This window comes from Phyllobates terribilis, unplaced genomic scaffold (assembly GCF_046119375.1).
Source record: "Phyllobates terribilis strain yellow unplaced genomic scaffold, ASM4611937v1 Scaffold_2__4_contigs__length_985480577, whole genome shotgun sequence".
Classification (NCBI taxonomy): domain Eukaryota; kingdom Metazoa; phylum Chordata; class Amphibia; order Anura; family Dendrobatidae; genus Phyllobates; species Phyllobates terribilis.
In genome coordinates, this window is record NW_027362762.1 from 687,480,255 (window position 1) to 687,624,433 (window position 144,179).

At 42.9% G+C, this 144,179-nt stretch overlaps 1 protein-coding gene across 5 annotated transcripts; it reads left to right on the forward strand.

Moving 5' to 3' along the window:
- Positions 1-19,658: 19,658 nt before the first annotated feature.
- On the forward strand, positions 19,659-99,355 carry SLC45A3 (solute carrier family 45 member 3). Of its 5 annotated transcripts, none has more exons than XM_073666955.1 (6): positions 19,666-19,799; positions 48,819-48,938; positions 84,768-85,200; positions 87,432-88,250; positions 92,610-92,875; positions 97,835-99,353. In XM_073666955.1, exons 3-6 carry the CDS (start codon positions 85,029-85,031, stop codon positions 98,228-98,230), a joined length of 1,653 nt encoding a protein of 550 aa, XP_073523056.1. In that variant the 5' UTR covers positions 19,666-19,799; positions 48,819-48,938; positions 84,768-85,028; the 3' UTR covers positions 98,231-99,353. The 5 variants fall into 5 exon arrangements, with proteins under 5 accessions (XP_073523055.1, XP_073523056.1, XP_073523059.1 ...); XM_073666956.1 differs by lacking the exon at positions 48,819-48,938 and adding an exon at positions 81,914-81,968 and having other exon boundaries at positions 19,677-19,799; XM_073666957.1 differs by lacking the exon at positions 48,819-48,938 and adding an exon at positions 21,145-21,260 and having other exon boundaries at positions 19,694-19,799.
- Positions 99,356-144,179: the final 44,824 nt, after the last annotated feature.

A 144,179-nucleotide genomic window follows, 5' to 3' on the forward strand; every position in this document is an offset into this window, starting at 1 on the left:
AGTAATTAACCAGCCAGCATGGGTTTGTAGCAAACAAACATTGCCAGACTAATCTAATTTCCTTCTATTATAGAATCACTGACTGAGTGGATCAGGGAAATGCAGCAGGTATAGTACATCTTGACTTCAGCAAAGCATTTGATAAAGTATCTCATACTATCCTTATTGAAAAAATGACCAAGTATGGGATTGACAAGGCTACGGTTAGGTGAATTCATAACTGGCTCAGTGATCGTACTCAAAGAGTGGTAATAAATGGTTGCACATCCAATTGGAAGAGTGTATCAAATGGGGTACCACACGGCTCTGTCTTGGCCCCAGTGTTGTTCAACATTGTTATAAATGATCTAGATAAGGGAACTGAAGGTAAATTAATCAAATTTGCAGAAGATGCAAAGCTAGGAGGGATAGCTAACACTAGAGAAGACAAAAAAACGAGTCAGAAGGATTTAGAATAGCTTGAACAATGGGGAGTGACTAATAAAAAGGTATTTAACAGGGAGAAATGCAAGATTCTACATCTGGGCAAGAAAAACAAAAATTACATCTACTGAATGGGAGGAATAGAACTACGCAGCAGCACGCGTGACAAATACTTGGGTATACTAATAGATCACAGACTGCACATGAGTCAACAGTGTGATGCAGCAGCAAAAAAGGCAAACACAGTTCTGGGATGTATTAAGAGAAGCATAGAGTCTAGATCACGTGAAGTAATTATCCCCCTCTACTCCTCCTTGGTCAGGCCCCAACTGGAGTACTGTGTCCAGTTCTGGGAACCACATTTTAAATAAAAGACACAGAAAAACTGGAGCAAGTTCAGAGAAGAGCTACCAGGATTATGAGCGGACTGCAAACTATGTCCTATGAGGAACGGTTAAAGGATCTGGGAATGCTTAGCTTGCAAAAAAGAAGGCTAAGAGGAGACTTAATAGCTGTCTACAAATATCTGAAGGGATGTCACAGTATAGAGAGATCATTTTTATTCCGATTTGCACATAGAAACACGAGAAGCAATGGAATGAAACTGAAAGGGAGAAGATACAGATTAGATATTAGAAAAAAACTTTTTGACAGTGAGGGTGATCAATGAGTGGAACAGGCTGCCACGAAAGGTGGGGAGTTCTCTTTCAATGGAAGTCTTCAAACAGAGGCTGGACAGACATCTGTCTGAGATGGTTCAGTGAATACTGCATTGAGCAGGGGGTTTTACACAATGACTCCAGGCAGGGGCAGACACAGACTGCTTGGGGCCCTTGTGCAAGAAATGTGTCTGGGCCCCCCACCTTTTATGGCGACAAAGCTACAGATGTAAATATAGCCACATACACCTCTTACATAGCCTCCTTTATTATGTATATTGTCTTCCCTTATTACACAGTGCCCTCTCTTGTTATGTACAGCATCGTCCCTTACATATTGGATTATCTATAACGCCCTGTTCTTTATTATATACCGTCCTTTCTTGTTAGATATATAATGCAATAACGGTTGATGGAGCATGGGAAAGCTTCTTTTCTGATGGAGGAGCTGGTGGACTGGTCTTCTGGTCACCGTCTGCTCCATCAGAAGTCATTTTATATCTAACAACAGACGACTATGTAATAAAAGAGGGCGCTGTGACAGACAAAAATAACAAGAATACGCTATGTAAGGGACAGCACTGTACATAACAGCAGAGGAAGCTATATAATAAGAGACATCATCATATATAACGAGAGGATGGTACATAATAAAGGAGGGTGTTATACATAATAAAAGAGGTAACTATGTGACTAAGGATGGTGCTATACATAATAAGTGAGTAGACTATATACTAAGGGACTGTGCTATACATAATAAGGCTACATTCATGTATCCATGTGCAGTGTCGGTGTGCTGCCCGCTTTTACAGACGCATTGAGCATGTTCTATTCTAATCCTCAAAATTGGATCAGAACAGGACATTCTCTGACCCTCACAGATTTCATTCTCAGATCCGTGATTTTCATGGATGTGTGAATGGATATATAAAACTCTACGAGTCCATGGACCATCCGATAAAAAAAATCTGGCAGCACACGGACATTTCACACAAATGTGAGAATGCAGCCTAAGGGATTTTACATATAACATTATCACTCCAAGTCACACAGTGCAGATACAGAATAATATTTACATCCAGGCACTTATTGCTGACGTCTCATCTGATCAGAGTCGGTTTCTGATCAGAGTCGGTTGCACTGACTGCACCGGCGGTATGTCCGCCTCTGACTCGAGGTCCCTTCCAACTCTAACATTCTATAATAAATATATACAGTACAGACCAAAAGTTTGGACACACCTTCTCATTTAAAGATTTTTCTGTATTTTCATGACTATGAAAATTGTACATTCACACTGAAGGCATCAAAACTATGAATTAACACATGTGGAATTATATACTTAACAAAAAAGTGTGAAACAACTGAAAATATGTCTTACATTCTAGGTTCTTCAAAGTAGCCACCTTTTGCTTTGATGACTGCTTTGCACACTCTTGGCATTCTCTTGATGAGCTTCAAGTGGTAGTCACCGGAAATGGTCTTCCAACAATTTTGAAGGAGTTCCCAAAGATGCTTAGCACTTGTTGGCCCTTTTGCCCTCACTCTGCGGTCCAGCTCACCCCAAACCATCTCGATTGGGTTCAGGTCTGGTGACTGTGGAGGCCAGGTCATCTGGTGTAGCACCCCATCACTCTCCCTCTTGGTCAAATAGCCCTTACACAGCCTGGTTGTGTGTTTGGGGTCATTGTCCTGTTGAAAAATAAATGATGGTCCAACTAAACGCAAATCGGATGGAATAGCATGCCGCTGCAAGATGCTGTGGTAGCCATGCTGGTTCAGTATGCCTTCAATTTTGAATAAATCCCCAACAGTGTCACCAGCAAAGCACCCCCACACCATCACACCTCCTCCTCCATGCTTCACGGTGGGAACCAGGCATGTAGAGTCCATCCGTTCACCTTTTCTGCGTCGCAGAAAGACACGGTGGTTGGAACAAAAGATCTCAAATTTGGACTCATCAGACCAAAGCACAGATTTCCACTGGTCTAATGTCCATTCCTTGTGTGCTTTAGCCTAAACAAGTCTCTTCTGCTTGTTGCCTGTCCTTAGCAGTGGTTTCCTAGCAGCTATTTTACCATGAAGGCCTGCTGCACAAAGTCTCCTCTTAACAGTTGTTGAAGAGATGTGTCTGCTGCTAGAACTCTGTGTGGCATTGACTTGGTTTCTAATCTGAGCTGCTGTTAGCCTGCGATTTCTGAGGCTGGTGACTCGGATAAACTTATCCTCAGAAGCAGAGGTGATTCTTGGTCTTCCGTTCCTGGGTCGGTCCTCATGTGAGCCAGTTTCTTTGTAGCGCTTGATAGGTTTTGCAACTGCACTCTCAAAGTTTTCCCAATTTTTCGGACTGACTGACCTTCATTTCTTAAAGTAATGATGGCCACTCGTTTCACTTTACTTAGCTGCTTTTTTCTTGCCATAATACAAATTCTAACAGTCTATACAGTAGGACTATCAGCTGTGTATCCACCAGACTTCTGCACAACACAACTGATGGTCCCAACTCCATTTATAAGGCAAGAAATCCCACTTATTAAACATGACAGGGCACACCTGTGAAGTGAAAACCATTTCTGGTGACTACCTCTTGAAGCTCATCAAGAGAATGCCAAGAGTGTGCAAAGCAGTCATCAAAGCAAAAGGTGGCTACTTTGAAGAACCTAGAATATAAGACATATTTTCAATCGTTTCACATTTTTTTGTTAAGTATATAATTCCACATGTGTTAATTCATAGTTTTGATGCCTTCAGTGTGAATGTACAATTTTCATAGTCATGAAAATACAGAAAAATCTTTAAATGAGAAGGTGTGTCCAAACTTTTGGTCTGTACTGTATATATTTCTTTTTTAATTACATGTGTGGCGCACCTGTGGGTCCAGTTGCCACAGAGATTCTGCAACTCATCCGAGGTGTGGTGCCCCACTCTCGGGTAAGGAGGGAGTGCTACCCGGGACCCACAAACCTACATCCAACACTACACCACTCCAGACCAGCAGGCGGGGCAAGATGCACTTGGTCACTGCTGAGCCCTGTCCCTGGCTGGAAGGGGGGGAACCAAGAGAGAGGGAACCATGTAGTGTGTGTGGGTGGAGGAAGACGTTTAGGGGAGCACAGAGGGTAGAAGTATAAAAGGAAGGGTAGAAAGTTCTAGAAGGAGTTCTGAGGGGAGTTCTGCTTAGGAGCAGTTCAGTTCGGTCCTGCTCAGGAGAGCAGAGGAGTGGGGCCTAGTGAGAGAGGCACAGAAGGAGGAAAGTGAGGAAAGAAGACAGGAGCAGTGAGGAGGGCTCCAGAGAGACAGAAGGGATCCCAGGGGCACGGCGAGTGCAGGATGCCACCCGTGCACCCGAATTCACGCTGACGTTTAGGGATAAGGCGCAGTAGGGGACCGGCCCCAGCCTAGTGGAGTACTTTAGGTCTCAGCTAGCAAACCGGAGGTTTCAGCATTTCAGGTGCTGTAGCAACACTCCACACTTAATCGCCGAGGACCAAAGGGACAAAGAGGACGTCGCCCGACAAGGCCCACGGCCACTGGCTTGGGACACTGTATGTGAGGCGCAGTGCAGGAGGGCGAGAGCCAGCGCAGAGAGATGACCTGGAGAGGTACACAGAAAGGGGTCCCGTTCAAGTGCTTCCAAGATACCTGAGAGTTGTCTGGATCACTTCCCCGGAGGACACAGGACAATGGGGGCGGTTATAACCTGGCCATTGTAACTTGGAGCAGCTTAACAACTGAAAGTAAAGCTTGAAGACTGCACCCCACTGTGTCCTTCATTAATTACTGCATCACCAGCCCTGGCACTACACTGTCCCTGCCGGCAACATCTACCTTTAAAAATCAAAATATTCTGCCCTGGAGCTTAGCTCTGCCCGTGGAGAGCTGAACCAACTCTGCTGCGTCACCATCAGTCCCAGTGGATCTGCACCACAGCGGCGGCCCCATATAGCCGCATACCACGGGTGGCGTCACGAACATTATCCCAAAAACGTTATTCCCCTTTTTCTTTAATTATTTGACCGCCCAGGGCCACGGACCGGGTCACTGCCACCGTGACTACCCCAGAAAAGGACCGGCCCAGCTACCGAGTACCCCACGGCCCCAGGGGGCGCGTCACATGTAACATAACAGCCTGATTTAAATAATAAGTCATTTTCTGATGACGCATTCCCTGTAAGATTCTTGGCTTTTTTTTATAAACTTCCACCCTTTATGAGAAGTATACAGCACTAAAGAATATAATCTTCTTATGTACCAGTAAATAAAATATCAGTCTCACCCAGGATCGGCCACAGGCAGAGGAGGGCCCCTTGGTAAGAACAATATAGGGGCCCTTTGCAGACCAATAACTAAATATAATACACAATTTCACCTGCTTTTGAGGGACAACTGAGCCCACTTACCTATTGGGCCCCTGTACTGCTGCACAGGATGTCCCATTGGTATTTCCGCCTCTGGTCTCACCTATCCTGGGTCACAGTATTTTTTTACTAGTAAGTCACAAAATAATGCCTAATGTTTGTTGACAACATTGTTGTATGTTCCTGAGAAAAATATTTAAAACTGAAAAGATCCAAATATCTTAAGGGTCTACATCTCTACATGTTTTAACCCAGGGGCGGACACAGACTGTAGTGGGCCCCTGTGCAAGAATTTTTTTGGGGCCCCCCCCCGCCCTTCATAGGGGGCATGAAGGGTTCCCCCCCCGTGCATCTCTGATTCCCCCCACTCCTAGTTAATTAATTGTATTTAAAAAAAATAAAACTTGTTATACTTACCCCCAGGGCTGGCTCCAGGTTTTTGTGGGCCCTGGGCGACAGAGTTTCAGTGGCCCCTTTAACACATACCATGATTCATGATGCACAGATACCACAGAGAAATATATATATAGTACAAGGCCAAGGATTTCACATACTACATTACATGAGCGATATCTATTGTAAATTCTACAATAGCTCAGAAACCAGCGAATCCTCACAGCGCACAGTGCAGACCGGACAGTATAGTCCTCCATACAGTATTATGGGCACCATATAATGCTCCATACAGGATACTGACCCCCTTATAATGCTCAATACAGGATACTGGTCATCATATAATGCTCCATACAGGATACTGGTCCCCATATAACGCTCCATACAGGATACTGGTCCCCATATAACACTCCATACAGGATACTGGTCCCCATATAACACTGCATACAGAATACTGGCCCCCATATAACGCTCCATACAGAATACTGTCCCCCATATAACGCTCCATACAGAATACTGACCCCCATATAACGCTCCATACAGAATATTGGCCCCCATATAACGCTCCATGCAGGCTGTTCCCCCCTTATAATGCCCCATTACACGAGCGATATCTATTGTAAATTCTACAATAGCTCAGAAACCGGCGAATCCTCACAGCGCACAGTGCAGACCGGACAGTATAGTCCTTTATTCATTGAAATCCCTGAGTTTGTATACATATGAGTCCAGTGGGCGGTGCTAATCAATAAGTGACAGACTCCCCGTATGTGCATGCAGAGACAGCTGTCAATCACTGAGTAAGGACCACTATACATACAAACACCAGGGATTTTAATGAATGAAATTCAAGTTCGGGCTTGTTCACATATTGCGTTTTTGCTGCATTATTTTTCAGCCTGTTTTTGCATTGGAAAAAATGCAGTGTTTTACTGTGTCATTAAAGTGAATGAAAGTTCTGAAATCTCATGCACATGCTGCTTACTCTTTCCTTGCAGAATTGAAACTTCAAGTTAAGTTCCCACGATGAGTTTTTGGAATGTTTTTGACACTACATATTTTCTATATGCCAAAAATGTGCTATCTTACAGTTTAAGCAAAGTGTATGGAATTTATAGAAATCTCATGCCCACTGCCCTTTTTATAGGGCTTGTTCACACGTTGTATATTTCCTGCACGTATTATTCTTGAAATATCATAGTGTCTTGCAAATTCGCTGAGTTTTATATGCGGATATTCCCTATAAAATTGCATTAGATGTGGAAAATGAACAATATTATCTAAAGCATGACATATCACAAAGAGAAAATAACCTCTGAGGCAAAAACGCATATAAAAAACACAAGTAACTTAATTTAGCTAATGCAGAAATGCTGTGGAAAATCTGCAACATAAATAACTCACCAAATTCTCAAAGTGTTTTTTTTTCAAATCAGCAATACTTTCAGTGTTTTTCCAGTGTTTTTGACCCATTGAAATGAAAGGGAAAAAACTCAACTAAAAAACCAAAAAACTCACACAAAAACATGCATATTTTACACAGCGTTTTTCCTGCCAAATCTGCTGCAAATACTAAACGTGTGCACATCCCCTTGTCCTGAGTCTTTTCCTACAAACCTATGTATCATTCTGTTCAGCTTCTCCTTCTCTATACCAAGCTGTCCACAGATCAGACTGCAGGTACAATGTGACTGGTTCCCTTTAATGAGGTGAGATTTTCACTAAATTATAGTATGTGAACAATAGAATTTCTCTGGCGTAGTAAGTAGTATGGTTGCCAATCTCTGAAAATTCATGGGCAGGTATTAAAAATATATATTTTGGCCAGTGTCCATAATAAAAATCAAATCAAATTCTGCTAATGTCATGATGTAGGTATCTGATGTACAGTACAGACCAAAAGTTTGGACACACCTCATTTAAAGATTTTTCTGTATTTTCATGACTATGAAAATTGTACATTCACATTGAAGGCATCAAAACTATGTGGAATTATATACTTAACAAAAAAGTGTGAAACAACTGAAAATATGTCTTATATTCTAGGTTCTTCAAAGTAGCCACCTTTTGCTTTGATGACTGCTTTGCACACTCTTGGCATTCTCTTAATGAGCTTCAAGAGGTAGTCGCCGGAAATGGTTTTCACTTCACAGATGTGCCCTGTCAGGTTTAATAAGTGTGATTTCTTGCCTTATAAGTGGGGACCATCAGTTGTGTTGTGCAGAAGTCTGGTGGATACACAGCTGATAGTCCTACTGAATAGACTGTTAGAATTTGTATTATGACAAGAAAAAAGCAGCTAAGTAAAGAAAAACGAGTGGCCATCATTACTTTAAGAAATGAAGGTCAGTCAGTCCGAAAAATTTGGCAAACTTTGAAAGTGTCCCCAAGTGCAGTTGCAAAAAACATCAAGCGCTACAAAGAAACTGGCTCACATGAGGACGGCCCCAGAAAAGGAAGACCAAAAGTCACCTCTGCTTTTTCCGAGTCACCAGCCTCAGAAATCACAGGTTAACAGCAGCTCAGATTAGAGACCAGGTCAATGCCACACAGAGTTCTAGCAGCAGACACATCTCTTCAACAACTGTTAAGAGGATACTTTGTGCAGCAGGACTTCATGGTAAAATAGCTGCTAGGAAACCACTGCTAAGGACAGGCAACAAGCAGAAGAGACTTGTTTGGGCTAAAGAACACAAGGAATGGACATTAGACCAGTGGAAATCTGTGCTTTGGTCTGATGAGTCCAAATTTGAGATCTTTGGTTCCAACCACCGTGTCTTTCTGCGACGCAGAAAAGGTGAACAGATGGACTCTACATGCCTGGTTCCCACCGTGAAGCATGGAGGAGGAGGTGTGATGGTGTGGGGGTGCTTTGCTGGTGACACTGTTGGGGATTTATTCAAAATTGAAGGCATACTGAACCAGCATGGCTACCACAGCATCTTGCAGCGGAATGCTATTCCATCCGGTTTACGTTTAGTTGGACCATCATTTATTTTTCAACAGGACAATGACCCCAAACACACCTCCAGGCTGTGTAAGGGCTATTTGACCAAGAAGGAGAGTAATGGGGTGCTATGCCAGATGACCTGGCCTCCACAGTCACCAGACCTGAACCCAATCGAGATGGTTTGGGGTGAGCTGGACCGCAGAGTGCAGGCAAAAGGGCCAACAAGTGCTAAGCATCTCTGGGAACTCCTTCAAGATTGTTGGAAGACCATTTCCGGTAACTACCTCTTGAAGCTCATCAAGAGAATGCCAAGAGTGTGCAAAGCAGTCATCAAAGCAAAAGGTGGCTACTTTGAAGAACCTAGAATATAAGACATATTTTCAGTTGTTTCACACTTTTTTGTTAAGTATATAATTCCACATGTGTTAATTCATAGTTTTGATGCCTTCAGTGAGAATGTACAATTTTCATAGTCATGAAAATACAGAAAAATCTTTAAATGAGAAGGTGTGTCCAAACTTTTGGTCTGTACTGTATATATGCATTCTTTTTACTCATCATTATTTTCATTTATTTTTGGATTTCCAATTTGATGGCAAAAGGTGCTCATAAAAAGGTTTGCAACGTACACATTGTCTTACGCAGAATACATGTATTTGGTAGTCGCTCTCTGTCACGAGTTAGAACTGGTTACAGTCAGACATGCCTCAGTTCCTGAATAACCTGTATCAATAGTTGTGCCTGCTATCTCCTCAGGACATGTCATAACTCTAGGACGGAGCTGACTATCACTCTCCATGTCCTAAATATTTCTATAAAATATTTCTTAGTGACATATTATGACATAATTAAGTTGCTATTCAAAGGGAGCATTCAAGTTATCATATTAATCACTTGTCATTTAATTTTAGAAAGCGTTAGACTGTCTGGAATGTCCTGTTCATACCTCGGGAGTATAACCCAATTACTAGGAAGTGTGAAACTTTGTGTAGTGGCACAAGAGTATAAACCATGGACTAGACAAATGGAAGTCATTGGACAATGAGAGCTCAGCTTTTACAATATAGAAAGGCTTTTCTGTTACATGCCCATCCAACTTGTGAAGATGGACATACAGTGGATATGAAAAGTCTACACACCACTGCTAAAATGCAAAGTTTTTATCATGTTAAAAAAATCATACCAAGAAGAATCATTTCAGAATTTTTTTCTAACTTCAGTGTCACCCAAAATTTGTGCAAAACTAAAACTGCAAGTCTCCAGTTACTTTATGTGACTGCAGACTTGTGAATCCTCATATCGCGCCCACTGCGCGCTGTGATGATTCTCCCGTGCCAGCGCCGGCAGTCATGTGACCGCACGTATGCGATTTGTATGCCCCTACATTTTCTTGGTTGCATTTTACAGCAAAAGCCATGGCCTGAAAACAGCTTACAATACAGCAAAAGGATCTCATGGAAGAAAATTATCAGTCAAGAGAAGGGTGCAAAAAAATATACAAGGCATTAGATATAGGATGAACTACTGTGAAGACGTTCATCAAGAAGTGGCTTAAATTTGGCGCAACAATGACATTATTTAAAATTGGACATCCCTCAAAATGTTATGAAAGATAAGAAAAAATTAGTCCTGGAGGCTGCCAAGAGGCCTACAGCAATATTGAAGTAGCTGCAGGAATTTCTAGTAAGCAGGCTCGGTCTGGCCTGGCGGGGCGCCGGGAAACTTCCCGGTGGGCCCCGGGCCCCTTGCAGAGGGAACAGTTGAATTAAAAAAAAAAAAAAAGTAAAGTGGTCGTGGACCCTTTAAGGGCGCGAGCACACACTTTCACCGACGCGATGCCCAGGACAGTAGCGGGAGGGTCCTGGGAGCAGGAGAGCAGGGGCTGCACTGCAGCGTCACACTCAGCAGACAGGGCCACACGTCTGCTAAAAGTGACGTCACAGCGCGCCCTGCACTGCAGTCTCCCACATTAGAAGCGTGTCTGTACACTGTATGGGCTGGAGACAAGCCAAGGTACTGTAATATTTGTGCGTTTGTATGGATTTTTATGTATATGCTGCCTGCATGTGTGTGTGTGTGTACTGTGTGTGTATATGCCTGCATGTGTGTGTATATGCCTACGTGTGTACAGTGTGTGTATATGCCTGTGTGTGTATATGCCTGTGTGTATATGCCTGTGTGTGTACAGTGTGTGTATATGCCTGTGTGTATATGCCTGTGTGTATATGCCTGTGTATATGTGACGCACCCCCTGGGCCAGTGCTGTAGTGCGGCGCACGTGTGCGCGGGGGAATACCCGGAGCCGGATCCGATGGGGGTAGTAGTCTCCGAGTGGCGGGGACCCGGTCCGTGCCCAGGGTGGTCAAACTAAGTGTGTGGCAGTCTTTGTAGATGTTGTTTAAGTGTCGACTACGCCACCCGTTGATTTGCGGTCGCAAGGCCGCCGCTGCAGAACAGTCCGCTGAGGCCGGTGGTATGTGTGCAGCAATGGTGGTATAACCCCCAACGGGAGAGGTATGGCCTCAGGGCAGCTGGTGCGGGTGAAGGGAGTGATAGAAAGGGCGTCCCGGTACCTTTAGTGCTGGTAGTGCGATGGAACACAGAGACTGATTGCAGTTTTCAATGCTTTACTCACAGTTGTTATTAACGTCAGTCCTGCAGGTGATGACGACCCGAGCCGTGCTGCGTCCACCAGGTACGGGGCTCGACCAACCCCCAGGCAGTTCCAGAGTGTGACCTTGAACTCCTTTCTCCGTTCCTTTCTCTGGCCGTCCCCACTAGGGACCCACCCATGTCCAGCTTCCTCGGGCCTTCTGGTGGCGAAACCTATCTCCGGTTTCCCTGACCCTATGTGGCGTGCCTTCGTGGTGAGTGTAGTGAGTGGTCGCGCCAAGACGTGGCCACGACCTCCGGTTCCTGGCTGAGGATAAGTGGCCTCCACCAGTTCGGGATCCGGTACCCTGATCTGCCAACCCTTCACCCGCTGACTCCTAGCGTGTTCGGGTTCCCTCTTCCTTCATGTCTCTGGGCCTTTCTCCAGGTTCCATTCCTTCCTTGTTCCTTGTTCCTTTCCTCTTGTCTTTCTCTCTCTTGCTCCCTTCAGGAGCAGCACCCAGACAGGGCTGCTGCTCCCTGTCACTACTCTTCTCCTCTTCTTCTGTCTGACTGAACTCAACTCCTAAGATGGTGCCCACCTTTTATACTCCCTCTGACACCCGAGCCCAGGTGACTAGCCACCAATGGGCTCCTTCCTATGCCCAGAGTCCCTCCCCTCTCTGCTCCTGCACCACTGGGATATTCCCCCCCCCCTCCCACTCCAGCCAGGGACAGACGCTGTCGTACCTGCACATCTATCTGGTGGGAGTACCGTTGATCTGTCCCCCGGAAATGGGATGTATGTGGTGCATGCAGCTAACTGAGTTCTAGTCCACACTCCATCCTTACCCGGGAGTGGAATACCACACCTCTGGTTCGAGGTGCAATACCCCTGTAGCAGCCGAGCCCTCGGGGTGCTACATATGCCTGTGTGTGTACAGTGTGTGTATATGCCTGTGTGTATATGCCTGTGTGTATATGCCTGTGTGTGTACAGTGTGTGTATATGCCTGTGTGAATATGCCTGTGTGTACAGTGTGTGCATATGCCTGTGTGTATATGCCTGCATGTGTGTGTATATGCCTGTGTGTGTACAGTGTGTGTATATGCCTGTGTGTGTACAGTGTGTGTATATGCCTGTGTGTATATGCCTGTGTGTACAGTGTGTGCATATGCCTGTGTGTGTACAGTGTGTGTGTATATGCCTGTGTGTGTGTATATGCCTGTGTGTGTATATGCCTGTGTGTGTATATGCCTGTGTGTGCCAGTGTGTGTGTACAGTGTGTGTGTACAGTGTGTGTTTATATGCCTGTGTGTGTGTTTATATGCCTGTGTGTGTGTTTATATGCCTGTGTGTGTGTATATATGCCTGTGTGTGTATATATGCCTGTGTGTGTATATGCCTGTGTGTGTGTGTATATATGCCTGTGTGTGTGTGTGTATATATGCCTGTGTGTGCGTGTATATGCCTGTGTGTGTATATGCCTGTGTGTGTATATGCCTGTGCGTGCGTGTGTATATGCCTGTGCGTGCAGGTATGTGTGTGTGTGTATATGCCTGTGCGTGCAGGTATGTGTGTGTGTATATATGCCTGTGTGTATATGCCTGTGTGTGTGTGTATATTCCTGTGTGTGTGTGTATATGCCTGTGTGTGTATATGCCTGTGTGTTTACATTGTGTATGCCTGTGTGTTTATGTGTCTTCACACGTGTGTGTGCGTGCTTCCCTGCGTGTCTGTATTTTTGTGTGTGTGATTGTCTGAGTGTGTCTGTGCATTTCTGTGTGTGCTTGCCTGTATGTGTATGTGTCCCCATTTCTGTGAGTATGTGTATCTGTGTGTGTATATTAGGGCTCTTTCACATGTCCTGATATTTACGGGACTGGAGATATCCGTGTCCACCTGTGTGTCATCCAAGTGACACATACTGGCGCTTGGGAATCAATATACAGTTAGCGCTGTTCCCAAGAGCCGGGTGCTGAGCGCTGCCCTCATCATAGATCCCTGCAGGCGCTGTGATCAGCAGCAGCGGGGTCAATGATGAGAGTAGTAGTCTACTCCCACCGTGTCCGTGTCCAACTGTAAAAATAAGAATAAAATAAAAAAATCCTTATACTCACCTCTCCTAAGTGTCACCTGCTGTAATCCGTGCGAGCGCTCTCGCCGAGGAGAATGACTCCTGCAGCGAGCTTGCTCCAGAACTGCGCTTAGTGAATGACAGGGCACCGCTTGTTGAGCGCAACTCCGGAGCCCACTCGCTGCAGGAGACATTCTCCTCGGCGTGAGCGCTCGCACGGATTACAGCGGGTGACACTTAGTAGAGGTTAGTATAAGGTTTTTTTTATTTTATTCTTTTTACAGTTGGACACAGCTTGTATAGACTATTACTCTCATCATTGACCCTGCTGGTACTGATCGCAGCGCCTGCAGGGATCTATGATGAGGGCAGCGCTCAGCGCTCTTACCAAGCACCGGGTGCTAACTGTCATCAGTGTGCGGGACATTTTGCGGTCTGGACAGCAGGTAAAAAACAGACATGTCAGCGTGTTTTGCCCACGGACACCACATGGTCTGTGGAAAGTGGAAACATACTGACATGTGCACATACGCATTCATGTGAATGGGTCTACGTGTGTCAGTGTCTCTGGTACGTGTGGAAACGGTCACCGCACGTACTGACGTGTGAAAGAGCCCTTAGTAGGTGTCTGTGTGCGCTTGTTTTCGTGTGTGTAAGCCTTGCTTCTGCATGTCTGTGTGCTCTTCCGAAGATTTATTATATTTGGAGAGAGATGGGAGAGAAATTTTAGGAGACAGAATGGGGAGATGTGTGAAGAAACAGTATGGTGAACTAGGGGAGGGGTGGGAATGGGTGCGGGAACAGAATGGGGAAGAGATGTATAAGACTAGGTAGTGTAGGGGAAGGTATAGTGATGCGGCAGTATGGGGGGAACAGTGTGAGGGCACAGAAAGGAGGGAACAGTATGCTGAGGAGGGGGAGTGTGATGAAGGGGCACAGTATATACACTGGGCAGTATAGGGGGGACACAGTGTGAGAGGACAGTGTGAAGAGGGGGCCCAGTATGGTAAGGAGAGGACAGTGTGGATAGCAGGTACCATAAGAGGGGTAGAGTGTATGTCATATTTTGTGCAGGGAGCATTGTAAGAGTTAGGTTTATTCAGGGGCTCAGTGTAGATATTTTTATTCGGGAGCATTATAATGACACTGTATCTTTAAGGGCATCGTGTCGGGATGTGCTGCAGAAGACCGGAGAAGATGGAAGTCTGCAGAGACGAGCTGTGGATGAGAAAAGTCATCATGGAGTCTGGACAAGAGGAAGAAAAGAAAGAGAACGACTCTAATCAGAGATGACGTCTCAGGTAAGATACCTGGATGTAAATGTTCATTTGTGATCCTGCCTGCGTCTCATCAGTACTGTGGTTCCTGTATGGTCCGCAGTCTGATGATGACCGATAACAACTCCCAGTATCTCTATTGTTAATTACATACTGGGAGTTGTAGGTTTATGTGATACAAAGATATATGGGGCTGACCTGACATTACAAATGATGGTGGTTCAGATGATGTATTCATGTACTGATGTGTTTGTGCGCGTCTGCGTGTTTGTATGTGTTTACGTATCTGGAATAATATGCATTTTTGTAAGATGCGTGTATGTAAGAGTCCATTGTGGTGTGTAATAACATTCATATGCTTGGGGCACCTTTACTAAATCTATTAGGACTTGCTCACATGTGTTAGGGAATTCCATTTGTCTTTCCACATTTAGGAACAGACAAGTGAAATTTGCTAACCTTGTCATAACTGTCACCATTGGGATGTGCTTGTATGAAGCGGGTTCAGGAGCTGAGCCTGCTCCATACCAGGCAGATGTCGGCTGTGTTACATAGCCGGCGTCTGCCTGTAACAGCAGTGATCAGAGCTCGCCTTGATTGCTGCTGTTTTGAGTATTTAAGTGCCCTTGTCAATCACTGACAGCGGCATTTAGATAGCACGATGGCTGGTGCATGCAGTCACCTGTTCCCTTCAGCCCCCTGTGACGCAGTTGCAGGTTGCTGATGGGTTGCCAGTAGTGCTGAGTGAGTGTGGTCGGACAAGGTGTTATTTCAGCATGCTCAGGTGTTATCCAGGTATCTTGTAGTGCTCTGCTAATATGCTCGAGTCCCTGCGGTAACATGTTTTGCGGCGGTAGACAGAAGCAACACATGCAGGGATTACCTAACAAACAGGCAATTCCTGCATGTGTTGCGTCTGCCTACCGCCGCAAAACATGCTACCCTGGGGACTCGAGCATATTAGCAGAGCACTACAAGATACCTGGATAACACCCGAGCATGCTGGGATCACACCTTATCCGACCACGCTCGCTCAGCACTAGTTGCCAGGTGCTGCTGCCATGTTAGTCATTCAATGAAGCTCAGCCTGAGGTTGGGCTCCATGGAAGTGACACAATAAAGGTGCCGGACGTTATTGCAGCACCCTCACTTTGTAGTTCGCGGTGACTGTAATGTCTCCCTCCTTGCACCGACCCAATAACAGGAAGCGAGTGGCGGCAGGGAGAATGAAACGTAATTTTCTCCGTGTAGCCAACGCTTTTCCATTAAGCTGTCTAACCAGGCTTTAAACCCTATTTACCTGCAGATTACCCCTATATCTGCAGATAAATAGCGTTTTTCCAGGTGACAAGTTACCATTAAAGGGACTCTGGCAGTACGGAATGACTGTTTGAACAAAGTCCTGCCACTCAGTGCTTCACAGCGCAGCCAATCATGTAACTATAGTACATTATAGAAAAACATAACAAGTAATAAAACCGTTTATGGTGGGCTGTAGTGTGGGCCCCTAGAGTCAGTTCCCCTGGTGGGCCCTAGGCACCCCAGTCCGACCCTGCTAGTAAGTACTGGTTGTGCACTGCATGAGACAACAATCTCTCGAATTCTTCATAAGTTTGGCCTGTGTAGTAGGGTGGCAGGACAGAAGCCTTTTCTTACAAAGAAAAACACACCAGCCCAGCTATGTAATGCCAAAACCTATATCAAGTCTGCCAAAAGCTTGCTTGAAAAAGTGTTATGGTCTGATGAGATCAATGTTGAACTTTTTGGCCATAATTCTAAAAGGTATGTTTGGTTCAAAGCCATTACTGCGCATCATCAAAAGAACACCATGCCCACAGTGAAGCATTGTGGAGGCAGCATTATGCTTTGGTGCTGTTTTTCAGCAGATGGAACTAAAGCTCTAGTCAAGGTAGAGGGAATTATGAACAGTTACAATTATCAGTCAATTTTGCAACTAAACCTTCATGCCTCTGCTAAAAAAGGTTAAAATGAATATTATTTTTCAGCAAAACAATCACCCTAAGCATACCTCAAAATCAAGAAAAGAATGGCTTCATCAGAAGATGATCAGACTTTTGGAATGGCCCATTCAGAGCCCAGAAGGGGGCGCTGTACACAGGAGATGCCCTCACAATCTGACAGATTTGGAGCTACTGCAGTGGGCAAAGATTGCCAATTCTAGAGATCCCATGCTGATAGATTCCTACCCAAAATGATTGAATGCTGTCATATATTCAAAGGGTACTTCAACAAAGTATTAGTTTAAGGGTGTGCCTATTTATAGCTGAAATTTAAGATGGAAAAAGTTCTGAAATTATTTTTCTTGATATGATTTGTTCATACGACAAAAAACCCGGCATTTTAACAGCGGTGTGTAGACTTTTTAAATACAGTGTACGTCAGATTCTAAGAGGCATGACATACACAGGTTTTGGGTTGTATGTCCTACCCATTTATATATGGCTTTCCTCCAATATAGAACATTTGACACCAGATCACAAACCACCTTCCTGTCCCTTGTAAGTGGACCCCAAACTAACGCCCTGACACTACTTACTGTTGGACATCGCTTCTGGCTCCATCAGTGTAATGGGTGAAGCACAGGAATAGGAAGAGAGGTGAACATGTGTAGCATCTGGGAGTTTTGCCTGCTATTTGGGGAGATTTTCCCTTTTTTCCACAAGCCTCATGGACATTATAGGAGACTTGGCTAGTAATTTATAATATGGCTGCCAATTCTGAAGCAATTTCATTTAAGATTTTAAGTAAAATTCAACAGAAATGTAAAGTTGTGGTGAATTATGGTTTACATGCCCGTGTTGGGACGTCATGGCTATCAGAAGGAGTAGACTGTTGGGCGACTGGGAACCATTTGGATGATGTGGTAGGGGATGAGTCTGAGGTGAGAATAGCTGTTATATTTTTTGTACACCCTTACTGATGTGTTTTAACCACTTTGTGCACCCTAACGTAATACTACATCATTGTCAGGGTGCGCGTGTATTTAGCGGATTAATAAATAATGTAAAGGCGGGTACCACCAATATCGTAAAGATCAAGCTAATGCATATATTGAAAGCATCAATATGAAGAGAGAAATAAGAATATGCAATATGCAGGGACCTCTAGAAAAATAAAAACAAATTTTATTGGTACATAACTACAGGCAAAGAACATAATAAAAACATTTAAAAAGCCCAAGGCCTAAAAATACTGACCAAAAAATCATAACAAAGCTTAGGTCACACTGATCCATCAATCAGCATAAATACTTTTTAAATGTTTTTACTATGTTCATTGCCTGTAGTTCTGTATCAATAAAATGTGCTATTTTTTTTAGAGGTCCCTATATATTGCATATTCTTTTTTCTCTCTTCACATTGCGGTTTCAAGATCTGAGCCTGCTCCATATCGGGCAAGTGCTGGCTGTGTTATATGTCGGCATTAGCCTCTAACAGCAGCAACCGGAGCCAGCTCTAATCGCTGCTTGACTATTTAGATGCTGCTGTCAATCACTGACATTGACTTTTAAATGGTTGGATTACCAATGTGAGCATACACCAGCATCCAACACTCCTCTTTCCCGAGACGCAATCATGGGGTGCTGACGGGTCATAAGCAGCTGGCTAAAGACCTAATGTTAATCAGTAAATTCACTATTTACTGCAATACCACAAGGGGGTTAAGGATAAATGCACATGTAAAGTATTTGTTACAGACATTTCTGCATAAAACGTGTGTTTTTTACGCATTTTTTCTCCCATTCATTAGAATAGGTGAAAAATGCTAGAAAAACACTTACAGAATTGACATACCACAGATTTGAAGCTGCTTTAATTCTGCAATCTCATTTAGTTTGATGAGACAGTAAAATGCTAAGTTTTTTGTGGAAAAAAACGGGCAGAAAAAATTTGACAAAAATGCAACATGTGGTCATACTCCAAAAAGAAAAAAATATATATTTTTTAAAGAATATTAACATAAAAAAGATATATAAGTTTAAATGACCTTTTTCCAATTCAAAAAGTGAACAATGAAAAAACATATTCCGTATCGCTGCATCTGTAAAAGTCCGTTCTATAAAAACATGAAATTAGTACACCCAAATGGTAAAAGGTGTCAACCACAGCGTCTCCCAAAAAATGCAATAAACAGCGATGAAAACTTTTGTATGTACCCCAATATGTTAGCAATAAAAATTATAACAATTTTCTCTCGGCATGCAAAAAAACACGCTGTCTCACTGCTCCATTGATGAAAAAAGCAAAAAAGTGATGGCTCACAGAAAATGGTGGCACAATCACAATTTTTTTAAATGTTATGAATTTTTTTTTTAAACCACTAACATTAAAAAACTATGTTTGGTATGGGCACAATCGGACTGACCTGGAGAACTAGATTACCAGGTCATTTTTACCGCACAATGAACCCTGTAAAAAGAAAGCCCCAAAAACAAGTGGAGGAGTTGCATTTTTTTCAACATTGCACTTGACATCTTTCAGCATTATGTATTGTAAAATGAATAGTGCTATTTAAATCGGGGAAAAAATCCTTCATTCAGAAAAAGAAAAAAGTGAAGGATGGGTTTGGTGGGATGGAAGCGCAACACTGTAAAATGGCCAGGTCCTGATGGGGTTAAAAATAAGTTCCTCACTTTGCTGGCCATTATACTGAAGGCATCACTGGAAAGTTCCTCTGGGCAAGGGATTGCCATTTTGGCAGTTTACTTGTAAGCTATAGGCAGAGCCTGGCAGCCTCTCTGGACACAGAGAAGATCACTTTACTGCTCAGATCTCCATATTGTGCTGTGATGAGGAGGATGAGGTGGTCTCTGCTTCCCCAGGACCACGGAGGACTGCTCTGCCTATGACAAGTGACAGCCCCGAGTGACTGTCACGATCCTGTGTCACCTCCTCCCACACAGGTCTCTGTAGTGTACCCTCCCTGCTTGGCACTACGCATGCGCCGCACTCTGAGATTTAAAAGTGCAGCAGAGTTGGCAGAGAAGGTGCAGAGCCGTCGGCGAGGACACGTACAGGGGGCGCAGGTACAGAGGCCGGCCTCAGCGAGGTGAGACCTTTCATTCTACAGTGCGCCATTCTCCGGGCCAGTAGCTGCTACTTGTCCTGAGACCCCCAACCCGCCGGGTGCCGGGGCAGCAGAGAGCAGCCTAGGTGTCCTATCCCGCATCCTTCCCATGTCACTGCTCTGTGTGACTGTACAAGCTCTTTACCCCCTCAGTGCTGGTGATCAGGTCATCATGTGGCAGCCCCCCAGTGCCCACCCTCTATCTTCTATTCTCACTATTAGGCTATGTGCCCACGTTGCATTTATGAAGCAGAAAATTTCTGCTGCATAAATGCAAGTCCTCTCCCGGGAAAACGCATGCGGAATTCCGCACGCGTTTATCGCGCGTTTTTCGCGCGTTTATCACGCGTTTTCCACATGCGGAATTGCCTTGCGTTTTTTATGCATTGAACAAAGGCAATTCTGCTTGCGGAAACGCAAAATTAAATGACATGCTGCGGATTTTTGAACGCAGCATAAACGCTGCGGAAAAATCCGCAGCATGTGCATAGAACTTGCGGAATCCCATTGGGGACCATGGGGTGCGTGTTACCAAGCGTTTTTCAAGCGTTTACGCTGCGGAAATTCCGCATCAAAAACGCTTGAAAAATGCTACGTGGGCACACAGCCTTATTATTTTCTGCTGGAGAAGCTCCGCTTTTCCCTCTGATCTTCCGGAGTAAGAACTGTGACTCACATCAAATGAATACTTAAGATGCTATTTTGTCATTTTTTTTCCACCTCCTGAAACTGAACTTTCCTGTTCCCAAATTAACTCTTCCTTGTCAGTGACCTCCTTCTAAACGCATGTTAAACCATAGTAGGACGGATCCATTATTCCCCATTCTGTAGTTTATAGTGCGATAAACTTGTTTAGATGGTAAATAGTTGTTGTCTTTTTCCATATATTCATATTGTAGCAGAAATTGTAAAGAATGGGGTAAATATGATTTTTCTTCACCTTTTTATTGTTTAATTTCATTTTAAGTGTGTTCTCATTTCTGTATACGGGATATATATTGATTTTTTGCTGCAGGGGACAAAGTTACAATGCGGTTTGGTCTAGTGGTATCATATTTTTATTTTGTGAATTATTTATGAATTTATTTTTTCATTGCACACGACCCACCTTTTGGGGCATTTTAACAGATTTTTATTATTGCCAATTTCTCCTATAACTGGGTGTCAGCAGGAATACAGCCTCGTGATTCCTCGGTCCTCTTCCTGGCACCCAGCGATCACGTGGGGAGTCATGTCGCCTCCTGATCTGTAAATATGGTGCTCAATAGACGATCAGAAAGGCATAAATGGCTCGGCTATTTCTGACAGTAGCTCTCCTCTCCTGCAGGTGCAGACCCACCTAGGACATTCGGAAGTGTCATACACCGACCTGCCAGAAGTTAGAAGACATTCTAGAAGTAGTTAAAGTGAATGGCTTTGTGATATTGATGAACAATGCCTAGGGTAGGTCATCAATATCAGATTAATGGCGCCCCCAACAATCAGCTGGTGCAGGCCAGATGTAAGCACCATGCTGTTCACTGTGTAGCAGCTCAGCTACTATTCAGTTGAATAGGAGATAAGTTGCCGTTCTCAGCTGAGACCAATGGAGATTATGGAGACATTTTTTTCCATCTTCTCCTCATCCAAGAGAATCAGATCACACTCTGATCAAACTCAGATCGGAGTGTGATTAGCATAATTGACCCGATTTTCTCAGATGAGAAAATTTACAGTCATCTGTTAGCCTAAGTCAGTGGAGTAAAAGGGAAAAGTCATACAGTTTATCTAAAAAAGAATCAAGTTAGATGTGTGATTTGGAGCATACAGCAGGTGTATGGCCATAATTGTAGCTCCTGGAGGGTTGTTGCAATACTACGTTAGAGTCCTGAATGTCTAATGTGACACTGCAGTAAAGGTGTATTACTGCTTTAAGGACACGTTCACACATTCAGTATTTGGTCAGTATTTTACATCAGTATTTGTAAGCCGAAACCAGGAGTGGATGATAAATACAGAAGTGGTGATGCTTTTCTATTATACTTTTCCTCTGATTGTTCCTCACCTGGTTTTGGCTTACAGATACTGAGGTAAAATACTGACCAAATACTGAACGTGTGACCGTAGCCTTAGGGGCCTGATGGGGAAACCCATTATTTAATTAATTTTAATGACCACTTCTATGAAAGTAAAACCATTCGAATAAACATTAGAGGGGTTAAAGGCTGAAATTGCCTTAAAAACCCATTCCCTTGCTACCATTCCAAACACTCTCCAGGTCTTCTTCTTGACACAGGGAAAATGATTGCAGAGCCAATCATTGGCCACAGCGGTCAGCCAGTGATTGGCTGCAGCAGTCCTTCCATTATCCTTGCAGTATGAAGTACTGTACTTTTCGGACTAAAAGACGCACCGGACGATAAGACGCACCTAGGTTTTAGAGGAGGAAAATAGAAAAAAAAATTTAGGCAAAAAATGTGGTCATGATGCCCTGTTAAGGTGGAGGGGGTCTGCTGCTGACACTGTTATAGGGGTAATGTCCCCCAATTCTGTTAATATTCCCCATCCTGGTATATATGGCCCCCTCCTTCCTGTTATACGTGGCCCTCATCCCCATCCTGATATGCATGGCACCCCAATCCACCATCCTGGTATACATGGTCCCCCTCATCCCTATTCCTGGTATGTATGGCATCCTTCATCCTGGTATTTATGGTCCTCCCTCACACCCATCCTGGTATGTATGACACCTTCATCCCTCTTCCTGATATGTATGGCACCATACATACGGGAATGAAGGGTGCCATACATATCAGGAAGAGGGATGAGGGGGGCCATGCATACCGGGATGAGGGATAAGGGGGGCCATACATACAGGGATGAAGGATGCCATACTTACCAGGAGCCGCGCTGTAGGCACAGTGTGCCGGCTATTAAGGAAAATGAATATTCACTGTTCCCATGCCCACGGGTGTGGGGAGCAGTGAATATTCATTTTCTTTAGTAGCAGGCACAGTGTAGGTTGCAGCAGGCTTCTGCTGCCTCCTGTGCCCCACTCATCCTCCTCTGCCGCTCCCCCCTAGCACCCCCACCACCCACGGCCACAGCTAAACATATGTTCGAACTATTAGATGCACCCCCCACTTTTTGAGGAAAAAAGTGCATCTTATAGTCGGAAGAATACACTATATAAGCTGGTGGGAGACTGACAACTTTGGAACAAGAGGAGCAGGGGGTGTTAAGGTGAGCAATGCCTCATTTATATATTGATTATTTATTTATAGGGGCTTTATAGTTATGCATAACATTAAAGGCCTCTTTTTATTTTTCAACCCTTTGTGAGCCTTTGGTTAAAAATAAAAAAAGTTTTACCTGCTGGGAAAAAATGGTGTTTTGTTGTGTTGTGCTACATCATGTTATACTGTGCATAGATCCCTAATGCCTGGCATCGTAACTTGTAGATCAAATATCCTGTAATTCTAACTATATACTGATAGCTAATGAATACTTCACAAGCTCGCTGTATAGTCCTTTCACTTCTTATCTCAAAGGAAATCACAATTCCTGCAGTGCGTGGATGGTGTAATAAACAGCACATTCTTTATATTTGTATATGTGTTGCTATGGGTGGTTTACCTGCTTGAAGTAGGGGGGTTGGACCAGATGACCCAGGAGGTTCCTTCCAACTCTACCATTCTATGATTCTAAGTATGGAAACAAATCTACTCAGACTGGAGACCCTTATGTCCTATTAATGCCATCTTACTACACTCATGAAATTGCTGCAGGATTGTACTACTGACAAGTCGGCCAAGGAAGTAGAGATAACAGCCGCCTATGTCTCTTCACAATGCAGCCATAAACATTTTAATGGTATTTAGTGAAGACTGAAACTTGTTAAAGTACCCCGAAAACACATTCTCAACGTAGCAGACAGGTTCCTAGATATGGATGTAACATGACGCAGGGTGGTAGTGTGGCGCCCCTGAGGGTTCAGTCGCCACAGGGGTACTGCACCTCAGATAGAGGTGTGGTATCTCCTCACCCAGGTAAGGATGGAGCATCACTCAAGACCCCACTTTACACTCAACACTACACCACTCCTGTCCTGTAGGGGGTCTAAATGCACCAGGGTGCTGCCCTGGCCCGGGATAGAGGAGATGGGGGGGGAACCAAAGATAGGGGGGAACCAAGTAGTGGGTGAGGGTGGAGGAAACACTTACAGGAAGCACTTATTGAATCATATATAATATATGGCCATCTTTAGTTCAAGGTCCTTTGATTGTGGGTCTTCTGTCAGGGTCCAGCAAGAGTCTGTAGCTGGCTGAAGATTCACGGCCCTCACTCTCTGGCCTTGAGATGAGGAGCGGGTCAGAGTTAACAAGTGTCTCTGCCCGGTCAGGGTCTTGTTCTAAGAAGGCCTTGGAGGGGAGCAGAGGAGATAGGCTCCACAGGCAAAAGGATCCCAGGGGGATATGGACGGAGCGGAGTCGCCACCTGTATTCTTCACTCTGGCCTAGCCAGAGGGATTCCTGCTGCAAAAGGGGTAACCGGCCCCCGATATCTGACTTTGTCACTTCACGTCTCAGTCAGAAAAGCCCGGAGGCTTAGTGGATCCCAGGGGGATACGGACGGAGCGGAGTCGCCACCTGTATCTCTCAAACTGCGTTTACCCAGTAGGACCCGGCCTTACACCACGTTCATTCCACACACAGTCAGGAGAAGATTCTGTGGGAGAACTTACTAAGGAGAGGAACACACCAGCAGGGTCTCGACAGGTGCTCCTGATCTACCTGGGAAGTGCTGAACCCCCTTCCTGGTGGCCGCAGTACGCCGTGTGTAGCGGAGAGAAGCTTTGCGGCTGAAAGTTCATCTGAAGTGAGTAAAGACCCAGATGACTTCATTCACTGCCTCCGCTTGTTTATTCCCACGCAGCACTGCACCCACCATACCTCCACACAGTCCGTAAAACACTGCCCTGAGGCCTACTCCGCCTGTGGGGAGTAGTACCAACCAAGCTGCCAGAACATCAGCCTCAGAGGACTGTTGCAACGCTGGTGGCCTTCACCAGAAACCACAGGTGGCGTACTCGAACAACCACTCATCCAAAAGCCCATTTTTTTAATGTGACAGCCCTGGGCACGGAACGGGTCAAGGCCACGACTGCATCCTCGCAACACCTACACTGACCCGGCTCCGAGTAACCTCACCGCTCAGGGAGGACGAGTCAGTAGCTGCCCCAGCATATTAAATGAAGGTGGGGTCCTGGCTGGGTGTGTGGACTTGTGCTGTGGGGGCGCTACGCCCTTGTAGGCCGCATGTAACCGATGACTTGGGTTGCCGTGGACCAGATGTTTGACTGTACAATGAGGGAGGCCACCAGTCAAAAATAGACTTTTTACTGAACGATAACTTGGTATGGATTATGTACAGTAGATAGCGGGTATACAACTTGATGAACGAATACGGAGCATCTTCACACAGTTTCACTTCTTTCCTCTCTACTCGCTTATCCTTTATTTTCAACATTCCTCTCTAATTTAAAACAGCCCAGCTCAGTACTACAGTCCAGTTTGTAAGAGTTCTGTGTTCCGCGTCTTCTTCTCCTCTAGGGAACTATATTGCCATTATAGCAGGTACTTATCTCTTTTGTCTCTGGAACTCCCACCCGGGGCACTCTCCTCGTATTACATACTCTTTCCCGTTTGGGCCCGCTACTTTTGTGAGTTATAAACTGTAGGCCATACTGCTAGTCTCCCTGACCCAGGACCCATCTCTAATTGATCATCCTTTTCCTTCAGTCACTTCTCTTCTACTTCTCTGTTCAGGATCTCACTATCTTGTGTCTCTGTCTCCTCTCTCGTTAGGGACACCCACGTCATGTGGCACTGCTCATATTAGACCTTAGGTCTTTTCTCTACTAACACTGGGCCCTTTCTGCTGATCTGATAGGAAACTGTCTTTCTCCCTTCAGCTTAGCCCCTCACACTCTTCGTTAGTCCCAACCATTAACTCTTGCTCTCCCTACGGTCAGACTACACCCATCATTAACTCATAGCACAATTCACATTACATATCATAACACTTGTTCTTCAAGGGGGAAATGCGGGAAATATCTCCATTTCATTACACCGACATGTCTTCTAAATGACAATGATTATATTGCATTACTAATCAAGAATTATCATATGAAGATGCAGTGACTTATATGGCTTACTTCATCCATGCATTCCGCTGCTTATCTCACAGCTTATATCATAGTCCAGGGCCACATCCACAGACCAGCAGGGTTTACAGCATTACTTGCTTTCTTTCAGTTCCAAGCTTTGACATGCTGCTGATTTTAAAGGGAATCGGACTTTTGTTTTTTTGCTATGTAATCTGAGAGCAGCATGATATAGTGGCAGAGACCCTGATTCCAGCGATGTATCGCCTACTGGGCTGCTTGGTATAATTTTGATAAAATCCCTGTTCTACTAGTTTTCTGAATTCTGAGCTCTGTATAACCCCGCCCACACCACTGATTGGTGTACACTGTGCATAGACAGAAAGCTGCCAGTCAGTGCGGGGGCTAAGTTACAGAGTGCAGGAGGACTACATGGCATGAGGCAACTAGACCTTTAACGATAATTTTCTGCTGATTTTATTGAAACAACAACATACAACCCTGTAAGTGACACATCGCTGGAATCAGGCTCTCTGCCCCTATTTCATGCTACACTCAGGCTACAGAACAAAAAACCGTTGATAGGTTCCCTTTAAATCCACACCGCAGATCAATTTGGTGAAATTTCATCCACAAAGCTACTGATAAAGTACACTAGCGGATATTCTGCCCGGAGTTTTTGGCCAGGAAATCTGCAGTGTGTCAGTTCTATGTGATGTACACTCTGGATGCCTGTCCATGTAGCAGTAGTGCATCCTTGAAGTCAAGATCCATGAACTAAATGGGATTTACCAGGAATTAACACAGTTTTGTTCTGCAGTTTTTGGCTGCACGACGTCTATAGATGAAATGCTTTTCTGTTGAGTTAGTTTTGATAACTTGTTCAGCCTGGTCAACAGCCACATATGTATATCTGTTACTCAGTGATAGTGCCGATGGAGACAGACCACAAGACCGTCATGAGGCCTGTGAGTTGGAGGGTCCTGTTGCTGAACAGCCCTGTCTCCTGTCATATATTTATAGCACACGTCTGGAGAGTTGTATGGAGCGGGCTCACGTGCTGAGCCCGCTCCATACCCAGTGAGTACTGGCTATTTTACACAGCAGTAACTGCTGCAATTGGAGCTAAACTGAAAGAAATGACCTGGAGTCAAGTAGTTGGTATTTGCTTTAACGTATTTACTTACAGCAGGATATTTATGTATTTTGTTTCTGTCTTGGGTTTTGCATTGGAGCTAGCTGAGATCGTTACAGTTTATTTGAGTGCTGAGCTGAACAGCCACCACATCATGTAAGTGGATAGACAGTGGGGAGGCCCTTTCCATAACTCCAATGGGACCCATTCGACACTATTATGGAAATCCAATCTGATGACAGCTGAGGCACTTGAAGGGGGCTGATATGGATGTTTTCCATGGGATTGCATGATTTCCACGTAGGTCCCTTATATTACAGTATCAGGCACAGCCCACACAGTGCCAATGAGTGATGCTACTCATTTGCTTTACTGATCAGTCTGGGGGTATTATTAATAGGGCCATGTTCAGCTCCCCTACAGATGCTCCTCTTGTGTTCTCTTCATGAATTAATTCATATTCAGCCATATAACCATCAAGTAGTCGTTCTGAATTGTCTATGACATATCACTATCACCCATTAATCTCCTCCCAGCTGTGGGAGACATATGCATTTTATATCTAGTACATTTATAGGCACAACGATGCAAACATAAGAAAACATTGCCATCATCAGATGTTTCATTTTCTAATTTTAAGAAGCCAACGCAGCTTAAGACTTGAGTGAGTTTGAGAAAAGTTATAGCAATTGAAAAAAAGGTTTACAAACTTTTTTTGACAGGCAGTCTGAACAGTAATACATAGGTTGATGGATTTATGGGTATGTTATCAGCTTTCCTAACCATAGACTTGTGGGAAATCAAGAATTCCTCCCCTACATTGGTACAGCACCATCAGTAGAAAAAGAAGATCATCCTTCTGTCATGATCAAGCACTTGGGGAGCAGAAAGACAGGGCCTTGATATGATCGCTTGGCTAGGATAACATGATGGCATGGGTAGCATGTTAGAAACTTATCTGCAGCAGTATATGCGGCTTGCCATGTTGTTTTGCAGTGGTACAGTGGGACAGCTTTCTGGCCATCCTATCCCACACACCATTTTATAGGGCATTGTAGGAGGAACAAGGTACCTGCCTGAAATATTGGATGTTACAGGAAATTGAAACAACACTAATAGTATTGTCAAGTCTCATTAGACATTATTCACATAAGTGTACACCACTGAGAAACTGTAGATAATTAGAGAAAGGACAGTAAAGGAAAGGGATAAGTGAACAAAATATAACTTTTATTTATTATATATATTATTTAAAATGGTAGAAAAAAAATAATTCACACACACCCAATTGAGGATGTATATTGAGCCACTGCTTGGTTATATAATTGTGTATATGAGCAAGTGTGATCAGCAGTAGTGATAATCGCCAAAAGAATCTCTGGTAATGGCTCTATAAATATAAAGCATGAAGTGCCATAAAACGTAACCTTTAATTAAATATAGTTTAAAAGAAATGCTCAACAAGTCACCAAGGTAAATATAAAAGATAAACAATAGATATTACATATACAGCCAATACAAAACACTGTATTCCATAAAGTGCCCATGGCGATAACAGTGCAGGTAGAATAAACTAGGAAGATCTCACCCTTATCCTTTAGCAATCGTCCATGGAACAAAGCGCTGGAGGAAGGGGAACCTATAATCCCTTTTCATTCCCCGTGTAAGGACTCCTGCCCTACCCTAACTAGGGCAGTACCCAAATGAAGCCCTATTAATGTTAACCCCCAACGTCTTCCCTACTCGTTTCGGCCCTGTTACAGAGGCCTCATCAGGGGAATATATTAAAACCGGGGTAGGTATACATATGGACAAAAAAATTCAATATGCCGAGCAGTGGCACTAGGCCATATTAGGGGCATTTGTTGTCTGGCCTTAGATGTGCCTGATAGCCTCTAGACCGTATGTCACAAGGCTCAGACGATACTGAATGCGAGGTCGGCATGTGACGTCAGCACTTCTGGGCTGAATGAGAAGTGTGTATCCCATCAGCCAATTACAACAGCGGCCGGTGCTATGATGCAAAATGCATCATCGGGGGCGCGTCAGGGGGTGTCTTGTATTAAAAAATTAGAGCAGTCACCGTTGTGATGATGCAGTGCGCATCATCGGGGCGTGTCTGTAGGCGCGGCTCCTAATACTAACGATGGCATTATATACACTCGATATCCAATAGGGGTGTGCGCGGGGAGTTGGTTATACAGACGTCCATAGCGACGTCAGCCACTAGCTACTAGTACCAGGACAGGATGGCCAGCAACATGTACATAGACAAGATAGCGTAAGTGACCTCCTTCTCAAAGGGGTATCATGCCCAAAGGGCATGTTCTCTGTACCCAAGGGGAATAATGTACGAACCATCTTCCCTTACCAACAACATCAGATGATAAGCACACTGCTAACCCAAACAGTTTTGTGAGCATGAAGGGAATATTATATGATAGAGGATCATTCATTCACCCTATAAGACCCAGGTAAATCAATAATGTAAATTAAGATGGCGCTGTACAAACATCGCAAATAAATACCATGTGTGAGAACCTGGCTGTAGACTTTAAGACATGTCAATGAACCTTGTGATAAGCAACCTACAGTAGGGAACGGGGATGTCAAGAGAGTACAAAAGAAATGGAAATGAAGAAAAGCGGGGAGGGGGGAAAGGTTTCACTAGAGGGATTATAAAAAAACAGCTAAAATTAAGCTGTCCATTAAGACCATGGGGGCTGTATGTTTTTAATCTGTGTATCCATTTCATCTTTCTCTGAAGCAACAATTTGTCGAAGTTGCCACCTCTCTTGAGGGGTCTAACCAAATCAATCCCTGTAAATTTCATAATGGAGATTACCCCATTAATGTTTGGCAATGGATGTATCGCAATCATTATTTATGTCCCCTACATGTTCCCCCACTGTTCTCCTGTATTCCCGTAGAGTCTTACCAATATATTCCTTGACACACGCACAAGTGGCTTTGTACACAATGCCTTTTGTCTTACAATTACTGAAACCCTTTATCGTTTTAAATGTCATATAGAGTGACTATTTGCTTATGTCAGATCTAACTGTATAGTGATCACCACTGGATTCTTCTCAAGAAGATTAAATTGTCCAGTGTCACTGTTAGATGTCACCAGATAGGAGTTATTAATATGATATTATAAAAAATATATTAATATCTTGAACAAGCTGTATCAGATCTGTATATGACTAATGTGAAATATGTTGCGGCTGCTATAACATAGATACAAATGATATCCAACTCCAAAACGCCACCAGATGATCTGACATACAAGCCGCACTTGATCTATATGCGACTGGCCGTACCAAGTCTACATGCGGCTATTACAATGTACGCTGCGGCTATCAAGCAATGCATCTCTGCTGTAAAATCAATACCTTGAAATTCCAGGTCCAACAATGCCGCCTGATGGACCGACATACGAGCTGTACTTGTACTATAATCAGCGCACAGATGTAAGTGAGCTGTTAGATCATATGCAGCTTGCCAGGCCGTGCTATTGTTCAAGCACATGTTTGTATACTAGATTCCCCTATCTAGATCGCTTTATTTTATCTCGGACCCTGATTACTGTCTAACATCCAAACGGGACATGTGCCCCTGACGCGCGTTTCACCAAGATCCCTGCTTTTTCTAAGGGCCTAATTTAAATAATACCATTAAAGGGTTTGCATGAACGGTCTAACTGATGGGTATATGCTGATCAGTGAAGGTCTCCTTGAACCCCATTGATAGTAACATCGGGCATGTCTGCATGGAGTGGAGGTTAGGCATGCACACCTCCGCTTCATTCATTGTCTGTAAAAGTGCCGGAGATAACCACACCATGTACTTGGCTTTCTTCTACAGGTCCATAGACAATGAATGGGACGGTTGGTCCCCCAACTATGAATAGGTGATACTTTTTGGTACCAAATTTGGTACAAACCCTTTAGGTCAATGGCTCGATGGTGATGTCTGTAAAGTACAATGTCCATCATTTCACTCATACAACATTATGGCAGGGCTGCAATGTACCACTGGGTCACAGCCATATTGCACGCACCAATTTGCACTAGATAATACCTGTTACGTGAAAACAAGGAATAAACTCTTGTTGTGTGAGTTGTGACGCATGAAGGGACAAAGTGCATACTCCATCTGATGCTGTATTGTAAGGAGAAGAATGAAATATTATCAGATAGAAAAAGGAAGAAACTTCTGTTTATGAAAGCAATAAAATGTGGCATGTGAAATTCTGTTTCTTAGCTACGTATATTACAATGTTGTGACATCACTGAAAAGGGACAATGTAATGTTATTGGTGGACGACTGCACTCACCCTACCTGCTAGGTATAAATGTCAGGGGACGGAGATTCTTCCATGGCAAAGACCATGTGTTAGATGGTACATGTATAACATTGAGAGCAAGGTGACAGTCATGTTTGATTTAGAGAGGTGTAACAAGTTGTATTGAAAACCTACCAAAACATCTCCAATCAGAGCCGAGAATAGAAATGTAGTGCTTGATGTTTAAAGAGTAACCGTCATTTTAATTTTTATTTCATAAATCAATAGGTCACGTGAAAATAAGCAACTTTGTAATATATCTTATCACGGTAATCTGGTCCTTTCTCTGCCAGAATTGATCAGTCATTATCAAAATTCTCAATTCTGAGGTAAAATCTGTATTCAGTGAAGACAGACTTTCCCATTACTGAGATAGGAGATGGCGGCTACTGCGGATACAATTCTATGTAGATGGAAGGAGCAAGGAGCTAAAGGCAGAGCTTCTCCAGTTCCTCCCCCTCCTGTCTGCATAGAATCTTATCAGCACCAGCTGCCATCTCCTATCTCAGTAATGGGAAAGTCTGTCTACACTGAATACAGATTTTACCTCAAAATTGAGAATTGTGATAATTACTGATCAATTTTGGCAGAGAAAGAAGCAGATTTCTCTGATAAGATATATTACAAAGTTGCTTATTTTCATGTGTGCTATTGATTTATGAGATAACAATTTCAATGACTGTTCCGCTTTAAACACGGGGAAAAGTCAACCTCCCTTAGTGGACACTTCATTTTTTTTTTACGCAAATTAGTAAATGTGACTGAGTTTTTTGCAGACTTTCAGCAATTTATGGAGAGTTGGAAACCCTGTACTACAGTTGTCTGTGCTCATGGATAGTGTTGGGTAATATCAGAAATGGCATCACAAAAAAAACATTACATGGGACATATCACTAGATTTTTGCAGAATAAGCCAACACCATTGTGTTATAATGCGTCCTGGTGTTCTGGCTGTAAGTATACCTATTCTTCCTGGATTGACATCCCATTTGGCAGAACCAGGTTACTTCACATGCACAATGGGATATTACTTAAACAGGATCTGTCATCAGATGAAAAGTTACCAGTTTTTGTTCTTATTTTATTCTTGCTGCTCCCCTGATAACTCTATTTATAAGAGCAAAAACTGGCTACTTTTCACTTGGCGACACGTGCTCTTTAAAAGCAGCTGTCTTTAGTGAAGGGATGACCATCATCAGATAATGCCTTTTAATGGATGTCAGAATATAGATGTAAAGATAAGTATCAATATACTCCGATACTGTAGCATTGTCACTGGCTGATTTATACTCTGACTATACTTTTTAGTTTTCTGTCTCTCTATAGGAACAGAAAAAACTAAAATGACCGAGAGCTGGATCTATCACAGGGCAGAGATCGAAAGCGCTGGTGTCTATCAATTCACCAGTCATAGTATCTATCAAATTAACGCTGCATGCTACGTCAAATGTAGATGCGAACACAGGTTTTTAAATGTACATGAAAGAAGTAGTGTTGAAAAAGGGCAGTTAGACCATGTAGCTTGTTAATATTCCAATGTTAATAGACATCTGAATGCATACGATCTACAGCAGGGGTCCCCAACCTGTAGCGTGGGAGCCACAAATGGCTCGCAGGCCCAAGATGTGTGGCTCTTGGCTGTCTGCCAGCTTGGTGGATTAGCACCAGGTCTAGGAAGCAGCTATGAAGAGCCGGTCTCCAGATGGTAACTTTATAAGTAGTTGTGCACAGAAGAGCAGATCTGTATGGGAAAGGGCGTGATAAATATGGTAAGCAGGAGATAGGATGATACTGCCAGTTAGGACTCGCTCACATGAGCGGATACATCGGACGAGTGCTATCCAGTGTTTTATTGGATGGTACTTGGGCCACTGTTGTTCTATGGGCAGTGCTGATCAGTGTTTTATTTCTCATACTGATTCGGCATGAGAAAAAATTTGCGGCATGCTGCGATTTGGTACACAAATCGGATGGCATGCACCCATTCAAGTCTATGGGTGCGTGGAAATCATCCGACTGCACTCAAATGAGTTTAGACAGCAGTTCGATTTCTGTGAACTCACACAATGGAAAAGATGGAGAAATGTTGTTCTCCATCTTCTCCACACATGTGCTACAATTCTTTCATTCGAGTTGAACCACACAAAGCTGACAATCTCAACAACGTCTGACAGAGTTTGATCGGAGTGTCATTAATAGTGTTGAGCGAGTGTGTTCTATTAACCCTTTCGCCGAGTACGCTCGGGCCGAGCTCCGAGTATTTACAGCTGCTTGGTGATAAGGTTAAATCGCTCCCGTGTGCATGATTTGCAACTGTTTGACAGCTTTATTACATGTGAGGAATGTGTAAGAAATAGACATTCCTCACATGTAGTAAAACTGTCAAACAGTTGCAAATCATGCACACGGGAGCGATTTAACTTTATCACCGAGCAGCTATAAATACTCAGAGCTCGGCCCGAGCATACTCGGACAGAACATACTCGCTCAACCCTAGTCATTAACAAATCTATCCGATTCTCTAGCATGAGAAAATCTACACTTTTGTGACCCCGGCATTAGAGGTGTACTTGAAGAGCTGCATATGATAGTGTGGAGGGAGTGCTTACAACCAAAATACTGAACGGGGTTAAAGTTGAAACCCCTGAATATAAGTATACTGGGAGTGAGCGGGCAGAAGGGATCTTTGTGCCTTCTGTGTGGGAAGCTTTGCTGTTATACCGGGTATGGGGGACTCTGGATGTCACTACTGGGAGGAAGGTGGGGTGGGGTGCTGGATGTGGCTGACAACCAACTCTCAGAGATATAAGTGGCCCTGAGAAAGGTTTGGGACCACTGTGTTACAGCAGTTATCTTTATTGTACAATATTAACTTGACATCTGCAGTATATAATCCTTTATGTTTGTGCACCCATCTACTATATAATCGGCTTATCCCGTCTGTCTGTCCGTCCAGGAAATCCCGCGTCACTGATAAGGTCTTTTTGAAGAGGGAGATAGTGAACCAATGATAAGACAGGAGGTGTGTATCAGACTACATCAATCCCCCTGTTGTCAATGTGTATAAACTATAGTCACAGATCACAGCTCTGCCCTAATGGTCTGGATCTAAAGAGCAACCAAACAGCAAGCGCTGAGTAAAATAACTAGCTGGTAACCATCCCATGTAGGTTGGGAACTACTTGTCATATTGAAACTATTGCTTGGACAGTCAATTTAAAACTCTTTAGTCTCATTCACGAGGGTAGAGGAGGCAGAACCTACCTGAGCGCTCATCCCTGGGATGAATGGAAGATAGAAAGTGTGAAGAACTTTAAAGCCGATTAATTTTTTTGGCAATCAAAAGCAAGATAATAATGTCAGGCTTACACTCCTAGTCTCCACTAGAAATGCACATTTGTTTTAACCATTTAATTATGCAATCCATGACAATAAAATCTCCCACCCACAGATCACTGAGTCACACAGAAAATTTGACAATTGTTGATACAGTAATTGAAATACTGTGACATAAAAAAACTGTGAAAACTTGTAACAATGCAACAATGGATGTCAAATGTGTGCACACCCTTACAGAAAATGGATGTGTTAATGACATCAAACAAAAATCAGTCATGGTTGACATTTTGTATAGTATAAAAGTAAGCTGTAAAAAAACACGAAGCAACAAGTATTTCTTGAACAGACAAACCTACAGTATTTTGTTTGCATGAGGATGTGTACCTACGGCATGGTCACACCACATTTTGGTGTAGGTTTAAAGAGTAACCGTCATTTTAATTTTTATTTCATAAATCAATAGCACACATAAAAATAAGCAACTTTGCAATATATTATATCTGAGAAATTTGCTTGATTCTTCTACTGGATTGATCTTTTACTCTCAATTCATGGGTAAATTCTGGAAAATTTATAGTCAGTGAAGACACATTTTCCCATTAGTGAGATAGGAGAGGACAGTTGGTGCTTTTAAAATTGAATGGAGAGGAGCTCTAATAAGACATATTGCAAAGCTTCTTATTTTTATGTGTACTATTAATTTAGGGAAAAAAAGACAATAACTCTTTAAAGGGAACCTGTCACCAGGTTTTTCCCATTTGAGTTAAGACCAGTCCCTGTAAGCCCTTATATACAGAATTCCAATATGCTGTATATATGTCCCCAATCCGGCCTGCAAGACAAGAAAATTATTATTCTAACCTCACGATGGTCGTCGCTGGTCTTGGTCCGATGCCTCCTCTTTTCTTGCGCTGCCGTCCTCCTCTGTTTCGTGTGAGTGACGCATCATGTCGTCCACACACTGTCCCCGACATCGTGCTCCTACTCAGGCGTACGTCTCTGTGCCCTGACGAGGGCAGAGTAAAGTACTGCAGTGCGCATGCGCCGGCGCTCTTTGGCCTTTTCTTGTGCATGCGCACTGCAGTTCTTTGCTGTGCCCTTGACAGGGCAGAGAGACATACGCAATGTCGTGGACACTGTATGGATGACATAGGACATGTCATCAACACGAAGCACAGAAGAAGTGAGGCACCGGACCAAGACCAGCGACGCCCATCGGACCGGACCGCCCAGTAGGTGAGTATAAAAAAAGGTCTTTTTCTTGTCTTGCAGGCCAGATCGGGGGCATTTATACAGCATATTAGAATGTTGTATATGATGGCTTACAGGTACTGGCCTTCCCTCATATGGGACAAACCTGGTGACAGGTTCCCTTTAAGCTTGATGAAGCTGATAAATTATATGATGTAAAAGACATGCAAATGGAATGTACCTTACATATTCAGTCAGAATAAAGATACTTTTTTGTGCCTTATAGTGACAACAGGAGAAAGCCTGTCCAGGTGCACATGAGTTTCTGTCATGGTGGTGACAGTAACTTTGGAGCCTGATATATAGAAATATATCAGGCCATAGCCAGGTACAATATTTTGTAATCGAGAATTGATATCCCTCCAAAAAACAAAGTGAATCATAAATCCATAATGGTAAATCTAATAAGAGATGCTATAGATTGTAGTAGGCAAAGTAATTCACATAGGTTCTTAGACCTCGATGGTCTGAAAGCGAGAAAAAGGACACAGAATGGCAGCGTACAAAGCCACATAATGGAAAAAGAAACAACAAGAGAAAAGCTGATGTATATGAAGATAGAAATGTATCTAATATCTACAAAATTGTTGGTTTACATCTATCAGCAAATTTCAAACCAAACTAGAATGGCTGTAAGGAAATAGCAATTAGCAAATTTTGTTATTCAATAAGGATTTTTACTTCTTAAAATGAAGTGAAACGTTAACATACGCAGGAAAGAAGATTCTCTCTTAAAGTCTTAAGAGACAATCTTCTTACACTGATACAAAAGGTTTCTTTGAATGGTAAGGAAATGCTTCCATATGGACAAAGAAGCCTTTTAGCACACCTCCACAAGACAGATCAAATGTTACATGAAGAACAGCATTCCTGTCCACCCCATCTTCACGTGTTCTTTCTTAAGACAAGCTCCCTAAGCACTATCAACACACTCCCAGAATACAAAGAAAACAGGTGTCTATGGCAATGTTTTTTAAACCCGCACTACTAATAGTTGTGGTCTCATTCTACTTAAGCACAAGGGAACGTCATTAAACAAGCACATCCCTAATTTTTTGCTTTTTCATGCTGCAATTTAGTAAATAGTATTCTCACATGCACAGTTACCTGTGGATAGTAATCCAGAATACAGGTTGCTATGATAGACTTGCGGTCTGCTCCCATGGTCTTCACGGCATTCTAATGTTTATTTGAAGAGTGTCCATTACAGAAGATACATATAATAATTCAATATTTTGCTCTGTTGTATACAAATTAAAGGGGTTCTCCAGGAGCATTCTTAAGAAAGGTCTTCAATATCAGATTGATGGTGGTCCGACTTTTGGCATCCCAATGAAGAGCCAGAGGAGCACTAAAAGTGGGATCTCTGGTGTGTACATTGTGTAGTGGCCGGGAGTGGTACTGCAAGCTCTCTTCCTTACAAGTGGGTGGGAGAGAGCTTGCAGTTCCATTTATGGCCACTTCACAATGTACAGAGCTCTTAAACTTCTGATGCCACTTTAAACGGAACCTGTCACCAGTTTTTTTACGATATAACCTACGGCCATCACCTCTCAGCCCCATGTTACAACATTCTATAATGCTGTATATATGACTCTAATTCGCCCTGTAAGGCAAAAAAAGACCTTTTATTATACTTACCTATAGGGCGGTCCGGTTTGATGGGCGTCGCAGGTCTTTATCTGGTGCCTCCACTCTTCTTGCACTCGTCCTCCTTCTCTGCTTCGTGTGAATGACACGTCCTCCATCATCCACACAGTGTCCCCCTTCACGCTTTTGCGCAGGCGCACTTCTTTCTGCTTTGCAGAGGGCAGAGCAAAGTACTATTCTGCCCATGCGCCGGGAAAGGCCAAAGAGCGCCAGCCCATTACAGTACTTTGCTCTGCCCTTGGCAGTTCGGAGGGAAGTGCGCCTGCATATGAGCACGAAGAGGAAAGTGTGTTGATGACGTAGGACGCGTCATCAAAACGAAGTAGTGCAGGAGGACGGCATCTCTAAAGAAGAGAGGAGGCGCCAGATGAAGACCAGCGATGCCCATCGGACCAGACCGCCCATTAGGTGAGTATAATAAAAGGTGTTTTTTTTTCCTTGCAGGACTAATTGGAGTCATACGTACAGCATTATTGAATGCTGTCACATAGAGCTGAAAGGTGGTGGCTGTAGGTTATATCTGAAAAAACTGATGACAGGTTCCCTTTAATCAGCTGGTTGTCGAGTACCATCAGTTGGTTCTTCCACGATATTGATGACCTATCCAAAAAATAAGTTCTTAAAGTCAAAAGTCAACCTGTCACCAGATTCATGTTGCCGAACCATGAGCAGCATGAATCAGACACTGGCTACTCCATGGCAGCCAAGTACAATAAGTTTTACCTTGGTATGTTGCTGTGTTTCTGCGTAAACATACTTTATAATAATAATTATAATAATTTTTATTTATATTTATATTCCGCAGCACTTTACGATTAAGGGTACTTTTGCAAACAAGATAAGACGCTACAGAGTAACACATAATTCAACACATACCAACAAGAAAGAATGCCCTGCTCGCAAGCTTACAATCTATGAGGAAACAAAAAGAAAAAATAAAGTGCTTGTCATGTATGGTCCAGCCATCATTATAATAAATAGGGGCATTCTAATAACGCTGCATGAGCCGGTCACCAGCCAGTATCTGTACAAGTACAGATACAAAGTGCTATTAAGTACATGGAAGGGAGAACAGGGAATAATTAGTTAGACTAGTGATGTGAGGTGATTGGCTAGTCTAAAGAACTGTGTTTTTAGGGCATTCTTGAAACAGTATATACTAGTAATTAACCCGATTGTCTGGGGTTGTGCATTTCAGAAAACTGGCACAGCACGAGAGAAGTCCTGGAGTCAGGAGTGGGAGGTCAGATATAGAGGATGATAGTCTTAGCTCATTAGCGGAACAAAGATAACGCTTAGGGTGGTAGACAAAAATGAGGGAGGAGATGTAGGGCGTTTCAGAACTGTGGAGAGCTTTGTCGGTAAGATTGATACATTTATACTGGACTCTGTAGAAAATGGGCAACCAGGGCAAAGGCTGGCACAAAGTGGCGGCATCAGAATTAGCCAATCAGCGACTATATGTCTTGGTTGACCAATCCGAGTCACGTGTCTGGCCAGCTTCGGTTGACTGACCTGTCACTCCCTATCTGTATAAATAAACAGATACCTTTCAGTCAAAGGCATTGTGGCAGGAAGAAGCTGGCCGAGCCGAGGATCACATTGGACTAGTCAAGACACATAGTCCAAGGTGGGCATTTTAGATTATGGATGTTTTTTTTCCTTCAGAAACGCTGCAACTTCTCGGAGGAATACATACCTGCATGAACGTGTCTGATTCATGTTGCCTATAGTTTGGGCAACATGAATATGATGACAGGTTTCTTTTAATGATAACATTTTAGAATCCCTTAAAATCATTAACATTATCCATCTCAAATTATATTTCAATTCAAACAGTTTCATCAGGTGATATAAAATCGGCTCACATAGTGCTGATTTGGATTTTTAGAACTCAAGGCATATCAGATTGTAGGAAAGAACTGCATATGCCATAAAAATTCATGAGTCAATAGTTTGGTATTAAAAGGTGAAAGGTAAAAGGAAGTGAAAAGCAAAACTGTAAGTGTAGGCAATAATCCTAAGTGAATCATAGGTAGAGAAGAATACCGTTATAGATTGTATAGAGCTGTGACAACTTTTATTGTTCCCCTTGCCATCTTCCTTTTGTGAGCAGAATTTCTCAATTACTTCTCAATATACAGTGTGTACGGAAAGTATTCAGACCCCTTTAAATTTTTCACTCTTTGTTTCATTGCAGCCATTTGGTAAATTCTAAAAAGTTAATTTTTTTTCTCATTAAAGTACACTCTGCACCCCATCTTGACTGAAAAAAAAACAAATGTAGAAATATTTGCAAATTTATTAAAAAAGAAAAACTTAAATATAACATGGTCATAAGTATTCAGACCCTTTGCTCAGCATTGAGTAGAAGCACCCTTTTGAGCTAGTACAGCCATGAGTCTTCTTGGGAATGATGCAACAAGTTTTTCACACCTGGATTTGGGGATCCTCTGCCATTCTTCCTTGCAGATCCTCTCCAGTTCCATCAGGTTGGATGGTGAACGTTGGTGGACAGCCATTTTCAGGTCTCTCCAGAGATGCTCAATTGGGTTCAGGTCAGGGCTCTGGCTGGGCCAGTTAAGAATGGTCACAGAGTTGCTCTGAAGCCACTCCTTTGTTATTTTAGCTGTGTGTTTAGGGTCATTATCTTGTTGGAAGGTGAACCTTCGGCCAAGTCTGAGGTCCAGAGCACTCTGGAAGAGGTTTTCATCCAGGGTATATCTGTATTTGGCTGCATTCATATTTCCTTCAATTGCAACCAGTCGGCCTGTCCCTGCAGCTGAAAAACACCCCTATAGCATGATGCTGCCACCACCATGTTTCACTGTTGGGATTGTATTGGGCAGGTGATGAGCAGTGCCTGGTTTTCTCCACACATACCGCTTAGAATTATCACCAAAAAGTTCTATCTTCATCTCATCAGACCAGAGAATCTTATTTCTCATAATCTGGGAGTCCTTCATGTGTTTTTGAGCAAACTCTATGCGGGCTTTCATATGTCTTGCACTGATTAGAGGCTTCCGTCGGGCCACTCTGCCATAAAGGCCCGACTGGTGGAGGGCTGCAGTGATAGTTGACTTTGTGGAACTTTCTCTCCTACTGCATCTCTGGAGCTCAGACACAGTAATCTTGGGGTTCTTCTTTACCTCTCTCACCAAGGCTCTTCTCCCACGATTGCTCAGTTTGGCTAGACGGCCAGGTCTAAGAAGACTTCTGGTGGTCACAAACTTCTTCCATTTAATGATTATGGAGGCCACTGTGCTCTTAGGAACCTTGAGTAATGCAGAAATTCTTTAGTAACCCTGGCCAGATCTGTGCCTTGCCACAATTCTGTCTCTGAGCTCCTTGGGCAGTTCCTTTAAGCTCATGATTCTCATTTGATCTGACATGCACTGTGAGGTCTATATAGACAGGCGTGTGCTTTTCAAATCAAGTCCTATCAGTTTAATTAAACACAGTTGGAGTCCAATGAAGGAGTAAAACCATCTCAAGGAGGATCACAAGGAAATTGACAGCATGTGACTTAAATATGAGTGTCTGAGCAAAGGGTCTGAATACTTATGACCATGTGATATTTCAGTTTTTCTTTTTTAATAAATTTGCAAAAATTTCTACATTTGTTTTTTTTCACTCAAGATGGGGTGCAGAGTGTACTTTTATGAGGAAAAAATGAACTTTTTAGAATTTACCAAATGGCTGCAATGAGACAGAGAGTGAAAAATTTAAAGGGGTCTGAATACTTTCCGTACACACTGTATTTTAGGATCAAAATTACCTAACACCTATATATTCCTTATGAGAGAGTGGCTGCTCTTTAACATCAATATATGATTTAAAGGATTATTCCCAAGTTCTTTAATGTAAAAGATTTGTAAAAACAAGCAACTTTGAAATTTACCTCCTAATAGGAATTCTCTTTGTTCATAATAACACAGGTATTTCTACTTCTAAGGCTGGGGTCACACGAGTGTAAATTTTCTCATCCGAAAGAATCGGGTCAACTATGCAAATCACACTCTGATCAGAGTGTGAGCATGAGCATATTGTGATCTGATTGTCTCGGATGACGAGAAGATGGGGAATTAAATGTCTCCATCTTCTCCATTATGTTAGTCCGTGGAAATCAGACTGCACTCAGATGTCATCCGAGTGCAGTCTGATGTTTTCCATGGACTCATTGACTTGCATGTCAATGTGCGATCCAAATATAGGATCAAACTCTGGCATGCAACAATTTTTTTTTCCCCGGACTGGGTCTGTCCGAGGAAAAAAATCGGACATGTGTAGGGTCTTGTAGAGCAACATGGCAACGAGTGCAATCGGTCAAAATGACGGAAAGCACTTGTCCAATTATTACAGTTGTCTGCACTAGACCTAATGTGCACTGCTTGCTGCATCGGTTACCTGCCACAACTCAAGTCTATCATTGGTGGTCGGTCTCCGAGGCAAGGAGAGCAGTGCTTACAAGCTCTATGTTAAAGCTGTCTTGATTGCTGGATCTGGCCAGCTTTAGCACCCTTGTGCTCCTTTGATGCAGCAGTAGCAGAGCTGCTTCTGTTTGCAGTATTGGAGAGTGCACAGTTTTGGCCAGTGACACCAGCATGCGACATGTCTGAACTGTCAGTCAATCCATAGTGCACCACCCTCCCGCAATCAAAGTCAGGAGGCTGGGGAATGGAGCTCTTCTGATTGTGACCTAGAGACAATCCCAGTAATCATTGCAACTGAACATCTGTATGTTTTTGACAGAGGTTTTCACATATTTTCTAAGGAATTTAAAGAGATTATCTAACTTATAAAAGTTGTTTAAAAACTGGGGCCACTACTACTAAACGCTGGGACCACTACTGGCATCACTGCTCAGTGATTGGAGCCATGATGCCGGTAATACGCCACTTGACAAATTCAGGCATAGATTGGCTCCAGACCTCACGTGATGACCCATTGTATACAAAGACGGAGAGCGTCACACGACGGTCAGCGCTAGATCGGCTGAGGAAAGAATTGGTGAATGCCATTTTATTTTTTTATATCACCCGTAGCTGTTTTCAAAAACTGCTTATCAGATGGATAACTCGATTGAGGACAGTATAATTTGCAGAGCTGCTTAAGGGTAAATTCACAAGAGGCAAATTTCTTGCAGACATTTCTGAGAATGACCCAATTGTCAGAGCTTGATCTGCTATCTATCAACGAGTCTATGACAGTCCTATTCAGATGTTTGGAATTGGTGCATAATTCTCAGAAATTTGCCTGTTGTTTATATTTTTTAATATTTTGCTTTTATTTCAGCTTTAAGAACATCTATTCTACCCAAAACCCCCAAAAATTCTGGTTAAGAAACATCAACTCAAGGGGCATGGCCGGAGTAGTCTAACAAAACTCAGACATTGGGCTCAGGCGTCTAATAATTATTATGTATGTACTCCTGATGAAGCTATTGAGGAGAAACGTGTTGAGTCTTAGCATACTATGTATTATAATAGGATGCATGTGTGAAAAGCCTAAAGTCTTGCAAATCAATATTTGTTTGCTGTTGTAATGTAGGGACAGATTTCTATTTCTGTGATTTTATGGAAATGCTCCTGTTTGCATTAAGAAATGGACTGCCTTCAGATATGTAAAGAAGAACAAGTGTCACATTCATATAAGACAATAAACTCTTGAGTTTTCTTTCCAGCAGTCATTCTGTTGCACACTAATGCTAGAATTCAAGAGAATAAGCAGGTGAAGGCTCAGTCATTGTTGTGTCACACACCCTGTGTGTCAATAAGACCTTCCAGGATGTTGATTCCTTTCTTGCTTTTCTCACCATACTCACTTATTCTAAGTGTATAATCTTACATTCTGTTTTATTACTTTATCTTATCGTAAGTCTCCACTAAATTGTGTATTTTGTGTATCCTGTGTACATGGAGTAGGAATAGGAGAGAGCACGAAGTAAAAAACTTCTCTCACACAGCTGTCATGAGTACATTTTAGCATCCCGGAATATGACTGGAATACTTGGACCATCCCTTAATCGATCTTAGATCACCATAGATTTGTTCACAAAATGTAAGGAAAAGCCTATATTGCTAACACCTTTTCAGCATTTTGTGATGGGTATTACCCCCACTCGAACAATGGAGCATTGCACTGGTCTATAGCAGTGCTTTGGATATCTGATTGAAACATGCACTGTAACACTTTACCATTTGGTGACAGCATTCCTGATTACATCTTAAACTATTAACTAATCAAATATGTCCTCCTGATGAAGCAATTGAGGAGAAACACGTTTAGTCTTAGCATGCTATATATAAGGTTACAGTCAAACTATCAGTATTTGGTCAGTATTTCACATCAGTATTTGTAAGCCAAAATGAGGAGAGGAACAATCAGAGGAAAAGTATAATAGAAACATGTCACCACTTCTGTATTTATCACCCACTCATGGTTTTGGCTTACACATACTGATGTGGAATACTGACCAAATACTGATAGTGTGACCGTAGCCTAAGCTTCAGCATATTATGAATTTCAGTACACTATTTTGAGACTTAGCGCTTTGTCTTGTGTGTAATATACTGTTCGTTTTTCACACTATTTTGGAACTGAGCATATTATTCTTACTGGAGAAAATTTTTGATTTACCTAGATCATAATAATAATTTTTATTTATATAGCGCCAAAATATTCCGCAGCACTTCACAATTAAGATGCTGCCTATGAAACATATCAACAAAATTGTGTGTGGATAATTATAATTATCCTAATATTTTGGGTGAACAGTAGATGGATTGGTACTGTGGTTGAATAATCTGATGAAACCATAGAAGTTTACCATTGAATATGGTTTATTTCATCATAGCTATTAGTCACGTAATGAGAATAGGGTGCAATAGGGCTTATTGGGGTTAGCCTACGTTGAGCAGGGGTGCCATTTGCATTGATAGGGTCTCGACCTCCGTGGTCAGGTAGAACATAAATAGAAGATTACTATGCTCTATATTCATTTTTTCTCACCTGAGCCCCTCTGCTGATATTATTGTACTCTGTTGATGACTTTCTACCAATTGCCCTTAAGTTACTATCTTTCATTTTATTTTTATTTTTGCCCTTATAATACTCTTTCTACCAAGATTTTAATATAATTAATAAAAGTAACGTTTTATGCAGTGTAATGCTGTGAACTACCGGTAATTTACAATAAACGATACACTCGAATAGTATCCATTTAATCGGTGAAATACACCTTTTCAGCAGACAGCGATCAAGGGTCGTGTAAAATTTTCATAGAGCTTTTATAGAGACGTTTTTAGCAATTTTTATGTAACAAGATAGGTTGCTTTTCTATAATTTTTTGGACCCTCTTCAGCCCCAGTATATAAAGATGAGGGGAGACCTCTGTAAAGTGTGCAGCACCTTGCTGTGGAGGCCTAAGAATAAGTCCAAGATTGGCAATGACAACACGAACTAGCAGCAGTGGTGACTTAATCACTCAATAATAATACCCGGTCAAAAGGGGATAGCAGCAAGGGTATATAGTATTAATAAAACATAACCTTTATTCTATATGCTGATAAAAATGGTATTACATTCAATACTAAAAAAGCACATACCGTATATGGGAACAATATATAGATATCTCCATATGGGTTAATAGGAATAGATATGGAATGTGTATTATTCCTCAAGAAGAGGCGAGTGACCGGCTAAGTGAGATCACACTGTGTTTATTCTGTGTATTTTGATCAAACGGTCAACCGGTCACTGGTCTCAGTATCCCATGGGTCAGACTTGGTGAATGGACAAAGTAGGGTACTCAATTATCACACCTAAATTTGAAGCAATAAAGGAAACAGTATCTATAGCAATCCTGGGGTTGAGTCCCAAGGAAATAGGTCATTAGAACGTTAGCACACGGTTGACAATGGTAATGGTCCTACGGTGTGTTAATGACTCAAATAGATGTATTTATAATGACCACAGTAATGAATTTACAATACAGTAATAGGAATAGAATGGAACATCCCCATCCATTCATGGTAGATTGCTGGTGGTCTGGCATCTAGGGCATCTCGGGTACTACTGTGCAAACGTCCAGGGAAAGGAATTTGGTTCTGCCCCTATAGATCCCTATCTTCTTTGCACTAGTCTAGTACCCCTTTTGCTCCTGCCCTGACAAGCATATAAAATAAAGGTTATGTTTTATTAATACTATATACCCTTGCTGCTATTCCCTCCCGCAGTGACAACACAGTCAAAAACTGCACCAACCTGTGGTCAGATCGATTTCTGTTGGCTCACCAAACCCCATGACCATTAATAATCATGTTGATTTGCTGTGAAACTACAGAATGGTGTGGATTTTAGCTGCACTATGACCGCTATGTGTGGGCTCAACCTAGAGATGACCATAAACTTTATGGTCAGTCGCATGCTCATTTGATGGCTGTTAGCTCTTTTCTTGACATCTCTACAGGCCAAGCCAAGCATACTTTTGCTAATAAGGAGCGTTTACTAAGCCACTGCCAGACATCACTGACATTGGATTATCTCCCGACTGCCTGATCCTTTTTTTCCCGACGTGTCCCATCAGGGTAGAGTAGGGAGCCCCTCTTGCATATTAGTTGGTCAGTCCCATTGAAATTGGTGGGTTTGGTTGACATTGATATAATGTGTACGGCCGGCTTTATTCACGTCATTTTATTTTCTCTCTTCCCGCGGCTGTCATCTCTGAATCATTTGTATCTGGTAGTTGTGAACTTTGCTTCAGTAAACAAGTGGTGATAAGGCATAAGCAAAAAAGCAATGGGTGGAGAAATCTGTTTATTGTGAGAAGTGACTATTCATATAATTTGCTGACTTGCCAATTAAAAGTTTGAATATCGTGGATATAAAAGTTTAAATTATATTACAATCAAATTTAACTTTTTTCATCTTGAAATTATTTAAAAAAAAGTCCAAACTTTAAAATGTCAACTTTGCTGTGTACATGGTGTACTCACAATACAATGTGGTGCCCCCTTTGTGGCTGAGGTATAAGCTCATATTTTTAGTTCATAAAACTGTATACCGTTCTGACTACACTGTATATGTTTTATAGAATCACTGAGACCACATGGCAAGTGAGTTTTTTGATCTATTAACTTGGTGCTGGTGTTGTGTGACAGCCATTGTTGTTGTGCTGCTGTGCCTATGGAGTGGTGTGACCTGGAGTTGTGGGGGGCTTTTCCTTGCCACATGGGTCAGGTGTTCTTGAGCTCCTGGGTCGCTCCCCCTGCAGGTGTTGTACCACTTCAGCAGTGATGCTTTAATATTGGGGACTCCCTAAGAGGTTTGTCGTGACGTGGCAGTGGGCTTTATACATTTTGATCATAATGTTAACTTGGAACCTCGTGTTCAGTTTTTATAATTTTGCCTAGACGCAGTAGATGAATGTCTAAATTTTGGATGTGCGATCTCAGCTGTTTTGTCTACAGTTATGATAGACTAGGGATTGACAAAAAGCATGCGGTTTTATTACATTTCTTTGCGCTCACATTGTGATGCTGTGAAACCACACTGTATTAAGCTGGAAAATTGTCTATGTCTGCGTCTTTATTGTGGTTCTCCTGAGGAAGAGATCCATTCAACCTAGAAACACATTGAGGAAGAGATGCGTTCAACCTAGAAACGCGTTGGAAGTATACTACAACCGATTTGTATTCATCTGAATCCTGTGAATTCTTCATCAGCAGCGCATCACACCCGCATTTATCCTTTTTTAGTGTATATTTGTCTACAATAATAGCATTTTATAAAATCAGATGCACATCAATTGTACCAGTTCAGTGCTACCATGCTGTATGTGTGGAGATTTAATCATTACTGATATGTTCTCTTGCCCCAATCATACATAACATGGTGTTGGTGCAACTTGTTGAGAAGCATTGTGTAAAAGGCTAGATGAACGGGGTGCAGTTATTCTGGTACAAGGAGTAGTGGTGAAATTGCTGTCAGGGACCTAGGAATCGGAAAATTCCATATGTCTGTCTCTATAATGCCGATGCTGCTTTTCTTCCTATTACTTGGTTACCTAGCTGACAAGTGTGCAAGGCAGAGGAATGTAGAAATACCTGCTGCTCTCAGAAAGAATTGGATACTACTCCCACCCACTATAGTATCAGGTGCTTTGTCACCTACACCCAGTAACTGGCAGATGACATGCCACGAGTCTGTTCCCCTGAAGTAAGAGAACATTTGATCAAATTGATATAATCTATTCATTGTGTGCACAGGACCAAGGACTGGGTCATAGCAGACATTTATTTCATTTGTGGAAATCGGAAGGACCGATCACACGGGCTAAAATTTGACCCTACAGATTAGTTATTTGTTTGATCCCAAAATTTTTTAACATGATCCACTGTCAGTCTAATATTTATAAGGACAGTTCCTTTGTTTCCCACGTAGATAAGAAGCCCTTACTTTTAGCACATTTGTGCCATTTGTACAGGAGAGATAGAGTCTGTAAAAGGGTACAAGGATGGGGATGAACTGACAAAAATTGTCAGGTAATAAAGAAACTTATATTACATTTAATAGATCCCCGTGGACAATGGGAAATTACTGAGTTTAAAGAATAAACTCACCTGAGGCCACATTCACACGTTCAGTCCTGTAAATCAGTGTTCCCCAACTCCAGTCCTCAAGGCCCAACAACAGGTCATGTTTTCAGGATTTGTTTACTATTACACAGGTGATGGAATTATCACCTGAGCTATACTAAGGAAATCCTGAAAACACGGCCTGTTGGTGGGCCTTGAAGACTGGAGTTGAACCAACCAGTGGATATGGTATTACCGAAGTGCATGCACTGGTTGATTGTCCTTAAAAGTATCGCTGTCTAACTGCGCCTGGAAGACCAGCTACTTTGGAGCAGAAGCCTTCCTTAATTTATAGAGTCATAGGGTCTCAAGTTACAGTGGTCATCGCTGAACTAAAGCTGGCCAAAAAAATGAAATAAAATTGGTTGAACATAGATGGCTAAATAAATGATAATTTTGTAATATATTGCTTTGCAGACGCATCCATACACATGTAAGTCCATATTTTTAATCTTTCTGGCAAAATCTTTAATGGGCTTTCAGTTAGCAACTGCAGAAAAAAAATGGAAGAAAGCATGTTTGCAAAGCATGGAGTGATTCTACACGGCCTCTGAACTACGTATGTTGTAACTTACACGGAAATGTCCTTTGTACCTCTGAGAATAATGGATTACAGGTCTGTTTACAGAGAACAAGTGCACACATAGAGAACAGTAAGATTGCGTGTAACACCAATAACCCCATGATCAAGTACTCTACTGGAAGATTCCTAATAAAACTACAAAATGGGCAGACAACAGCATTTCACTCTAGGGTATTTAGTCCTCTGGTAATGGTCTTCCAAACATGGTTGATTTTCTGCGTGATTACCTGTGTGCTTAGTTATGTGAACTTGTTGTATTGACCAAATCCATGTCACGCAAAGTGTGGGAAAGACGAAGTGCGACTCGAAGGGATGAGGGGAAGGAAGCCCAGACACTAGGGAAAGGGGGAGTGAAGACCACTAGGCAGATCTAATAACATCCTGCCTACCATACCGTCCCTATATTGTGTTACGCACACGCCCGGACTGACTGACGTGAGCGTGGTTAGTGATCCCACTGGACCATGAACCAAGGAGTGCCTGGAGGGGCGTGACTAAGTATCAACTCGGTCCGACCAAGGTCGCACGACGGCTCAGTCAACTCCATGAACCAGGGAAGAACCTAGCAGAGGGACCAGGTGCTACTCCAGGTCAGACCCCGGTCACAGCTGTTGACCCACACCAGGGAATGCAGGAACAGGCAGGTTAGGCTGGCATACTGACAGGTGGGTACTGGCAGGCACGGCTGGTATACAGACAGGCTGGTACTGGCAGGCACGGCTGGTATGCAAACAGGTGGATACTGGCAGGCACCGCTGGTATACAGACTGGTGGATTCTGGCAGGTAGAAACACAGGCAGGATAGGGACCAATACAGACTGGAATATAGGAACAAAGCCGCAGGTGCGGCAGACAAGCAGAGCAGAGCAAAACCCGCAGGTGCAGTAGATAAGCAGAGCAGAGCAAAACCCGCAGGTGCGGTAGACAAGCAGAGCAGAGCAAAACCCGCAGGTGCGGTAGATAAGCAGAGCAGAGCAAAACCCGCAAGTTCGGTAGACAAGCAGAGCTGAGCAAAACCCGCAGGTGCGATAGACAAGCAGAGCAGAGCAAAACCCACAGGTGCGGTAGACAAGCAGAGCAGAGCAAAACCCGCAGGTGTGGTAGATAAGCAGAGCAGAGCAAAACCCGCAAGTGCTATAGACAAGCAGAGCTGAGCAAAATCCGCAGGTGCGATAGACAAGCTGAGCAGAGCTAAACCCGCAGGTGCGGTAGACAAGCTGAGCAGAGCAAAACCCGCAGGTGCGGTAGACAAGCAGAGCAGAGCAAAACCCGCAGGTGCGGTAGACTAGCAGAGCAGAGCAAAACCCGCAGGTGTGGCAGACAAGCAGAGCAGAGCAAAACCCGCAGGTGCGGTAGACAAGCAGAGCAGAGCAAAACCCGCAGGTGCGGTAGACAAGCAGAGCAGAGCAAAACCTGCAGGTGCGGTAGACAAGCAAAGCAGAGCAAAACCCTCAAGTGCGGTAGACAAGCAGAGCAGAGCAAAAACCGCAAGTGCGGTAGACAAGCAGAGCAGAGCAAAACCGCAGGTGCGGCAGACAAGCAGAGCAGATACACACAAGGTACTTACAATGAAGTAGCGAGTGGACACTAAACTCACAAACAGAAGTACAGAGACAACGAGTTGGAGTTAGGTGCAGGTTCAGACACTGCAGGAAAAGGGAAGATACGAACTTAGAGACAAACAAGTAACAGGCTAGGACACTGTTCAGACAGGAACTGAACCAAGAACAAGATACAGGAACGAGCCTGGGAACTCAGCCCCCAGGGTGGCAGAAACAGACTAGAAGTCACAGATACAGGCAACGGGCCTGGGTATACAGCCCCCAGGGTGGCGGAACAGACTAGAAGTCACAGATACAGGTAACAGGCCTGGGTACTCAGTATCCAGTGAAACACAACAATAGGCTGGGGACACATTAGGAGTGCTCACACAGTAACTATAAGAATCAGGCAGTAACCGCGCCGCCGCCCTAAGCAATCAGACAAGAGACATGCACACAGCAGGTACTGGAGCGAAGTGTGCAGCCTGGATTGATAGGTAAGATGGCGGTCTTGCATGGTGGGAGGTGGTAAGCCATGCCAGCACGCCGCCAGGGATGTTACATATTGGTTCCACACCAATCACCTGTCACGGGTGTGTCAGAGGTGACAGACAGTCGCCCTTTAGTGGGTTTCTGGAGATCTCTACGTTTGGCGTTGCAGACAGTTTCTTAGATAAGAGGCTGTCTTTAGGACCGATCGGCTACCTCTCTCTTGCTAATTAGCTCTCTGGCCGGGGTGTATATGTGCCTGGTGTGTCTGGGAGGGAGTCGTCGGCTGTATCCATTTCTGATTGTGAAGCTTAGCAGGAGCAGTACTTCGCCCTCTCTGGAGCTTGAGGCCGTGTGCTTATTTGGAGTTCATCTAAAGCTAAGCCATTTCCCCTGTTTTGTCCTCCCTTGTTGTCTATAGAGTTTAGTGGAGGTTGACTTGTGCTCATCTCCTTCCATACGCCAGGGAGAGTAGGGCGAGGCACGCGTGTTGCGATTGCTGAGGAGGCAATATAGGGACGATAGTTGAGCCAGGGTGATGCTAGACTAGACTAGGAGGTCTCCACTTCCCCCCTTTACCTAGTGTAACGGCTCCCTTTCCCTTTTCCCTCTGTGTTGCATAAAGTCTTCCCCACACCTGGTGTGACATCCCGAACAGGAAACTTAAGCCCTGTATATCCCTAGAGCTAGGCCCTTGATAGGGAGGGTGGAGTGAGCACTGGTCAGTCCCCACTATAAACTAAAGACAACAAAGGAGACAAACAAAGGGGGGAAAACTTAGCTTGAGCAGAAACCAAAGAGATAACACCAAACGTCCTCCAAGAGCACCAGAGAAGAAGCTAGCCGACTGCTATAGCTCCAAGCCTTCACAAGGGAAAATGAGAATATCATCGGCGACTCCCTGAAGCTGACTGAGAGTTTATAAACTGTAACGGGTCTGGGAGGCGGAACCTCTGAGCTACTATACAGGGGGCGGTCCTTGTAAGGGAGCGGGTGGCGACCAGGGAAGACGGGCACGCAGTCACAGCAGGTGACCGGGACAGTCTCTGAGTGAACGGGCTGGAGGTCACGGCAAGTGACCGGGGCAGTCTCTGGATGAACGGGCAGGAGGTCACGGCAAGTGACCGGGGCAGTCTCTGGATGAACGGGCAGGAGGTCACGGCAAGTGACCGGGGCAGTCTCTGGATGAACGGGCAGGAGGTCAACGCAAGTGACCGGGGCAGTCTCTGGATGAACAGGCAGGAGGTCACGGCAAGTGACCGGGGCAGTCTCTGGATGAACGGGCAGGAGGTCACGGCAAGTGACCGGGGCAGTCTCTGGGTAAAGGGTTGGTACGACCTGTGGCGGCTGATGGTAGACTTGAGCTCCCAGGTGAGCAGGCGAGAGTCTCTGGATAAACGGGTGGTCACAGCATGTGACGGCGGAGCCTCCAGGAAGACCAACAGACAGGCGGCAGATGAGCGCTCCCAGGTGAGCGGGCAGAAGTCACTGGACAGGCGGGTGGTCACAGCACGTGACGGCAGAGCCTCCAGGTAGGCTAGCAGACAGGCAGCAGATGAGCGCTCCCAGGTGAGCGGGCAGGAGTCACTGGACAGGCAGGTGGTCACTGCACGTGACGGCGGAGCCTCCAGGTAGGCTAGCAGGCAGGTAGCAGATGTGCGCTCCCAGGTGAGCGGGCAAGCTGGTCCATAGACAGACTGACAGGAGTTGGAAGGCAGACCGTCGGACCTCAGGCAAGCAGGCAGGTAGCTGATGTGCGCTCCTAGGTGAGCGGGCAAGCTGGTCCTTAGACAGACTGACAGGAGTTGTAAGGCAGACCGTCGGACCTCAGGCTAGCAGGCAGGTAGCAGAATATCAGGCAGGAATAAGGCAGCAAGCTGGCAGGAATAAGGCAGCAAGCTGGCAGGTAACTGGCAACGGGACCTGAGGGCTGAAGCAGAGTAGTGAACAGTGCAACAACATTGCTCGGGCACCTCCATTTTGGAGGAGGTGCCTTATATATGGTGAAGTCCTCCGGCCATTGGCCGGGGACTCCTTAGGACGGCGCGCGCGGCCCCTTTAAGAGGGAGGGAGAGCGCGCGCGCGCGCGCCCTAAGCACAGTGGCCGGGAAGGAGCACGCGCTGCCAGCAGAGCGGGAGGAGGACGCCGGGCACGGAGCAGAGAGGTGAGGGGAACAGCGTCCCTGCCTAGCAGAGGGCAGGGACGCCGGCGCTACAGTACCCCCCCCTTTAGGCCCCCCCTTTTTTAGGCCAGACAGAAATTTAGCAAGGATAAGAGGGGCATGGATGTTCTCCCGGGGCTCCCACGTTCTCTCCTCAGGACCAAACCCCTTCCAATCCACTAGAAAAAAGGTCTTTCCTCTTACCCTTTTGGTGGCGAGAATGTTCTCTACCTCAAACTCGTCCTCAGCAGAAACCGGAGCAGGAGGCGTACCTGTAGACTTGGAAAAAGAGTTAAGAACCACAGGTTTGAGGAGAGATACATGGAAGGAGTTAGGGATCCGTAAGTTGGCCGGGAGTTTCAATTTATAGGCCACCGGGTTGATCTGACTGATGACCTCCAGAGGACCGATGAACCGAGGCCCTAACTTGTAAGAAGGTATCTTGAGTCGGACATATTTAGATGAGAGCCAGACTTTATCTCCAGGACGAAATTGTGGAGGATCCAGGCGTTTTTTGTCAGCGTGTCTTTTCATCCGTTCGGACGACTGAAGGAGTGCGGATCGGGTACTCTCCCAAATGGAGGAAAATTTGCTAATGAGAGATTCCGCAGCCGGGTTGTCCACAGAGGTGGAGACAGGAAAAGGAATCCGAGGATGCTGACCGAAGACTACAAAAAACGGGGATTTGGAGGAGGATTCGCTCTCGTGATTGTTATAAGAGAACTCGGCCCATGGTAGGAGATCCACCCAGTCTGAATGATGGGCATTAACGAAGTGCCGGAGGTAACTGGTCAGGTTCTGATTGATCCGCTCCACTTGACCATTGGACTGTGGTTGGTAAGCGGAAGAGAAGTCCAGGGTGACGTCTAGCAGTTTACAAGTGGCTCTCCAGAAGCGTGAGGTGAACTGTACCCCACGATCCGACACGATGTGGAGGGGCAGGCCATGAAGACGAAAGATGTGATGAATAAAGTCTTTAGCTAGCTCGGGTGCAGACGGGAGGCCTGGCAGGGGAACGAAATGAGCCATCTTGGAGAAGCAGTCAGCGACCACCCAAATGACCGTACAACCGGCAGAGACTGGGAGGTCAGTTATAAAGTCCATTGCTATATGCTGCCAGGGGGCATCAGGTACAGAAAGCGGAAGGAGGCAACCGGCTGGCAGATGTCTCGGAACCTTGTTGCGGGCGCAGGACACACAGGCAGAAACAAAGTCTATTACGTCCTTGTGCAGGGTAGGCCACCAGTAGTGCCGGGTAATAAGCTGGAGGGTCTTTTTCTGACCGGCGTGGCCAGCCAGTTTAGACGAGTGACCCCAGTGAAGGATCTTCTCCCGATCAGGTACTGATACGAACGTCTTTCCGGGAGGGAGACGATTTAGACTCACGGGAGCCACCTGCATTACTCTGGCGGGATCGATGATGTGTTTCGGATCTTCCTCGAGATCAGACACTAGAAAGGATCGAGACAAGGCGTCCGCCTTGATGTTTTTGTCAGCCGGGCGAAAATGAAGAACAAAATCAAAGCGAGCAAAAAACAAGGACCACCGGGCTTGGCGCGGGTTAAGTCTCTGGGCATGCTGGAGGTAAGCCAAGTTCTTGTGGTCAGTGTAAATTATTACCGGGTGAAGAGCCCCCTCGAGCAGGTAACGCCACTCCTCCAATGCCAGTTTGATGGCCAATAACTCTCGGTCTCCTATGGAATAATTGCGCTCTGAGGAGGAGAAGAGTTTAGAGAAGAAGCCGCAAGTTACCATCCTCCCGGAAGATGATTTTTGAGTAAGTACCGCTCCGGCTCCAGAGGAGGAGGCGTCAACTTCCAGGAAGAACTGCTTGTTGCCGTCTGGGCGATGCAGCACCGGGGCGGAAGAGAAGGCCTGTTTTAAGGAAAGAAAGGCCTCCTCTGCTTCGGGCGGCCACTCTTTGGGATTAGTACCCTTACGGGTGAGCGCGGAAATTGGGGCAGTCCGGGAAGAGAAGTGTGGTATGAAGAGGCGGTAGTAGTTGGCGAAGCCCAGGAACCGCTGAATGGCCTTCAACCCCTCCGGTCGAGGCCATTTCTCGATGGCAGACAGTTTCTCTGGATCCATTCATAGGCCGGTCTGAGAAATAATGTAGCCCAAAAACGGAAGCGAGGTCTGCTCAAAGAGGCACTTCTCGTATTTAGCGAAGAGGTGATTCTGCCTGAGCCTGAGCAGGACCTGACGAACGTCCCTCCGGTGAGTCTGAAGATCCGGAGAGAAGACCAAGATGTCGTCCAGGTACACCACTACGCAGGAGTAGAGAAGGTCCCGAAAGATGTCATTGACCAACTCTTGAAAGACGGCAGGAGCGTTACAGAGACCAAAGGGCATTATCAGATATTCATAGTGGCCGTCCCAGGTGTTGAATGCCGTCTTCCATTCATCCCCCTGATGGATACGAACCAGGTTGTACGCCCCACGGAGGTCCAGTTTGGTGAAGATTCTAGCCCCCCTCAGATGATCAAATAACTCCGGAATGAGCGGAAGGGGGTACTTATTCTTCACCGTGATCTGGTTAAGGCCTCTATAGTCTATACAGGGACGGAGAGAGCCGTCCTTCTTTTTGACGAAAAAGAAGCCTGCTCCCGCCGGGGAGGTAGATTTCCGGATGAATCCCCTGGCCAGATTCTCCTCAATATATTCGGACATCGACCGGGTCTCAGCAGCGGATAATGGATAAATACGCCCACGGGGAGGAGTAGTACCGGGTAACAGGTCGATAGGGCAGTCGTATGGTCTATGAGGGGGTAGTGTCTCTGCCTCCTTTTTATTAAAGACATCAGCATAAGACCAATAAGGAATCGGAAGTCCAGGTAGATTAGCTGGGGTAGGAGAAGGACGGACGGGATGGACGGGAACCAGACAGGTCTTATGGCAGTCCTGTCCCCAGCGAAGGACTTCTCCGGTCTGCCAGTCAAGCACGGGTGCATGTCTCTGGAGCCAAGGTAAACCTAGCAAGAGGGCGTGAGAGAGTCCAGGCAGAACATGAAAGGAGATACTCTCAGAATGCAGCATTCCCACCTGCAGAGTAATGGATTCGGTGATGAGTTGGATGGGGCGTGGTAAGAGACCCCCATCCACGGCAGCAACAGACAAGGGTACAGCCAGAGGTTTGGTGGGGATGCGGTATTTCTCTACCAGGGACTGTGAAATAAGATTCCCGGCTGCTCCAGAGTCAAGTTGGGCTAGTTCGAGATAACGGTTCTCCCCGCAGACAATTGTGACTGACAGCAGCAGAGATGGAGAGGATTTATTCTTGTCTAGGTGGACCTCTCTGAGCGAACCTAGACACAGGCGTTTCCCGACCTCTCTGGGCAGGCACGGATCCGGTGCTCCTTACTGCCACAGTAGAAGCAGCTCCCATCGGCACGGCGTAAGTCCTGACGGGTTTTGACCATCTTGGTCTGGTCGACCTGCATAGGCTCAGGAGAGTGTACCTGGGGAGAGACGGAGGGAGTGACGGGTTTCTGAAAAGTAGGAGCTAGACGTGGAAACCTCCTCTCACGGATGACCTCTTTGGCACGCTCCTGGAACCGTAGGTCAATCCGGGTGGCAAGAGTTATTAGGTCATCGAGAGTGGTAGGAATGTCCCGACCGGCAAGTTCATCTTTAATACGGCCGGACAGACCCTCCCAGAAGACGGATACCAGAGTGTCGTTATCCCAGGCCAGCTCCGAGGCAAGGGTACGGAACCGTATGGCATATTGGCCCACGGTGAGACTTCCCTGACGGAGGCGTAGCAGTGATGATGCGGAAGAGGTCCTCCGTCCGGGTTTGTCGAAGACTTTCCGGAAAGCCGTGAGAAAGGCAGGCAAGTCGGACACCAGGGGGTCTCCTCTCTCCCATAGAGGATTTAGCCAGGCCAGGGCCTCCCCGGTGAGATGGGACATGATGAAGGCAATTTTGGCCCGGTCGGAGTTAAACTGGTGGGACAGGAGTTCAAAGTGCAGGGTGCACTGATTTATGAAGCCCCGAGCCTGGGCGGAGTCGCCTCCGAAGCGAGGAGGTGCAGAAAGCCGGGGTCCGGGGTAGGATACCATGGTATTAGTGGACAGCGGAGTTGCCGGATTGCGAGTCCTGGCACTGGCGGAGGTTGCTGGTGGAGCAGTCAGAGTGTCCAGGCGAGAATTGACATTCCGCAGGTGACCCAGGATGGACTCCTGTTGGGACCTCTGACGGGACAGTTCATGACACAGGTCCGAGAGCGAGGGAGCTTGGGTGCCACCGGGTTCCATGGCCCGAGCAAACTGTAACGGGTCTGGGAGGCGGAACCTCTGAGCTACTATACAAGGGGGCGGTCCTTGTAAGGGAGCGGGTGGCGACCAGGGAAGACGGGCAGGCAGTCACAGCAGGTGACCGGGACAGTCTCTGAGTGAACGGGCTGGAGGTCACGGCAAGTGACCGGGGCAGTCTCTGGATGAACGGGCAGGAGGTCACGGCAAGTGACCGGGGCAGTCTCTGGATGAACGGGCAGGAGGTCACGGCAAGTGACCGGGGCAGTCTCTGGATGAACGGGCAGGAGGTCACGGCAAGTGACCGGGGCAGTCTCTGGATGAACAGGCAGGAGGTCACGGCAAGTGACCGGGGCAGTCTCTGGATGAACGGGCAGGAGGTCACGGCAAGTGACCGGGGCAGTCACTGGGTAAAGGGTTGGTACGACCTGTGGCGGCTGATGGTAGACGTGAGCTCCCAGGTGAGCAGGCGAGAGTCTCTGGATAAACGGGTGGTCACAGCATGTGACGGCGGAGCCTCCAGGAAGACCAACAGACAGGCGGCAGATGAGCGCTCCCAGGTGAGCGGGCAGAAGTCACTGGACAGGCGGGTGGTCACAGCACGTGACGGCAGAGCCTCCAGGTAGGCTAGCAGACAGGCAGCAGATGAGCGCTCCCAGGTGAGCGGGCAGGAGTCACTGGACAGGCAGGTGGTCACTGCACGTGACGGCGGAGCCTCCAGGTAGGCTAGCAGGCAGGTAGCAGATGTGCGCTCCCAGGTGAGCAGGCAAGCTGGTCCATAGACAGACTGACAGGAGTTGGAACGCAGACCGTCGGACCTCAGGCAAGCAGGCAGGTAGCTGATGTGCGCTCCTAGGTGAGCGGGCAAGCTGGTCCTTAGACAGACTGACAGGAGTTGTAAGGCAGACCGTCGGACCTCAGGCTAGCAGGCAGGTAGCAGAATATCAGGCAGGAATAAGGCAGCAAGCTGGCAGGAATCTGGCAGGTAACTGGCAACGGGACCTGAGGGCTGAAGCAGAGTAGTGAACAGTGCAACAACATTGCTCGGGCACCTCCATTTTGGAGGAGGTGCCTTATATATGGTGAAGTCCTCCGGCCATTGGCCGGGGACTCCTTAGGACGGCGCGCGCGGCCCCTTTAAGAGGGAGGGAGAGCGCGCGCGCGCCCTAAGCACAGTGGCCGGGAAGGAGCGCGCGCTGCCAGCAGAGCGGGAGGAGGACGCCGGGCACGGAGCAGAGAGGTGAGGGGAACAGCGTCCCTGCCTAGCAGAGGGCAGGGACGCCGGCGCTACATAAACACCCAGACCAGGGTGTGTCAATCAGAGCAGGAGGGAGCTTGCAGCTGGGTCCAAAAGTGAGAAGGATTAAGAAGGCATCTGCAATGCCAAACGCAGTGACCTTCTGCAGCCAAATGCAGAGCGACTGTCTGTTACATCTGACACACCCGTGACAATCCACCAATGAAAGCATAACTAAATGTTTGCACTAGTTGTAATACTTGAAAGATAAATATTGATGAAGATATGAAATGTCACATTATGCAAAGAAACCACCCAAACACCAACTGATTCTTATTAAAGCGATCCTGTCAGCAGGATTTTGCTAAGTAAGCTACAGGCAGTGTCATGTTGGGGTTGCTGCACTGATTAATATGATACCTGAGGTGAAGAAATACATCTTGTGGTTCTTGTGTAATCAGTGTTTGCAGTTTTGAGTTAATGATATGCCCATGCTTCGGGGCAGGACTATAGGCAGGGTCTTTCCTTGGTGGTCTAGGCCAGATCACCAAGATAAGACCTGCCCACAGGCCGCCCCTGTCTCTCTGTCTGTCTGTCTCTATGATGCGGAACCTACTTGTGCTTCGGGGCGGCCTGTGGGCAGGTCTTATCTTGGTGATCTGGCCTAGACCACCAAGGAAAGACCCTGCCCACAGTCCCGCCTCGGAGCATGGGCGTATCATTAACTCAAAACTGCAAACCTTTGAAAAGAAATCTGTCACCAGGTTTTTGCTACGTTATCTGAGAACAGCGTGGTGTAGGGGCAGGGACCCTGACCCCAAAGATATATCACTTATTGGGCTGCTTGTTGCAATTTTGATAAAATAACTTTTATCTGCTGTAGATCTACCAGTTCTCTGAATGCTGAGCTTTGTATAACCCCACCTACATTACTGTTTGGCAGCTTTCTGTGTACACTGTGCATAGGCAGAAAGCAACCAATCAGTGATGGGTACTGGGGTTATTCAGAGCTCATGAGTATGGAGGACTACATGGCAGCAGGTTTCCTAGACCTCTAGTGATAATCTCCTGCCACTGAAACAGCGATTTTATCTAAACTACAGCATGTAGCCCAGTAAGTGTCACATTTATGGAATCAGGGTTTCTGCCCCTCCATCAATCTGCTCTCAGATTAGGTACCAAAAACCTGGTGATACATTCCCTTTAAGTGGAACACAGAGTTAAAAGCATTCGGCACTGCTCACTAAGGCATTTGGCAAACAAAAATAGGGGGGGGGGGGCAGAAGAAACATGTCTGAACGAAAAACAGCCGTTGCCCGGTTTTCCGTTTTTTATCATTTCATATACATCTACCCTCTTTCTTGGATATGCATTTTTTTAAATAAATTAATATTTTTTAATAGATTGGTGAGAGGTGTATTTTTACTACTATGCTGGATATCCCATTTAAGCCACCTAGCCACCATATGTGGATATTCCCTTTAAGCCACCTAGTTTTGGTACAAACCACTATACCTTCTGACTTTAAGAAGGTATCATTTATCTGAGGGGTTCTGGTGTGTGCATTAGGCAAAAATGAGCAATTCCTAATCTGTTGATTGAAAGTCTTTACTTTTCTCAAGATGTTTACGATTTGCTCTGTTTCTTGGGAAAATTAGTCTAATATTGAGCATTTTACACATTCTGTAAACCTATGAAGACATTAGGGAGTATTTATTGAATAGTGACACAGTTGCCCTTACCATCAGGTCACAGCTTCTACCTGAAAAAGGGCCTCGTAAAAACAATAGGGCAGCTGTTCTACTCTTTTTTTCTTTGTACTGGTTTTTGATACATCTCCTACATAAATCAGGGTGGGTTTTCACACAGCACTAAAAATAAATCCTTATTGTTAGAGTTCTGGATTTGAATGTATTATTTGGATTTTTTTACATCTTTTATTGTTTTGATGCATAGCAAGATCGCCCATCTTGGGGCTTGGTCTACTGATATACAGTTGCAATCTATGAATGCACAAATATCAGCGATCAGCAGATGTTCTACCATGTTTCCTGATTGTTACAGTAAATGTGTGGCAACAGTCACTGATTGTTATCTCTGTTATCTTTGAGACTTATCTTATTGATGCACACTCACAAGTCACTGAGTAGCTCTAGTCTCTTTTATATATACATATATATATATATATATTTTTTTATTTTTTTATTTTTACTCAATAAGAAGTTGTGCTTTCTAATAATAGATTATTTTCTGAACCACTTTTATACATGGGCATCAGTCATTAAGTTTTTTTGTTTTGTTTTTTTTCCACCTAGTGTGAACCCATTAGATTGTCATCACAGTCTAAAACATTAAAAACTTATTCTATCACATACTGTATGTATAAGCTAAATTGTTCACACATTTTTATAGGCCATTGATTCAATGGGATCCATAAGGATCTAGTGTAACATTGATTAAGAGACCTATGTGTCAATGATCCTGTCAATAGTGTGAACTGGTGTCAACTGTTACAAGCAGATCTATGGTATCCCTGTTTTTCTACCTTGTTTCTGGGTATGAATGCAAAGAAGACTGCACTATTCTGCCCATTGGTAGCATTGGAAATCTGCCAGAGTGGCATTTATCATTAGAAAAATCTCATTTAAAGCACCACTGCTGCATTTTTTATTATTGCAGTGCTGGAGTGGTGCTTCTAATCTAAGGTTCCTGCACATACTCTTATACTTACCAGACTCAGTCTTCAGCTCTTCCTGGCGCTGCTCCAGTCCCGTGCCGCCGTCTTTTGACTGCAACTTCTGACTGACCATAAGTCAGAAGTAACTGTCACAAGCTCTCAATGCAAGTCTATGAGGGCCTGAATGAGGCTCTCATAGTTTTGCATTGTAAAGTGACCTCTGGCTCGCTCCAGCAAACACTGGAGTGATCCGGCAGGTCAAAAAACTGCTAGAGACTGACCGCACCGTTGCGGAATAAAGATGAAGACAGCAACAGGTAAGTATAAGACTAAGTGCAGGGACCTTCGATTAGAAGCACCACTCCAGTGCTGCAAAAAATAAATGCTGGATTGGTGCTTTAATTTAAGATAAACCTATTAGAAACTCGTACCACCATCCAAACTATTTATATGATGGTGTAGTCAATTAAAAGTGACCCAGTCATTCCCAAAGTGCTTCTGTGGCAGCATGAACTAACATTCTGAAGTTTAGTATACATTAGTCTGGAAGTGCATTGGGCCAGGAAAATGCACTTCCAGCTTCTTAGCCTCATGCTGTATTACTTGCCTAGCGCCATTTTTCTCTGGTTGATTGCCAGGTCGTTGGCTGTGTACCAAACGACCTGTTAATCAACCAAAGGCAGGGAATTCAGGATGAGGATGAAGTGCTGGAAGTCACGGCCCAATACACTCATGGATATTTGCATACTGAACTTCAAAAGGCAATTTCTCCCTGCTGCAGGAGTTTCACTTTGGGGTCATAAGGAAATCAACTGGCTTATCTTTTATAGGGAATCTGTCAGTAGGGTCAACCCTCCTAAGTCATCTATATGGGCATGTAGGTCATAGAAAGTTGAATAAAATGATACCTTGATATCTGAAACCCGATGTCTTATTCCAGAGAAATCCTTTTTTTTTTTTCATAATATGTAAATGAGCTGTTAAGATCTATGGGCTGGACACAGATCTCAGTGAGAAATCAGGGCTTATTTTAAATGAAAGGGGGAGTTACTAGTGTGAGGCGTGTAACTCAGAAGAGCAAACTGTCAGCCATTATATGTCTCACACTGGAAACACCCCTTTCATTTAAAATAAGCTCTGGAGGCAAATTGTCAGGAAGATCTATACCTGGCCCTTAGATCTTAACAGCTCATTTCCATATTTAAAAAAGTGGCTTATTCTGGAATAAAAAAAAATTGGATTGTAAATATCAAGGTGTCAACTTTCTATGACCTATATGCCCATATAGATGGCTTAGGTGGGTTGATTCTACTGACAGATTCCCTTTAAACATTCATATAAATGCTTTGGGGGAGTAGACATTTCTGACAGGTTCCCTTTAATGTAAAAGTTCCAGCAAGTTTTTTATAAAATAAACAGAACAGAAAAACATAGGGGAAAGCAGCAGTTTAAATAAAGTGTTTAATTAACTAACTACATATTGTAATAAGAATATCTCTATGCAGAGTTGTTTCTTAATAACAATCTGCCGTATATTACAAACTTCCATTGCCCATTCAGGAATTTCTGGTCCATCCGGTTTCTCTAGATTTTACGTCCTTAGTAATGCTGCTCCCAATCTCATATAACACTGTTCTACATATTTTCAAAAGTTGTCAGGTTCAGTTATGAAATGAGCCATTTTTTAATAATTTTGACTTCCTGAGTTCAAATCTGACAATGAAAATTTTTATGAATCCCAATATATGGCTCAAAATAATATGACCCCCCCAGGAAAAAGCTAAATGCGAAACGCGCTTCAGGGTTTCACACTAGTGTCATTCAGGTCTCTTTTATTTACTTTTTGATCTTCTTTATGTGCCTGTTACTCTGTTGTGTTAATATTCTTCATTCTTTCATGTGTATGTTTTGGCATTTAACATGGCTTATTTTTGTCTTATTTACTATTTATGGCCACTAGGTCTTTTGGTTGTACTGCTTTTTCTATCCTAAACTGAGCCTTTTACTGTGATTTATTTATTCATACATGGTATTTTTTAGGTTTACAGTATTATTGTAGGATGCTTTATGGATATTATATCCTTTAAGATCCAATCTATTCCTATAGGTCTCCCTGAATGACATAGTAACTCTGCATATATTCTCTTTTTAATATATTTGTATTGTGTTTTTTTTGTAAATCAATAAAGGTATAAACTTTTTATTGGGCGTTCACTTCTTTTTTCTATAGGTTTTAATGCAATTTTTTAGTTGGCTCTTGTCTTTGATATCAAAGAGTTTTCTTTTTACTGCTACATATAATTAATACATAAAAGTTTCAGTACTTTGAAACATTTTTATTTTTGCAAATATAATGATGCAGAATATTTTGTCCTGCCAATTTACTGATATTTATTTAGAAGAAACTTATCAACAATTCAAACAAGTAAAACATGTCTAAACACTATTGTGAATTATAAACAGTGTAGGGATTTGTACTTACTGAGCCACGTTGGAGGTAGGCACGGGTTCACACAGTGATGCAGTCCACGGGTTCAAACAAACTGGTGGTTTATTTAGTGTCCATACACCAGTGAGGAAACAAAAAGGAATAAAAAAATAAAGCTCAAAATAACAAGTCCATGCAGCACGGCCACAGCCTTTTAAACAAGGTGCTTTTCTCTGCCTCCTGCAGAGTCTAAGAAGCACCTGCAAGGTCTGCTCACCTTGCCCAACAAACACAGACAGACAGAGACAGGCACAGCTGTCTTAAATCAGCCTTCCAAGACCTGGACTGGAGGTAAGTGAGCAGCTGTTCCCCCCCAGCTCTTTCACCTGCTCGTAAAACCCGGCCCTGTAATACGGGCCCATTAAATTCCTCTCAGCACTATGTGTGCTGGAGCCTGCTTCTCCGGGTCCTACATCACCAAAGCTTGACACTTCGGGGACACATACCTCCCATCCACGACCTGTCCGGCAGCCACCTTACATACCCCCCCCTCTTCCCAGAGCCGGGGGGCTTGGCACCTTCTGTCACCATACAATAAACCCTTGACAAGGCATCAGCATTCCCATGTTGTTTCCCAGGCCTATGCTCTACCTGGAAACTAAAATCTTGTAGAGCCAGGAACCACTTAGTCACTCTGGCATTGTTTCCCTTCTTTTCTCGCATCCTCAGGGGGGCATGGTCTAACACTAACCTGAACCTTCTACCTAACAGATAATACCTCAGAGTGTCTAACGCCCACTTAATGGCCAAACATTCTTTTTCTACAATGGAGTAATTCTTCTCACAAGTGGAGAGCTTCCAACTGAGGTATATTGCAGGGTGTTCTTCTCCGTTAATCTCCTGGGACAAGACTGCTCCCAGCGCGACATCCGATGCATCCGTCTGGACCACAAACTCCTTGGAGAAGTTGGGCGCCACCAAGACTGGTTGTTTACAGAGGACCAGTTTCAATTCCTGGAAGGCCGCTTCTGCTTCCGGGGACCACTTGCCCATAGCTGACTTCGTCCCTTTCAGAAGATCCGTCAGCGGGGCTGCTATCAGAGAAAAGTTAGGGACAAATCTTCGATAGTAGCCCACAATGCCTAGAAACGCCCTGACCTGCTTCTTCGAGAGTGGCTGTGGCCAGTTCAAGATTGCCTCAACCTTATTTATTTGTGGTTTTATTTCCCCTCTACCAACCACGTACCCTAGGTACTTGGCTTCCTCCATCCCCATGGCACATTTCTTCGGGTTGATAGTAAGGCCCGCCTTCCTTAGGGCATCAAGTATGGCTTGAACTTTGTCCAGATGACTTTCCCAGTCCTGGCTAAATATGACAATGTCATCTAGGTAGGCCGCTGCATACTTTTTGTGGGGTGCTGGAAGGTGGCCGGAGCTCCCTGCAACCCAAACGGCATCCTAATGTATTGATAACATCCGTCTGGCGTCGAGAAGGCTGTCTTCTCCTTGGCCTCTTTGGACAGGGGAATTTGCCAATATCCTTTGGTGAGGTCCAGAGTGGTGATGTACCGAGCGGGTCCTAGCCTTTCGATAATCTCATCTACCCTAGGCATTGGGTAGGCGTTGAACGTCGAGACCTTGTTCAGCTTCCTATAGTCATTGCAAAACCACCATTCCCCATCTGGTTTCGGCACTAAGACTATAGGACTGTATCATCCACTTTTGGACTCTTCAATGACTCCCAGGTTAAGCATCCGCCTCACTTCTTTTGAGATCACCTCTCTGCGGGCTTCGGGGATCTGGTATGGTTTTAGATTGACGCGAACATGAGGCTCTGTGAGAACCTCATGCTCTATGACCTGAGTGAGTCCTGGCAACTCCGAAAACAGGTCTTTATTTCGCTGTAGCAACTCTTTGCACTGTTGCTTTTGGGCACGTGACAGTGACTCTGCCACCTTGACATCTTTCACATCGGCCTCAGCCTCTGCCACTAAACAGGGAGCTTCCACGGGCTCTCTATCTTGCCATGGCTTAATCAAGTTAACATGGTAAATTTGGTAGGGCTTCCTCTTCCCTGGTTGGTGGATTTTATAGTAGACTTCCCCCACTTTCTCTACCACCTCATAAGGGCCCTGCCACTTGGCCATGAACTTGCCCTCCACTGTGGGCACTAGAACAAGCACTCGATCTCCTGGGTTGAACGATCTCACCCTGGCAACCTATTATACACTCTGGACTGTGCCTCTTGTGCCTTGAGGAGGTGCTCCCTCACAATGGGCATCACATGGGAAATCCTCTCTTGCATCTGGGCAACGTGCTCCACCATTCTCCTATAAGGAGTGGTCTCAGCTTCCCAGGACTCTTTCACCACATCCTGGAGTCCTCGAGGGTGTCGTCCATAGAGTAGTTCAAACGGGGAGAAACCTGTAGAAGCTTGGGGAACTTCCCTGATGGTGAACAACAGATAGGGAAGCAGACAGTCCGAGTCTCGGCCATCCTTTTCCACTGCTTTCCTCAATATTGCTTTCAAGGTTTTGTTAAACCTCTCGACCAGTCCATCCGTCTGGGGATGGTACACGGAGGCTCTCAGTTGTGCAATCTGCAATGTCTTGCACAATTCCCTCATGACCTTCGACATAAATGGAGTTCCTTGGTCTGTTAGGATCTGCTTAGGCAACCCCGTTCTTGAAAACATGTGGACTAACTCCCAGGCTATACACCTGGCGGAGGAGTTTCGTAGTGGTACGGCCTCCGGATACCGTGTAGCATAATCTAATACCACCAGGATATACTGATGCCCTCGGGCGGACTTGACCAGAGGCCCCACTAGATCCATTGCTATGCGTTCAAATGGAACCTCGATGACTGGTAGGGGCACTAGGAGACTGCGGAAGTGTGCCACTGGGAAGGTTATCTGGCATGTGGGGCAGGAACGACAATAACTCTTTATTTCTCTATAGAAACCTGGCCAGTAGAATCTTTAGAGGATCCGTTCTTGAGTCTTGTCTGCACCAAGGTGACCACCCAACACATGAGAATGAGCCATGTTTAACACCCTGCGTCTATAGGGCCCTGGCACCAGCAACTGTTCTATTACCTCACTCCTTGGCTTGGTTACTCTGTACTGCAAATCCCCATTCACAGCAAAATGAGGGAACCGAGTGTCAGACCCCGGGTTCCTGAGGCACCCCATTTAACACAGTAACATTTTCAAAGGCCCCTTTCAGAGTTAAATCCCTGAGTTGGGCAGTTCCAAAGTTTCCCTCGGACACCTCCAGCTCAGGGATATTAGCCTCAGGGGATGTTGCCTCATACTCATCGCCCACAAACACACACATGGGAAACTCATCTACCATGTTCTGCGGGTAAGTTTCCTTAGGGGCGATATGGCTGTCATCCGAGCAACCAGGTGTCCCTGCTTTCCCCCACATTTCCTAGAATAATGCAAAGTCACGTCCAATTATTATGGGATGCAATATGTCCTTAACGACCGCCACTTCATGAGATGTGGTGCCACATTCCGTGTTTACATCCACCTGAGCCACAGGATAGTTCTTAGCGTCCCCATGGATACACCGGACACCCACCACCTTCCCAGGAACCAGCCGATGAGGGAGTGTGGCCCTTATTAGGGTCACCAAACTTCCTGAGTCCAATAGTCCAGAGACTTATACCCCGTTTACTGACACTGAGCATGCCTGAGGGCCCTCGCCATGTTGAGGAACCGCGCTGCAGACGGGGTAGGCAAAATAAGAGCAACGCCGGCCCATTTTGCAACCCATTGGCTCAGAGTTTATGGGACACTGGGCGGCAATATGGCCAGGGGTATGACATCTCTAACACACTATATTATGGGGTGCGACCTTGGGCAGCAACTCAGACCCCTCCCAAACTCTAGGATGCTCCCCAGGTGTGGCGCTAGCTCCCTTCTTTTGGGTGTCCGCCGCCTTTTGGGAACCCCATTATTGAGAGGCTACGACCCCTTGTTTTCCCAACGGACTCTCAACCGCCTGGTATCTTTCCACCAACCCCACCAAGTCATCGGCATTATGGGGATCTCCCTGGGCAACCCAGGATTTCACCGACTTCGGGAGAGAGTGTATAAACCTGTCTATAACGACCTTCTCCACCATCTGTGCTGGGGAGGAAGATTCAGGTTGCAACCACTTTTGGACCAGGTGTAGGAGGTCGAATATCTGGGATCGGGGAGGTTTGTCACTGCAATATGCCCAGTGGTGCACCCGTTGCGCCCTGACAGTCAGAGTCACTCCCAAGCGCGCCAAAATCTCAGTTTTCAACTTAGCGTACTCTTAACGTCCTGCAAGGCCAAGTCATAATAGGCCTTCTGCGGCTCGCCTGTCAAATATGGCGCCAGTACCTTCGCCCACTGCTCTGGAGGCAATTTCTCCCGCTCTGCCACCCTCTCAAAGACCGTCAGGAACGCCTCAACGTCATCACCCGGGGTCATCTTTTGTAATTCTCTTCTTACCGTCTTCCTGACATGTGAGTCATCACCTGGATCTGAGGATGTGGCGGTCGTCCTGCCACGGATCTGCTCTGCCAATATCTCCATTTGTCTTTGCTGCTGTTGGATCTGCTGCATCAGAAGTTTATTTGTTCCCTGCTGCTGCTCCCGTTGCTGCTGCTGTATGTTCTGCTGGCTCTGCAGGTACTGCTGCTGGAACTGCGCCTGCTGTTGCTGGTGCTGCGCTTGTTGCGCCTGCTCTGCCTGCAACAGATGTTTAAGCAGGTCCTCCATTTTTTTCCGGCGACACTTGTTGGCTTATGGCCGACTTCACCCAGGACATATACGTCTTCTTGTAGCAATCACACTGCCTCTTGGGATCTGTGCCCGTGCTTCTAGCACCAATTGTAGGGATTTGTACTCACTGAGCCACGTTGGAGGCAGGCACGGGTTCACACAGTGATGCAGTCCACGGGTTCAAACAAACTGGTGGTTTATTTAGTGTCCATGTTACTGTAAAAGTCAGAAGGCCGGTAAAACCTAGCATTTACGGTCAATCTGGACATTTACCGAGGCCGTCGGTAAAAGCTCAAAATGAAAAGTAAAATTGGACTTTTACCGGTGAAGTCTTGGTAAATCTTAACATTTCTCAACAGCGTTGGTAAAAGTCAGATGTATTCCATATAAACGAGCGATTTTGGACTTTTACCTGGGCGAATTGGTAAATTTTTACATTTACCAGCATGTGTTGGTAAAAGTAACTACCAGCATGTGTTGGTAAAAGTAATTTTGAGTCACAGAATTCTGACTCTTACACCCTTCTCAGCTACATTTACCAAGAAGCCGTGGTAAATGTGCACATTTACCAACTGCGCTTGGTTAAAGTCAGATGTTCCATCTTCACACCTGATATTTCTGACTTTTACCACGCTCGACGGTAAATGTTAACATTTACCAAGACTTCACAGGTAAAAGTCCAATTTAACTTTTCATTTTGAGCTTTTACCGACGGCCTCGGTAAATGTCCAGATTGACCGGTAAATCCTAGGTTTTACCGGCCTTCTGACTTTTACAGTAACATCCATACACCAGTGAGGAAAGAAAAGTAACAGCCTTTTCCTGGTACAAAAAGGAATAACAGAATAAAGCTCAAAATAACAAGTCCATGCAGCACGGCCACAGCCGTTTAAACAAAGTGCCTTTCTCTGCCTCCTGCAGAGTCTAAGCAGCACGTGCAAGGTCTGCTCACCTTGCCCAACAAAAAACAGACAGACAGAGACAGCTGTCTTAAATCAGCCTTCCAAGACCTGGACTGGAGGTAAGTGAGCAGCTGTTCCCCCCCAGCTCTTTCAGCTGCTTGTAAAACCCGACCCTGTAATCCTGGCCCATTAAATTCCTCTCAGCACTATGTGTGCTGGAGCCTGCTTCTCCGGGTCCTACATCACCAAAGCTTGGCACTTCGGGGACACATACCTCCCGTCCACGACCTGTCCGGCAGCCACCTTACAACAGTTACAGAAATTGTCTGCAAAACTTGGTCCTCATTCAGTGACAACTCTTTTTTGCTTGTCTCTTGTACTCCTGCTTTGGATCATCTCTTACAATTGTCCAACAATAATCTGCAAGCATAGGCGGATTATAATGAGGGCAATCTGGGCTACCGCCCGGGGCCTCATTACAATGTTTTGTACACCGCCACCATGCCGCTGATGCGGCACACATACCCCAGCAACTTCACGCAGGGGCAGCAGACTGGGCTGAGGAAGCCATTGGCCGCTCCTCCATCAGCTCCTTGGCCGCTCCCCCAGCAGTTCCTTGGCCGCTCCCCCAGCAGCTCCTTGGCCGCTCCGCCAGCAGCTCCTTGGCTGCTCCCCCAGCAGCTGCTTGGCCGCTCCCCCAGCAGATAGCAGACACGGCCCTATGCGCGGCAGTGTCTGCTGAAATGACGTCACTCAGTGTGCGCCTGGCCTGCACTGCTGCTTGCTTACTACTGGAGAGGACCTGTACCGGAGACATGCCAGGGGATGGAGACCGGAGACATGCCAGGGGATGGAGACCGGAGACAAGCTGGGGGATGGTGAGTGCCTGCTTCCCAATGTACCCCCTGTGTGTCTGTGTGCATGTATGATTGTGTTTATGTATGTGTGATATGGCTGTTTATATGTATTTTTCTGCATATCTTCAAATATGTTTAGGCCTGTATGTGTCTTTGTATATGTCTGTATATGTGTCTGTGTGTACATTTCTGCTACCCGTATATGTGCAAGTCTGCTTGTATATACATGACTACGTGTTTGACTGCATGTGCATGATTTTGTGTGCGCGTGCCTGCTTGTGTCTGCCTGCATGTGTGACTGCGTGTGTGTATTGTACCCTGGCAACTATGTGCGACCCCATACTGTACCCCGGGAGCTCCGTGCGTACCCATACTGTAGCCGGCCCCGTACCATAGCCCGGGAGCTCCGTGCCGCCCCCATACTGTAGCCCGGGAGCTCTGTGCCACCCCGTACTGTAGCCCGGGAGCTCCTTGCCGCCCCATACTGTAGCCCGGGAGTTCCGAGCCGCCCCCGTACTGTAGCCCGGGAGCTCTGTGCCGCCCCGTACTGTAGCCCGGAAGCTCCTTGCCACCCTGTACTGTAGCCCGGGAGCTCCTTGCCGCCCTGTACTGTAGCCCGGGAGCTCTGTGCCACCCCATACTGTAGCCCGGAAGCTCTGTGCCGCCCCATACTGTAGCCCGGGAGCTCCGAGCCACCCCGTACTGTAGCCCGGGAGCTCCGTGCCGCCTCGTACTGTAGCCCGGGAGCTCCGTGCCACCCCGTACTGTAGCCCGGGAGCTCCTTGCCGCCCCGTACTGTAGCCCGGGAGTTCCGTACTGCCACGTACTGGGGCTTTGTACTGTATCTAGGGAGCCATGTGGGGCTCCGTACCGTATCTAGGGAGCTATGTGGGGCTTCGTACCGTATCTAGGGAGCTATGTGGGGCTTCGTACCGTATCTAGGGAGCTATGTGGGACTTCTTACCGTATCTGGGGAGCTATGTGGGACTTTGTATTGTGCAGAATTTATTTCAGCCTATTAGTGCGGCTTCCACAACAGTCATGGTCTCTCATGTGGCCCCTTGGGAAAATTTATATCCCACTCCTGCTCTATTTTGTTTAGTGCTATGTTATGCACACAAGGGAAAAATTTGCGCGCATCTTTCTATCTTTTTCCATCTACAGATATGCATCAAAGCACCTGTGTGTTGCTCACATGATCTATCACATGATTTATCAAAGGGGATCATGTGACATGTCACGTGATACATCAGGTATCGGGGGGGGGGGGCACGCCTTCTAAACTGCCCAGGGCCTAGCTACTCTTAATCCACCCCTGTCAAGCATTGATGGATTCCATGTTCCTTGATATCTTTTCTCCTTAGCCTCAATATCTTGGAGAAATCTTTCACCGTCCTCGTCACTCACTACTCCGCAGTTTGGTGGAAAAAAAATCTAGATGCGAATATAAGAAATAAATCTTTAAGGACGTGTTACAGCCAAGTTCCTTACAAGTTATGAGGAGATTTCCACCAACTCTTCATAGTTATCTGCTCTTCAGTTTCCCAAAAAATTAGTTACCACTAATGTGAATGCTCTTGGCCAGATCCAAATCTCTAACAAGATCTATCAGTTCACTTTGTGTTATAAGGTGTGGTTCAGTTCAGGTTGTTGACAGAAAGTCTGAGTCATGAGATGAAGATGCTTCATGACACCAAGCGCCCTCTTCTTCCTCACTTGACTCAACTGAAAATGTTTCTGGTGCTTTTGGAACTGGCAGTTCTTCTGTATGTGGTAATGGTCGTATTGCAGATGAAATGTTTGGATAATGAAAAGTCCACGTCTTCTTCCTTGAAACTCCTTTCCTAATTAGAGGCTCTATGCAAAAATAGCAAATGGTAGAGTGATCAGTTGGCTCTCTCCAGATCATTGGGACAACAAAAGACATAGATTGCCTCTTCCCATACAATCACTGGGTAAAATGTGTTGCATATCTATTGCAGCATATGTGTGGAGCCCAACTCTTGTCCTGATCTCCTATTCTGCAGCCAAAATACAGGTTGTAGGCTTTCCTTATGATGGTAGTCAACTTTTGCCTTTGTGACACAAAAGTGACTTCTCCGCACATGTAGCAAAAAAAAAACGCTTTGTTATTTCAAAAATGAGGCCAATCTGAAAAAACATATAGAAACATGTCAATATGCTAAGAAACTAAGCTAAGAAATCCTAAAACTGTATGCCTTACACAGAGAGCATTTATAAAAGTAGGTGATGCAACTGTAATTAGGATTCATTTATAGGAGCTAAGTTGGCGTTTTTTGATTGGGTAACCCTAAGATGATAGAATACTGAAGGCTCAATAGACTAAATAAATGATGTAACAGACTTGCTACTAACAATGCAATAATAATGATGAAATAATAAAGATGCAATTTTTTTTATAAGCCTGCATGAAAGGTGTCATAAGTAATTACAACCTCCTACGGACTTTGAAAATTAGGGCCAATCAGCAAATTTTAGCATCAAATTCGTTTTCAGCACCAAAAAATTAGTTGAGTTCAATTGTTTTAGTCTCTGAACCAATTTGACTGTAGAACAGTAAGACTACATTAGTCATCTTCTTTGGCAAGTGATGAAGATGATCAGTGATTACCGATCAGTGATTACTGTGACGTGTAGAAGAGAATGATTCAACGATTTAACTGATTTGCTATTTAACCAATTCTCTTATGTTTACTGACAATTAAAAAAAAGACTACAGGATCATCTTCCATAGGGTATGTGCACACAACAGTCTTTTTAGGTGGGTCTGACGCGCCCAGGGGATGGGGACGACTCGGCGCCCGGGCCTTGTTGTTGCCTGGTTTTGGGGGATGTCGCGGTGGTCAGCTCCCGGGCCCGTACCTGGGGTCACTCTTAAAAGAAGGGGGAAAAGTTATTGGGATAGGGAAATGTTCGTGACGCCACCTGTGGTGTCTGGTGAGGATCACCAGCGCTGCGACAGACCGCTGAGGCCGGTGTTTAGGCAGCTTAGTTGGTGCGGCTCCCCACAGGTGGAGCGGGGCCTCAGGGCAGCGTAAGTGTAGAATGCAGGACAGAGGTGACCCAGCCAGGTCAGAGGAAGAATAGGCACACACACACAACAGTTCAGTTCAGTACCTTTACTGGTGGTGTTTCAGGCACGATCCAGGGCACTTTAGGGTGAAGGGTGAATATCAGGACTCTCCCCAGTGAGCGGGTGCAGGGCCTCCTGTTCCTTGCCTTTCCTTGATAAGTTTCTGACCTGCCTGGAGCTAGGCCTAACTTGGTCTCTGTCTTGCACCTGCTGACCTGGTGGTAGGGCCTTCTGTTTGGAGATCAGACTCCCTGTTCTCTGGGGCCTCCGTAACTCCTGACCCTGGTACGTAATCAGCTTTTGGTGTTCCTGGGACATATAGTTCGCCAGGGGTTCCGGTTGTTTCTGCTGGGTGTAAGGAATCCCTGCAGACGCGGACCCAGTGTCCGGTATATGTTCCTGGGGTGAGCGGGTAAAGCTCCTCTGCCCCCTATGTTACTCTCTTTCCACTCGCCTTCGGCCACGCTCGGGGCCCTCACTAGGCTTCACACGGGCAGTAGGCCTCGCTACTCTTCACCGCTCTTTTGGCGTTGGCACGCCCTAGGCTCACTAACTCGAGCTCTCTGAGTCTGGACTGAACTGACTGAGCTCCACTGCAGGCTTGCTTCTGCGGGAGCTCCTCTCAACAGACTGCCTGCCTAACTCCACCCTCCAGTTTATATATCCCTATCCAGGCTCCCTCTGGTGGTATGAGGTGGTAGGGTGGAGGTGTGTGAATGCTATGATTGCCTCACAGGGGCGCCACAGGTCCACTCCAAAACCCTCCTGAACTAAATGCTGAAAAGAATGATCATAACTTTATAAGCCTTTATATGTAAAAAGACTTGCTGTTCATATGCTCAGTCTTTTGAGTGTCTTTTAATAGCTTCAGGTTTCCAAAGATGCCAAGTGGCTAAAAGAAGTAAGCTGACCATTCATCAGGGGTTTTCCACTTGGAAGACTTTCCATAATTACAATACAAGTAAATGGGAAGGCTCAAAGACACCCGAAATACGCATAGGTGTCTTTTTCAGCATTTTGTCAGTGCTTTTGCTTGAAAAAAAGGTTTCTTCCTTATTAAGTAAAAAATACCCAGAAAATTCCAGTAAGCCTTAAAAATGCTGGAAAAACGCTCATGAAAACAACCATTGACCAAAATGTGTAACGGGATGAGTGGTGGAACCACTATACCGTGAATCGAGGAGAGTCTGGAGGGTGGCTAAGTGAACACCCGACTCTTCAACAGAGCCCTTGATGGTGGGGTTAGACTTGGTTCCGGATGGACGCCAGGTGCTACTCCAAGACAGACCTCGGTAGCAGGGCAGCTGACCCTCAAAAGGGGAAGGAAGCTGCAACAGCAGGTGTTGGCAGGGACGGCTGGGATACAGACAGGCACAGCGAGTGCAGGCAGGTACGGCAGGTATACTGGCAGGTGCGAACAGGAACGGAAGGTATACTGACTGGCACGGCTGATACACAGGCAGACAGGTGCTGGCAGACACGGCTGGTATATAGGCAGGCAGGTGCTGATGGGTACGGCTGATATACAGTACAGACCAAAAGTTTGGACACACCTTCTCATTTAAAGATTTTTCTGTATTTTCATGACTATGAAAATAGTACATTCACACTGAAGGCATCAAAGCTATGAATTAATACATGTGGAATTATATACTTAACAAAAAAGTGTGAAACAAATGAAAATATGTCTTATATTCTAGGTTCTTCAAAGTAGCCACCTTTTGCTTTGATGACTGCTTTGCACACTCTTGGCATTCTCTTGATGAGCTTCAAGAGGTAGTCACCGGAAATGGTTTTCACTTCACAGGTGTGCCCTGTCAGATTTAATAAGTGGGATTTCTTGCCTTATAAATGGGGTTGGGACCATCAGTTGTGTTGTGCAGAAGTCTGGTGGATACACAGCTGATAGTCCTACAGAATAGACTGTTAGAATTTGTATTATGGCAAGAAAAAAGCAGCTAAGTAAAGAAAAACGAGTGGCCTTCATTACTTTAAGAAATGAAGGGCAGTCAGTCCTAAAAATTGGGCAAACTTTGAAAGTGTCCCCAAGTGCAGTTGCAAAACCATCAAGCGCTACAAAGAAACTGGCTCACATGAGGACCGCCCCAGGAAAGGAAGACCAATAGTCACCTCTGCTTCTGAGGATAAGTTTATCCGAGTCACCAGCCTCAGAAATCGCAGGTTAACAGCAGCTCAGATTAGAGACTTGAAGATCAGCTGAGAGCTCCTTGACCTCACTTTACGGCACGGCATTGGTGCTGCTTGGGAACATTCTCAAGAATGTTCCCACGTACCACTGATGCTGAGGTCACCAGGGCTGATCAGCTGATCTTCAGCTGATGAACCCAAGTGACCTCACTCCTGCAGCAGAGCCATGTACACTGACAGGAGTGATTTTACACTCCTGTCAGTGTACATTGCTGTCTTCTACAGCAGTGACATCAGTGATTGCTGATGTCACTGCTGTAGAAGTGACCAGGATCGCCGACGGTGGATATGGTTGTTTTTTATTTTTATCTTTTTTACAGAAGATCAAGGGATTCGGGGACTAGTCGTGCAATAAAAAAATTATTAAAACCGTGTGTATTTTTATTTCATTAACATACTTTATTCTGGCCGTGTCTTTTATTGAAAAAGTGGCGAAAACGTAACTACGGGGTTAGTAATGGAGGGTGTCTTATAGAGGCCTTCCATTACTAACCTGGGCTTCATGTCAGCCACCAATACAAGTGAAGAGAGAACTGAAAAGACACAAAGCGCAAAAATAGGGTCTTATCTGGGTAACAATATTGAGAAAATAACTTGTTAGTGCTCACCTGGTTGGGTTTTGTGCACACAACCACTAATAACGCTTAGGCTGCTGCAGATCCGCGAGGGAAAATGCCAGTAATGAAGAAACAAATGGGTTAATTCTGTGCTGCCATGTAGGAAGGATGAGGGATGCCAATCGGAGTGTAAGTGGTTTATTTAGTCAACGCGTTTCGAAGTATACATACTTCTTCCTCAGGACAACCATGATAAAATCCAGACCTACTGTCTGTCTTCTTCCCCATTATACCATGTAGATTTTAAGCCCCTGAGGGCAGGGTACTCTCTTCCTCTCTGTACCAGTCTGTCAGTTTGTTTACTTTGTTTTATATATGTTATATGTATGTAAGCCCTTATCATAAGTTAAGTACCCTGAATTTAATGGTGCTTTAAAAATAAATAATAATAATAATAATAATAATAAAATAAGGGGAAAATCTAGAACCTTTTAGCCTTGTGACAGGTCCTCTTTAAAGGGAATCTATCAGCAGGTTCTTGCTATGTAATTAGAGGACAGCAGGAGGTTGGTGTTAAAACACAAAATTCAATGATATGTCACATATCCAAATGTGTGCTGCTGTTTAATTAGACTGAAGGTTTAATCACCTGGTAATTATCATTGCTGTGGCTAGCTGGCGTGTGCTTCCAAGTCTGACTCCGCCTCTTCTGTGATAAGCTGGTCACTGTCTATAGACTATGTACAAAGAGACCCTGGTGTGCGTGGGGTTAGCTTTCTCAGCTCTGCTGCATTGCTAAATGTAAAAACTCTGATTGTGTCAGAACCGTTGCACCCAGTAAACTAAGTGATACATCATTGGATTCAGGGACTCTTTCTCTACATGCCGCTCTCAGATGAGGTAGCAAAAAAATTGATTCCCTTTAAGTACTCTAGCGGGACTAATAAAACATATAAAAACAATGAAAAATGTTGTAAAAATCTAAAAAACACCAATAAAATATTACATTTCAATCCCTTCCCCCTATTGTCAAAATATTAATAACAATTTCTAAAAAATAAAAAAAAGAACATTTTTGGTATAACTAGACCTTGTACCACAAAAAAACAAACCCTCCTGGGGCTATGTCTATTGAAGAATAAACAAGTTACGGCTCGTAGATTGAAATAATGAAAAAACAAGACCCACATTTTCTAAACCGGTCTTAATAAAAAGCCAACTGGCCCAACATGCACCATATTTATTAGGAGGTGCACATTTCTTAATAAATTTGGCACAGTTTTGGCATGTCCATGCTCTTCAAACTGAAATCTGTTTTCTGGTGTAAATTCTTGTAGAAATGAAAGTGAAAAAAATGGCTGCCTTTCCAATGGATAAAAAGTTTGAAACTTTATTAAGTATTTGCATTATTTTTTGAGTAATCAACACCTAAAATTATAGTCTAAAATTAAGTACTCAATACGTAACGTGAATATGGATACATAATAAGACCCAAGTTTGACATTTTATATAGACAATCTTTTCTTCGGTTAAAGGGAACCTGTTAACAGAAAAAAAAACGCTATTAACCTGCAGATATGGGGTTAATCTGCAGGTTAATAGCGTTATTAACCTGCCCGGCGCCTGCACTTATCGCTCTAACTATACAGAGCGGTAGCTGGTACCGCGCCCGCAACCCTGACTGACACTCGCTCTCCATTGGGGCCGGGGGTGCGGTTACAGCCACCACTCTGTCTACTTAGAGCGGTGACTGAACCGGCGCCGCCCCAGTGACTGAAAAACGAACGCTGTGGGGGGTATAAATTTCATTTTCTCCCCATAGTTTTCTGCCAAGTGCGGGCGCCAGGCAGTTTAGTAACGCTATTAACTTGAAGATTAACCCCATATCTGCAGGTTAATAGCATTTTTTTCTGGTGACAGGTTCCCTTTAAGACCTCTATTTCTGGAAATAAGCTCTCACACAATTTCACAATATTATTTAGTAGTAATTGCGCACATCTTCAGGCTCCTGCTGTAAAACCAGGAAAGTCTTAACCAAAGCAAAGTTGTATTGAGAGCTTTTTTTTAATGAACCTGAAAAAGATCAAGTAGTATAGTTATGACGTAGTTTTATGCTGAAAATACAGGAAACGTAAATCTAGAACACCTTACCACAAACTTTAACACAATTGTCTTTTAATATTTTATATATTTTTCTCCAAGGCTATTTGTCAAATAATGTATTGTTTGCCATTTATGTTAATAGGTTAACTTAGCGCTATATGATAGTTGGAGTAATTACTATCTGAAACTGATGAACACATTGTCATATTGTTGCAATATGTCTATAAAATGTAATAACCATGTGGCAAGTTGAAACTTGTACTATGTAAAGTGTAGGTTTAGTATGAGAAAGTTCTGGTCACTTAGAACATTTATTTTTTAAAGAATCTAGTTAAAGGGAGTCTGTCACCTAAAATACAATGTTAAACAATCTATATACAGTGCCATGCAAAAGTATTCGTACTCCGTGAACTTTTCCACATTTTTTCACGTTACACCCACAAACTTAAATGTATTTTATTGGGATTTTATGTGATATACCAACACAAAGTAACAAGTATTTGTGAAGTGTAAAGGAAATGATACATGGTTTTCTAATTATTTTAAAAATAAAAATCTGGAAATATTGATGTGTATTTGTATTTATCCCCCTGTAGTCTGATATCTGCAAATAAAATCACGAGTGACCGATTGCCTCCAGCAGTCACAGAATTAGTAAATTACCTAATAATAATAACTATAGCTATTTTGTGAAAGCTTCAGAGGTTTGTTTGAGAACATTAGGGATCAAGTAGCATCATAAAAATCATGGATAAAGTTGTGGAGAAGAGTAAAGCAGGGTTAGGTTATAAAATAATATAATATAAAATAATAGCCAAAGCTCTGAACATCTCACGGAGCACTGTTCAATCCATCATCCAAAAATGTATGGAGTGTGGCATAACTGCAAATCTGCCAAGACATGGCCATCCAGCTAAACTGACATTCCAAGGAGAGCACTAATTAGAGGAGCATCCAAGAAGCCCATGGTCACTCTGGAGGAATTGCAAAGATCCACAGCTTAGATGGGAAAAATCTGTCCACAGGGCAACTACTAGTTGTATACTTCACAAATCTGGCCTTCATGGAAGAGTGTCAAGAAGAAAGACATTTTTGAATGCAAGCCTTAAGACATCCCTTTTGTAGTTTGCAATAAGCCATGTATGGGACAAACTCACATGTGGAAGATATTGTAGATTGTGAGCCCTCGCTGGCAGGGTCCTCTCTCCTCCTGTGCCAGTCGCTGACTCGTTTTGTTAAGATTATTGTAAGTCTTTTGCTATGTATACCCCCTTTTTCCCATGAAATAAATGGCGCTATAATAATAAATAATAATAATAATGTGGAAGAAGGTGCTCTGATCAGATAAGACCAAAGTAGAACTTCTCGGCTAAATGCAAAACGCTATGTGTGGCAGAAATCGGACACTGTACATCACCCTGAAAACACCCCCACCTTCAAACATGGTGGTGGCAGCAACATGCTGTGGGGAAGCTAGTCAGAGTTGATGGTAAGAAGTATGGCTCTAAACAGGAGCGGACTGGCCCACCGGAGGATCGGGAAAACCCCCGGTGGGCCCCAGGTTCCGATGGCCACACCCCCCAAGCCCCACCCCCCTGCCCCCTGTACAGAGAACAGAGGGCCCCCCCGGTTCGCTAATCATATCGGCAGCATCATGCCCATTATCATCATGCCCATTGCCCAGCATGTCCTGCTGCCAGCCTCTGGTTACTGGTACTATGCCCAGCAGCATGTACTACCACCAGTGGCTGGCAGGACATGCTGGGTGGGCATGATAGTACCACGGAGGCTGGCAGGACATACTAGGCATAAAACATGCCTGCCTAGTATGTCTTGCCAGCCTCTGTGGTACTATCATGCCCATCTGGCATGTCCTGCCAGCCACTGGTGGTGGTGTGGTACTATCATACTAGTACTACTACCACCAGTGGCTGGCTAGCAGGATATGCCAGGTGGGCATGATAGTACCACAGAGGCTGGCAAGACATACAAGGCATGAATCATGCCTTGTATGTCTTGCCAGCTTCTGTGGTGCTATCATGCCCAGCATGTCCTGCCAGCCACTGGTGGTACCATCATGCATGCCCATTGCCCATTTTGTTTTTTATTAAAGGTGGAGTCCCTACATGTGTTTTATTTTTATTAATAAAAAATTTTCTCTGTGTTGTGTTTTTTTTTTTCTGTTTACTAGAAATTCATGGTGGCCATGTCTAATTTGGCATGATGCCATGAATTTCAGGCTTAGTACCAGCTGATAATACAAAGCTGGTACTAACCTCATAATTACCCAGCGTGCCACCTGGCACCAGGGCCGTTGGAAGAGCCGGATAAAGCGCCTGGAAATTGCGCTACGATGAATGCGCCAATTCCAGGGGTGGCTGCGGGCTGCCGTTTTCAGCGTGGGGGGCCCAGAATGCTTGGGCCTTACCAAGCTGAGAATCCCAGCCCCCAGATGCCTGGTTTTACCTGGCTGGCGATCAAAATAAGGCGGGAGCCCACGCATTTTTTTTTTTTAAATTATTTTTTTAAATAATTTAAAAAAACATTGGGCTTTCCTGACTTTTGATCAGCAGCCACGGTAAAGCCAGGCAGTTAGAGATGGCAGCCCGTAGCTGTCTGCTTTATCTGCGCTGAGAATCAAAAATTCTGCGGAGCGCTATGTCATTTTTGTTTTATTATTTATTTATTTTCACACTTCTATATGTGTGACAGTCCCAACAGCTAATCACAGACGCTGACACAGAGAATGGGCGTCTGTGATTGGCTGCTTGAGTAACCTGAAAGCAGCCCATACATAGTACCATACTAGAATGTACGGGCTAATTGTACATTACTCGAACAGTCAATCACAGATGCCCATCCTCTTTGACAGCATCTGTGATTGGCTGTTGGGTCTGTCACATCTAGAAGTGTGAAAAGAAATTTTTAAAAACGATGTAGCGCTCCGCAGAATTTTTGATTCTCACCGCAGATAATGCAGACAGCTACGGCCTGCCACCACCAGCTGCCTGGCTTTACCTTGGCTGGCAATCAAAAGACAGAGAAGCTGAATATTTGTTTTAAACTTATTTAGCTTTTTTTAAAAAAAAAAAAAAATGCGTAGGCTCCCGCCATATGTTGATCGCCAGCCAGATAAAACAAGGCAGCTGGGGGCTGGGATTCGCAGCATGGTAAGGCACAAGCGTTCTTGGCCCCCCACGCTGAGAATCGCAGCCCGCAGCCACCCCTGAAAATGGTGCATTCATCATAGCACAATTTCCAGGTGCTTTACCCGGCTCTTCCAGCGGCCCTGGTGGTAAGTGGCACCCTGGGTAATAATAGGGTTAGTACCAGGCCAGCTTTGTATTATCAGCTGGTACTAAGCCCGAAATTCATGGTGTCACCCCAAATTAGACATAGCCACCATGAATTTCTAGCAAACAGAAAAAAAAAAAGACAGAAATTTTTTTTTTATTAAAAATAAAACACATTTAGGGACTCCATCTTTAATAAAGAAAAATCCTCACTCCAACGTAATCCATAGGTCTTCTGTCTTCAGCTCTGCTAGATCTTTGCCATCAGACAAATATGTCTGCTGACAGAGATGAGCAGGCACAGAATGACACTGGAGCACTGCTACTGTGTAGTGGGGCACTATGTTTCTTTTTTTGTCATTTCATGCAGTGTAGAAGTCTTGGGAAAAGTGTGGATTGTGCTCTGGAAGTGACCAGTTATAGCTAACTATGTTATTTTCTGCAGAGATAAGTCCTGCATAGAAGATGTGATATATCGGTCTGCGGCAGATAAAGAACTTGTGAGTATGTGTATTACCTATACACGCACACTGACACTATATACAGAGCTCCTGTGTGTAATATCAATGGTGATCATTGCATTACCTGTACACTGACACTATATGCAGAGCTTCTGTGTATAATGTCACTGGTGATGACTGTATAACCTGTACACTATATACAGAGCTCCTGTGTATAATGTCACTGGTGATCACTGTATAAACTGTACACTGACCCAATATACAGAGCTTTTTTACATTTTTATTATTTTAGTATTATTTGTCACTATGTGGTGGCATTATGTGCTTTGGTCATGACATGATGATATTTGTCCCTTGTATGTGGTATTATTCGGTCACTATGTGGTGGTACTATGTGGTCTCATGGTGTGTCAGTATTTATACCTTGTATCTGGTAGCATTTGATCACTATGTGGTGGTATTATGTGCTTTGGTCATGGTGTGGCGGTATTTGTGCCTTGTATGTGGCATTATTTGGGCACTATGTGGTGGTAATATGTGATCTGGTCACGGTGTGGTAGTATTTCTGCCTTCTATCTGGTAATATTGGTCTTGGTAGAGTGGATTGTGGTTGGTCATTTGTTTTATCTGATATCAATAAGGGGAAACCTCTTTATTTCCAATAGATATTAAATACTTGGATGTTTAACCCCTCCCTGTCCTGTAACTATTACACAGCAGCAGAGATGCAGTTACAGAGGTTCACCAGAGAAAGCAAGTTGGCATTTGGTGCGATTTTCACCTCTGTATTTATAAGACAAAACCAGGAGTGGGTGAGAAATGCATAAAACATTACCTCTGATTGCTCCACTCCTGGTTTTGTCTTATAAATACTGAGGTAAAAATCTCACCAAATACTCAAAGTGCCACAATCTTCTGACAGTGCGGATTCCACCAATAAATAAGTGATCACCTTCCCAACCTGTGCATCGCTGATAACTTGTTTTCACCAATAAAAACCCTTTAATGCAAACTACAGTAATTGTACATCGCATTTCTGGTGAGCGCACAGTGATGGGCAGGAGCCGCCAATATAATAGGTATAACGGCTAACAGGTATTTGCAAATAGCTGAAGGGTGGGTTGGCCCGGGTGGATTGGCTCGGGTGGGTGGGCCCCTGGAGTCAATTTCCTTGGTGGGCCCCAGACACCCCAGTCCGGCGCTGGCTCTAAATATAGGGCAATCCAGTAGGAAAACTTGTTAGATGCTGCAAAAGACTAGAGACTGGGGCCGTGGGTTCACCTTCCAGCAGGACAATGACCCTAAGCATACAGCCAGAGCTACAATGGAACAGTTTAGATCAAAGCAGATTCATGTGTGTGAATGGCCCAGTCACAGTCCAGACCTAAATCCCATTGTGAATCTGTGGCAAGACATGAACATTGCTGTTCACAGACGCCTCCATCCAATCTCACTGAGCTAGAGCTAGTGTGCAAAGAAGAACGGGCAAAAATTTCAGCCTCTAGATGTGCAAAGCTGGTAGAGACATACCCCAAAAGACTTGCAGCAGTAATTGCAGGGAGAGGTGGTCGTACAAAGTATTGACTCAGGGGGGCTGAATACAAATGTACATCACAATTTTCAGATTTATAGTTTTAAAATATTTAGAAAACAATTTATAATTTCCTTTACACTTTACTAATACTTGCTACTTTGTGGTGGTATGTCACATAAAATCCCAATAAAATACATTTAAGTTTGCGGTGTAACATGAAAAAATGTGAAAAAGTTCACAGGGTATGTATAATTTTTCAAGGTACTGTGGTAATATAGGGGACTTATCCCGTACAAAATCATACTACCGTTGTACCTGTTACTGCTACAGTGCCTGAGAAAAAATACTTTTAATTTGCATGCAAATGAGGAAGCTTTGGTGCACCCTTGACGTGGTCAACAGTTCGGTGCAACATTATGCCCACTTATTTTACATATTGAGGGCCTTCCCCCACTTTTGATTGACTGTGCTTGCTTCCCAAAGCGAGCAATGTCTGAACGCGTGTTTGCGCATGCTTACTAACATTGCCTGCGTGCACACACTGTGGGCGGGTGCTTGTTCCTCCCTGGCTCCTATCTGCAGATTCCACTCACTTCCCTACATCGGCATGCCCCCCACCGCAACCGCGATCGTCACACCTCTGCTCTTCTTTGTATACCGGTCTCTCCTGGCTGTACATTGTATATCTGATTGTCTTTTTAATTTGCTGTACTGTTGTATGTACTTCATTCTGTAATTTCTTAATAAACTTTACCTAGTTAAAAAATATATACATACTGTAAATATAAATAAAAAATAGTTATTGTACAGCAAAGATGCATTCCTCAGATAGTTGTCCAGAGTGCAGGGCAACTCTTTCTAGAATGTACTTATCCTCCTCTGTAATTCTGCAACTGTGTTTTCCCCTTCTTTTTTAATCCTGGGGAGACTTTTTATTTCTTGCCTATGAAATTCCTTTGATTTTTCAATTGAGAAAGCTTTTTGTCTTGCTCCATTTTTGAGTTAAACCTTTACATTTTGATTATGCTGTCATACTGTATACAAGTAATAATTTTAAACTACGTAATTTCTAGCAATAAATATGTGTTCGCAACTTTAGTAATGGTTGAACTATTTTTTGCAACAGTGATGCACATGAAAGTTACATTTGTGCCCTTTTGTGTGGTTTGTACTTGCACAGACAGATAGGTGAGGAGCGACATCATGGCCTCTCTGGATATACCATATGGAATCCAATGGATTATTGAAGCTATATATTCAATATATGTATATCAGGTGGTAACATTTCATTTCTCCCTCTGCAGGGGATGATATCACCATGCAGGAATCAACCTCATGGATGTCACTATGCGATCACAACTCCAGTGCTTCACTTCAATAGCGCTTAGGATGGTAGAGCGTGGAAGCGGCACAGTTAGGACCATCGCTTATTACTCAGACTCTTTTAGTACAAATGGGCTTCTGTCAGCCTAAACAGAGTGGCAGTCTTAGATTGCACCTCATTGTAGCCCATATATATTATTGGGTCATAGAATAATCAAAGTGCGGCACAGACGACGCCTTTCATGATGCAGAAGGCAAGGATCAGCGAGTACCTCTACAGTCCTCGGGCACAGCTCCTACTGGTTAATTCTTTAACATGCGGCCTTGAAATATGTCTGGCAGCAGGGGTCACCTTTGTACCACCTCTACTTCTTGAAGCTGGAGTGGAGGAAAAATTCATGACTATGGTGCTAGGTAGGTAACTATGTAAACTGGTGAATGTAAATTAAATCATACTGTCTTTTAATAACTGACCCTATGTTCTGGCTATCTGGAATGGAAAACGCTGCTAAGCTCTCCATTTTTCAGACCTAACTAATGCTTTAGTTTTATATTTTAATTGTAGGCATCTGATGCAGAGCGACAAATCTGCATCATTTGATCATAGGGAATTATATCTAGCCACAGTACTATAATAACACATTAGAGGAAATGTTTCAAGTCCAGCATTTTCTAGCATGAATTTAATAAAAAGCCATTTTAGGCTATGTTCACACATCATGTTTTTTTTGGCATCAGTTTTCTACAGCGAAACCTGATCTTCAAGGGCATTTTGTTCAGGACTTTTCTTCCTTTTTTATGCGTTTTCTCAGCGTTTTTTTCAGTGTCCTTCTGTCTCTTTTTATGCATGTACATAAAGTTCTGTGAAAAATAAGAACCCCTGAAAATTTGCATAAAAAAGCGCATCAAAAAACGCTGAAAAAACCATGATGTGTGAACATAGCCTTACTTATAGGGAACCTGTCATGTTAAAAATGGTATCTGATCTATGTAATCTGAGCTCTATTTTCTGGAATAAATTTTAGTAAATCTCGTGGGCCTCCTCCTGCTAAGACCTGCTCACTTTATAGAAAAGTGACAGGGCTGTAACAAAAGGTAAAAGGTTGCTAAATGCTTGCCTAAATATGGCTTTTCATTTTTCAAATAAAAATGGCGTAAATTCCACAATAAATTGGGCCACTGTTCAACAAGTCACATTGGTTTGTAGAATAGCACTCAAATAGACACAAGTCAGCAGGTTTTTCTATGTAATTTGAAGACAGCAGGAGATAGGGACTGATGCACAGATTTCAGTGACGTGTCAGTTTTTTATGCTGTTGTTTACTTCAGTTAAGGTTTTATCACCTGGGAATTATCACTGTCAAAATAGGTCACACACCTGTTAGTCTGACTCCGCCCAAACTGTCAATAGGCTATTTACATACAGAGCCTGTTGTGGGCGGGGTTAGCTTTCTCAGCTCTGCTATATTCTGCATCTAAGAACTCTGATTGTGTCACAACTGCTGCACCCAGTAAACTAAGTGCTGCACCCAGTAAACTAAGTGATACATCGTTGCAATCAGGCTCAATTGCCCTATATTATGCCACTCTCAGACTAAATAGGGAAAAATTGGTGACAGATTCCCTTTAAAGCACCACTCCAGCATTTTTTTTTATTTCAGTGCAGGAGTGCTGCCACTAATGTAAGTTCCCTGCCCATAGTAATATACTCACCATCCACTGTCTTCAACGTCTTCTCGGAACTTCTGACTGGCCAGAAGTCAGAGGTAACGGTCAGAAGCTCTCAATGTAAGTCTATGAGAGCCTTGTTCTGGCTCTCAGAGACTTTCATTGAGTAGTGACTTCCGGCTCGCTCCGCAAACACTAGAGTGATCCGACAGGTCACAACCTGCAAAAGACAATCAGAGTGCCGCCGATAACAGATGAACACTGCGTCTGGTAAATATAAGACTAGGGGCAGGGAACCTAAATTAGCAGTGAAATAAAAAATAAAAAACAATGGAGCGGTGCTTTAACATTTATTATATGCCAGAACCATGCAGTTTGTGTTGAAGAAGCAATATTTCAGGTAAAAAAACATTTGACATGAAACAATTTTCCAGTATGACTTCCCTGGTAGTACACCGGTTAAGGCTTCAGTGCTTCCTAGGCAGTTTTCACACCCCTCATTGGTATACCACCGGAGACCACACTCAAATTTTTTTCATGTCCACCAGATTAAAGCTGGGCACTCTTTGCTTGTATTTTTTTTTCTGCTCCCTCGAGTATTCTTTTTTTTTTTTTTTAAATCTGTTATGCAGTTCCAGAGATATGCACTTTTTATTTAGTGCAGATTTTGATAGTCTTGGTGCACACAGTGTAATTATGCAGGGCAAACCATAGACACAGCCCCAGAGGATCCTGTGAGCCACAACCCCATGGAAAACATCATAAAAACCTGCACTAGATAAAGTGGAAAACTTTACCATGGGAGTAAAATAAGTACAAAAAAACTGGCCATTTTTGATCTAGTGACAAGTCCTCTTCAAATAATATATTTTTTAGATAAGAAGGGTTTGTAGTTTTGAACTAGTAATATATTTTGGATTAAGTCTTGTTTTGTCAATGTCTGCATTAACAACTTTCTTTTTCTATTCTACTTCTAGGTATCGGTCCCATTCTTGGTCTCCTAGTTGTACACCTAATAGGTTCTGCCAGTGACCATTGGAGCAGCAGATTTGGCCGTCGGCGGCCCTTCATCTGGCTTTTAAGTTTTGGAGTAATGCTGAGCCTTATTATTATTCCTTATGCCAAACATCTAGCCAGTTTGGCAGGTCACCACCAAGCCGGCTTGGAGGTGTTCTTCCTTATATTAGGTATTGGGCTGCTAGACTCCTGCGGACAGGTTTGTTTCACTCCTGTAGAAGCGCTGCTCTCTGATCTGTTCCCAGAAGGAGAAGCCTGCAGAAAAGCTTTCTCAATGTTTGCCTTAATGGTTGGAATAGGAGCATGCATTGGATACTTATTGCCTTCTGTGGACTGGAGTGGCAGCTGGCTGGCACAACTGTTAGGAGGCGAGGAACAGTGCCTTTTCACACTTCTACTTATTATATTTTCTGGATGTATATTTTCCTCATTCTTTGTTTCAGAAGAAGTCAGGATCAATACTGGACAGTTGGATATATGTTTAGAACCAGCAGGCAAGAGATGGACATGTGTAAGAACATGTCAACTTTGGTCTCTACCACACAGGGTTTGGCGTATGGCCTTGGCACTGCGAAGTACTTGTGCTTTGGTATCACGATTCAGGACTTTTTGCTACAGAGTTCCTGTCACTCTGTGGCGCTTGTTCGTAGCCCAGCTGTGTTCGTGGATGTCTTTAATGACCTTCACTCTCTTTTACACGGACTTCGTTGGAGAAGGACTTTATCATGGCGTGCCATTTGCAGAGCCAGGGACTGAGGCTAGACTTCGATATGATGAAGGTCAGTTACAGTGTATCTGTGAGATTATACTTTGATAGTGTGTTCAAACACAGAAAATGACACCTCACTGCACCCACATCACTTGCATCTTGGGTGCACAACAGCCTGAGCAGGCAAGGAGGTATAACAGCAGAAGAAAGTCGGCACTCTGTTTTCCTTGGTTCAATGCTTTATTGGAAATCTATGTGCACAAATGACATACAGTGCGGTCTTCATTACATCTTACCAAATTTGTCATTTGTGCACATGGATTTACCATAAATCTTTGAACCAAGAAAAACAGAGTGCCGACTTTCTTCTGCTGATAGTATATTGTTACAGTGGCATGTAAAAGTTTGGGCGCCCCTGGTCAAAATTGCTGTTAATGTAAACAGTTAAACAAGTAGAAGATGAAATGATCTCTAAAAGGTCTAAAGTTAAAGAGGACAAATTTACTTTGTATTTTAGGCAAAATTGTGTTATGTTTGCATCAAGAATTTGTTGAAATATCATTGAATCCATTCTTCCCTCTACCCGTGAAATGTTCCCCGTGCCATTCGCTGAGACACAACCCCAAAGCATTATTGATCCAGCCCCATGCTTAATCGTTGGCGAGATGTTCTTTTCCTGAAATTCTGTGCCCTTTTTTCTCCACACATACCTTTGATCATTGTGGACAAAGAATTCTATTTTAACCTCATCAGTCCATATGACTTGTTCCAAAATGCATCAGGCTTGTTCAGATGTTCTTTTGCATACTTCTGACTCCGAATTTTATGATGAGGACACAGGAGAGGTTTTCTTCTGATGACTCTTCCATGAAGGCCATATTTGTGCCTGTTAGAACAGCACAAATTGTGGCCACTAGAGGTCTAAGGTGACTGTCAATGTATTGGCAGGTCCATATAAACCACCCAAACCGGACACGATCGGACGCACCGGTGGGTTGAGGGCGTCCTTGTGGATCTTAGGTAGCAAATAAAAGGTGCACGTCTTTGGAAGCTGAACTGTGAAGGCATCTACCATTTTTTTATGATGCCTTGTTCACATGCTCAGGCCAGGATACCCTGTAATGCGGCAGAGAAGGAGGCTGATGGGTTGTAATCCAACCTAGAGTAAGTATCACGAATCCTCAACTGACGCAAGGCCTCCCTCTCGTACATCACACAGGGCCACAACACAATATTCCCCCCTTGTCCGCTTGCTTAATCACAATATCCTTAAGGGATTTTAGCTGTTGTATTGCCATCTGCTGAGCCGTGGAGAGATTGTCCCCTCTTCTCTGTGTAGAGAGTTTTTTCAAGTCTTCAGTAACAAGGAGGACAAAAATCTCCACTGAAAGGCGTAGTGACAAGGGGGGGAATCTAGTTGATTTGGGCACCCACGATGTTAATGACCCACCTGAGGGAGCCGGAACTTGCTCCATGAGGAGATCTTCTAAGTTCTGTAGAGCCTCCCTCTCTGCCACTGTCAAAGGGGCATCCTCACCGCGTGGCCTAAAATGAAGTTTTTTGAAAATTAAATTCCGAGCAAAGAGGTGGAGGTCCTTGAGGGCAGTAAAAAAGTCAAACCCATTAGTGGGAGCAAAAGATAAACCAAATCCCAGGACCTCCACCTGTCTCTCAGTCAGCATATGATTCGAGAGGTTGATAACACGGAGCCCCCCTCTGGGCAGCACTAACCTGAGGCGGATTGTGATTCCTGCTGCATGTATTGGGTTTAGATTGAAATCTAGGTGCAGATTGACTATGCATCCCCACTCCAGAACCCCGATTTTCAGATGTAGTATCATCATTAGAGACTTTAGAAGTGATGGAAGTAGATCTTGCCCGAGAAGCCGAAGTATGGCGTGATCTTGATTTTGAAGGTGGAAGCCTCCATCTATGTAAAGCATTCGTTTGTCTGTCACAAATATCAGGCTGAAATTTCTTCATTTTATTTGATTAAATATCCTTAACCAGCTTCTGGGACTCAAGATCCACCTCTTCATTGAGTTTACTCAGATCATCATTATTTAGATCTTTTTTAAGTTGGGTCTGGAGCGTCTCAATTTCTACTTCCATCTCCTTCAGGGATGTCGCATTGAATTCCTCAGGAGTTTCAGGAACCCCAATGAGCAGGTATCGGCCAATGTTTCCCACTTTGCTTTAAAGTCATTATCCTCAATATTAGAGGACGGAAAAATTTGAACTCTCAGACCACGGGGAATGAGGGCCTGGTCAATATATTTAATAAGGAAAGCGTGGTTCCACCACGTCCATGTTCTGCATCTAAGAAGGGTTTTAAACTTCGCAATGCTCTCCCTTAAATCCGAATCCCCCCCAGTCCATTAGCACCATTGTCACCAGGAGTATTATTCAATTGAGCCAGCCAGGAATTATCCCGGGCGTGAAAGTCCATTGTCGACAAGAAAGCAACTGTGAAAACACAGGCACAAGTCAATGTACAAACAACGACCAACATATCTTAAAGAAACAATGGCTGAAACCCCGGTAAATCCAGGGTCAGCCAGAATAGCCTACTCATATAGCATTTAGAACAGAAAAAAACATGAGTACAAAATGGCAATCTGTAAATAACTTACATTAATATATCCATAATATAAATATAATGCATGACAAGAAAGTGCAATGTGCTGGAAGAAAAACGCAGTCCCACCTGCAAGGGCATATCATACCCAAGCTAAAAAATGGAGTCTATATGCATAGTGTGGTATAGTCCAGAGATATACTGGATAGAATAAGCCTAAATATTTCAAGTGGAGCACATAAAAATGTTTAAACCAATCCCAGGTTCACCAGATGCTTACCACAATTGTATATGACGTCCAGGGGGACGTGGAGGACAGGTGGCAAAGGTGTCTCGACGCACGTTTCGCTTGCAAAAAGCTTTATCAAGAGACAGGTAAGTGAAAGAGAATGAACAGGACAGTTATAAATACACCCACAATTGGTCTACTATCTATCTATACAATCTGCTGCTTGTGGTTGCCACCTAATTTATGTTGGTTTGACCACTAGGGAGCTCAGGGTGAGAATTCGGGAATACGTGCGGTGACTCACCCTTGGGAGCTGAGGACACTACCGCGTCACTTCCTCAAGGCGCATACTTGTGACCCGAGCTCCTTGAGGGTGCACGGCGTTGATATCCTACATTTGGGCTCCCGGGGAGTTAATGGGAAACAAATTCTGGCACAGAAAGAGGCCTGATGGATCATGACCCTCGATACCGTGGCTCCGCGGAGTCTGAATGAGAGTCTGATCTTTTCATCATTTTTGTAATTGCGTCCGCTTTGAATGCTCTCCCTTATTTTCCGTTATCCCTTATGGAATATCTGGGATGGTGGGAATTTTTAATTCTTTTTAATTTTTTACTTTACTAATTATTCAGTTTTTTTCTTATATGATTGTATTGAACAGGATTACCTTTTGATGCACCTCATCTTCCATCCTCTGCAGTTCTCCTGGGCTCTTCCTATTAAATATCGACATTCGCCTTTTCCTATTGGATGCCATTTGGAATTTTATCGGACTGCATTGGAAACATGTCTTTTGGATTGTCTTTAGATATAAATATTTATATATACAGCTCTGGCAAAAATTAAGAGACCACTGCTGGTGCTGGTGTCTCTGTACAGTAAAACAATGTACCACAACTCTAGAGTCCGCTAAATCTTTCTGAAGTTCTTTTGCAGTCAAGTGGAGGTTTTGATTTGCCTCTCTAGCAATCCTACGTGCAGCTCTCATTGAAATTTTGCTTGGTCTTCCAGACCTTATCTTGACCTCAACTGTTCCTGTTAACTGCCATTACTTAATTACATTTCGAACTGAGGAAAGGGCAACTTGAAAATGCTTTGCTGTCTTCCTATAGCCTTCTCCTGCTTTGTGGGTCTCCACCATTTTCAGAGTGCTAGGCAGCTGCTTAGAAGAACCCATGGCTGCTGTTTTTTGGCTCAAGGTTAGGGGAGGCTGGGTTTTTATAAAGCTGGGAAATTTGCATCACCTGGCCTTTCCTAAAGATGATAGTGAACGAGCCATAACCCTAACAGGCTAATTAAGGTCTGAAACCTGGGTCAAAGTTATCTGAGTACACAAATCTCTTAGGGTGTCCAAACTTTTGCACCGGCCCATTTTCCTTTTTGTAATTTTTAAAGTGTAAAAGATGAAAATATATATATATATATATATATATTTTTTTTTGCCTAAAATACAAAGTAACTGTGTCATCTTAAACTTTACTCCTTTTAGAGATCATTTCATCTTCAAGTTGCTTAACTGTTCGCAATAACAGTAATTTTGATCAGGGTTGCCCAAACGTTTAAATGCCAGTGTATGTGTTTTCCATAAAAATGCTTATTTTTCATTTTACCTTGTTTCCTAGGAGTCAGGATGGGAAGCTTAGGCCTGTTCCTCCATTCTGTGACATCAATAGTGTTTTCGTTCTTTATGGATTACCTGGTGAAGAAATTTGGAATGCGATTTGTTTACTTGCTTGCAGTTTCCTGTCTCCCAATCGCTGCACTAATTACTTGCTTTTCCCATAATATAGCAATGGTCACAGCATCAGCTGCTATGACCGGCATCCCATTTTCTGTACTGCAAAGCCTGCCATACACTCTTACCTCACTTTATCATCAGAACCGACAGGTAGGTTATTACACTGGTGAAGTCACTGTAGTATTTTATAGGTCAGGGTCAGATGAGCCTATGTTTGCAAAATTATCCATTTTTGATCCAGAAAAAAGACGATTATTTATCAGTAAGCAATCATATGCCATCCATATGTCCTTTTTTTTACGTCCATATTGCACCCGGGCTTTAACTTTAACAATTTAATAAACTATTATAGACCAAATACAGTTTTATATGTTATTAAGTGAAATGTATCCATAAATAAATGGATGGTAACCTCTATATGATCCACTTTTTTTGCATCTATTGACTTATAATGGGCAAGTCTGATCAATGCTGTAGTTCACACTGAGTTTTTCAAAACATTCTTATAAACCCCCATTTTGCGACTTGCTGTGGTCTATGTGCTGTTTATATGCTACCCGTTGTGAATATGGCCACACGGGCCGATTATATACTCGTCTTAAGGAGCTTAAATCAACCTTTTGGTGAGGTATGATGGAGCTAGTTTTCTTTCAAAAGTCCACATATCATCAGTTGCTTTTCCCAATGTTTGATTCGTATAAACCTCTACCTAAAGCTAGGCCAGAAATCACATAGCAAGTTACATTTCAGCTTTTTTATTCAAGTTAATTTGGCTGTTGTAGTAAACATTTACTATTTCGTTAGTAAATTCCCCCGAAAAAGGTTTTTTATTTCTATAGTTCAAGTGGGTAATTACCAGGTTTGTTATAAAGACCAGATATTTATCAGTTTCATTAAAAGCTAGTCTATAAAAATAAGAAACGTTTCTACGCAATTAGATCCAAATGAAAGCTGTCTCATTTCTATCACCAGCAAATAGTAGGAAAGTCTGTAAATGTCTGTGATAAAAAGAGGGTGAAAATCTGTCCCATCAAGACATTATTTATTAAAGCACTCTTCCTCCCATCAAAATTTGTATTCTCTTCATATATTGCAGTCATCAAATTACATAGCACTGTGTACAGTCATGGCCAAAAGTATTGAGAATGAGACAAATAGTAATTTTTCCAAAGTTTACTGCTTCATTTTTTGTAATGGCAATTTGCATATACTCCTGAATGTCAAAGAGTGATCAGCTTAACAGCAATTACTGTACTTGCAAAGTCAATATTTGCCCAGAAAATGAACTTTAACCCCCAAAACACATTTCAACATCATTGCAGTCCTGCCTTAAAAGGAGCAGCTAACATCGTTTTAGTGATTGATCCATTAACACAGGTGTGGGTGTTGATGAGGACAGGGCTGGCGATCAATCAGTCATGATTAAGTAAGAATGACATCACTGGACACTTTAAAAGGAGGCTGGTTCTTGGTATCATTGTTTCTCTTCAGTTAACCATGGTTATCTCTAAAGAAACACGTGCAGCCATCATTGCACTGCACAAAAATGGCCTAACAGGGCATAGTATCGCAGCTACAAAGATTGCACCTCAGTCAACAATCTATCGCATTATCAAGAACTTCAAGGAGAGAGCTTCCATTGTTGTCAAAAAGGCTCCAGGGCGCCCAAGAAAGACCAGCAAGCGCCAGGACCGTATCTTAAAACTGTTTCAGCTGCGGGATCGGACTACCAGCAGTGCCGAGCTTGCTCAGGAATGGCAGCAGGCTGGTGTGAGTGCTTCTGCATGCACTGTGAGGCGAAGACTCTTTGAGCAAGGGCTGGTTTCAAGGAGGGCAGCAAAGAAGCCACTTCTCTCCAGAAAAAACATCAGGGACCGACTGATATTCTGCAAAAGGTACAGGGAGTGGACTGCTGAGGACTGGGGCAAAGTCATTTTCTCTGATGAATCCCCTTTTCGATTGTTTGGGACATCTGGAAAACAGCTTATTCGGAGAAGAAGAGGTGAGCGCTACCACCAGTCTTGTCTCATGCCAACTGTAAAGCATCCTGAAACCATTCATGTGTGGGGTTGCTTCTCAGCCAAGGGAATCGGCTCATTCACAGTCTTGCCTAAAAACACAGCCATGAATAAAGAATGGTACCAGAATGTCCTCCAAGAGCAACTTCTCCCAACCGTCCAAGAGCAGTTTGGCGCCCAACAATGCCTTTTCCAGCATGATGGAGCACCTTGCCATAAAGCAAAGGTGATAACTAAATGGCTCATGGAACAAAACATAGAGATTTTGGGTCCATGGCCTGGAAATTCCCCAGATCTTAATCCCATTGAGAACTTGTGGTCAATCATCAAGAGACGGGTGGACAAACAAAAACCAACAAATTCTGGCAAAATGCAAGCATTGATTATGCAAGAATGGACTGCTATCAGTCAGGATTTGGTCCAAAAGTTGATTGAGAGCATGCCAGGGAGTATTACAGAGGTCTTGAAGAAGAAGGGGCAACACTGCAAATATTGACTTGCTGCATTAACTCATTCTAACTGTCAATATAACCTATTGGTACTCATAATATGATTGCAATTATATTTCTGTATGTGATATAAACATCAGACAAACACTAATAAAAACCAGAGGCCAGCAGATCATGTGAAAATATAATTTTGGTGTCATTCTCAAAACTTTTGGCCATGACTGTACTTACAATTCCTTTCTACCCAGCTAATTCTTCCCTTTTCCATTAGGTCTATGACATCACAGGATTAAAAACTGACTAGTTAAATCGTTATAAGCTCTATGTAAAAGCAGGTGGTCAATTTTCGCTGTATGACTCATGAGTCATTGCAAAAGTCAGTGGCAGGGGGAAGGAGCGGAGCAGCTGGGTCAGTAGTTGAAGAGGGGAATGATTTCTGCAGGGACAAGAGACTTCCTGTTTTTACATAGACCAGAGCAAAGAGAATAATTTGATGGGTAGAAAAACAAAATGAGCAGTTGTAAGTATACAGTGCTATATAATATGATGACTGCAATATATTAAGAGGACACAAACTTTGATGGGAGGAGGAGTGCTTCTTTAATGGTGAATTCCCGGTCCTGCCGATTGAAACTTTCGGACCTTTTCTTTTCATAGTGGCGTTGTTCACGCACAAGAAAACAAATGATTCATGTCTGAGGGGATCAATATATGAGGACATTTCCTCTGATAAATAAGCAGAAAAATGCTTCCAAGTTCAGTCTCTAGTGACTAGCTGTGTGTGTCCCTCTTCTACAAGAGGATCCCTTTTTGTGTCCCCTGTCCCCTGTATTCCCAACACCTAAATTGATGGAATTTTGTTAGGATAAACCATCAAATTATGATCTCTGAAAGCCAATCCAGAGGATAAAGGGGCCATGACTCTAGTTTGATGCTGTGACCTCTTCACAGTGTATCTCTACCTTGTGGCATCCCATCCACCCACTTTGCAGGGAAACTGCAGCAAGCGAATGGAATGGAGCCGATATCAGTCTCCTGCACAGCTCGCTGGCCATAAGCACCGCTGTGCAGGAAAATCAGTGAAGGAGTCATAGTGCTGAGCTACCGTTGTTATCCCTTCATTCTCAGAATAGGTGGATATAGTAAAGATCAGCCCCTCACTGATCAGAAAGCTAGCGATGTGCCATGAGATGGGGATACCCCTTCCCTTTAAATTTCTGTTTTCATAGGGCATAATTTTGTGCAGGTTGTGAGCCTTCATTAAAATAATGTGGTGGATGTACATTCATTTCCATTCTACATCAAGACAAATTTTTGGTGTAAAATTGTACAACAAGCACCAATTAATTTAATCTTGTTTTACTTTGATACCATATTGCTAAATGCTTGAAACTGAATATTCGGTAATCATGACATTTACAGGCTATAATAGTAGATCATTGTATGTACAGAAACCAGCACAATAAATGCAGAAAGGATAAACTGCCTAAAAAACCCATAGGAACCAATTTTAAAGGGATTCTGTCACCAGATTTGTGCCACCTAATGTGAGAGCAGCATAATCTAGAGACAGTGACCCTGATTCCAGTGATGTGTCACTTACTGGGCTGCTAGATTTGATAAAATCACTGTTTTATCAGCAGGAGATTATCACTAGAGGACTAGTAAATGTGCTATAATGTAGTCTCAATTCATGAGCTTTGTATAACCCCGCCCCCATCACTGATTGGAAGGTTTCTGCCTATGCAGAGAGTACATAGAAAGCTGCCAATCAGTGGTGTGGGCAGGGTTATACAGAGCTCAGCATTAAGATAGCTGGTAGATCTGCAGCAGATAGAACAGTGATTTTATTAAAATGACATCCAACAGCCCAGTAAGTGATACATCGCTGTAATCAGGGTCTCTGCTCCTTCATCATGAGGTTCTCAGATGGTGTAGCAAAAACCTGTAGACAGATTCCCTTTAAGAATTTAGGTCCTTATGACCATATAGCCAGGTAAGACTGGTGAATGGGGAGCTTTATTTAGTTAGCTACCTTATATTCATGAAATTACATTCTGGAAGTATTTTTTGAGTTTTGTAAATTCTATCTACCAAACAAGATAAATAGTAAGTGATGTAAGAATCCTCTACTTCTAATAATATTGTTTCTATTCACTCTCTTGTTGATAGTATTTCTTCATTTTCTTATGCCTGTGTCTACTTTCTGCCTTCTGACTGGTTCTTCTTTTCTGCTCTCCTGCTTACCTCGGATGACCATCTGCTCGTGGACTACAGAAACGGTTTCTTTTGTTCTGTAAGTTTTCCCACATCCTGCGCACAAAGCTCAGTCATGTTACATAGACTGGATACTTATCCCGTTTTGCTACTAGTAATGCTGAAAGAATTCACTGGACACATAGTTTATGAGTCCCTTGTATTCATGAGCTCATGAGTAGTGCTCCTCCCTCTTCATCATGTCCCTTAGTGATTGACAGGCTGCTGTGTATGCAGATCACTGCAGGGGGAGGAGCGGATGGGGGAATATTAGACTGATAGATGCACTTTTATATATGCTTATCTCCAATATTATACTGTTTCTAGCCACAAAAATGATTTAAACATAATCTTTCTAGAAAGTAAATTGTTTATTTCTTTAACAGGTATTTCTCCCAAAGTATAAGGACATGGCTGAGCTTGAGACACCTGAAAAAGAGCGAAAGCCTGGATTCATGAAAGAGGCACCAAATAATAATGGGGTTCCACTGTTCTCCTCACACTCCCCATCTATGTGTATTGGTCCTTCTTGTGACAACCCAGTGATGATTGGAGAACCTACTAACCCAAACAATGGGATATGTTTGGACATGGCCATACTAGACAGTGCCTGTCTTTTGTCTCAGGTGGTCCCATCACTTGTTATGGGCTTCATTGTACATATGACACAAACAGTCACGGCTTATGTTGCATTCGCTGCGACTTTTGGTTTGGTAGCTATATACTTCTCCAACAAAGTTGTCTTTGACAAAAGTGATATGATGAAGATTACCTCTGTGTAGGGTCATGCACATTGTAATGTTTGATAACTGGTAAATTATTTATTCATTAAAATAAACCACTGTATTTTCCAATGTAAAGTTATTTCAGCAATTACATTATTTTGAAACCTGTCATTGTTTTATTGGCTGACATTTTTATAGGGATTCCTTGACCTTGTTGAATCTTAGTTAGCTTTGAAAATGTGCAGTCATGTGAGTCCTTCTCTCTGCTCATTTGTGATTTCCAATTTTTTACTCTCAAGTACACTGAAAGGAATCAGTCACCAGGTTTTTGACACTTTATCTGAGAGCAGCATAATTTAGAGGAAGAGACCATGATTCCAGCAATGTATCACTTACTGGGTTTCTTGCTGTAGTTTTGATAAAATCACTTTTATCAGCAGGAGGTTATCAATAAAGGGATAGTAAACCTGCTGCTATCTAGTCCGCCATATTAGTAAGCTCTGTATAACCCCGCCTCACCATGATGAGAGAAAACTTAGATTTTATCAAAACTACAGCAAGCAGCTCAGTAAGTGACACATTGCTGGAATCAGGGTCTCTGCCCCTAAATCATGCTGATCTCACAAGCTGTTGAAAAAATCTGGTGACGTAGTCCCTTTTAAGTAGCAATTTTTTTCCTGATCAGTATGGACCACACAGTAATTGACTACTACCATTACACTTGGTGTATGGCTGTCATCTCTTTGGGGTGCACTGAATAAATTGACCCTTTATGGCAAAAACATACAAAAATAATAGAATTGCTTACTTCTGAAATGTTAAGAGTAGAGTTGGTTTGAATATATTTGTACATCCTATTTCATCAGCGATGACAGTGGTCTTTGGCCCCTAGATGAGAGAGGGAATACTACCTATTACCTAGCGATATCCAAGCTCTTGTTTTATCTGATTAGTCAGCCTGGTGTACAGTGTCCATTTTAGGACATGATCAGATATCAAAATCAAACATCAGAATGATGTCAGTTTGAGGCTAAATACCCTGTCCGAGAACTGATTTTGATAAGTGATTTTGACGAGTGATTTTGAAGAGCGATTCTGACGAGCGATTCTAACGAGCGACTCTGACGAGTGACTTTGACAAGTGACTTTTACAACTGTAATAATAATGAAAAAAAAAAGTAACTGTTCGCTGATATGACTTGAACCCAAAATTATGTGTCCCAAAGCCATTGCACTGACCACTGAGCTATAAACTCAGTTGTGAATACATAGGAGTTCTATTTGGTTATATGATTTTCAGTGCAAACTTGTCTAAAACTCATTGGGACTTATGCACAGACTGCAAGCAAGCCAAATTCAAATGATGTTTGATTTTGATGTCTGAGTCTAATGTGTGACTTTCTTCAAACATCAGAATCACATTGACTTTTAGTCACCCTGAGTATTTTCATGGTTGATCCCATAAGACAAGAAAACCTATCCATTAGTATCATTTGACTGGATAGCTTAATGGTAAGGCATCAGCCTCAGAAACTGCAGTGTTAATAATTCAAATCATGATAGGAATAGTTTGTTTTTTTAATTATGACTATTTAGCACACAAACTACAGGGGTGTTTTACTTTTAATATCTGACACTCTGATTGTCATCCTGATGTGTTAAGAGTTTCAGACACGCTGTCTATTTGCATGGTAAATTACATAGCCAAAGTAAATTGGGAGGCAATAATTTACTACATATCTATTTCCAAGTGACTTTATATTTGCATAATTTCTTAAAGGGGTCTAATGATAAAATGTCTTTATTGTAAATTTTTATTTCCATCCACGCAAGTACTGGCTGCAAACTCCCAATTTACTTTTGCTATGTAATTTACCATGCAAATGGACAGCGTGTCTGAAACTCTTAACACATCAGTATGAGAATCAGAGTGTCAGATATTAAAAGTAAAACACCCCTGTAGTTTGTGTGCTTAATAGCCATAATAAAAAAAAAAAATCTTATTCCTATCAGGATGTGAACTTTAATACTGTAGTTTCAGAAACTGATGCCTTACCATTTAGCTATCCAGTCAAATGATACTAACTAATAGGTTTTCTTGTCTTATGAGATCAACCATGAAAATACTCAGGGTGACTAAAAGTCATTGTGATTCTGATTCTGATGTTTGAAGAAAGTCACACATCAGACTCACACATCAAAATCAAACATCATTTGAATTTGGCTTGCTTGCAGTCTGTGCATAAGTCCCAATGAGTTTTAGACAAGTTTGCACTGAAAATCATATAACCAAATAAAACTCATAAGTTTTTACAACTGAGTTTATAGCTCAGTGGTTAGTGCACTGGCTTTGGGACACAGGCTTTTGGGTTCAAGTCCCATCAGCAAACCGTTACTTTTTTTTTTTTTTTTATTATTATTATTATTACAGTTGTAAAAGTCACGTGTCAGACCACTTGTCAGAATCACTCATCAAAATCACTCGTCAGAATCACTCGTCAGAATCACTCGTCAAAATCACTCGTCAGAATCTCTTGTCAGAATCACTCATTAAAATCACTCATCAAAATCACTTGTCAGAATCACTCATCAAAATCACTCGTCAAAATCACTTGTCAGAATCACTTATCAAAATCAGTTCTCAGACAGGGTATTTAGTCTCAAACTGACATCATTCTGATGTTTGATTTTGATATCTGATCATGTCCTAAAATGGACACTGTACTGGTGCGATGTCACATGTACGTCAGGTAACAACGAGGCCAATTAATCAAAATTAGAGTCGCAATTGCTGCCAGTTAAAAAGCGACACTCCCTCTCGCGTCCTGTGGCCACAGACATGTGAATCGATTCACACCAACTCTAGGTAAGAGATTCACTTCTGCAGTAGTTAGTACACATCCACTTTTTCTGAGTTGACATTTCCTATCAGTTTGCCGTTTCATCAGTTTGTGGAGTTCTCTGCAGTGAATGATATTTTTCCAGCGCTCAAAGGGTTTGATAAATGCTTCATGTGTATGCTTTATATCGTGTGCCAAAATAACAGGATTGGATACAAACCTTTTCTTTGGTTTGATCCTGTTTTTGGCATAAAATATAAATAGTTGCAAATGGCATAAAATGAACGGTCCTGACTGGTATTATATTGGCAATACTGGATGTATTTTGAGAATTATTTTTATGTGTATAGAATGTGTTTTTTTTTACTTTAAAGGGAATCCGTCTTCAGTTTTGACTTCTCGTAATTGCTGACACTGCTGTATAGGTGATGGTGAGAGCAGTATGGACAAATCTATGTTCATAGTCAATGCAGGTTGCATGACTGAGGAATGGAGATTTTAATCTCTTGGAACTGCAACCACAAGTGCCCAGGCAGTCTCTTCATGTGTCATGAGCTTAAAGGGAATCTCTCTGCGGGTTTGTGCTATGGATTCTGAGAGTAGCATGATGTAAGGGCAGAGAACCTGATTACAGTGATGTGTCACTTACTAGGCTGAGTGTTGCTGTTTCAATAAATCAGTGTTTTATCAGCAGATTATCACTACCAGACTAGGTGTCTCATGCCTCCTAGTCATCCTGATCTGTATAACCCCGCCCTCACCACTGGTTATCAGTTTTCTTTCAACGTACTGTGTACACAGAAATCTGCCAATCAGTGGTGTGGGCGGGGTTATGCAGGGATCAGCATTCAGAGCACTGCTAGATCTGCAGTAGAGAAAACAGGGATTGTATCAAAATGCAAATATACGTATGTGTGTAATAACTGCTCTCACCAATGTCAGCAATTATGAGGAGTCAAAACGGCATACAGACTCACTTTGACAATCGCCTGGAGAAAAAGTCTCCTAAAACTGTCATTATTTATTGTAATGGTATGTATACTGAAAAGTACAAACATCCGTCAACATTAGTAAAAATAATAATATAACGTTTTAAAAATGAAGGAGGTAAATTTTATATATATATATATATATATATATATATATACATACACACACATATATGTACGTTTCTGCAACCTGTTCCTTGAAGAATATATGTACAGCTTTAATAGTTATTTATTAAGTTACGTTCATTTCTGCCACAAAATTACCTCAAAGTAAACTTAAAGAATGTATATGCAGAAATTGTACACAATACCAGTAAATTATTTGACTATATTACACAATGTGGTAAAAAATGTTTAACCTATTTTCTACCGCTATTTTACTTTGTAAATGTGATAGATGTGAAGGGTATTTAATGTGTTTATATACAAGAGTTTTAAAAAGGTTACTGTATTTTTCTTTTTCTGTGGACTACTGTACTCCAAAATCCATGCCAGTAAACCTCAAAGAAACATGATTAATCTAATGTATCTGGCAAATTTTTATTTCATGTATCAATCATCATTTTATTGTACAACTATTTTACAGTGTGTGATTCACCTTTAAATGACATTGTGCCATTTACATCTAGATATAATCTACATAAAAACTTGTTTAACTCTGTGCATTTCTTGCATTACTTATGAACCGATATTACGGCATCTATCATTTTTCCAGAGCTGAGGTCAGATCTCTTCTGGCTTCTCCTGGAATAATCAGACACTCCCCAATCATCTTTGCTGAGTTCATGAAGTCACCACGTGATGCAACGCATTCTGGGAGGAAACGTTTACAGTTCCCTGAAATGCTAAATTTCCATATTAAATTTGAAAAGACACTGAACAAGGAAGAGATGCCATGTGATTTGAGCTCAGAGTTTTTCAGATTTGAAGCTTCTGGTTAGATTGGCAAGTATATTATCTTTTTATGTAGATTATATCTATATATAAATAATACGTACATATTTATAGCATTAATAAATGTGAACCTGGGGTGGTTACCTACTTGCACATTAATTGATCAATACATATCTTTTAAGACCAGCTGTAACATTAATTTGAAAGGTGAATTAAATTTGCACTCTTGTCATTCTCTTCCAGTCTGGTCTCTTTTTTTTTTTCATCCGTCTATGGGAAAGTGCAGTCAGTTTATTTTTTTGTATATATTCTTCATTCTGCTTACATTTTTACACATTTAGTTCACATTTGACCCATGTAAGTGGTTAGTTTAGGCAATGAAACTAAAATTGATGTTGCTCTTAGGCTTTTACATGTTACTATTTGGACATGGCATTTTTGATGCATTTTTTTCTGCATGAGAAACCCAGATATTGGGCAAAAAAAACGTAGTGGAATTTACATACTTTTTTATGCAGTTTTTTTTTTTTGCTTAGCCGCTTTAATCTCATTGGGGAAACAATGTGCAGTGAAAATGCTGAAGGATTGTAAAGTTTAAGAAAAAATCGTATTCATTTTGCGGTTACTGCACATAAAAAATTCCTAAAAAATGCAATGTGTGAACAAGCCTTTAATGTCTAAAGATGGCTAAGGATTTATTCCACCGTGATAATAGATTTCTTGCTATTCCTACTTGTCGGATTGATGTCTGCTTTCCTAAAAAAAGAATTACTTCATTTATTCACAAGTGTAGTTATCCAGTCAATTAAATTGGATTTTTTTTTTTTTTTTTACAAAATAAGGACAACTATTTCTTTATTGAAGGAATAAAGGAATTGTCCACTGCTTGGACAACCCCTTCTTGATCCAAATGTTTGGCCCTGATAAAATAAAAAAGCCTATACACACATCCCGCGCCGGCGCCATTCCAGCGGTGTCAGCACTCGTGGTATTTTATCGGGGCCAAGTATGGGGTATGAGAAGGAGTTGTCCAAGTAGTGGACAACTTCTTTAATCTATCTAGGCAAAATTATTTTGAAAAAGAGACCAGAACAGTTTAAAGGGAACCTGTCACCATGAAAATTTAGAACAATCTGCAGCAAGCATGATATAGAGCAGTAGGAGCTGAGTAGACTGATATATGCAGTAGTTTGGTGAGAAAAGATTCAGTATAACCTGTTTTTTTATCATTTAAACCACTGCTCTTTCTGGGATTTTTTTGGTCCAGTGGGCAGTCCTATCAGTGACTGACAACTATTTCTCTATGCACACTTATACAAAGACAGCTGTCAGTCACTGGTAGGACCACCCAACGGACCAAAAAAATCGCAGAAAGGGCAGAGGTTTAAATGACGAAAAGACAGGTCATTCCCTGTAAAATACCATACTCATCTTGGTGTTCGCCTACTGATCCAGTTCTGATGCTTCTTGGGTCCCCTTCCAGTGTCCGATTATTTATCCAGTGATTACATGGTCATTGTTGTCATCAGGGGACGATCAATAAGCCACCATAGATATATATTAAAAATATTTTTGCTTGATTCACCTCTTGATCTGTGTGTAATAAGAGCAATCCAATTGAACCAATATACATGCACAGATTTTAATCATGTGAAAAACTCATAAGATTTTGGAAAGAATAAGAACAATTAAACTCTTCGTTTTGCTATACATAGAAACATATAGCTATGGCAGAACACTACTGCTCTATCTTGTTTGTCTTTTTATTATTTTATTTTTATCATTGACTATAAATATGTACCACAGGCCCGCTTTAATTTACTTTTCCAACCGTATTGCTGACAGATTGTTCCAAGCTTCTACAATAGTGATGAACAAATTGGTTAAAGGGACAATGGTACCTGGCAGCTAGATGGGAGTCATGCGAATCTCTTTATCTTCCGGCATCTCTGGGGCAGCATTTGTCAGGACTGGTGCAACGTCCTCTGTGTGATGTGTAAAACAATAATAAACACATACTTACCCCCCCTGCACAGCTTTTCCCCTTCTATTGATGTTTGGTCACGGTAGTGATCCATTGGTCACCACTGCCGCCATAGGACAATGTCAGGAGAGGATAAGGGAAGATCGGTGGGGGACTGCAGGAGCAGTACAGGAGAGCTGTGGTAGATCGGTAGGCGAGTATGTGCTTTCTATTATTTGTACAGTACACTTTGGTCCAGGGGAACATAAGGGGTGGTCAACCCTTTTAAGGTACAATCACACTAGCCACTTATTGTCAGAATTCACTTCCAAACAGTCATGTGATCAATTGTCCAACTACAAAATTGAAAAAGACCAACAATTAAGTCACATATTGCGCTACCATAACGATTATTGTTGGTGGCTGGATTGGTAAAAGTGTTGCTCGGAGCTACATTTAGACAAGACATTCTTGTTTGACGCATGGTTCTCATGAAAGCTGTCACTCCTCGCTTGGTGGGAGAAAATTTTAGTGAGGATCATCCTAATGGAAATTTAATCAAGACTTTAAACTAAATCCATGCTGCCTAATAATGAGGTGACAATATAGAGAATGTGTTCATACCACAAATTTAGCAAACTGCCTGTTTGGATCCTAAATGAATGTTCCTCAGTGTCTATTGTCCTATATCACTATTTCAGAAAGTTTCTCAATAGTGGCTGAACGCCAAGATTATAAATCACTGTTTGTTATCGCCTTGCAATTAAAGTGAAACAAAATCCAAAAAGTACAATTTTCTGTATTAACAGCAAACAGGTGGTGTAATTGTCAGATTAAATTAGTTCCAAATTAAAATCAGTTCAGCTAAAAGAAAATCTGTTCTGGATCACCCATCAGTGAATAATGTCAATGGGCCCTTGAAACCCATATCTGATGCTAGTTAAAAATGCCCAGGGAATACTTGTTCTTCACACATTAACCCCTTTATAGGGATCGGCCCTTCGTAACAAGTAGTCTTAGATTGTTGCCTGTGACGCTAAGGCTGGAACAGACTGGGGTTTGTAAGCAGAAAGACATGCAGGGGGTCAGAATCATAGTCATGGGCATACTTTCTATCAAACAGCCAGAATCAGCTGGCCATTCTTAAATTTGGGAAGCTGTCCTGTGTGGTCGGCAGCATGTCCCAATTTCAAATATACCTGCATCTGAATGATGCTTAATATAGGGGTGATTACTATGGTTGAGCAGGGAGCTGTCCGTTACCTGCTCTGCCATTAAGCCTTTGGCTTATGCGGCATCTAAGGCTCAGGCGTATGATGTGTAATGATGCCACTAAATTGTGTTTACTGGACTGAATTGCAAAGGGTAGAGACTGGAGCAGACCTATACATCTGCTCTGCTTATTGTGGTAATGGGGCCAAGGTAGGTTTTTGTTTTTTTTAGTTAGTGTACTATTCTGACTAGGGTGGGGCGTTGAGGTAGAATACTGGAGGTGTTAGGTGTAACGGGTCTGGGAGGCGGAACCTCAGAGCTACTATACAAGGGGGCGGTCCTTGTAAGGGAGCGGGTGGCGACCAGGCAGGCAGTCACAGCAGGTGACCGGGACAGTCTCTAGAAGAACGGGCAGGAGGTCACGGCAAGTGACCGGGGCAGTCTCTGGGTGAACGGGCAGATGGTCACGGCAAGTGACCGGGGCAGTCTCTGGGTAAAGGGTTGGTACGACCTGTGGCGGCTGATGATAGACGTGAGCTCCCAGGTGAGCAGGCGAGAGTCTCTGGATAAACGGGTGGTCACAGCATGTGACGGCGGAGCTCCCAGGAAGACCAACAGACAGGCGGCAGATGAGCGCTCCCAGGTGAGCGGGCAGAAGTCTCTGGACAGGCGGGTGGTCACAGCACGTGACGGCAGAGCCTCCAGGTAGGCTAGCAGACTGGCAACAGATGAGCGCTCCCAGGTGAGCGGGCAGGAGTCACTGGACAGGCAGGTGGTCACAGCACGTGACGGCAGAGCCTCCAGGTAGGATAGCAGGCAGGTAGCAGATGTGCGCTCCCAGGTGAGCGGGCAAGCTGGTCCATAGACAGACTGACAAGAGTTGGAAGGCAGACCGTCGGACCTCAGGCAAGCAGGCAGGAAGTTGATGTGCGCTCCCAGGTGAGCGGGCAAGCTGGTCCTTAGACAGACTGACAGGAGTAGTAAGGCAGACCGTCGGACCTCAGGCTAGCAGGCAGGTAGTTGAATATTAGGCTGGCAGGAATCTGGCAAGTATCTGGCAAGTATCTGGCAGGTAACTGGCAACGGGACCTGAGGGCTGAAGCAGAGTAGTGAACAGTGCAACAACATTGCTCGGGCACCTCCATTTTGGAGGAGGTGCCTTATATATGGTAAAGTCCTCCGGCCATTGGCCGGGGACTCCTTAGGACGGCGCGCGCGGCCCCTTTAAGAGGGAGGAAGCGCGCGCGCGCCCTAAGCACAGTGGCCGGGAAGGAGCGCGCGCTGCCAACAGAGCGGGAGGAGGACGCCAGGCTCGGAGCAGAGAGGTGAGGGGAACAGCGTCCCTGCCTAGCAGAGGGCAGGGACGCCGACGCTACATTAGGCTATGGTCACACACGTTGGGTTTTGCTGCGTATTTTGCTGCAGATTTTTATGCAAATTTTCAGCTGCATTTTGCAGTACCAGCAAAGTCTATGAGAAACCAGAATTCTCTGTTCACACATGTTGGTTATTTTTTGGTTGTGTATTTTGTGACTTGGTTGTGTTTTTGGAAAATAGAGCATGTCACTTCTTTCAACGTTTTTGCAGCAGAAAACGCACCTGTGTTTTTGCTGTGTATTTGCAACATTTTTTCACCCATAGGAAGTAATGGGTGGTCAAAAATCGCAGCAAAAACGCAGAAAAAAATGCAACAAAAACGCACCAAAACCTGCGTAATGCAGCTGTTTTCCTGCTAGAGAAAAGTTAGCAGCAAATTTGCAGCAGAAAAAACACAACGTGTGTGAACATAGCCTTAGGGAGAAACTTGACGCACCATACTGTGTGAGCGGCATCAGAAATGTGGAGGGTATCATTCTGTTTGTGGGGGAATGCAGCGTGGGGACATCATATTATTTGTGTGGGGGGACACTGAGGTGTCATCACATTCTGTGGATAGGGGGGAAGCGAGGGATTTTAGTGTGTAGTAACGCATCATACGGTGTAAGGTCCATGAAAGAGATATTGTACTGTGTGGCTAGATATTCAAGGTATCATACAGGACTAAGCTTGGGGTATTGGCCAAGATCAGAATCCAGGAAACACCATAAGTACCAGACAGACTAAACAGAGCTGAGAACAGGAGAAAATATCAACACGGCACAGTATTACATGGACCGCAGCTAGGTAAGCCTTTGCACCTTGATCAGAAAGCAGTAAATGAGAGACCTGCAGGCCTGATAAGCTATCTAAAGTACCTAGGTTGCAGCAGAGTTCAGAGCAAGACAGATATAACTACTGCCTACCGCCCTCAATGTTTTTATTTAAGACCATTCAAAAAGTTGCTACATTTTTCTTTTATGGAGTATGCATTGGGAAAATAAATAAATGGTTACAAAAGTGTAGAGTTGTTAATAGTAGAAGGGATTAAAACCAATTAAATGTTTGGTTGAGCTGGTAAAGCAGTAGCATAAAAGACACCATAGTTATAACCAATCCTGTGACAGAAGAGGTTGTCTGGGCTAAGTAAAATCCTGTCCACAGCTTTGATTCTGTCCAAGTAACAAAATGTGCCATTTTCACCTGCTGTCATCCCTGTGGCAGGGACCACATCCCTTTCTGCAGATTACACCCAGTTTCAAGCTCTTCTGTCACCCATAAAATAAAAATAATAGTAACCAAACTCAAAGGGACATTTTCCTCTCTGAATACTTATAATCTTTAACATTGTGTATTTCACGAGAGTATTGAATCTACATGGAATTCACAGCATACTGAAGTTAGACCACGTACAAAGGTTAAATGTTCCTAATATGAATACAGATGTAGCAATGCCAGACAATCGTCACTTTATTAACATAAGCATGTAGCACGTCATCTGACAAGCTGCAGATTGCTACATGTGTACAGAATCAATAACCATACTTGAATACAGAATCAAAACTAAAATCTGTACAGAAATACAACAGTTGTACCAACATAAATACATCATCAGAACCACCAACAGTTCATGAATACAAAACCAGAAACATCATCAGTACATGAATACAGCAATAGAGCCATTATCAGTACATTAATACAGCACCAGAACCATCATTAGTATATGACTATAAACTGCAGGTGCACAATGGGGGCTAATATTAATGTGTATTATTATTAATGTACAGTACAGACCAAAAGTTTGGACACACCTTCTCATTTAAAGATTTTTCTGTATTTTCATGACTATGAAAATTGTACATTCACACTGAAGGCATCAAAACTATGAATTAACACATGTGGACTTATATACTTAACAAAAAAGTGTGAAACAACTGAAAATATGTCTTATATTCTAGGTTCTTCAAAGTAACCACCTTTTGCTTTGATGACTGCTTTGCACACTCTTGGCATTCTCTTGATGAGCTTCAAGAGGTAGTCACCGGAAATGGTCTTCCAACAATCTTGAAGGAGTTCCCAGAGATGGTTAGCACTTGTTGGCCCTTTTGCCTTCACTCTGCGGTCCAGCTCACCCCAAACCATCTCGATTGGGTTCAGGTCTGGTGACTGTGGAGGCCAGGTCATCTGGCGTTGCACCCCATCACCCTCCTTCTTGGTCAAATAGCCCTTACACAGCCTGGAGGTGTGTTTGGGGTCATTGTCCTGTTGAAAAATAAATGATGGTCCAACTAAACGCAAACCGGATGGAATAGCATGCCGCTGCAAGATGCTGTGGTAGCCATACTGGTTCAGTATGCCTTCAATTTTGAATAAATCCCCAACAGTGTCACCAGCAAAGCACCCCCACACCATCACACCTCCTCCTCCATGCTTCACGGTGGGAACCAGGCATGTAGAGTCCATCCGTTCACGTTTTCTGCGTCGCACAAAGACACGGTGGTTGGAACCAAAGATCTCAAATTTGGACTCATCAGACCAAAGCACAGATTTCCACTGGTCTAATGTCCATTCCTTGTGTTCTTTGGCCCAAACAAGTCTCTTCTGCTTGTTGCCTGTCCTTAGCAATGGTTTCCTAGCAGCTATTTTACCATGAAGGCCTGCTGCACAAAGTCTCCTCTTAACAGTTATTGTAGAGATGTGTCTGCTGCTAGAACTCTGTGTGGCATTGACCTGGTCTCTAATCTGAGCTGCTGTTCACCTGCGATTTCTGAGGCTGGTTTCTCGGATAAACTTATCCTCAGAAGCAGAGGTGACTCTTGGTCTTCCTTTCCTTGGGCGGTCCTCATGTGAGCCAGTTTGTTTGTAGCTCTTGATGGTTTTTGAAACTGCACTTGGGGACACTTTCAAAGTTTTCCCAATTTTTCGCACTGACTGACCTTCATTTCTTAAAGTAATGCTGCTCACTCGTTTTTCTTTGCTTAGAATTTGTATTATGGCAAGAAAAAAGCAGCTAACAGTCTATTCAGTAGGACTATCAGCTGTGTATCCACCAGACTTCAGCACAACACAACTGATGGTCCCAACCCCATTTATAAAGCAAGAAATCTCACTTATTAAACCTGACAGGGCACACCTGTGAAGTGAAAACCATTTTCGGTGACTACCTCTTGAAGCTCATCAAGAGAATGCCAAGAGTGTGCAAAGCATTCATCAAAGCAAAAGGTGGCTACTTTGAAGAACCTAGAATATAAGACATATTTTCAATTGTTTCACACTTTTTTGTTAAGTATATAATTCCACATGTGTTAATTCATAGTTTTGATGCCTTCAGTGTGAATGTACAATTTTCATAGTCATGAAAATACAGAAAAATCTTTAAATGAGAAGGTGTGTCCAAACTTTTGGTCTGTACTGTATATGGGCAAGAATTGGGAGATATTATTAGAATATGGGGGTCACAACTGGAGGACATTATTACAATATGAGGGCCAGAAATAGAGGACATAATTAAAATTTGGGGGTCATATAGGGAAACTTTACTACTATATGGCAGCCACATACAGTGCTGCTCGCCATTATTGGCACTCTATCCTTTTTTCATAGACTGTACAATATCTTCAGTAATAAATGGAAATGTATCAAAGTTACAGTTGAAACCAGAAGTTTTTATACACTATATAAAAAGACACATATGCATGTTTTTCTCAATATCTGACATAAAATCAGAATAAACCTTTTCCGTTTTAGGTCAGTTAGTATTACCATAATTTTTAATATTTGCCAAAAGCCAGAATAATGAGAGAGAGAGAATATTTTAAGGCATTTTTATTACTTACTGCAAAGTCAACAGTTTACATACATTTCATTAGTATTTGGTACCATTGCTCTTAAACTGAATGACTTGGGTCAAACATTTGGGATATCCTTCCACAAGCTTCTCACAATAGTTGGGTGGAATTTGGGCCCATTCCTCCTGACAAAACTGGTGTAACTGATCCAGGTTTATAGGTCACCTTGCTTGCATCTGCTTTTTCAGCTTTGCCCATAAATTTAATTTTCAATAGGACTGAGATTAGGGCTTTGTGATGGCCACTCCAAAAAATTTACTTTGTTATCCTTAAGCCACTTTGTTACCATTTTGGCAGCATGCTTCGGGTCATTGTCCATTTGGAAGACGCATTTTCGCCCAAGCTTTAACTTCCTGTCTGATGTCTTGAGATGTTGCTTCAGTATTGCCACATAATCTTTTCTCATGATGCCATCTCATATTTTGTGAAGTGCACCAGTCCCTCCTGCAGCAAAACAACCCCACAACCTGATGCTGCCACCCCTGTGTTTCACAGTTGGGATGGTATTCTTAGGTTTCCAAGTTTCTCCCTTTTTCCTCCAAATGTAACAATGGTCATTATCCTCAAAAAGTTCAATTTTAGTTTCATCAGACCACAGGAGATTTCTTAAAAAATTAAGGTCTGTGTTCCTGTGTGCATTTGCAAACGTTAATCTGGCTTTTTTATGTTTCTTTTGGAGTAATGGCTTCTTCCTGGCAGAGTGGCCTTTCAGCCCATGTTGATACAGTACTCGTTTCACTGTGGTTATTGACACAATCTTACTAGCTTCCGCCATCATCTTCACAAGATATTTTGCTTTTGTCCTTGGGTTGATATGCACATGTCGGACCAAAGTACGTTCATCTCTGGGACACAGAACCCGTCTCCTTCCTGAGCGGTATGATGGCTGGACATTCCCAATTGTTTGTACAGATGAACGAGGCACCTTCAGGTATCTTGAAATTGTACCCAAGGATGATTCTCTGATTTCATGATTCCTGTGATACGGTCACGTTCTCCAGTACCAGACGCAGCAAAGCAACCCCACAGCATGATGGATCCGTAGCGTAGCGTAGTTTCCCATCATACGAAGGTGACCTTGTCATGGTTGATGGGCACACGTAAATTGGCCAAATTATGCGCAAAAAACCTTCATTTTTCAAAGTGACATTAGTCTAGATACAATATTTCTTATATATTCATGTATGGAGTGCCGAAGTTCTTTTTGCAATTGAGATTACTTTTTTCTTCAGAGCACCCGAATAGACCAGTGAGCGACCCCTCTCTTTTTTTCTGGCAAACTCTTAATAACATTGCGCATTGTTGACACTGGGATACCAAGGTCTTTGGAGATGGCCTTATACCTTTTGGAAGTCTTTTGTTTGCTAATAATAGTAGCTGTGATCTCCTCAGAAAGGTTATTTGTCTTTACCATTGTGACAAAGGAACAGGACCTACCATTTGGCTTTTTAAAACACTTAAGTTATCATTCATTGGCTAATTCATGGCACATGGGCACTGACAATTAATCACAGGTCAATCTCTTTTGTGATTTACCACAGGTGAGTCAAAATGTGTTTTCATACTTAATGTAAAGGATGCCAATACCAGTGACACAGCAAGCTTTAGGTTTTTCTATTTTTCCCTCCCACTTTTTTTGGGTTTTAAATTATTGATCATCATTTGCTCTTTTGTATTTAACACGAGTGCTCTATCCAAAAAATCTGTTTCAATTGATTCATTTTTTTCAGGAGAACTTCCACGTAATGTACTTAAACTTCAAGGGTGCCACTAACGATGAGCATGAATGTAGGCTTTAATAATTTATGAGAACCAGAATTGCGGGACCTCATTACTATATGGGGGCCAGATAGGGGGGCATTATTAATTTATGGAGCCAAAATTGGGGGATATTATTACTATATGGTGGTCATATGGAAGATGTTGTTAATGTATGGGGGACATTATTACTAATTAGGATCAGAATTGGGGGACATCATTACTACATAGTAGCCAGAATTAGGTGACATTATTACCATATGGGGGCCAAGAATGAGGGAAATTATTACTACCGTATATGAGAGCAGATGCCAGCAGGTGTAGTTCTATAGAAACTTAAAACTTAACGTTTAATACCATTAAATAAAATATATGCCAAATGCAAGGACCTAAAAACACACAGTTTGACTGCCTGTGGTATATAATAGCCAAGAGAACTTCCATATATTGTTACTTCCAGAGATATAGATATATGTCATATAAGCATATTGCATCTCTAACACAAACCAGGGAAGGAATGGCAAATATGAAAAAAGATAATGAAGCCCACAGTACACTATATCAACTTATTGTACCCCAATATGTGGGAACATGAAAGCATTCATCCTGAGATATGGGAACATGAAAACACTCGCCCCATCAATGGTGACCATTTAACTCTGCTATATAGAAATGGAACATCCTCACCAATTTTGATGACTGTCCATGCTCTCGGATCTCAGAGGGGGCTCCATATGATGGTGGTGAACCGAAATTCATAAGGTCACCAACCAAATACCGCTCCCCAGATGCCGCTCCCGACGCGTTTCTTAGCCTTAGCTATTCATCAGGGGAAAGAAAAAAGAGGACATGCGGTATGCACGCTGCCCAAAGTCGCGCAGCTCATTCACCAGACAGCGCTACTTCATGCTCTATTAGATCCTCTTTTGAATCCTAATCGCGCTCTGTTCATAATCGTGTCACTTCCGGTTCCGGTCACCTGACATCCGGTATGTGGAACGCAGATGCCGGCCGTGACACGCAGACGTCACTTCCGGTATGCGCGTCATAGACAAGGAAAAATCGCACATAACGGAGCGATAGCTAGGGGACACGCAGGATCACCAGCCGGCATCCTGCTTTGGATGTCACCATAAAAGGAGTCTCATCCATGAATATCCCAAGCCATGGAAGGTGTCCAGAACATATAATAACTGGCACTTATCCTGGCAACATACCATATGTACCGCGGTATATATAAAACACGCGTTCATTTTACCCCAGTGGTTAGAAAGCTGGAAATGCTTCATAGGTCCAGAATCGCACAGTGAAGCTACGGCCCAACCCCAGGAGCGCACTTTAAACCCAAAATAGTAATGAAAGAAAAATGACAAAAACAGAAACAAAAGAATATATAAAAATAGGAAGGAGAGGGGCATGAAGGGATATGAGGGAACCATGGAGAGGGACCGCACCTCATAGAATTGGAGAGTTAGAGGAATGTATGTAGGGAGCCAGGGGACCTATAAACATCCCTATTCAGCACCTGAAGTAATATCCCTACCTGACAGTGGAGGTTGGCACCCTATAAACCTGCGCAAATGGCGCCCCCACTCCTCGACGGCTGTCCCTACACTCCTCTCCCTAGTTCACCCTATATCTATAGGAACGGCCTATAAGACAGCTGCTCATTGAGGCCGTAGGGAGCCGTTGTCCGCATTCTGAAGATCCACTTCGTCTCTCTTTGCAGGATCAGTTTGTCCCAGTCGCCCCCTCTTGGTGGGGCCGTAACTTTGTCAATTCCCATGTAGCGTATTATATCCCTACTGTTCGGATGTACGTTATTCACGTGTTTTGCCAGGGGGGTATCTCTTTTCAGGGCGATATCTCTTTGGTGCTCTCCTACTCTTCTTCTCAATTCTCTCTTTGTCTTCCCTATATATTCCATTCCGCAGACACATTTAGCCATATAGATAATTCCCTTCGATCTACAATTAATGAAGTGTTTGACAACAAATGTTTTTCCGGTGACATTACTTATGAAGTCTTTCCCTTGCGTAATAACTTTACATGATACGCATCCACTACATCTAAAACAGCCAGTTATGGAGCTTTTCAGCTTTTTGTTCCCCATATGGCCCATATAGTGACTGTGGACCAATCTGTCCCTAAGGGATCTGCCCTTTTTATATGTAATCATAGGTCTTGAGTCAACCATGTTACCAATATCCTCATCCATTAATAGAATCGGCCAATGTTTTTGTAATATCCTACGGACTGTATACGACTGATTAGTGAAAGTAGTGATGAGTCTGCAGAAGGTGTTGTCCTTATCCACATTTGGGGATGGGTGTAAAAAGGAGGAGCGGTCCCTGGCCAGAGTCCCCCCATAGGCCTCAGCTATCACCTTCTTAGGGTAACCCCTCTCATGAAATCTCTGACAGAGATCGGTGGCCTGGGCTCTAAAAGTGGCATCGTCCGAGCAGTTCCTCCGGACCCTCATGAATTGCCCCTTCGGTATGCCCCTCTTAAGTGGGGCTGGATGGTTACTTTCCCACCTGAGGAGAGAATTCGAGGCAGTTTTCTTCCTATATGTACTGGTCTCTATCTCCCCATCCTTTCCTATCCGTATCAAGATGTCCAGAAAGGGCAACTCCTGGGGGCCAAACTCAAAAGTGAAGTGTAGGTTAAGGTCATTATGATTAAGCCTTTCTACAAGGTTTCCAAAGGATGTTTTGTCCCCATTCCACAGAACTAGGACGTCGTCGATATATCGAACCCATAGCAAAATGTTTTCACCACCTTCAATAGGGATGTCTCCAAAAACCACGGTTTCCTCCCACCAACCCAGGTATAAATTGGCATACGATGGGGCGCATGGGCTCCCCATCGCAGTACCCCTGAGCTGGTGGAAGTACTTCCCACCGAAAAGAAATACGTTTTTTGTCAGGCAAAACTGAAGGGCCTTCATCACAAAGTGATTGTGTCGCTCAAATTGTTTGCCTCTCCCCATAAGGAAAAAACGTATCGCCTCCAGACCCCTATCATGGGGAATTGAGGAGTATAATGACTCCACATCAATGCTAGCCAAAGTCACGTCTTTGTCAACCGTCATACCTTCTAGTTTTCGAAGCAGGTCATTGGTGTCACCGACAAATGAGTTTAAGCTTACAACAAAGGGTTTAAGTACCTTCTCCAAATATATTCCCAAATTTTGCGTTAGGTTGTTAATTCCCGATATTATGGGTCGTCCTTTCAGTGGATTCAGGCCCTTATGTACCTTTGGGAGACTATAGAAGGTAGACATAACTGGATGGATTGGACAGATAAAGTCTCTCTCCTGTTTATTTAGGGTACCATCCCTCATGGCCTCATTTGCCAGTTCCTCCAAATCTTGGGAGAATCTTTTCGTGGGATCCGCCTTTAATGTGCTATAACACTCCTTAACGTTGAGTATAGCACTGCACATCAGGTAGTACTCACTGGTATCCATGATCACCACGTTACCCCCTTTATCTGAAGGTTTTATGGTGATATGTTCATCATTTTCTAGTGACCTCAATGCCTGCATCTCGCAACGAGTGAAATTGTGTCTAAAGCGTCTGGAATCATTTTCCAGGTCCCTCAAATCTTTAGTCACCATGTTCAAAAATACATCAATAGGGCTCAAATCACTCTGTGGAGGTGGCATTTTGGTACTTTTCAGTTTCAAATTGGTGAATGGGCCATTCCCCTCAAGGTTAGGATCCACATCACCAAGGTGAAAAAGGGTTCTAATATCAGGTAGAAGTTCTTCACGAACCCCCAGATCCGCGCATGCCTGTTTATCAATCTTGATATAGTGCTTGCGCCACTTCAACTTGCGCACAAATAAATTTACGTCTTTTATGGTCTCAAAAGAGTTGTAGTCTGTTGTCGGTACAAAAGTCAGACCCCTATTCAAAACCTCCAGTTCTACAGAGGTGAGGCTTCTCGATGATAAGTTTATGATTTGGGGATTCATAATGTCGGTGTGGGGGTACTCAGATTGAGGCGATTGCGTAATGGATACCCCTCCTCTAAAAAAAGCCCAGAGGGGGATCTCCTATTACTAGTGTTTCTGCCACGGATCCTACCGCCACCTCTTCCCCTCTGTCTGCCACGATATGGTTTGGGTCTGACTCTGAAAAGTCAGTGTCAGTAGACGAAATATCTGTATCTGGGTATCTTGGGCTCCTGTTAGAGAGGAAATTATAAGCCTTATTTTCCTTGAACTCTTGTAGATCTTTAATGAAAAATTTGTGCTTCCGTTCCTTCAGATGATATTGAAATCTTTCTATTGTGTTCTGAAGTAACGTTTCCTTAGCGTTAAATTCAGGTTCCAAGGAAAATTTTTTTGTTAATTCCACTTGTGTTCTCAATGATTCATTCAAAGCGGCTAAAGTAATCCTCTCCTCATCTAGGAGCAATTTCATGAATCGTAGAGAACTCGCGGTCGCCTCTTTTTCCCAGAGGCCCAGTAGGGTCTGACTCCTGTACCGAAAAGAGGGGAACAGAGTGATCCGGAGGTTCCTCGGGACGATGCCTGCCCTTAAATAATTCTCAAGTGTTTGTACCTCCCACCAAGATGTGATCTGCTGTTTGTAGATTTTTGTTAATTCTCTAAAAGCGGCCGAAAAAGTGGGGGTGTATTTTTTTTGGGCAAAAGTGCGCTCAGAAAAGACCTCTTTGGCCTCAGTAGCCCACTGGCTAGTGTCTATTCCCACTGACAGAAAACCAGCCATACCACTTATATTTCAAGTATCAAAATGCAGCAACGGGGATAATAGAAACAACTACACAAAAGTAAATATAGATGCCAGCAGGTGTAGTTCTATAGAAACTTAAAACTTAACGTTTAATACCATTAAATAAAATATATGCCAAATGCAAGGACCTAAAAACACACAGTTTGACTGCCTGTGGTATATAATAGCCAAGAGAACTTCCATATATTGTTACTTCCAGAGATATAGATATATGTCATATAAGCATATTGCATCTCTAACACAAACCAGGGAAGGAATGGCAAATATGAAAAAAGATAATGAAGCCCACAGTACACTATATCAACTTATTGTACCCCAATATGTGGGAACATGAAAGCATTCACCCTGAGATATGGGAACATGAAAACACTCGCCCCATCAATGGTGACCATTTAACTCTGCTATATAGAAATGGAACATCCTCACCAATTTTGATGACTGTCCATGCTCTCGGATCTCAGAGGGGGCTCCATATGATGGTGGTGAACCGAAATTCATAAGGTCACCAACCAAATACCGCTCCCCAGATGCCGCTCCCGACGCGTTTCTTAGCCTTAGCTATTCATCAGGGGAAAGAAAAAAGAGGACATGCGGTATGCACGCTGCCCAAAGTCGCGCAGCTCATTCACCAGACAGCGCTACTTCATGCTCTATTAGATCCTCTTTTGAATCCTAATCGCGCTCTGTTCATAATCGTGTCACTTCCGGTTCCGGTCACCTGACATCCGGTATGTGGAACGCAGATGCCGGCCGTGACACGCAGACGTCACTTCCGGTATGCGCGTCATAGACAAGGAAAAATCGCACATAACGGAGCGATAGCTAGGGGACACGCAGGATCACCAGCCGGCATCCTGCTTTGGATGTCACCATAAAAGGAGTCTCATCCATGAATATCCCAAGCCATGGAAGGTGTCCAGAACATATAATAACTGGGGTAAAATGAACGCGTGTTTTATATATACCGCGGTACATATGGTATGTTGCCAGGATAAGTGCCAGTTATTATATGTTCTGGACACCTTCCATGGCTTGGGATATTCATGGATGAGACTCCTTTTATGGTGACATCCAAAGCAGGATGCCGGCTGGTGATCCTGCGTGTCCCCTAGCTATCGCTCCGTTATGTGCGATTTTTCCTTGTCTATGACGCGCATACCGGAAGTGACGTCTGCGTGTCACGGCCGGCATCTGCGTTCCACATACCGGATGTCAGGTGACCGGAACCGGAAGTGACACGATTATGAACAGAGCGCGATTAGGATTCAAAAGAGGATCTAATAGAGCATGAAGTAGCGCTGTCTGGTGAATGAGCTGCGCGACTTTGGGCAGCGTGCATACCGCATGTCCTCTTTTTTCTTTCCCCTGATGAATAGCTAAGGCTAAGAAACGCGTCGGGAGCGGCATCTGGGGAGCGGTATTTGGTTGGTGACCTTATGAATTTCGGTTCACCACCATCATATGGAGCCCCCTCTGAGATCCGAGAGCATGGACAGTCATCAAAATTGGTGAGGATGTTCCATTTCTATATAGCAGAGTTAAATGGTCACCATTGATGGGGCGAGTGTTTTCATGTTCCCATATCTCAGGGTGAATGCTTTCATGTTCCCACATATTGGGGTACAATAAGTTGATATAGTGTACTGTGGGCTTCATTATCTTTTTTCATATTTGCCATTCCTTCCCTGGTTTGTGTTAGAGATGCAATATGCTTATATGACATATATCTATATCTCTGGAAGTAACAATATATGGAAGTTCTCTTGGCTATTATATACCACAGGCAGTCAAACTGTGTGTTTTTAGGTCCTTGCATTTGGCATATATTTTATTTAATGGTATTAAACGTTAAGTTTTAAGTTTCTATAGAACTACACCTGCTGGCATCTATATTTACTTTTGTGTAGTTGTTTCTATTATCCCCGTTGCTGCATTTTGATACTTGAAATATAAGTGGTATGGCTTGTTTTCTGTCAGTGGGAATAGACACTAGCCAGTGGGCTACTGAGGCCAAAGAGGTCTTTTCTGAGCGCACTTTTGCCCAAAAAAAATACACCCCCACTTTTTCGGCCGCTTTTAGAGAATTAACAAAAATCTACAAACAGCAGATCACATCTTGGTGGGAGGTACAAACACTTGAGAATTATTTAAGGGCAGGCATCGTCCCGAGGAACCTCCGGATCACTCTGTTCCCCTCTTTTCGGTACAGGAGTCAGACCCTACTGGGCCTCTGGGAAAAAGAGGCGACCGCGAGTTCTCTACGATTCATGAAATTGCTCCTAGATGAGGAGAGGATTACTTTAGCCGCTTTGAATGAATCATTGAGAACACAAGTGGAATTAACAAAAAAATTTTCCTTGGAACCTGAATTTAACGCTAAGGAAACGTTACTTCAGAACACAATAGAAAGATTTCAATATCATCTGAAGGAACGGAAGCACAAATTTTTCATTAAAGATCTACAAGAGTTCAAGGAAAATAAGGCTTATAATTTCCTCTCTAACAGGAGCCCAAGATACCCAGATACAGATATTTCGTATACTGACACTGACTTTTCAGAGTCAGAGGTCAGACCCAAACCATATCGTGGCAGACAGAGGGGAAGAGGTGGCGGTAGGATCCGTGGCAGAAACACTAGTAATAGGAGATCCCCCTCTGGGCTTTTTTTAGAGGAGGGGTATCCATTACGCAATCGCCTCAATCTGAGTACCCCCACACCGACATTATGAATCCCCAAATCATAAACTTATCATCGAGAAGCCTCACCTCTGTAGAACTGGAGGTTTTGAATAGGGGTCTGACTTTTGTACCGACAACAGACTACAACTCTTTTGAGACCATAAAAGACGTAAATTTATTTGTGCGCAAGTTGAAGTGGCGCAAGCACTATATCAAGATTGATAAACAGGCATGCGCGGATCTGGGGGTTCGTGAAGAACTTCTACCTGATATTAGAACCCTTTTTCACCTTGGTGATGTGGATCCTAACCTTGAGGGGAATGGCCCATTCACCAATTTGAAACTGAAAAGTACCAAAATGCCACCTCCACAGAGTGATTTGAGCCCTATTGATGTATTTTTGAACATGGTGACTAAAGATTTGAGGGACCTGGAAAATGATTCCAGACGCTTTAGACACAATTTCACTCGTTGCGAGATGCAGGCATTGAGGTCACTAGAAAATGATGAACATATCACCATAAAACCTTCAGATAAAGGGGGTAACGTGGTGATCATGGATACCAGTGAGTACTACCTGATGTGCAGTGCTATACTCAACGTTAAGGAGTGTTATAGCACATTAAAGGCGGATCCCACGAAAAGATTCTCCCAAGATTTGGAGGAACTGGCAAATGAGGCCATGAGGGATGGTACCCTAAATAAACAGGAGAGAGACTTTATCTGTCCAATCCATCCAGTTATGTCTACCTTCTATAGTCTCCCAAAGGTACATAAGGGCCTGAATCCACTGAAAGGACGACCCATAATATCGGGAATTAACAACCTAACGCAAAATTTGGGAATATATTTGGAGAAGGTACTTAAACCCTTTGTTGTAAGCTTAAACTCATTTGTCGGTGACACCAATGACCTGCTTCGAAAACTAGAAGGTATGACGGTTGACAAAGACGTGACTTTGGCTAGCATTGATGTGGAGTCATTATACTCCTCAATTCCCCATGATAGGGGTCTGGAGGCGATACGTTTTTTCCTTATGGGGAGAGGCAAACAATTTGAGCGACACAATCACTTTGTGATGAAGGCCCTTCAGTTTTGCCTGACAAAAAACGTATTTCTTTTCGGTGGGAAGTACTTCCACCAGCTCAGGGGTACTGCGATGGGGAGCCCATGCGCCCCATCGTATGCCAATTTATACCTGGGTTGGTGGGAGGAAACCGTGGTTTTTGGAGACATCCCTATTGAAGGTGGTGAAAACATTTTGCTATGGGTTCGATATATCGACGACGTCCTAGTTCTGTGGAATGGGGACAAAACATCCTTTGGAAACCTTGTAGAAAGGCTTAATCATAATGACCTTAACCTACACTTCACTTTTGAGTTTGGCCCCCAGGAGTTGCCCTTTCTGGACATCTTGATACGGATAGGAAAGGATGGGGAGATAGAGACCAGTACATATAGGAAGAAAACTGCCTCGAATTCTCTCCTCAGGTGGGAAAGTAACCATCCAGCCCCACTTAAGAGGGGCATACCGAAGGGGCAATTCATGAGGGTCCGGAGGAACTGCTCGGACGATGCCACTTTTAGAGCCCAGGCCACCGATCTCTGTCAGAGATTTCATGAGAGGGGTTACCCTAAGAAGGTGATAGCTGAGGCCTATGGGGGGACTCTGGCCAGGGACCGCTCCTCCTTTTTACACCCATCCCCAAATGTGGATAAGGACAACACCTTCTGCAGACTCATCACTACTTTCACTAATCAGTCGTATACAGTCCGTAGGATATTACAAAAACATTGGCCGATTCTATTAATGGATGAGGATATTGGTAACATGGTTGACTCAAGACCTATGATTACATATAAAAAGGGCAGATCCCTTAGGGACAGATTGGTCCACAGTCACTATATGGGCCATATGGGGAACAAAAAGCTGAAAAGCTCCATAACTGGCTGTTTTAGATGTAGTGGATGCGTATCATGTAAAGTTATTACGCAAGGGAAAGACTTCATAAGTAATGTCACCGGAAAAACATTTGTTGTCAAACACTTCATTAATTGTAGATCGAAGGGAATTATCTATATGGCTAAATGTGTCTGCGGAATGGAATATATAGGGAAGACAAAGAGAGAATTGAGAAGAAGAGTAGGAGAGCACCAAAGAGATATCGCCCTGAAAAGAGATACCCCCCTGGCAAAACACGTGAATAACGTACATCCGAACAGTAGGGATATAATACGCTACATGGGAATTGACAAAGTTACGGCCCCACCAAGAGGGGGCGACTGGGACAAACTGATCCTGCAAAGAGAGACGAAGTGGATCTTCAGAATGCGGACAACGGCTCCCTACGGCCTCAATGAGCAGCTGTCTTATAGGCCGTTCCTATAGATATAGGGTGAACTAGGGAGAGGAGTGTAGGGACAGCCGTCGAGGAGTGGGGGCGCCATTTGCGCAGGTTTATAGGGTGCCAACCTCCACTGTCAGGTAGGGATATTACTTCAGGTGCTGAATAGGGATGTTTATAGGTCCCCTGGCTCCCTACATACATTCCTCTAACTCTCCAATTCTATGAGGTGCGGTCCCTCTCCATGGTTCCCTCATATCCCTTCATGCCCCTCTCCTTCCTATTTTTATATATTCTTTTGTTTCTGTTTTTGTCATTTTTCTTTCATTACTATTTTGGGTTTAAAGTGCGCTCCTGGGGTTGGGCCGTAGCTTCACTGTGCGATTCTGGACCTATGAAGCATTTCCAGCTTTCTAACCACTGGGGTAAAATGAACGCGTGTTTTATATATACCGCGGTACATATGGTATGTTGCCAGGATAAGTGCCAGTTATTATATGTTCTGGACACCTTCCATGGCTTGGGATATTCATGGATGAGACTCCTTTTATGGTGACATCCAAAGCAGGATGCCGGCTGGTGATCCTGCGTGTCCCCTAGCTATCGCTCCGTTATGTGCGATTTTTCCTTGTCTATGACGCGCATACCGGAAGTGACGTCTGCGTGTCACGGCCGGCATCTGCGTTCCACATACCGGATGTCAGGTGACCGGAACCGGAAGTGACACGATTATGAACAGAGCGCGATTAGGATTCAAAAGAGGATCTAATAGAGCATGAAGTAGCGCTGTCTGGTGAATGAGCTGCGCGACTTTGGGCAGCGTGCATACCGCATGTCCTCTTTTTTCTTTCCCCTGATGAATAGCTAAGGCTAAGAAACGCGTCGGGAGCGGCATCTGGGGAGCGGTATTTGGTTGGTGACCTTATGAATTTCGGTTCACCACCATCATATGGAGCCCCCTCTGAGATCCGAGAGCATGGACAGTCATCAAAATTGGTGAGGATGTTCCATTTCTATATAGCAGAGTTAAATGGTCACCATTGATGGGGCGAGTGTTTTCATGTTCCCATATCTCAGGGTGAATGCTTTCATGTTCCCACATATTGGGGTACAATAAGTTGATATAGTGTACTGTGGGCTTCATTATCTTTTTTCATATTTGCCATTCCTTCCCTGGTTTGTGTTAGAGATGCAATATGCTTATATGACATATATCTATATCTCTGGAAGTAACAATATATGGAAGTTCTCTTGGCTATTATATACCACAGGCAGTCAAACTGTGTGTTTTTAGGTCCTTGCATTTGGCATATATTTTATTTAATGGTATTAAACGTTAAGTTTTAAGTTTCTATAGAACTACACCTGCTGGCATCTATATTTACTTTTGTGTAGTTGTTTCTATTATCCCCGTTGCTGCATTTCGTATATGAGAGCAGCATAGCCGATATTAATTTATATTGCCAGACATTATTACTATATGGGGGCCACATGGAGGACATTGTTAATTTATGGGGTCAAATAAGGGATTATCACTACTATATTGGGGCCACAAAGAGGGACGTTACCCTTGTATGGAGGCATAATAGTGGGACAATGTCAATGTGTTGAGACAATTATACTGTATTTGGGCATAAAGGAGACATAAGCATTAATATTTTATGGGGGACACAGAGAAACATCATTACTCAATTGTATTTTGGGGAATACTGTTACTGTTGGAAAAAATGAAGGTGCTAATATGTCACCCTGGCCTGGATGCCACAAGTGTAATTAAAGCTGTGTCTGAGAGCAAGGGGGAGGTTCACTAGTCAGGGGAACATTAGCATGCTGTACCTCCTGTCTCAGGCCAGTAGGGGGAGCAGGCTGCCCCTATAAAAGCTGGTGCTGGGGGCAGGGTTAGAAAGAACTTGATGGCCTGTCTCAGGGCTGAGACTCGTCCCAGAGCAGAGCAGGGACAGAAAGTTGTATTGCACCCTAAGAGGAAGTGTGGCAGGAGGAGAGCCACAAGCCAGAGACAAGAGGTGACGAGAGCCTGTCTTGGCAGATAAAAGACTTACTTTACCAGACTTTGGTGTCTGAGGCTGGGAGGATTCTACAGCAGATAACCAGTTCGCAGGGGACTGTATATTCCTTGGCCTAAGAAGCCTGGAGGCCCTGCCACAACCGAAGGGACCAGTAAAGCTGTACAAGGCTGGGAGCAGAAAGGAACCCACGTCGCAGGCCATACAGGCGAGAATACACGGAAAGCTCGGAAACGTGGGCTGTTATCCTATAAGGAGGAGATAGTCAGAAGGAGCGCAGAAAGCACGGTAGGCCTACACCCTCACCCTGACCAGGGCCAATCTTCCAATTGCTCTCAGACATCCAGGTCCCCTCCTAGCCGGGACTGTTTATGGGTCAGTTTACCTGTTTGAGTAAAGACCCTGGACTGAAACCTGTTGTCTGTGTGCTCCTTTGCGCCTCCAGCACTACCGGTACTGGGACTCTCACCACCATCACTCCCACCATCCATTATACTGCCCTGGGGCCGCACTCTTCCCGTGGGGAGTCACACCATCCCAGCTGCATACATCATCAGCCCCAGCGGTCTGCCTTGCAGCGGCGGTTCCTAATGACCGCAAATCCACGGGTGGCAAAATCTACAAAAGACAAAAATCAAAAATATATCTCATACCCTACCATCATTATATATAAATGTAAAGCAAAATTGCATAATAAATATAGGGTACTTAGTGAACTATTTTTGATCAAAAAAAGTATACAAGCCGTCCCACCAGCGGCAAGGTGACCCTAAATTGGGACGGTACCTATACTGCCTATATTAAAAACCTTACTGTATATCAAAGTTGAAGTAATGCATATAAAAGGGTAGACAAATAGGACCGGGTCCCAACTCCAGACCACCTAGGCCCGTGGTAAGCTACATATATACCAATCAGCTCAACAAAGGGGATGCCACACCCTTAAATTGCACAGAATGCAAACAAGACAAAAAACCAAGCAATGTGAACTGAGGTCTAAGATGGTAGACATGCAAGAAATAGGAGCATGTTCACACTAGCAAAAAGAAGCAAAACCTACAAAAGACAAAAATATATCTCATACCCTACCATCATTATATATAAATGTAAAGCAAAATTGCATAATAAATATAGGGTACTTAGTGAACTATTTTTGATCAAAAAAAGTATACAAGCCGTCCCACCAGCGGCAAGGTGACCCTAAATTGGGACGGTACCTATACTGCCTATATTAAAAACCTTACTGTATATCAAAGTTGAAGTAATGCATATAAAAGGGTAGACAAATAGGACCGGGTCCCAACTCCAGACCACCTAGGCCCGTGGTAAGCTACATATATACCAATCAGCTCAACAAAGGGGATGCCACACCCTTAAATTGCACAGAATGCAAACAAGACAAAAAAACAAGCAATGTGAACTGAGGTCTAAGATGGTAGACATGCAAGAAATAGGAGCATGTTCACACTAGCAAAAAGAAGCAAAACCTACAAAAGACAAAAATATATCTCATACCCTACCATCATTATATATAAATGTAAAGCAAAATTGCATAATAAATATAGGGTACTTAGTGAACTATTTTTGATCAAAAAAAGTATACAAGCCGTCCCACCAGCGGCAAGGTGACCCTAAATTGGGACGGTACCTATACTGCCTATATTAAAAACCTTACTGTATATCAAAGTTGAAGTAATGCATATAAAAGGGTAGACAAATAGGACCGGGTCCCAACTCCAGACCACCTAGGCCCGTGGTAAGCTACATATATACCAATCAGCTCAACAAAGGGGATGCCACACCCTTAAATTGCACAGAATGCAAACAAGACAAAAAAACAAGCAATGTGAACTGAGGTCTAAGATGGTAGACATGCAAGAAATAGGAGCATGTTCACACTAGCAAAAAGAAGCAAAACCTACAAAAGACAAAAATATATCTCATACCCTACCATCATTATATATAAATGTAAAGCAAAATTGCATAATAAATATAGGGTACTTAGTGAACTATTTTTGATCAAAAAAAGTATACAAGCCGTCCCACCAGCGGCAAGGTGACCCTAAATTGGGACGGTACCTATACTGCCTATATTAAAAACCTTACTGTATATCAAAGTTGAAGTAATGCATATAAAAGGGTAGACAAATAGGACCGGGTCCCAACTCCAGACCACCTAGGCCCGTGGTAAGCTACATATATACCAATCAGCTCAACAAAGGGGATGCCACACCCTTAAATTGCACAGAATGCAAACAAGACAAAAAACCAAGCAATGTGAACTGAGGTCTAAGATGGTAGACATGCAAGAAATAGGAGCATGTTCACACTAGCAAAAAGAAGCAAAACCTACAAAAGACAAAAATATATCTCATACCCTACCATCATTATATATAAATGTAAAGCAAAATTGCATAATAAATATAGGGTACTTAGTGAACTATTTTTGATCAAAAAAAGTATACAAGCCGTCCCACCAGCGGCAAGGTGACCCTAAATTGGGACGGTACCTATACTGCCTATATTAAAAACCTTACTGTATATCAAAGTTGAAGTAATGCATATAAAAGGGTAGACAAATAGGACCGGGTCCCAACTCCAGACCACCTAGGCCCGTGGTAAGCTACATATATACCAATCAGCTCAACAAAGGGGATGCCACACCCTTAAATTGCACAGAATGCAAACAAGACAAAAAACCAAGCAATGTGAACTGAGGTCTAAGATGGTAGACATGCAAGAAATAGGAGCATGTTCACACTAGCAAAAAGAAGCAAAACCTACAAAAGACAAAAATATATCTCATACCCTACCATCATTATATATAAATGTAAAGCAAAATTGCATAATAAATATAGGGTACTTAGTGAACTATTTTTGATCAAAAAAAGTATACAAGCCGTCCCACCAGCGGCAAGGTGACCCTAAATTGGGACGGTACCTATACTGCCTATATTAAAAACCTTACTGTATATCAAAGTTGAAGTAATGCATATAAAAGGGTAGACAAATAGGACCGGGTCCCAACTCCAGACCACCTAGGCCCGTGGTAAGCTACATATATACCAATCAGCTCAACAAAGGGGATGCCACACCCTTAAATTGCACAGAATGCAAACAAGACAAAAAAACAAGCAATGTGAACTGAGGTCTAAGATGGTAGACATGCAAGAAATAGGAGCATGTTCACACTAGCAAAAAGAAGCAAAACCTACAAAAGACAAAAATATATCTCATACCCTACCATCATTATATATAAATGTAAAGCAAAATTGCATAATAAATATAGGGTACTTAGTGAACTATTTTTGATCAAAAAAAGTATACAAGCCGTCCCACCAGCGGCAAGGTGACCCTAAATTGGGACGGTACCTATACTGCCTATATTAAAAACCTTACTGTATATCAAAGTTGAAGTAATGCATATAAAAGGGTAGACAAATAGGACCGGGTCCCAACTCCAGACCACCTAGGCCCGTGGTAAGCTACATATATACCAATCAGCTCAACAAAGGGGATGCCACACCCTTAAATTGCACAGAATGCAAACAAGACAAAAAACCAAGCAATGTGAACTGAGGTCTAAGATGGTAGACATGCAAGAAATAGGAGCATGTTCACACTAGCAAAAAGAAGCAAAACCTACAAAAGACAAAAATATATCTCATACCCTACCATCATTATATATAAATGTAAAGCAAAATTGCATAATAAATATAGGGTACTTAGTGAACTATTTTTGATCAAAAAAAGTATACAAGCCGTCCCACCAGCGGCAAGGTGACCCTAAATTGGGACGGTACCTATACTGCCTATATTAAAAACCTTACTGTATATCAAAGTTGAAGTAATGCATATAAAAGGGTAGACAAATAGGACCGGGTCCCAACTCCAGACCACCTAGGCCCGTGGTAAGCTACATATATACCAATCAGCTCAACAAAGGGGATGCCACACCCTTAAATTGCACAGAATGCAAACAAGACAAAAAACCAAGCAATGTGAACTGAGGTCTAAGATGGTAGACATGCAAGAAATAGGAGCATGTTCACACTAGCAAAAAGAAGCAAAACCTACAAAAGACAAAAATATATCTCATACCCTACCATCATTATATATAAATGTAAAGCAAAATTGCATAATAAATATAGGGTACTTAGTGAACTATTTTTGATCAAAAAAAGTATACAAGCCGTCCCACCAGCGGCAAGGTGACCCTAAATTGGGACGGTACCTATACTGCCTATATTAAAAACCTTACTGTATATCAAAGTTGAAGTAATGCATATAAAAGGGTAGACAAATAGGACCGGGTCCCAACTCCAGACCACCTAGGCCCGTGGTAAGCTACATATATACCAATCAGCTCAACAAAGGGGATGCCACACCCTTAAATTGCACAGAATGCAAACAAGACAAAAAACCAAGCAATGTGAACTGAGGTCTAAGATGGTAGACATGCAAGAAATAGGAGCATGTTCACACTAGCAAAAAGAAGCAAAACCTACAAAAGACAAAAATATATCTCATACCCTACCATCATTATATATAAATGTAAAGCAAAATTGCATAATAAATATAGGGTACTTAGTGAACTATTTTTGATCAAAAAAAGTATACAAGCCGCCCCACCAGCGGCAAGGTGACCCTAAATTGGGACGGTACCTATACTGCCTATATTAAAAACCTTACTGTATATCAAAGTTGAAGTAATGCATATAAAAGGGTAGACAAATAGGACCGGGTCCCAACTCCAGACCACCTAGGCCCGTGGTAAGCTACAAATATACCAATCAGCTCAACAAAGGGGATGCCACACCCTTAAATTGCACAGAATGCAAACAAGACAAAAAACCAAGCAATGTGAACTGAGGTCTAAGATGGTAGACATGCAAGAAATAGGAGCATGTTCACACTAGCAAAAAGAAGCAAAACCTTCAAAGACAAAAATATATCTCATACCCTACCATCATTATATATAAATGTAAAGCAAAATTGCATAATAAATATAGGGTACTTAGTGAACTATTTTTGATCAAAAAAAGTATACAAGCCGTCCCACCAGCGGCAAGGTGACCCTAAATTGGGACGGTACCTATACTGCCTATATTAAAAACCTTACTGTATATCAAAGTTGAAGTAATGCATATAAAAGGGTAGACAAATAGGACCGGGTCCCAACTCCAGACCACCTAGGCCCGTGGTAAGCTACATATATACCAATCAGCTCAACAAAGGGGATGCCACACCCTTAAATTGCACAGAATGCAAACAAGACAAGAAAACAAGCAATGTGAACTGAGGTCTAAGATGGTAGACATGCAAGAAATAGGAGCATGTTCACACTAGCAAAAAGAAGCAAAACCTACAAAAGACAAAAATATATCTCATACCCTACCATCATTATATATAAATGTAAAGCAAAATTGCATAATAAATATAGGGTACTTAGTGAACTATTTTTGATCAAAAAAAGTATACAAGCCGTCCCACCAGCGGCAAGGTGACCCTAAATTGGGACGGTACCTATACTGCCTATATTAAAAACCTTACTGTATATCAAAGTTGAAGTAATGCATATAAAAGGGTAGACAAATAGGACCGGGTCCCAACTCCAGACCACCTAGGCCCGTGGTAAGCTACATATATACCAATCAGCTGAACAAAGGGGATGCCACACCCTTAAATTGCACAGAATGCAAACAAGACAAAAAACCAAGCAATGTGAACTGAGGTCTAAGATGGTAGACATGCAAGAAATAGGAGCATGTTCACACTAGCAAAAAGAAGCAAAACCTACAAAAGACAAAAATATATCTCATACCCTACCATCATTATATATAAATGTAAAGCAAAATTGCATAATAAATATAGGGTACTTAGTGAACTATTTTTGATCAAAAAAAGTATACAAGCCGTCCCACCAGCGGCAAGGTGACCCTAAATTGGGACGGTACCTATACTGCCTATATTAAAAACCTTACTGTATATCAAAGTTGAAGTAATGCATATAAAAGGGTAGACAAATAGGACCGGGTCCCAACTCCAGACCACCTAGGCCCGTGGTAAGCTACAAATATACCAATCAGCTCAACAAAGGGGATGCCACACCCTTAAATTGCACAGAATGCAAACAAGACAAAAAACCAAGCAATGTGAACTGAGGTCTAAGATGGTAGACATGCAAGAAATAGGAGCATGTTCACACTAGCAAAAAGAAGCAAAACCTTCAAAGACAAAAATATATCTCATACCCTACCATCATTATATATAAATGTAAAGCAAAATTGCATAATAAATATAGGGTACTTAGTGAACTATTTTTGATCAAAAAAAGTATACAAGCCGTCCCACCAGCGGCAAGGTGACCCTAAATTGGGACGGTACCTATACTGCCTATATTAAAAACCTTACTGTATATCAAAGTTGAAGTAATGCATATAAAAGGGTAGACAAATAGGACCGGGTCCCAACTCCAGACCACCTAGGCCCGTGGTAAGCTACATATATACCAATCAGCTCAACAAAGGGGATGCCACACCCTTAAATTGCACAGAATGCAAACAAGACAAAAAAACAAGTAATGTGAACTGAGGTCTAAGATGGTAGACATGCAAGAAATAGGAGCATGTTCACACTAGCAAAAAGAAGCAAAACCTACAAAAGACAAAAATATATCTCATACCCTACCATCATTATATATAAATGTAAAGCAAAATTGCATAATAAATATAGGGTACTTAGTGAACTATTTTTGATCAAAAAAAGTATACAAGCCGTCCCACCAGCGGCAAGGTGACCCTAAATTGGGACGGTACCTATACTGCCTATATTAAAAACCTTACTGTATATCAAAGTTGAAGTAATGCATATAAAAGGGTAGACAAATAGGACCGGGTCCCAACTCCAGACCACCTAGGCCCGTGGTAAGCTACATATATACCAATCAGCTCAACAAAGGGGATGCCACACCCTTAAATTGCACAGAATGCAAACAAGACAAAAAACCAAGCAATGTGAACTGAGGTCTAAGATGGTAGACATGCAAGAAATAGGAGCATGTTCACACTAGCAAAAAGAAGCAAAACCTACAAAAGACAAAAATATATCTCATACCCTACCATCATTATATATAAATGTAAAGCAAAATTGCATAATAAATATAGGGTACTTAGTGAACTATTTTTGATCAAAAAAAGTATACAAGCCGTCCCACCAGCGGCAAGGTGACCCTAAATTGGGACGGTACCTATACTGCCTATATTAAAAACCTTACTGTATATCAAAGTTGAAGTAATGCATATAAAAGGGTAGACAAATAGGACCGGGTCCCAACTCCAGACCACCTAGGCCCGTGGTAAGCTACATATATACCAATCAGCTCAACAAAGGGGATGCCACACCCTTAAATTGCACAGAATGCAAACAAGACAAAAAACCAAGCAATGTGAACTGAGGTCTAAGATGGTAGACATGCAAGAAATAGGAGCATGTTCACACTAGCAAAAAGAAGCAAAACCTACAAAAGACAAAAATATATCTCATACCCTACCATCATTATATATAAATGTAAAGCAAAATTGCATAATAAATATAGGGTACTTAGTGAACTATTTTTGATCAAAAAAAGTATACAAGCCGTCCCACCAGCGGCAAGGTGACCCTAAATTGGGACGGTACCTATACTGCCTATATTAAAAACCTTACTGTATATCAAAGTTGAAGTAATGCATATAAAAGGGTAGACAAATAGGACCGGGTCCCAACTCCAGACCACCTAGGCCCGTGGTAAGCTACATATATACCAATCAGCTCAACAAAGGGGATGCCACACCCTTAAATTGCACAGAATGCAAACAAGACAAAAAACCAAGCAATGTGAACTGAGGTCTAAGATGGTAGACATGCAAGAAATAGGAGCATGTTCACACTAGCAAAAAGAAGCAAAACCTACAAAAGACAAAAATATATCTCATACCCTACCATCATTATATATAAATGTAAAGCAAAATTGCATAATAAATATAGGGTACTTAGTGAACTATTTTTGATCAAAAAAAGTATACAAGCCGCCCCACCAGCGGCAAGGTGACCCTAAATTGGGACGGTACCTATACTGCCTATATTAAAAACCTTACTGTATATCAAAGTTGAAGTAATGCATATAAAAGGGTAGACAAATAGGACCGGGTCCCAACTCCAGACCACCTAGGCCCGTGGTAAGCTACAAATATACCAATCAGCTCAACAAAGGGGATGCCACACCCTTAAATTGCACAGAATGCAAACAAGACAAAAAACCAAGCAATGTGAACTGAGGTCTAAGATGGTAGACATGCAAGAAATAGGAGCATGTTCACACTAGCAAAAAGAAGCAAAACCTTCAAAGACAAAAATATATCTCATACCCTACCATCATTATATATAAATGTAAAGCAAAATTGCATAATAAATATAGGGTACTTAGTGAACTATTTTTGATCAAAAAAAGTATACAAGCCGTCCCACCAGCGGCAAGGTGACCCTAAATTGGGACGGTACCTATACTGCCTATATTAAAAACCTTACTGTATATCAAAGTTGAAGTAATGCATATAAAAGGGTAGACAAATAGGACCGGGTCCCAACTCCAGACCACCTAGGCCCGTGGTAAGCTACATATATACCAATCAGCTCAACAAAGGGGATGCCACACCCTTAAATTGCACAGAATGCAAACAAGACAAAAAAACAAGCAATGTGAACTGAGGTCTAAGATGGTAGACATGCAAGAAATAGGAGCATGTTCACACTAGCAAAAAGAAGCAAAACCTACAAAAGACAAAAATATATCTCATACCCTACCATCATTATATATAAATGTAAAGCAAAATTGCATAATAAATATAGGGTACTTAGTGAACTATTTTTGATCAAAAAAAGTATACAAGCCGCCCCACCAGCGGCAAGGTGACCCTAAATTGGGACGGTACCTATACTGCCTATATTAAAAACCTTACTGTATATCAAAGTTGAAGTAATGCATATAAAAGGGTAGACAAATAGGACCGGGTCCCAACTCCAGACCACCTAGGCCCGTGGTAAGCTACAAATATACCAATCAGCTCAACAAAGGGGATGCCACACCCTTAAATTGCACAGAATGCAAACAAGACAAAAAACCAAGCAATGTGAACTGAGGTCTAAGATGGTAGACATGCAAGAAATAGGAGCATGTTCACACTAGCAAAAAGAAGCAAAACCTTCAAAGACAAAAATATATCTCATACCCTACCATCATTATATATAAATGTAAAGCAAAATTGCATAATAAATATAGGGTACTTAGTGAACTATTTTTGATCAAAAAAAGTATACAAGCCGTCCCACCAGCGGCAAGGTGACCCTAAATTGGGACGGTACCTATACTGCCTATATTAAAAACCTTACTGTATATCAAAGTTGAAGTAATGCATATAAAAGGGTAGACAAATAGGACCGGGTCCCAACTCCAGACCACCTAGGCCCGTGGTAAGCTACATATATACCAATCAGCTCAACAAAGGGGATGCCACACCCTTAAATTGCACAGAATGCAAACAAGACAAAAAAACAAGCAATGTGAACTGAGGTCTAAGATGGTAGACATGCAAGAAATAGGAGCATGTTCACACTAGCAAAAAAGAAGCAAAACCTACAAAAGACAAAAATATATCTCATACCCTACCATCATTATATATAAATGTAAAGCAAAATTGCATAATAAATATAGGGTACTTAGTGAACTATTTTTGATCAAAAAAAGTATACAAGCCATCCCACCAGCGGCAAGGTGACCCTAAATTGGGACGGTACCTATACTGCCTATATTAAAAACCTTACTGTATATCAAAGTTGAAGTAATGCATATAAAAGGGTAGACAAATAGGACCGGGTCCCAACTCCAGACCACCTAGGCCCGTGGTAAGCTACAAATATACCAATCAGCTCAACAAAGGGGATGCCACACCCTTAAATTGCACAGAATGCAAACAAGACAAAAAACCAAGCAATGTGAACTGAGGTCTAAGATGGTAGACATGCAAGAAATAGGAGCATGTTCACACTAGCAAAAAGAAGCAAAACCTTCAAAGACAAAAATATATCTCATACCCTACCATCATTATATATAAATGTAAAGCAAAATTGCATAATAAATATAGGGTACTTAGTGAACTATTTTTGATCAAAAAAAGTATACAAGCCGTCCCACCAGCGGCAAGGTGACCCTAAATTGGGACGGTACCTATACTGCCTATATTAAAAACCTTACTGTATATCAAAGTTGAAGTAATGCATATAAAAGGGTAGACAAATAGGACCGGGTCCCAACTCCAGACCACCTAGGCCCGTGGTAAGCTACATATATACCAATCAGCTCAACAAAGGGGATGCCACACCCTTAAATTGCACAGAATGCAAACAAGACAAAAAAACAAGCAATGTGAACTGAGGTCTAAGATGGTAGACATGCAAGAAATAGGAGCATGTTCACACTAGCAAAAAGAAGCAAAACCTACAAAAGACAAAAATATATCTCATACCCTACCATCATTATATATAAATGTAAAGCAAAATTGCATAATAAATATAGGGTACTTAGTGAACTATTTTTGATCAAAAAAAGTATACAAGCCGCCCCACCAGCGGCAAGGTGACCCTAAATTGGGACGGTACCTATACTGCCTATATTAAAAACCTTACTGTATATCAAAGTTGAAGTAATGCATATAAAAGGGTAGACAAATAGGACCGGGTCCCAACTCCAGACCACCTAGGCCCGTGGTAAGCTACAAATATACCAATCAGCTCAACAAAGGGGATGCCACACCCTTAAATTGCACAGAATGCAAACAAGACAAAAAACCAAGCAATGTGAACTGAGGTCTAAGATGGTAGACATGCAAGAAATAGGAGCATGTTCACACTAGCAAAAAGAAGCAAAACCTTCAAAGACAAAAATATATCTCATACCCTACCATCATTATATATAAATGTAAAGCAAAATTGCATAATAAATATAGGGTACTTAGTGAACTATTTTTGATCAAAAAAAGTATACAAGCCGTCCCACCAGCGGCAAGGTGACCCTAAATTGGGACGGTACCTATACTGCCTATATTAAAAACCTTACTGTATATCAAAGTTGAAGTAATGCATATAAAAGGGTAGACAAATAGGACCGGGTCCCAACTCCAGACCACCTAGGCCCGTGGTAAGCTACATATATACCAATCAGCTCAACAAAGGGGATGCCACACCCTTAAATTGCACAGAATGCAAACAAGACAAAAAAACAAGCAATGTGAACTGAGGTCTAAGATGGTAGACATGCAAGAAATAGGAGCATGTTCACACTAGCAAAAAAGAAGCAAAACCTACAAAAGACAAAAATATATCTCATACCCTACCATCATTATATATAAATGTAAAGCAAAATTGCATAATAAATATAGGGTACTTAGTGAACTATTTTTGATCAAAAAAAGTATACAAGCCATCCCACCAGCGGCAAGGTGACCCTAAATTGGGACGGTACCTATACTGCCTATATTAAAAACCTTACTGTATATCAAAGTTGAAGTAATGCATATAAAAGGGTAGACAAATAGGACCGGGTCCCAACTCCAGACCACCTAGGCCCGTGGTAAGCTACAAATATACCAATCAGCTCAACAAAGGGGATGCCACACCCTTAAATTGCACAGAATGCAAACAAGACAAAAAACCAAGCAATGTGAACTGAGGTCTAAGATGGTAGACATGCAAGAAATAGGAGCATGTTCACACTAGCAAAAAGAAGCAAAACCTTCAAAGACAAAAATATATCTCATACCCTACCATCATTATATATAAATGTAAAGCAAAATTGCATAATAAATATAGGGTACTTAGTGAACTATTTTTGATCAAAAAAAGTATACAAGCCGTCCCACCAGCGGCAAGGTGACCCTAAATTGGGACGGTACCTATACTGCCTATATTAAAAACCTTACTGTATATCAAAGTTGAAGTAATGCATATAAAAGGGTAGACAAATAGGACCGGGTCCCAACTCCAGACCACCTAGGCCCGTGGTAAGCTACATATATACCAATCAGCTCAACAAAGGGGATGCCACACCCTTAAATTGCACAGAATGCAAACAAGACAAAAAAACAAGCAATGTGAACTGAGGTCTAAGATGGTAGACATGCAAGAAATAGGAGCATGTTCACACTAGCAAAAAGAAGCAAAACCTACAAAAGACAAAAATATATCTCATACCCTACCATCATTATATATAAATGTAAAGCAAAATTGCATAATAAATATAGGGTACTTAGTGAACTATTTTTGATCAAAAAAAGTATACAAGCCGTCCCACCAGCGGCAAGGTGACCCTAAATTGGGACGGTACCTATACTGCCTATATTAAAAACCTTACTGTATATCAAAGTTGAAGTAATGCATATAAAAGGGTAGACAAATAGGACCGGGTCCCAACTCCAGACCACCTAGGCCCGTGGTAAGCTACATATATACCAATCAGCTCAACAAAGGGGATGCCACACCCTTAAATTGCACAGAATGCAAACAAGACAAAAAAACAAGCAATGTGAACTGAGGTCTAAGATGGTAGACATGCAAGAAATAGGAGCATGTTCACACTAGCAAAAAGAAGCAAAACCTACAAAAGACAAAAATATATCTCATACCCTACCATCATTATATATAAATGTAAAGCAAAATTGCATAATAAATATAGGGTACTTAGTGAACTATTTTTGATCAAAAAAAGTATACAAGCCGTCCCACCAGCGGCAAGGTGACCCTAAATTGGGACGGTACCTATACTGCCTATATTAAAAACCTTACTGTATATCAAAGTTGAAGTAATGCATATAAAAGGGTAGACAAATAGGACCGGGTCCCAACTCCAGACCACCTAGGCCCGTGGTAAGCTACATATATACCAATCAGCTCAACAAAGGGGATGCCACACCCTTAAATTGCACAGAATGCAAACAAGACAAAAAACCAAGCAATGTGAACTGAGGTCTAAGATGGTAGACATGCAAGAAATAGGAGCATGTTCACACTAGCAAAAAGAAGCAAAACCTACAAAAGACAAAAATATATCTCATACCCTACCATCATTATATATAAATGTAAAGCAAAATTGCATAATAAATATAGGGTACTTAGTGAACTATTTTTGATCAAAAAAAGTATACAAGCCGTCCCACCAGCGGCAAGGTGACCCTAAATTGGGACGGTACCTATACTGCCTATATTAAAAACCTTACTGTATATCAAAGTTGAAGTAATGCATATAAAAGGGTAGACAAATAGGACCGGGTCCCAACTCCAGACCACCTAGGCCCGTGGTAAGCTACATATATACCAATCAGCTCAACAAAGGGGATGCCACACCCTTAAATTGCACAGAATGCAAACAAGACAAAAAAACAAGCAATGTGAACTGAGGTCTAAGATGGTAGACATGCAAGAAATAGGAGCATGTTCACACTAGCAAAAAGAAGCAAAACCTACAAAAGACAAAAATATATCTCATACCCTACCATCATTATATATAAATGTAAAGCAAAATTGCATAATAAATATAGGGTACTTAGTGAACTATTTTTGATCAAAAAAAGTATACAAGCCGTCCCACCAGCGGCAAGGTGACCCTAAATTGGGACGGTACCTATACTGCCTATATTAAAAACCTTACTGTATATCAAAGTTGAAGTAATGCATATAAAAGGGTAGACAAATAGGACCGGGTCCCAACTCCAGACCACCTAGGCCCGTGGTAAGCTACATATATACCAATCAGCTCAACAAAGGGGATGCCACACCCTTAAATTGCACAGAATGCAAACAAGACAAAAAACCAAGCAATGTGAACTGAGGTCTAAGATGGTAGACATGCAAGAAATAGGAGCATGTTCACACTAGCAAAAAGAAGCAAAACCTACAAAAGACAAAAATATATCTCATACCCTACCATCATTATATATAAATGTAAAGCAAAATTGCATAATAAATATAGGGTACTTAGTGAACTATTTTTGATCAAAAAAAGTATACAAGCCGCCCCACCAGCGGCAAGGTGACCCTAAATTGGGACGGTACCTATACTGCCTATATTAAAAACCTTACTGTATATCAAAGTTGAAGTAATGCATATAAAAGGGTAGACAAATAGGACCGGGTCCCAACTCCAGACCACCTAGGCCCGTGGTAAGCTACAAATATACCAATCAGCTCAACAAAGGGGATGCCACACCCTTAAATTGCACAGAATGCAAACAAGACAAAAAACCAAGCAATGTGAACTGAGGTCTAAGATGGTAGACATGCAAGAAATAGGAGCATGTTCACACTAGCAAAAAGAAGCAAAACCTTCAAAGACAAAAATATATCTCATACCCTACCATCATTATATATAAATGTAAAGCAAAATTGCATAATAAATATAGGGTACTTAGTGAACTATTTTTGATCAAAAAAAGTATACAAGCCGTCCCACCAGCGGCAAGGTGACCCTAAATTGGGACGGTACCTATACTGCCTATATTAAAAACCTTACTGTATATCAAAGTTGAAGTAATGCATATAAAAGGGTAGACAAATAGGACCGGGTCCCAACTCCAGACCACCTAGGCCCGTGGTAAGCTACATATATACCAATCAGCTCAACAAAGGGGATGCCACACCCTTAAATTGCACAGAATGCAAACAAGACAAAAAAACAAGCAATGTGAACTGAGGTCTAAGATGGTAGACATGCAAGAAATAGGAGCATGTTCACACTAGCAAAAAGAAGCAAAACCTACAAAAGACAAAAATATATCTCATACCCTACCATCATTATATATAAATGTAAAGCAAAATTGCATAATAAATATAGGGTACTTAGTGAACTATTTTTGATCAAAAAAAGTATACAAGCCGTCCCACCAGCGGCAAGGTGACCCTAAATTGGGACGGTACCTATACTGCCTATATTAAAAACCTTACTGTATATCAAAGTTGAAGTAATGCATATAAAAGGGTAGACAAATAGGACCGGGTCCCAACTCCAGACCACCTAGGCCCGTGGTAAGCTACATATATACCAATCAGCTCAACAAAGGGGATGCCACACCCTTAAATTGCACAGAATGCAAACAAGACAAAAAAACAAGCAATGTGAACTGAGGTCTAAGATGGTAGACATGCAAGAAATAGGAGCATGTTCACACTAGCAAAAAGAAGCAAAACCTACAAAAGACAAAAATATATCTCATACCCTACCATCATTATATATAAATGTAAAGCAAAATTGCATAATAAATATAGGGTACTTAGTGAACTATTTTTGATCAAAAAAAGTATACAAGCCGTCCCACCAGCGGCAAGGTGACCCTAAATTGGGACGGTACCTATACTGCCTATATTAAAAACCTTACTGTATATCAAAGTTGAAGTAATGCATATAAAAGGGTAGACAAATAGGACCGGGTCCCAACTCCAGACCACCTAGGCCCGTGGTAAGCTACATATATACCAATCAGCTCAACAAAGGGGATGCCACACCCTTAAATTGCACAGAATGCAAACAAGACAAAAAACCAAGCAATGTGAACTGAGGTCTAAGATGGTAGACATGCAAGAAATAGGAGCATGTTCACACTAGCAAAAAGAAGCAAAACCTACAAAAGACAAAAATATATCTCATACCCTACCATCATTATATATAAATGTAAAGCAAAATTGCATAATAAATATAGGGTACTTAGTGAACTATTTTTGATCAAAAAAAGTATACAAGCCGTCCCACCAGCGGCAAGGTGACCCTAAATTGGGACGGTACCTATACTGCCTATATTAAAAACCTTACTGTATATCAAAGTTGAAGTAATGCATATAAAAGGGTAGACAAATAGGACCGGGTCCCAACTCCAGACCACCTAGGCCCGTGGTAAGCTACATATATACCAATCAGCTCAACAAAGGGGATGCCACACCCTTAAATTGCACAGAATGCAAACAAGACAAAAAACCAAGCAATGTGAACTGAGGTCTAAGATGGTAGACATGCAAGAAATAGGAGCATGTTCACACTAGCAAAAAGAAGCAAAACCTACAAAAGACAAAAATATATCTCATACCCTACCATCATTATATATAAATGTAAAGCAAAATTGCATAATAAATATAGGGTACTTAGTGAACTATTTTTGATCAAAAAAAGTATACAAGCCGTCCCACCAGCGGCAAGGTGACCCTAAATTGGGACGGTACCTATACTGCCTATATTAAAAACCTTACTGTATATCAAAGTTGAAGTAATGCATATAAAAGGGTAGACAAATAGGACCGGGTCCCAACTCCAGACCACCTAGGCCCGTGGTAAGCTACATATATACCAATCAGCTCAACAAAGGGGATGCCACACCCTTAAATTGCACAGAATGCAAACAAGACAAAAAACCAAGCAATGTGAACTGAGGTCTAAGATGGTAGACATGCAAGAAATAGGAGCATGTTCACACTAGCAAAAAGAAGCAAAACCTACAAAAGACAAAAATATATCTCATACCCTACCATCATTATATATAAATGTAAAGCAAAATTGCATAATAAATATAGGGTACTTAGTGAACTATTTTTGATCAAAAAAAGTATACAAGCCGCCCCACCAGCGGCAAGGTGACCCTAAATTGGGACGGTACCTATACTGCCTATATTAAAAACCTTACTGTATATCAAAGTTGAAGTAATGCATATAAAAGGGTAGACAAATAGGACCGGGTCCCAACTCCAGACCACCTAGGCCCGTGGTAAGCTACAAATATACCAATCAGCTCAACAAAGGGGATGCCACACCCTTAAATTGCACAGAATGCAAACAAGACAAAAAACCAAGCAATGTGAACTGAGGTCTAAGATGGTAGACATGCAAGAAATAGGAGCATGTTCACACTAGCAAAAAGAAGCAAAACCTTCAAAGACAAAAATATATCTCATACCCTACCATCATTATATATAAATGTAAAGCAAAATTGCATAATAAATATAGGGTACTTAGTGAACTATTTTTGATCAAAAAAAGTATACAAGCCGTCCCACCAGCGGCAAGGTGACCCTAAATTGGGACGGTACCTATACTGCCTATATTAAAAACCTTACTGTATATCAAAGTTGAAGTAATGCATATAAAAGGGTAGACAAATAGGACCGGGTCCCAACTCCAGACCACCTAGGCCCGTGGTAAGCTACATATATACCAATCAGCTCAACAAAGGGGATGCCACACCCTTAAATTGCACAGAATGCAAACAAGACAAAAAAACAAGCAATGTGAACTGAGGTCTAAGATGGTAGACATGCAAGAAATAGGAGCATGTTCACACTAGCAAAAAGAAGCAAAACCTACAAAAGACAAAAATATATCTCATACCCTACCATCATTATATATAAATGTAAAGCAAAATTGCATAATAAATATAGGGTACTTAGTGAACTATTTTTGATCAAAAAAAGTATACAAGCCGTCCCACCAGCGGCAAGGTGACCCTAAATTGGGACGGTACCTATACTGCCTATATTAAAAACCTTACTGTATATCAAAGTTGAAGTAATGCATATAAAAGGGTAGACAAATAGGACCGGGTCCCAACTCCAGACCACCTAGGCCCGTGGTAAGCTACATATATACCAATCAGCTCAACAAAGGGGATGCCACACCCTTAAATTGCACAGAATGCAAACAAGACAAAAAACCAAGCAATGTGAACTGAGGTCTAAGATGGTAGACATGCAAGAAATAGGAGCATGTTCACACTAGCAAAAAGAAGCAAAACCTACAAAAGACAAAAATATATCTCATACCCTACCATCATTATATATAAATGTAAAGCAAAATTGCATAATAAATATAGGGTACTTAGTGAATTATTTTTGATCAAAAAAAGTATACAAGCCGTCCCACCAGCGGCAAGGTGACCCTAAATTGGGACGGTACCTATACTGCCTATATTAAAAACCTTACTGTATATCAAAGTTGAAGTAATGCATATAAAAGGGTAGACAAATAGGACCGGGTCCCAACTCCAGACCACCTAGGCCCGTGGTAAGCTACAAATATACCAATCAGCTCAACAAAGGGGATGCCACACCCTTAAATTGCACAGAATGCAAACAAGACAAAAAACCAAGCAATGTGAACTGAGGTCTAAGATGGTAGACATGCAAGAAATAGGAGCATGTTCACACTAGCAAAAAGAAGCAAAACCTTCAAAGACAAAAATATATCTCATACCCTACCATCATTATATATAAATGTAAAGCAAAATTGCATAATAAATATAGGGTACTTAGTGAACTATTTTTGATCAAAAAAAGTATACAAGCCGTCCCACCAGCGGCAAGGTGACCCTAAATTGGGACGGTACCTATACTGCCTATATTAAAAACCTTACTGTATATCAAAGTTGAAGTAATGCATATAAAAGGGTAGACAAATAGGACCGGGTCCCAACTCCAGACCACCTAGGCCCGTGGTAAGCTACATATATACCAATCAGCTCAACAAAGGGGATGCCACACCCTTAAATTGCACAGAATGCAAACAAGACAAAAAAACAAGCAATGTGAACTGAGGTCTAAGATGGTAGACATGCAAGAAATAGGAGCATGTTCACACTAGCAAAAAGAAGCAAAACCTACAAAAGACAAAAATATATCTCATACCCTACCATCATTATATATAAATGTAAAGCAAAATTGCATAATAAATATAGGGTACTTAGTGAACTATTTTTGATCAAAAAAAGTATACAAGCCGTCCCACCAGCGGCAAGGTGACCCTAAATTGGGACGGTACCTATACTGCCTATATTAAAAACCTTACTGTATATCAAAGTTGAAGTAATGCATATAAAAGGGTAGACAAATAGGACCGGGTCCCAACTCCAGACCACCTAGGCCCGTGGTAAGCTACATATATACCAATCAGCTCAACAAAGGGGATGCCACACCCTTAAATTGCACAGAATGCAAACAAGACAAAAAACCAAGCAATGTGAACTGAGGTCTAAGATGGTAGACATGCAAGAAATAGGAGCATGTTCACACTAGCAAAAAGAAGCAAAATCTACAAAAGACAAAAATATATCTCATACCCTACCATCATTATATATAAATGTAAAGCAAAATTGCATAATAAATATAGGGTACTTAGTGAACTATTTTTGATCAAAAAAAGTATACAAGCCGTCCCACCAGCGGCAAGGTGACCCTAAATTGGGACGGTACCTATACTGCCTATATTAAAAA

Bases quoted from the DNA above. Each gene is read 5' to 3' on its own strand.
- SLC45A3 (XM_073666954.1), top strand. From the start codon at position 85,029: ATGATGCAGAAGGCAAGGATCAGCGAGTACCTCTACAGTCCTCGGGCA. The intron at 88,251-92,609 runs GTCAGTTACAGT...CTTGTTTCCTAG, and splicing joins TAGACTTCGATATGATGAAG to GAGTCAGGATGGGAAGCTTA. The intron at 92,876-97,834 runs GTAGGTTATTAC...TTTCTTTAACAG, and splicing joins TTTATCATCAGAACCGACAG to GTATTTCTCCCAAAGTATAA.